Genomic DNA, 144,179 nt, shown 5'->3' on the forward strand with positions numbered 1-144,179 from the left:
AAAGCCATGAACATCTACTACATAAGTCATTAAGAAACCATCTTTTCCATTCGCTGAAAATCATAATTCAAATTACGTTAACCAGAGAAGAATAAATTCTATTAGGTTCACTAATAAGTAATTATCTGTTTTTCATAAAATGGTTACACAAATTAAATTTAAAACATCTTTCTACCCTTTTCTTCATTGAGAACGACCTCGAACATTGTAGAACAAGGCCAAATATCACCGAAAAAGCATAGGATTCTGACTACAGTAAATCCTCGATGAGTGTTCAAAGGCTTCCGGGACTGAACATTAAATATTTCATAAACTAATGGCCACATACGATTGAAACAAATCTCATTAGGTTCAGAATTCCAAACTCTACCACAGTGCTAAACAGTTATTAAAAAATCAGCGTTACACTCGGGGACCTTTCCTTGTCAGTGCCGAGGAGACTTCGAACCCTCACCGAGGATTTACTTCACCTCGAAAATAAGCACTGAATTTGACACAATCTAATGAATTTATTATTGGTACACTTAATACAAAAAAAATTATGAAACCCATCTCACAAATATTGTCACAAAATATTATAAATGACAGAAGTGGAAAGTAAAAAGTACTGAATGAAAGGCCAAAGTCACTTCCCTCTGCCGTGAATATCTTCACTGGTCGCTGGTGTCCTCTTTTACACGATGCTTCTCGCTCGATTCATCGTGCACGGATCGCAAGCACGATGTAATCCGAGCCGTAGAAGCGAAGTAAACCCGGTGCGCGCAGCTCTACTTACGGGATGCTAATTGGAAGAGTAGCCAGCGCAAACGAAGGTAGCCAGTCGAGAAGGACAGAGAGACCGACGGTGGAACGAGGAAGAGAGAATGGTAGACCGGTCCAGCCGCGATCTACCAGTTGATCGAATCGTCGCGAGAACGTTCAGAGAACACGCCGCGATCCAACCGTCGTCTGGCAACGACGTGAACTAACGATCCGGGAAGGATAATCAAGGTGTCGATGCCAGCTGTCATATACACATACCTATACGCGATCGCGTAAACCGTTGAAATCGAGCTAACGATTTCCGTGACGGAGGATGATCGTAGCAATCTCATCGGTACCGACCGTACTAATTGGAAATATTTGTTCCGTATAGAACTTGCCGTTCCGTCCGCTGATAAAGAGATTCCAGTAGACTCCCAGTACATTAATACACCGGTAGATTTTCAAGTGGAGCTAATCAATCGTCGGTAATTGAATTAACGGTTCAATAACACCGGGGCTAACCGACTGGACAAAGTAATTGTTAACTGCACGCGAAGATTTACGATGATGAACCGGTCAGTAGCGGAAGTGCTGTTACGTTCGACGCATATACACTGGTCTGCTCCGCGGATAAACAGTCTATTTATATGGACTTGAGTATGTGGTAGTATGTGGAATCTACGTCTGTGATGAATTGAGCACTTGGAAACAATTAAACTCGGGTCTCATAAATTCGGGTTCTATTCGAACTTGTCTTGTGGGCTTACAGAGTATAGTTATCGATCTGATAGAAGATACTGGAAACGATCATCTTTCGGCTAGAGGGTATTTAACTCAACTGAATTATTCCGAAGTGTTGAAACACGTCTAAATTGTCTTAAGACGTCCTGAATACACTCGCGTAAAGATTAAAAACGCAACATCCAGTGCAATTGCAAAACCATTTACTGAAAGTGAGACGCAATGCGTTTTGGGGTACCAGGATAATCAGCTGGAGAATAGAGAGACCCTAACAGAGAGGAACAGAAACTCAAGTCCATCGAAAGGGGTACAGTATTAAATCGTACTCCCGACTGTTTACCTGGCCGGATATCATCGATACGTCTCGGACGGTGGACAGACAGTGTGGATACCGAGACATAGAGGCGGCAAACGTGGGGTCCGATCCTGGCCTAAGTCGAACGAAGACAACGCTATTGCCGCGTGACGAGGAGTGGGACCGCGGGAGTGGACAGTTCCGAGAGAGCAAGAGAGAACTGTTTAAGAATCCTACGAGAGAGAAAGGGACAGTCCAGGGGACAGCTGGTATCGGCGGACGGTGTTCGTGAATGTGGACGAAGCCTGGCGGTGATGGTGATACCGATGGCATCGGCTGCGGTAGCGCCGGTGGTGGTGGACGATGATGGCCGTGGTGGTGATGGTGGTGGTGGTGGTGGTGGTCAAGAGGATACAAGTGGTGGTGGTGGTCCATCGGGGCATATCGGACCCGCGAACACTTGCTCTCCACAGCCCAGGAGAGATTTGCCCCCTCCTGCCGCGGGCGGCGCCACTCGAGGTGATCCTTTCCTCTTTTCGCCTCTAGGCCATTCTCGAGAGGCGCGCGCGGCAACGCGGTGTCGCGCGATCGGTCCTCGTCGACCTTCGACCAATATACACGCGCTCTTCTCTGTACCGTGCATCGAAAGCCACCAAAACTCCTACCATTTTTTGTTTTTTTCACGGGTGAACTTTTCCGAAACCGACGACGCGCTCCCCGTAACACCGCGCAGCACCACATCCTACACGTTTCCCCTACTCACCGACCCACGTGTGTGACCGTCCTTGCCCCGACCTTCCCCTTCGCCCCCACGTGACACCGGTGCTCTCGGCCACGTGACTACGAGACCAACCCGATCATCGGTTGTGCGGAACGTCAACACCGATCGTACAGCCCCGAGGGATCCGTTCGTTCTTCCGGTGCCGGGGTATGGACATCCTAACGCCCCCGGGGATGTTACCTGCGTAGACGTTGATCCGGTAGTTGCGTAACCTCTGGGACCGGCTGGGCGGTATTTCCGCTGACGGGAAACTTGGCCCCGTGTTTGTGCGCGCGTGTACGTGTGGAGTTTCGAGCAGAGAAGGTAAAAAAAAGGAAGAGGTTTTTTATATAATCCTTCTGACGGCGAAAAGGAATCGACTTGAGGATAGAAGCGAGGGACCTTTTTCGGGTACAATCCGATCCTCCTCGCCGTGGGACTTGGAGGATCTGGAGATATGAATGAATGGAGGACGGGATCGGTGAATGTGCAACGTGACGAGAAAACGAAGTAACGTTCCGTTACGATCGAGAGAAAAAGAGAATCAGTGACTGTTTTCGAAGATACACTATGTAATGGTGTATAGAATGCGATTGATAGAAGAAAAGAGGATTGATATTGTTGTTGGTCCAGATGATTTAAACCGCAGGATCGAATGAACGAATACAATACGTCGAGCGACCTGGCAACAAGAATTCCAAACCCGTCATGCCGGCAGGAAGTGTACGCGAATCGATCGGTGCAATCTCGTTAACGATAGCCGCCCGGGACTCGATTCCACGGTGAAATCAGGCCGAGTCGAGCGACCGGGCTGAATGTGAGAACGGTAGCAAACCGGCGCAACGAGCGTATGTTACAAACGAGCTCGCCACGTGACTATTCGCGACCGGCCGAGGTTTTTTCTGCGCGTCGTTTCAGAGCCTTCCGAGCGCGCGTGTTCAGCTTCGCGGTGTTCAACTGGTCCTTTTCAAGCCGATCGAAACCCCTCCCCTCTCTAATCGACGGCTTAAGATTCCTCGTGCGTTCGTCCCGTGAGTGTTCGAACTGTTCGACCGGCATTCCCCAGTGCAAACGATTACGAGGGAACGATTGCGTCAGCCGTGAAAATTGCGCGCTTTTTTAGTTTAATGCTTGTATCACACGGAATTATGGTTATCGATCGACACCCGGTGTAATTTCTTGAGCGTCGAGAAGGGGCCGACCCGGAGCGGTATGACACGACGAGTACAACAACGTTGATCGCATCGTTCGGTACCAGGTTACAGTGTAATTTGGCGGAATTTAGTTACAACCGGAGGCAACTCCAGCGTTATTAAGTCAGAACGGATCGGGCCGTAAAAAGAAACGATTCAACCTCCTCTTCTTTCCTGCGCGTCATCGGTCAGCAAAGCGGCAACCGCTGAAAACCGGGAGACTTTAATGCTCGCGTAGACGCGATCGTTTCACATCTAGCTACGAAGCTACGGTGATAAAAAAAACGATTGTTTCACGGACAAATCATATTACTCGATTTTAGATTCAGGCGAGTCGTCTGTCTCGGGCATATTAGAGTTGGAATGAATTGATGACAGGCGATTCACGTGCGACACGACGTTCGAATCTACTGTAATTGAATAATTCTAGACTGGGACAGGATCCTCCACGTGCACTAGCTCCCAGCGCGTGACACTTCAATTGCACTCCTCGACGCTCGCCAGACAACTTGTTGAAACGAATCTCGCTCGACCAACCTGAAAGCATCGTGCCCCTTGTATGATCGTGTCGAGGGTTCGAGTGACTAAAACTTTTCGGAACTTCCACGCGTGTGTTCGGCAACAGGTGTTCCCGTACCACCCGTTCGTTCGTTTCGTTTGCACCGAAAGGAGGAACGGATCAGGCTCGTTTTGGAGATTGGATGTGTGTACCGTTTTAACGATGACGTGGACCGTTATATTACCATCTATTGTCTCTAGACTGGTCGAACGTGAGTGAAAAAAGTACCGATGATCCACACGAAAATGAACCGTACGATGATCCACGATTTATAAACACGGTTCTTATTGAATGTCAACGTCGACGCTTTGTTCACCGCGTGGAGACTGAAAAGAGAAAGTGTATACTAATAAGGCACGTGGAAGAGGCAGGTATTAGTGATATCGGAATATTGTACCACTGACACTAAAGGGACTGGTGTACCGAACGAAAAAGACTCTATGAACCTCTATTCGTACTCACTTGAACAGTGGTGGTGCGTTGCCATCTCTAGGCAACCGACACACGGTGTCCCGTCGCGGACGGGACTGAACTGTCCGCGAATTCTGGTGATCGTGATCGAGAGGAGGCATCTGCCCCGGTAAAAGTGGCTCATCATGTCCGTGCTCGAGGCTGGTGATGCCGACAGGACGACGATGTCACCTCTGGACGAAGTCGTGTCCCCGACGAGCGTCGAGTCGGAACTGATGGTCACCGACATGTTGGACGAGCACGAGACCACGCTGAACGAACACAGGGACGGCAAGCGTAAGAGAGACACGGACGGCGACGAGCTTACGCCCAGGAAACTGCCGTCACTGACGAGGAACAACAACGACGTGGGCTTCGTTCTCGACGAGAGCGCCGATGACGATCTTCATGATGATAGGGACGACGTGAGTTTCACTGGTTTCTTTTTTTTTTTTTTTTAGGAACACATTGTTACTATTTGGTTTGATCTTGTTAACAGGACACGAGGAGAGTTAAATTCTGCTTTTGCAGACGATTTGTCTTGTTAGAGTTTTTAGGGGATGGTTTAACTCTGAAAGAGTAGTATTGTATTCCAGTTTTGGGGATTGAAAGGATTGTTTAGGGAGGGGGATAGATAGAAAACAGGTTTCTGTTAATATAAAATAATTAAACACAGTCACAGGAGACGGTATACAGGGTGGTACCAGAAAAATGGGTTTAGGACTTTGAGGATAGATAGCATTCATCAAATGGAGGAAAAGTGTGCGATATGGGTCGAAAAATTAATATTTTCCGAATGATAGACATAGTTTTTGGAGGCTTTTTTCTCCAGTTCGCAAGTACTATCTACCCTTAAAGTACTGAAATATTTTTTCATCACCGTGCAGACGATCCAAATAGTATTGTTTGTTGAAGTACATTGACTCAGTCAGGGTAACATTGTCCCAAGGCAAAAAATGATCGTTTTCAATTATGCAGTTCTGCTAATTTTTAAATTAAGTTGATTTTTACGTGAAAAGGTATTTCACATAAAACTACCTACAAATGAGCTACCAAATCGAAAATGATGATTTTCTGACTTTGGACAAAGTTACCTCAACTTACAATACCTTAAAAAATACTTTGCAAGTTCCACGAATTCTTTATGCCTCATATTTAAGTTATAAATAGGTCACCTGGATCTATCCTGGTCTTCTACCGTTAAGTCATCCGATGATTCACGAATAGGCATTTACCGAGAAAGCTAGACAGCCCTAAGTTAACAACCCCAGGCACACATTCGTTCCGCCGCGCTATTCCCATTCACTTCCCGAAGCGATTCGAATGATGCGAAAGTTGAATATCGAATGCCACGGGGGAAACTTGAGAAGCGCACCACCGTCGTGGGCAACGTTTCAGTGACATTTATCCTCTTTTAAACCATACTCCGTGGGCCCTCTTCGGCGGACGGGTCTCAGACTACATTGCGTAGAAACTAAATTCTCACGTGGCAAGTGAAAGAGCAGCTGTCGGTTGAAGTGTCCGCCCACGCGCGTTTTATACCTGTTTCACTGTCGTGAACGTATTCGGCTGGCTCTGTCGCGCACGACGACAACAAATCAGGTGTGCTGTTCTCGATCCCGTAGTATAATAAAACGAAGCTATTAGCTGCGTCATCCTTACGGCCCAGGAAGCCCCCCCCTGTTATAGGAGCCATCTTGATTCGATTAACGTCTTTCAGTTGATTTCGTCGATCCGCGCCAGATAAACGTCGCGGCGATAGAGATCTTCGAAGTTCGAAATCTCAGGTACGTTCGACGAATAACGACAGCAATCACGACCGTACAATTTCTCCATTCTATCCAGCCGTTATTTTCGTTCGTGAAATGTTAAAGGTGTTCCATCAATCGAAACTTAAATCTCGTCGAACAAATTGCCTGTTAGTCTAGGTCCTAGACTCTACGAGCCAATATGATCTTTCCGCTGCCATGTGCCACGTGCTCGAACATTAGTACTCATTTCTACGAGGCTACAACCTTCTAATTGCCGCCGTAAAACCAATACGGAACTGGGCCCTCTAAGTATCCATTAAATATATCCCCTGAACGCAACAATGCTCGTGGAAAAATCGAAAACAATATTCTTCGGTTTACTGCATCGTCGGTGCAACTAAAGTCTCTCATAACACGACAATACCGAAGGGAGGCTCTAGCAGCTCCGTCGAGGAAGTAGTTGCGAAACGACAAGGCGGTAAATCTCGGCTCCTCTAAAATTCCATTTTTATTCGCTGCTGTTCCACGATGGCGTCGTACCTCTTGAAGGAAATTTCAAATCGCCCATAAAATACCTTGTTAACATACGGTCCTTCTTAAATAACTTTTAGTTTCGTTCGTCCTGTTACTTTTGCAATAAAAAAAAATATGAAAAATACCCTTACGTTTCAAATTTTACCCCCGGTTCAAGTATGAAAAAATTGCCAAAAAATAGGTCCCTATTCTGTGATCTTTTCTCTGTAAAATTTATTTCTTCCTATTCGCGCACTCTACAACTATGACCAGGCCATGCCAAGAAAGTTGTAGAGTGCGCGGTGTACGGATTCAGGTATCCCCGCCTTTGTCTGCTGCCACTTTCTTTTTTCAAATTTTGATTGCACATTCATAATCAACGACATCGAAATCCTCGGTATAACAAATTTTATAAAATTCAAAGAACGTCTTCGCATTTTGGCAAGATTTTCACCATTTGGGACCAGAGTAGTAGCCTCGGTCGCTCATCCTTGATCGTGGAGCTTCAGGGGGCAAGATCAAGGATCCCCGTAGTCGGTTCTCTCCGCGCGGGTAGAAGATACAGCCGTGACAGGACTAATCAGCGGCTGGATCGAGCGTCCCGCGTCCCTGTTGCTCCGAAACGATGATCGGAAATTTATTATCTTGATCGGATAACCGCGGCACTGTACGAAGCGGCCTAATTGCGGCAAGGTAACATCGCTGTAGCGCGTTCGCGCTCGAGATACAAGATCTTATAGGGTGCCTTCTGGATCCATCCTCTAACCCGTTCCCCTGGGTTTTACGATCGTCGACCGTCGTCGTTCGCTCGAAAACGGGGACACGGTCCAGTGGCGCGCGCGTAGGCAGGATCGTCGTAGGATACGATGGAGTCCGTGCACACACGAGGTCACGAAACGGGTTTCAGGAAAAATCTACGCGCGATCCTGAGATCCGACGAGACGCGATGTCCTGGCATCTCCTGACCACCGGTAACCGACACGACGCCGGTCCCCACGAACCGTCGAACACCATTAGAGATCCCATTAACCGCGTTTCCCCGTGACGGAGACCCGTCTCTCTCTTTCTCATGCGGATCTTCTCGGTCCTTTCACGGTTGAATCGGATTTTTGAGGTTAGGTCGGGGAACCGCGTGTCTGCTCCTTGGAAAGAGAATTGGGTGAATTTGTTTTGTGGAAGGTTCGAATTACGAACGGAAGATAACAAACTGAATGGACAGTTTCTGTGAATGTTAGTTTTGAGGTTAGAGTAGTAGTTCTTTTTGAATGGATGGACTCGAATCCAGAGAAGTATTTAACCCTTTGAACTCTTGCACCTGTGCAATACTCGTTTTAAAAGTGCGTCAAAGAAAGTCCGTTTAGATTTCCTTTCTACTTGTTAATAAACAAATGCTATCTGTGTAAAATTTTTATCACAACAGGATGATAAAACTAGGTATAACAGAGATATAGAAATAAGAATTTTATGACAATTTGCACATTCAATAATAATTTTCAAAGTATGTGAACGAATGTGTGAGTCACTGCATCGATTCTCGATATGTACCTAATATTCATTAGTTCAGCTTCGAAACTAATCCAAGTTTGCATAAACGATTTAGAATTGTGGTAATAATCTATTTTAAGGCCTCGTGTCATTTCTCAATAATCGTTGTTACAGATTTCTAGTAATAATTTCCTTGACTACACTACCATCTATCAAAAGTAACATTAATCATTTAGACTAGAATCACACTGCAGACACGCAAATATTACTTAATGATTCTAAAGCTTGTCAAACAAGGTAATAAATGAACAAAAGGAAAATCAGATTGAAATTACAAGCTTTTATAACATCAAATGATATATAACGTATCGACAATAACTCTCACAGTAAATTGAATTAAAATGGTTTCCAAGATATTCAGGCCTGAAGTTTTTATTCAATTGCTGCTGATCACACACACACACACACACCAAACATCAAATATTCAATGATATTTATGTCATCCACCATTTATCTACTATTCTCTATTCAGTTATTAAACATACAAACTTACGAATCAATTTTTCATACATAAAAATCTCCGGAATAATAAAAAGGAATGTGCTCTGCAGAGTAAACAACGCTGTGAAAAGGCTATAAAAAGTCTATTCGCGTGTAGTCGTACGTGTTCAGATCGAGGAATCGCCTTCGAGGAAACACCGGAACGGGTAATAGCTTAACATCATCCGACGATCGGGGATTCTAGAGATTACGGGACAATTTATTTACACACAATTCCGTAATGTGTCGACGTCGCGTTCCGTGCGTCCGATCCAATGTGCACGCTTGCTCCGATGCCGATTCCAGGATCCATAGAACAGCATCCAGGGATTCCATTAACCGTATTTCCAGTCGATCGCCGATTAAAAATCATCCACGATCGTTTCTGGCACCGATTCTTTCTCCCGCGACTACATCCTTCGATATTACCGTTCGCCATCGACGTGTACACGAAGTCCCATTTCTTCTGCGTCTTCGAAGAATACGTCTCTAGCTTTCGAAATTTACTACTTTAGAAAGTGGCAGTGACAACGTGTCTATTCAGAAGGACAGCTTGTAGTTCTTTGCTCTGTCTGCTGTTGGATCGTGTACTCCCTGAACCATTAAGGGGTTGATTTCAACATGTGAGTTCGGATCTTCGGATTGATTCGAGATTCCAAGATTCCTCTGATACTATTCCATTATTTACAAGGGAATATTAGAAAATTTCTTAGTTATGTTTTATCACTGTTTGAAAAGTTATTTCTCGTGATTGAAATTTCACTCCTTAGATAACGAGACTGGCAGCGAGTCTATGAAGGAAAACAGCTTTCCTCCGTTTTTACGATATTGTTTTAGGGAATTGCTAACTGTCAAAGTAAATAGCCATTCATAACGGCATGGAAAGCTATAATTTTTACGAAACATCAAATATTAAATTTCAAGCATTCCTGAAAGTTTATTAAATCCTATGGCTCGATCTGTGTCTCCGAATATCTTTTCAAGAATCAATAATCTCCCACTGCAGTGTTTACCTAACCGACTAACATTAACGCGCCTGAATTCTTTAAAAACACGAAATTACACTCGAAGACACCTGAACCCCTCCGAGTAACTGAAGTAATTTAAAAGGACATAAAATCCAAGATCGTCCAAGTATTCACGTAATAATCTCCAGAGTTCAGAAGGGTTCAATTTTCCATGAAGTTCCGCCCATGGAAAGTCAATCTTTCCTGGAACGTCGTAAATTCTCAAACGGGCCATTCTCTGTTTTTTTTTACGCCTACATAGTCGTGTCACTCTCGTCGCATCGATTCCTCTGTTAATCGATTCGAGTTCATCGACGCGGTGTTAAGGGGCATTCGTGAGTATTCGGTGAACTTCTAACGATAATGTACACCCTCGATCGTAGAGGGGAAAACAGTAAACTCGCGGTTTGATCATCGTGAAGATCCCCGGCGGACAGTTTCGACGCTCGTTGGTAATCGCCGTTATAAAGTTATACGAACGGTTAAAGGTGAGGCTGGCGTCCCTGCCTTTCACGTGGCACACACACACACACACACACACACACAAGGGTGAGGGGGAACGAGGTTGGTTAGGTAGGAACACGTGGTTTTCATTCCTGACTCTCACGTCGTTCGATCTTCTTCATTTGGGAGGAGGTGGAGGCGCGCGTTGTTATTAGGTTTAGTTATTCCTCCCTACGGAAACTGTAATCCCCTGTCAGGCGAGGAAACTAAATACACTTAACTCATACTTTCGGTGCTGTTTACAGTTAGCCGTGCGGTCAGTCGATAATGGTTATTTCATATTAATTGCTTTGTAGTGTTGGGTTCAGGGGAATTCGGTCGGGATAATGAGGTCTTGTGATTCGAACTCAATTATGTACGATTCGTTATAGATACTATTGTTATAGCAAGTATAAATATGAGAAAGTTATTCTATTGTGTAGACACATGAGGTTTCGATTTGCAATTAAATAATCTACAGCACAGGGAGATAATTGGAATATTTGTAAGGTAAACTCATTGAATTGCACACGGAGCATTTGTTTATATATAGTGACTCATAAATTTGTTCACAAAAGTTTGTGCCATATTTGTTTGGCCAAATCACGTACCAGTGAATTTCATATTAAAGACAAGAAATATTTATCACAGAAGGATGATAAAAGTAAGTATAACAAGGATGCAGAAGTAGGTGTTGGATGACATTTATCCAACGAGATCAAAGATTCAAAACAAAACTTTTTAATTACTTTCTCATACATGGTAAACAATTTATTTACGTTTCACCTTCTCTATACATTCTATTCTAACGGCAAAGTTTTCTTATAAACAGTTTTCTCATCTACCTTCACCTACTTCCCTACAAATATCCCGAAACACATTTAAAAATCCTCAATTTCAAGTCAGCCTAAATCCTTTCGCAACTTCTATAAATTTAATCCTTCCCCTCTCTAAATCTCACTCAAACATGAAGATATTAAGCACATTTACCTGTCCATTTATTAAAATTTAGAGTCATAAATTATTCACGTTCTCAGGGACGATCCAAGAAAACGCTGATTAATCCGTAATATTTCATACAACTCTACGAGACATATACCATTTCGTTAACCCTTTCATTCCTAAATTGTTTAAAATTTACCAAACGAATATTTTGTTGTACTTTCGCATATACTAGATGGCATATAAATGATTCACAAGAACATTTTAACATTTTGAATCCATCTAATGCCATTTTTCATTCGTTGCCATTTGGCAATTTTATCTACAATAATTCCCATTATAATATTATTATAACCAGCAAAACCAAATTTTTCATATCTTTGATCAATAAACCCTCTTGAAATATTTGAAAGAATTTATAATTTTATAATTAAGTGTTTGTAACAGTGCTCAACACTTGAATTCCATCAAATAAAAAAAACAAAGCACAAATAATGTCTCACTCCACCGATAAGCTATTAAATCCACATTCAAATTTGTGTCATACCAACTATACAAGACTAGAAGAAATTATTATACATATACTCACATATATGAAAAAATACATGATACTAATAATTTAGTTAAATATTTACAAATAAGGGAGCCACCTCTGATTTCAATAATTTTTCAATACATTATCAAGGTCGTCACCCTAAATACTGTTGCAAAGGTTTTAGTTGTGAAGAAACTTTATCAATGTCACTCAATAAGATGACCTAGACAACATACGTCAAGGTCATCGGTCATTTTACTTATTAACACTACTAAAGTACAATACCAAACTTTTTCTGATAATAACATGCTTACAAACAGCGATCCCCACCTAAAACCTTCACAATATTACTCAGGCTGATGCCCTTGACAACATATTAAGAAATGTGTTGTCATGCCACATAAAGACGCCCATTTTACGGCTATTTTAGGTCTAATACGCCCTTAAGCCGTCTTCAAGGCGTCATGTGCTATCAGAGAGGTGGCTGCCTTATTGTATATATTTACGATACTTCATTTTCTAATTTAAAATACATTACCAAGTGGCTATAGTGGGAACAAAAGGGTTAAAATGGAATTCCCTATAAGCGTCTGTTTCTTATGAATGTATCGCGACCTGTATCCGTTTCTCATTCCGTTCCATTGTCTTCGACCTAGCACGTCCGACGAGCTTCCTCTTCAATCGCAGAGTGCACGCGTCTGACGCTTATAGGAAATTCCACGTTTACTCGTCAGTCATCGTGTCCACGACGATCGAAGTATTTTCCCTCCAGAAAGAGAGAGAGAGAGAGAGAGAGAGAGAGAGAGAGAGGGGAGATAGATAGATAGATAGATAGATAGATAGATAGATAGAAAGAGACAACGGATTTTCACGGGAAAATTCCGAGCGGCGCGCGAGCCACGGTAGTCAAAAGGCCAGATATAAATCAAACGGTGTGGCGTCTTAGATAATGATAGGCATGCGCGATGCTCGTACGCGCAGGCCGCGACGTCTGATATATTGTTCGCTGGCTCCCGAAGGTAGCTGTTAAAATTCTTGGTGAATGATAATCCCGGCTCGGTTGGCCGATGCGTGCACGATTTCCGGACTGTCGAGGTAGCCCTGTATCGTTACGATAACGTTGGGCCAAGCAATCATCGATCAGAGAAATTGCACGCTTCCGCTTGTTTTTCCTCACTTGGCACTCCTCTGGTTGTTGCACATTGTTGCAGGGAGTGCACACCTTGGTTAGAGTCTGTGGTCGAACTTCTCGTGTCCCTTCGTTAGCTTCCGACCAGGTAATTTCCGAACCCGCTGGAGTGGAATAAAAAAAACTCGACATTGCTTTTAGGTCAGAAAAAAATGAATTGCAACAGACGATTCGATGGCGTTGCTGATGATTCGCGTTCAGCACGTACTTTGATCTTCGAACTGGTTCAATCCGCAAAAACCACAACCCAGCAATAAACATGACGCTAGTTGCAAATTGGGATTTTGAATTTTTGATGACTAGGAAGTTGAAGGGAATAAAAGGGAATTGAATTTGTAACATATTGTTTGGAGTAATGTTTCCTTGGAAATTCTTCCTTGGTAATAATTTGAAAGGTAAGAAAAAATTGTCATTAAAAATGCGTGGGCAACAAATTCTCACCTATAGTAATTATCCTGATACCATATACACGGTGTCAAAAGAAGGATCCTATTGTTAGAGCTCAAAAATGTGGAAGTTAATTTCACACTGAAAGGATTGATTTTGGGACCTATGTTGATTAGACATTTTTTACTTTTCTCGCTCAGTACTACACTGCGTGACATAACTACAAAACCACCCTAAAATATTCAATTCTTATGTATTATGGTTAAAATACAAACAAACCAAGTATGCCACGTCTAAAATCGTATTATGCAATAATGTTTCCAACGAGAAGGATAGATTACATTCCCTAGAACAAAGTGGTTTGTTTTTGTTTGGACTACAATATATAAGGATTGAAAATTTTTGAGTGGTTTTATAGTTATGCCACGCAATGTATAAGACACTAAATTTTGGACCCTAAGTTTTAGACCTTTCTCTTTTAAGACCCTGAATATGCTACAGAATAAAGTTTTACATTCACTTTTGAATGTACTATTTCTCAAGAAGGCTTATTTTCAAATGAATCTAACAAAGATAAAGTGATTGTATTACTGTAACAGGATCCGATGTCTCGACAGTCGACTGTCACAACAGGCGGATCAAAATGACCCAGGATTCGGTGTACGAGGCTTAAAAGGATCTTAAAACCTATCTATAGACGTAAAAATCATAATCGAATTAACTAGTGTTCTCTCCATATAATCCTGTAACTGGGTTCACATAACGCGATTATAGAGAGCAATGTGATTTGACGGTCATTTAATTTGCTTTTAAACCGTTTATATTTTTATGATGAAAACAAAAAGAGACAAAGCTAAACGATTGAGCAGTAAGTACCGCTGCAAGCTTAGATTGATGGGAATTTAATTGTTGTTTGAGCATATCGAAAATACTTTGCAAAACATATAGAATTTGTTTATATACGGCAGTAACGTGTTAACGATACATCTATCGATTAATCATAGAATTACTATATAATAGATATAGACGATGATCGTTTAATTATTTCCAATCAATCATATATAAATAATATTTCTTACAACGTCGCTTTACCTTTTTTTATTTTTATTATTTTGTGTCCAGTAAATATTGGTTTCCTTGGATGTTGAAGCAATTTAATCAAGTGATAGCGTCTCCTATTGATTTCTTCCGTCGCGTATAGAGAATTGAGTTATTAGAAGATCCTTTCGACGAGGTAGTTAACGCGTTCTTCCGTGGAAATATTGCAACAATGAAATTGAATATAAACGGTCGACCACGGCAACGTCTGGAACGGCGTTAAACTATTCGCACGAATCGTACGCAAATTACCTTGAGTGATCGTTCGTTCGCGTGTAAATTACGAGCGATTATGAAGATTACAGGTGCTGTAACGACATTCTCACCTGGCATCCAATTTGCCGGAAACGAGCGGATTTTTTATTCCTTATTCTATAGGTATTAAGGAACGTGTAGGTGACAAAATGGCTTGCTAACGGGCTCGAATTTTTTTTTATGTTCTCATCTCCTGCATTGCAAATCACGACAAGATTCGAACTTTCAGTAGTATATGATTACTTCGCGAAATGATCGATTATGTAAATTGTTTTCTGAAAGTTTTACAAGAGTTCGATACGTTTTTATTCTTCGATTATGGTAGTTTATAGTTTGATACTTTCACCATAAAAAATTCTGGACGTTTAAGTCGGATCTCCTTTTCTGATAGATAGTGTTTCGTGAAAGAGATGTTATTTGTTCATGACAACAATTGGGGGCTTCGGAAGATGATGGGTTCATGTAATATTCATGTGATAATCGTAGTTTTTTTAGCGAATCATCGTAGTATGTGGCGGTCTTTCGCATAGTACCTTATTCCACTTTGTCCAGTCACAGAATAAAACAGATATAAAGGAGATGAAAGACGTAATATGTGACGTAGTTGTGTGTAGTAGAGTGAAGTAGTTAACCCCTTGGCCTACGATTTTCTTAACGTCTGCCAGGATTGCATTGTTGTCGATAATTTCCCAGAAACAAAAGGAATGTTCTACTAATCGCAACTGTATTTTTACTATAAAAGTTAAATATTAATGCCGGAACGTGGCATTTCCCTTCAACTTAAATAAAACCGAATAATATTCTTCTTTGATGAATTAATTTTTAAATCATCAACACGGGTCTGACTGGATGTTATAGGACAAGGGGTTAAACAACGATCGAACGTACGCAGATGCTTCGCACCATTTCGCAGAAAACTAATCCCGCGAAGAGCGTAGCGGAAGCGAAGCGAACGAAAAAAAGAAACCGCGATCTGAATCAACGCGATCGTCCGTACACAGTCCCATTCACGGGGCGATCGCGCGCGTTTTAAAGGCCGCTGTTGCGCCCACAGCCGCGAAATACGAAGCTCGAACCTGTTTCTAATCCAACGGAACACCACCCCGTACTCCCTTATCTGTCAGCTTCCGCGGTAGGTGAAAGGAGGCAGCGGATAAGCGAAGGTATAACAAGAAGGGAGAGACCCGGGAGCCACCGGGCGGCGGCTGCCTAGGCGTGCCACGATGTAATAATATACAGTCGGTGGCTGTGTGAGTAAAACGGCCGTTACACGGATAAATTTGCCCGTGAGCCCCGTGGCGGCCGTTTATTGAGTCCCCATCGAGACGACCGCGGGGCCTCGCCCTCTCGCGTATACATACAGTGAGAGTCAAAAGTGAGTATACACTTTAAAAGTATGGGATTCATTCATATTTATTTCTCTGAATTTAAAATCTAATATTTCGTATCGATGCTCTATTACATTGAGATCTGGAGACCGTGGAGGAGGACATAACTGATTGAAAGTGTTTGCCACCAAACAATGTTCAACCACCTTTGCTGTATATTTTTGGTTGCGATCTCATTAAAAGACTCATCAATGCACTCGCAGCTGAATTTGATTTTAAAATATTTAAATATCCAAATTTGTCCATAGTAGGTACTATGAATAAAAATCATCTGTTCTACACCGGAGGTTGCCATACTAACCCAAATCATAACAAGACATTCGCTATATTTAACGATACTTAGGAAATTTTTTGGTTATATCTTCGAGTTTCTTTCTTTCGAATTTTTTGGCTGCCTATTCACCCCGAAAATGTTAAGAAAATCATATCCAACTGTAATACTGCTATGATGTTACAATAGTAGGATACTACAGAAGTATACATAGTTTTGCCTCTTACTGTATACAGGGTGTTCCAAAATAGCTCGACTCCCGGAAATGAGGGTTTCCTGGGATGATTTGAAACAATGTTTTCCTTAGCAAAAATGTTATCCGAGGCTTTGTTAACGAGATATTAACGAAAAACCTCGACCAATCAAAGCGCGAGCGTGGTAGCGTTAGCAACGCGCTGCGATTGGTAACCAACCCTACCGCGGAAACTCGGCCGGCAGACTCGCGCCCTGATTGGTCGAGGTTTTTCGTTAATATCTCGTTAACAAAGCCTCGGATAACATTTTGGCTAAGGAAAAAGTTGTTTCAAATCGTATCAGGAACCGTCAGTTCCGGGAGTCGACGCTATTTTGGGACACCCTGTATATATGTTTATGCGTTTGCACGGTGCGCGCCGTCTGGGACCGGCTTTAATCCAGATCTTTATTGCCCTCCCACGAGGGACAGTAGAAACGGGCGGGCGAGGCGTGGAGAACTCGTTAAAAGACTTCTACTGGTACCCAGGTGTCGCGATCGTCGAAAGAAACGAAAAAAAAAAAAATCCACGGGCCTGGGGCTTCGTGGGGCTTTTCTCCGGCGACGGAAGGATTTGCGAAATTATGCCGAAGCTCTCTTTACGGGAATCCGTGTTTCCCATCGCGACTTAACGCTGCTGCTGGATGACGTCGTAAGCTGGTGTGGAGAATTTATCGACAGGATACTATCTTGAGCGGGGATCTCTTCAGGATCGTTTGAATTGTGCATCCTTGGGACTTTGCGGGTAAAAAGCTATCGGTGTTTTGGGAAATTCTGTTTGCTTGGTGGATTGTTTTGTACCACTTTTGGTACGGGTACACCTACTTCGATTTTGGTGTAGGTTGTTTGAGTAAATATTCGCTGTACGTTGTGAAATGTGGTACTGTTTAAGTGGGAGTGGTATAATAGTAGATTAATGTAGTAGTATTTTAATAGGAGTTAGCAGATATAATAGTTACTTCAAATAAGGGAACATCGTGGGTCTTAAATCGGTGTTACCTTGGAACATCTATTTTCACTCTTTTCAAATTTATTATTTATTCTGTTAGTTAAATTTTTAGGAAGCTGGTCAATATCAATTTTCATAGTATTTCTATAGTTTCTTAGCGCTCAATGAAGGGTCAAAGTAGTATAGCCTCCATAAACGTAGGTATAAGATCGTTGGTTACAGCTAATCAATTTGTTTCTAATCGAAAGATTTCTAGGCTGCGGAACTTTACGCAAAATAACATTTTTCGAAATGATTTCTAAAGACAGATGTTGAGATTGAATTTTCTTTTTCTTAAGCATTTTAGTATGACAAGAATAAAACAGAAAATGTGTTAGATCTGATGTTAACTTTAACGTCTATTTTTTTATGTCTACTAATTTTGGTTGTAATTATTCAATTTGAATTAAACAACGGAAACCATTGATTGACCTGGAACAGTTGAAACAGCTAACAACAAAAGTATATTTAAAAAACAACACAAAGTATTTTAATTGCACTCGATGTGTAAAAACACAAGTACTTTCGATGTAGAACCGTTTTCCCCCGTGGGAATGGATCGTTAAGAATACTAAAGGGTAATTACAGTAAAAGAAACGCGATACGCGTTTCTAATTCACAGTTCCTCTCACACAAAATCGTATTCACCTGAGGAATAACAGCTGGCTTCGTGATCATCGGCTAAATGCAGCTTCAAGTCTCTGAAGTATGCATGTTGTCTACGGAGCGGAAGATAATAAACGTAGGTAACAGTACCATAAAAGTTTTTTTTGGTTGTTCGTTTCTTCGCCATCCGGGAGTGACGGTTACACCGCAGCTACTGTATCCGTTTTGTTACGCGAGCGAGCGCATTCTCCACTCTACCACTGCTGAAACGCGAATCGCCCGAGTTTTCGCGTTCCTCCAGCTTCTAGGCATAGAGCAATTGGTCAGTTCGAATCCGTGTTCCTTGAACTCTATTTCAGTTCAGTTCCAATTCAATTTTTCAACATTTTTTCGTACCAGTTTTCTTCGGAATATGACAGTTCATACACCGATCAACAATATCAGTATATTGTGTCTGTCTATTACTCTCTGTTTCTACTTGTAACGAACATTCATGATGGTGTGATATTGTCTGTTTTCTACATACTTTATTATTTTCTTATCAATTCTTACGAATTTTATATAGACTTTAGTTGGATCCAGCTAAAAATCTACGTTGATTTTATTTAAACCGAATGAATCGAATATTGGATAACATGCTATTAGTAATTTTTGAAGAATGTGTGTCTATTATTAGAAATAACGAAGTGAAAATTAGGCAGGAAAGATATACACTAGTTCTATTGCTAACCATTGGAAACGTACAATATTTTGAAGAATTTATAATATATATTTTACTAAAATATCACTCCTTTATTTCCTTTATTTTCTAATTATTTCGGACGGTATAAATGACTCAACGTCATCTAAATTCTATATTTTTATTTAAAAGAATCGAGTACGAACATACATCTGAAAAATGATCACTTCCGGAACATTTTAAGAGCAAGTAAAACAAAACTCCTTATGCACTTAATTTCCGTGACGTATAATACACGAGTCAAATGTCCATATTAAGTTGTATTCAGCAAACGAATACACGGTGTAGCAATATAATTTATGTGAAACATATTCAGAGCGATTAGGGCACAATGAAATTTGAATAAAATGGCGATAACAGAAATTGCAAATTGGTCATTAATTGGCTATAATACCGTGATATGTGAATTCCATGACAGACATTGATCCTTATGAATATTCGTTATTTCACGTTGCACGAATAAACCATTCGAATTCCTCTTATCTCTGTCACTTAACATTTCATTATACATACACTTCTAATTAGCCAACCGTATCGAGGAAACAGAATTTCTTTGCTATCTCGAAACGCATTAAGATAGTCACAATCAATTACCGTTTCGTATTAAAAAGAAATGACGATTATATCGGAATATATTGCGAAAGGCAAGTAGCTAAAAGCAAAAATTAAAAGACACTTATGGGTCCACCAAAATCGATTTTTCAGAACAGTTATTCGTGTATTAGCTGAAAGGCTTTCCATAAAAATTCTTAAGATGATGGTTCACAGGCTGCTTGTACTACGCAATGTTTTTAATACTAAAAGATATAGAATTTAAGGGTAGACATTATAGAATTAGCAAAATCAATACGATACGAACTTTCAGTAAATCAAAAGTTAATTTAAGCAGGTCCCTCGTAAACTTTACACATTTATCTATAAACTTCTCCTAAACAATCTTACTATTACTACTATCTCATTTCTAGGAATACATCTGCACAAAATTATTCTTAATAGGGTGGGGATCTTTTGTTGTATACATGTACCCAATCGAATCGATAGTAACCATCTTGAATTATAAACATACGAAGTCACAGTTGCAAAACCAGTATGGAGGAATTTATATCTATCTCTATGAAACAGCTTAATAGCAACTCATATTTAGAACTTATATTGTCGCGAAAGAAAATAATCCTTCCACTAGTGTGGAAGATGGAAGAGGGATGTTACTCTTCAGAAAAATGTCAATAAATCAAAGTCAGACCTAATCACCTGATACAATTTCGAAGAACAATATCACAATTATTGCTAAGAATTATTTCAAATATTCAGAAAATAAAATAATATGTTATTTGAAATAATATTTAAAGAATATTATTCGAGTAATCATTGAATATGTCAAATAATATCATTTGAGATGTTCCCAGGTCTGCAGAATAGGTACATCCGAGCAGCAAATGCAAAGGTTAAAATTTACCCAAGGTACACGGTCCAACCCATAGCCGAACGGACGGACCAATTCGGTTTCGCTAATATACCACGGGATTCGCACCTCCACGAAATTTGCGTCGGCTCCGTATTAGCGTGTCAGACGAAAGAATAAGCGCTGCGACGCGCGAGCGCCGGGACAAGCGTGTGGAACGAGACGATCGATTAACGCGACGCGGTTAACACTAGAACTACCAAAGCAGTCAAAAAGACTAGTCAGTACACTTTTATAGCGATGATTAAGATGCTACAACACTGTATTTTCTGAGATATTCCACGTCTTTTATTGAAATATGAGAGTGACGAAGTTAGTCAATTTATAAATTTGTATGTTTTCAAAAGTTTATCATATTATCATTGGAATAAATGTACGTTAATCGTCGGTAGTTCTGGCGTTAATCGAACACGACGAAACGGCCGTGCGAATTCGCTTATCCGTGGTTCCTCGTGTATTAGAAGTCCCCGAAACGGGTCCTCCGGACCCCTGATAAGTTGAAAATTGCGGCGTTGCGTCGCGAAACAATTTCGAACGGGCGACGTCGCGGCGCGCGGTAACGAGCGCACGAAATAAGACGCATATATTACGACCTTAATATTCTCACCGACCGATTTACATAGTAATTACTAAGTTTTCTGGGGCCGAAATTACCTCTCAGCCGAGCCGTCAAAGGGTCGACGAGTAGCCGACAACGCATCCGAATAATAAGTATGCAAACGGTACCCGAAAGAAACGCCGCGGAAAGAGGGACAGAGGGAGAGAGAGGATATGGTTCGTTTACTGGAATGCGGCATTTGTATCCCTTGAACTGCCAAGGGGAGAATGGGTAACGACTTGCCTGATGGCGATCGGTTTTCAGACAAGGGAAATGACTTGTCTAATTTCTTTGTGAATCGCGATGCACGATCATCTCATGGAAAAGAAAGCGTAGAATATTAGATACCCTTTAACGGAACGATGTTGGGTGTCTCGGTTTAGGGAAGAATGGTGGTGGGGTATTGAGGATGGAGTATTGTACAAGCTATAACTGCATAAAATCTGCTGCATGTTTAAATTGTAATGGATATTAGAATTTTCTAATTTCAATTCTTTCTTCTTGTTGTAGAAGTCACCTGATTGACAACTTAACATAATTATTATTGAAGTTACGAGCAAAGAGGAGCAAATTAATAATCTATCATATTTCGTCTACTGTTTCAAATCATCTTGCATTATTAACAGCTGAAATCATTTACCGATGATCCACTAAAAGTGCACAAATCAAGAGGAAATACAAAAATTTTGTTGCACGACCTTACATTCAGAAAGTAAACTTAAATAATACACAATCATTCGCAAAATTGATGGTACATCTAAGTCCCATCGAACCAGAATGAACAGTAGACACAGCCTTGAATCAAATAAACACAGACCATACTCGACAAGATCGTGTCAACTGGATTCCATCAGCTAGACTCGATGAAAAATCCGATCACAGCTGGAGGAACGCAAAATATTCGAGCGTATGCTTCCGTCGAAATGGTTCCGCGCGAACAGCCATGAGGCAGAAGTCGCCGCGGCTCGATCGTCGGGATATTATCACGAAATTCCAGGCATCGTTCCACGGCACATTATCAAACGATCGCTAGATCCCCGGCGTGCATTTAACCGGCCCTCTAATGACCCTGCAACTTACCCCTGCCTACGATCGTAGTCACGAGCGAGTCGCAACGAGGCGAAACCGGTGTGCTACGAACGCCAGTTCACCTTTCCGCGACTTATTAACCCCCGAACGACCGATCGAAAAGCAACGACAGTGGTCTGCGACGAGAACCGTTATATTCGGACGGCAGTTCGCGTGACAAATTTTTCAATTAGATTTCTTGGATACAAAATATGTCATTCTACGACTCAAATTTTTGTCAAAAAAAAAAAGGCACTACCAGTATCTTCAATTGAATATTATAATCGCGTAAAACAGATATTTATTATAACAGCAGAAACTTCTGAAATTTCAGTCAATTAAAAACAGGACACCAAGATCTGTAATTCAATATTAGAATTGGATAATGTAAAAATTCTGTAGAACCGCGGAAAATTGCCAAATTCGTCTGTTTACCGAAACATGAAGAAAAAAGACACCAGCGACCGCAATTGAATACCACAAATGTATACAATACACAATCTAAAATTGCAAAAAGTACCCCAATTCTTCGGTTTATTAAAACAAAAAGAAAAAAGACACCAGCGACCGCAATTCAGTACCAGAATCACGTTCGTATCGCCCACGCGGTGTGAAACAATTTCTCAAGGTGTCCGTGGTCGAAAAGGTCTCGATCGATCCCCGGTGGACCAGGCCGAATCCGCCTACTTGGAACTGGTAACAGGTTCCACGCCCTGTTGTCTATAGCGGCACAATATTTAAGTGTGCACAGTGGTATATATACCACAGGTCATGCATATACACACAGAGACTGAAGGCGTGTCTCTGTGAACGTGCAAACGTGGACCGAATCGACGGGACGGATAGAGTTCATGTTTAAATAAATGCGGTGAAACGTAGGCAGCCACTTTGCGTAACATGCCGACGGGTATGAGCTGACATGCGCGCAGGTGCCTTTCGGCCAGCCCCAAGCATTCAATTCACCGGTAGGGTATGTATACAGCTAGGACCACGGCGGAGGAGTTTTCAGGATGGAACATTCTCTGTGCTTCCGCGCCGACACCTGTGACGCAATTTTTCGTTGACTTATTCGAATCAGAGTAAATGTCCCGAATTACAGTCAATGTCCCTAACACTGACACTTTATTTATTTTACTTAATGAAAACGTAACGTGTAAAGAATTGTATGGAAACAATTTTATTACTCGGTGGGGACTCTGATTTACACATAAACAAAAAGATATATGTAATACTAGTGTCTGATATTTGAAAATTAATATTGAAACATGAAGGTACAATTTGAGGTTCAAACACTAAGTAGGAAGTGATAGTGAAATCGTGCTGGAGAAAGAACCGTAATTTTACAATTCAACTGATATCTATTGTATAAATTGAATTGTTAAAGTATATAAGGATTACTTTAACTTTTGAGGTAACAGTTAAAGGGACACTGGAATTACTCGTAGATTTCAATTAGGTGTCGCTCATATTTGGGTGATGTTGATATTCATTTCTTGGGTAAAATTGGCAACTGAAAGAAACATTCTGTTGAAACACGCCATGAGTTGTCACTCCAGTCCACTTCGAGAACTTTTTGAAAGAACCACGTATGTTATTAGATTGCTGCATATCATATGTCAGTCTGGTACTGCTAAATTTCAATGATTGTAACTTATCTTAGAACGGTGATGAATTACAAAATTGCAGTTAACGACTCCGTTTACGAAAAACAACATTTATTCCGTCATGACATGAATTATTAGTATGTTTATTCAACGAACAGTAGGAAATTAGTTTTTTAATTCTTATTCCATATTCAAAACTCTTTATGTACAATAAAAAGAAAGATTGAAAAAATATGCTAATTAGACACTGATGAAATGATATTATGTTATTAATAGACTATGGATTTATAGTAATACATGTGGTGCTTTAAGTTAGTGAACCTCTTGGTTGGCGAGATAAGGGCAGAAGCAGTTGACTGTCATTATTCTGCTACCATTCACGGCTGACAATTTATGAAGCATTGTAGACCCGCAAGGTCTCCACCTTGGGCAGCAAGACACGTAAGAAGAACGTACTGTTGCGTCAACGTATTCTTAGCGCATTTTGCTTACGAAAACGCGTAGCACTATGTTAACGATGTGTCAATAGACAGAACATGCGCGTAGCAAGCTATAACGTCGTTACATAGGATAACATAATATGTGGGTAATATTATTTTCGTATATTGCATAATTACTGACTGCTATCCTGTATATATCTTTTATATAATCCTATTTGTATTTGTGTAATTCATAGTACTCAATGAGTAGGTATGTAATTTCGTCACACGATGACTATAACAATTTTTTTTAGAGGTGTGCTTATCAGTCAGTAAACACTACGAAATCACGATAAATTAAAACTTTTTTAACTACTGTCCAAAGTAAAACAATTCAAAAAGTCGGTTGAAATCAATATGACAACCTTTGACAAACTATCGGAACGCATTGTTTTTGGAACTGAAACGGTGAAACAAATCTACTTCATCCAAAAATTAATATTAGGTGTATCGATAAGTAATCCATTATTTTTTATCGAATTCAAAATTTAATATTAAAGAAATCGACAGTCTATGCTGTTCCAAGAACATTCATCACGATTCTCCAACACTACTTTTAAATAGTTATCACATCGAACAGTAGATTATTTATCGATTAGTCTAATAAAATGCATCCGTTCAATCATAATATACTTCACTATTTACACGTCTATCGTTAATATTGACTAGACAGCTCATAAAGTAAAAATTATTTGCACACTCAGAGCTGCATTACAGTAAATACATCAAACAAGACAAAAAATATATAATTATAAAAACAAGTCATTGCTTGCACGTTGGTTACAGCTGGAAATAGAATAAACAACTTCTAAATTTACTGCAAAGAAGCGCGTATATGCAAATTCTTTCTTACTCACTTGTACGTATCTTCCTAATGAAGTTTTTATTCTTCAAAACAAAGTGGAAAAACTCCATTTACATAAACGTAAACACGATGAATCACGGATGAGATCCGAAAAACCGTTCGCCCCGTAACAGCAGCCGGCAAGGTGTTAACGAATTGGCCCCCCGCGCCACGGCAATTTACCTCACGCCGCGGCTGACCTCCGGCGAACCGTACAATTCATATTTCATATTTCTCGTCGAGGATCTATGAGTCATATTCGAGCGTACACATCTTCGATACAAGGCGGCTGAATCGAAGTAGGACGGCAAAAGGTTAACGGTTGTATCCGCATGTAGAATTCGTCGAGCATCGGTACACGTCGATTCGCGGTACCTAAAACAATGGCCGCCGTTCAAGGCTAATCGAAACAATCGAACGAAAAATGAGGCGACGATAGGTCATCGTCGCGGATAAGTAGAACGGTTAACCCTAAACGAATAACGAACGTGGGTTACTCGTGACCCTGACGTTAACCCTTTAGACACTACGTGCCACAATAGTGTAGTGATGGACGATATAGTATCGATATTTCGAATGTCGATACATTTCAATTTAAATATCGATATTTTGTATCAATATTTAATGTGACGATATAACTTAATCCATAAATATCGAAATTTCGATACAATCGCTGCATTTGCCGTAACATAACAGGTCATAAGGAAAATTGACCAATCGCAAGGTTCCCATAAAGTTTGCGATTGGTCGATTTCTTTTATTACTTCTAATTTAATTGTAACTATCGATACCGATAATATCGATATTTTATTCCCGATACACATGTGTGTATCGATACTCTGGGTATCAATACGTATCGATACCAAATATTGATACAATTCAAATGTATCGCAATCATTATTGTAGTGACCACCTGCTAACAAAGAGAGGGCCCTAACTTCGGGTAGTCGTTTTTAATGAAACTTTTAGGACATTTAGTAGAATTTTTCATCTTTATAAATGTGCGAGAAGGGTCAAGGAATACGAATACGCGGGCTCGGTTGCCCATCATTGCAATACATTCTGTATTGTACACGATTGTGGTATTTAATTGCGATCGCTGGTGTCTTTTCTCTTGTTTCAGTAAACCGAAGAATTCGGGAATTTTCCGCGGTTGCAGGGAATTTGTATTATACGTGATTCTGATATTGAAATCTGACTGCTGGTGTCCTTTTGTTTAGTAGACTGAAATTTTTGAAGTTTCTTCTGCGATGAAAAGTGTGTATTGTACGTGATTATGATATTGAATTGAAGATTTTTAGTAGACTGAAATTCTAGATGTTTCTGTGGTTATAGAGGATATGTATAAAATGTTGGTTTGCAGAATGAGATATTTTATATCTAAGAAATCGGTTTGGAAAATTTTTTACCCGAACTTCCTTGAGAACATAACTGGTCTTTGGTCTGTCTATTACACACTGTTTCTACTTAAAATGAACATTCGCGGTGGTGTAATACATATAGTCTGCCTTCTACGTACCTTATTATTTTCTAATTATTCTATTATACATCTGGTTTCTAAGATATAATCTTCTAGTTATCAATCCCCACTAAATTATCATGGTAAACAAGTAATATCGTGTTATTACCAATAATTGTGAGCATAAGCTTAAATGAAGATTACTGGTAAAAACAAATAATCGCCAATTAGTCAAGGTATCGAAAATTACATCCGCATGGTATAACAAATACTATTCTACTGTTTTACTTTATTTTTCAATCAAGCTCAATCGGTAAATTCTGAAACTTAATCAACAGTTTATAATTCGATTGCATTACAGATTATAAAATTGTAGACTCATTCGATATTCCGTGCAGAGACAAATTATTCAATTAGACCACCTGATTTTGTCTCTGCTTCCGTGCCAACAGAATCGCGTGACAGTGTCTCAGAAGAGGTCTTAATAGCACGGCAGCACACGAGATGTATCTATTGGCACGGGGTTTCGTCGTCAGTCTCTCCGTTGCGATATTGAAAATGTTCGACAAACAAGAAATAAAAAGGATCGCACGACAATTTGCCACGCGATGGAAAAATTATGACGGTCCTCTTTATCATCGAAGTCACGCATACTTTGAATTCTATCGGGGGAGAGATTGGTGAATAAAACGAAGGTGGGGGTGGCGTTAATACACGATCGAACAGCACGCACAGGTGAACCAACTGACTTATTGGTACAAGTCAGGGACTCCTTGTCACGCGACTCTTTTCGCGACGTTGTTGTACACCGTACATATCACGTTTCACCAATGATTTGTTAACTGGAATGACTTTGTTGACGGTGTTGTTGTCATCGAACGAAATATTTCACCTTAAAATGTATATGTACATTAATCGATAGAATACAATTAATTTAATTTCAGTAAAGAAAATTGATGGAACAACTATTAATGATAACAAAGTCATCATATTGTTTAGTTCCCTTCAGTTTATTGGTGTTGTTGCAACCCTCTAAGCGTGACAACATACTTGAATGACGTTCTCGTTGAATTATTGATTTTTCCTCAACTACGTGAATCAGTGATACAGATTTTGTTATATCACAATTTTAAAGTTAAATCATAATTTTTATACGTCTTCAAAACTTGAAGAATATATATAATTTTTACTGTTATTTAGAATCTTTTGCACCTTACCTTATCTGTCATGTTTCATTCACATTCCTAGCATAACTGAAAATTTCAAGTTTACAATGCACAACATTAAAGACTGTCAGTAAATCTTCATCGCAATAACCGTTTGTAAACAGTTAAAATTTAACAATCCACGTACAAGTACATATTTTGTTCGTATGTGAAACAGGAACTTGTGTCTCATCGTAATACATATATCAGAAGTACAATATTAAATGTGAATCCAAGAAATACATAAACTCGCATAACTATACAGGTAATTTCTGAATGTGCTAATGATTAAATAATTGTCAACGCTTTCGTCGACTCAACAGAATCATCATTCAACTGGAGAAACGCACAGATGTTGGTCACGTAATTAATTAGTGAAATGCCAGCGCCGAGGAAATTAATAAACATCGTTCAATTAAACAATTAACGATACACACCATTAATTTCGCGCGTGATGCTCAATCAACGACCGTCTAATACGGTAACGAACGTGGGGAGGGGATTCTTATTAACAACTTTTAATGTCATTTCGCGACGATGATCGTGTTATCACGATTAAAGGAAAAAGCGTCGGCCATGAACTTTGCTCATCCCGCTCCTCTGTCGATATACATCATGACGTTCGTGAACGCCGCTCCCGCGTCGATTCTGACGACGATAGTTCAGGAATCGAGTTAATAAAGTCAACTGCGAAATCCTCATATAACCTTTCTCCTTTGTTTGATACGTGAGATTGTCGCGCGTAATGTTGTTCGTCCCGAGATAACCGTTTAAACTCGTCGACGAGACATCGTGTGCAATTACAGGACGCGTCTGTTTCGTCGTTTAAATGCTAATTCATCGTCAAACTTGTCAAACAACAGAGGATTCACTTGTGATTGTTCGTTGAAATTACAAGGTATCTTACACAGAGTATAGTGCAATATGTGTACATTATTGACCGAGGGGATGATTCTTCGCTGAAAGAACGAGTAAAACAAGTGGAATATGACTTGTCAGATCAAACGTTCATTTCTGTAGAAGAAAATAACTTAAATATTTCTTCGATATTGTCGTCTATATTTCACTACTGTCCTGAGTAAATAGAAACTTTCTGTTCTTCGGTGACTGAAGACTTCTATTGACGGCAGAAATGTCGAAGATTCTCATAAATTAAAGATTCTTATAGCTGGTTACGTCACGTGAGCTCCATTATTAAGTGAAAAATTATCTCGGTTATATCTCTTCTAATGGTATTCATCAAGTAGTCTACAGATATTTATACAAATTTACTTGTAGAATATTTATATTCTCTGATGGAATATTTATACTCTCCATGCAGAGATGTATTATGTTAAATATTGATGCATCTATTAGAAAAAAATGAAATACGCAATCACTCCGTAAAGATTATCACCAGACTGCAGATGTTTTGTACTAGGGGCTTTACTACGTTCATAATAACTAGACTGCGGATATTTATGAATTTACAGCATCCTTTAACTTGGAGAAGATAATAAAATGAAGATTTTAATAAAATTTAAAACTCCTTATGTGCTATTACTGACGTAAAGACGCCTTCAGTTCAGAATTCAATATTCCGTTTCATTTTTATTTTTAGATCTTACTATCATAAACTTCATTAATATCTTCATTTAATTTCATTTTCCAAAGAATGTTATAAATACATAAACATCCGCGAACTCGAAGTTCAGATATACCTCGTGACCAAGATTCCAGCAGTATGTTGTCGTTTTCGAGCAACATTTAGAAAGAGGTCTCGTGTGATTGGATCGAAGTATGGCTTCGTATAAATCACGCGACCCAATTATATTCGCGGCAGTTCCCGTTCCTTCCACCTAACAGGTTCACATGCCGTCGGTTGCACCTGCCGTTCGCTTTGAACCTGCGGCCCACAGTGCGTTACAGTTGTCGACCGCCTACAAGGATCGGGGATATCCTATAGGCGCAACCGAGATGATTGGGTGCCACGCCGGCGTGCATTTCGATCCATACACGCGGCCAACATTAACATAACACGATCTAATTGATGCTGGTCGCGTTATGCCCTGAGTTCGCCTCCGCTACAGTCGATGTTCGGGGATACAACGGGTGGTATCGCGTTCCTTGTGTGTACAGGCGTGTGTGCAATTCCGTGCACGCATTGTTCAGGTGCAACAATGTTGTTTTCGAAGATTGACATGGTATCAGATTAATACGTTGGATGTCGGGGATCAGCGTGCAGAGAAGTGGTCACGGAAACCTTGTTTAACTCTCGTACCGGTTGCAACATCTGTCTGGTTGTGGGCACTCCTCGAATCGGTTAAGACCTTCTTTTGTAATAATCAGACTACGGATTTAATGCATTTAGGTATAATATGGAACTCACATGATTACATGAAAATCGTAACAGTTTACCTACTGTCTGTTTGATTTATACGTATTTCAAGTAGTTTTGTACAAAATTGCGAGGAAAGCTTTTTGATGCTGCAAAAATCAGAGTTTCTATTTATCTGTATTTTATATTTGGATATATAGTTTTTATATACAAATGTACACGAAAATGAATTAACATTTGGATTGAAAAATTAAGAAAAAGTGGTGTTTTTTAAGTGTATGATTTAAACAAATGAAATGTTCTGGAATATAATGATATAACTGGATTCCTTATCAAAATACATATAATAGTTTCATTTAAACAGTTTCCCTATCTCTAGTAATTTCCGAGATACTCGATCGTATGCATTTCACACCCCTAACTTTGAGGGCTGTTTTCACCTGTTCAACGTGGATGGTAGCAGCTACAAAAATATGTGTTGAATATTCTTATGAGAACTACTTCCTCACAGAGTTGTATCTGAATCGGTGATTGTCATTTTTGTATGTTCCCTTGTCAGTATAGTAAACTGATTAACCCTTTAGTGCCGAAGTGGGATCTTGCTGATTTTGCTTTTCTTATTCTCCTATCTTCTGTGTAGTTTTATAAACTACAATTAAATGGAAGGCATTTGTACGTGTGATGAAAATGTGTAAAGTAAAACAGTAAAAAGAATTGTCAAGAATCTTGTATATTTAAATCTAAATAATTTTAAAGTTCAGGTTTCTCGTAGGCGTTACTTCTCGAATATGGTCCCTTGGTACTAAAGAGTTAAGAAAGTTCGATCATATTAGACATTGAATCTGATGGAACTTTTAACATAGTGAACGTACTTCTATTTAATACGAGTCTATAAATTATTATATTCTCTAAAAATTTATATTTGCATAAATATTCACAGTCTAGTAATATTGAATAGTAGTTGCTTATGTTTTTTATAGTATTATCGAACCTTTTGTTCAATACAAAGTAGATAGCAAACATTCTGAATACATTGAGTTAAAAAAAAGACCATCAAGCGAATTTATTAAATTTTAATGGAATTGCAGAATTTCTTGCCTCACTAAAATATAAATTTTGATTAGATGAATCGTTTTTGTTACGAACTGTTTAGGATGAAATATTACCGTCTATCGGGTAATAAAATGTTAAATCACTTACTTTTTCTAAATCGTAGTTCCTTTTCGTTTTTATTTTATTCAAGCTAAACTTTTCTTAGTACTCGAGTCCTTAGTCGACGTCAACGTGCGACTTCAACGTAACATAATAAATATCCACTATTTGCTAGCCGCGTAGATCTATCTTTTTGATCAGCAGTCTCGAAGAGTGCAAAGCGGGAGATGGTGCAATGCCCGTAGTCATTAATTGGATTGATTTATTAGCGCTCACTTGTACGGTCCTGTCAAAAGGATAATATTTTACGGTGTATTTGAAGCATTGAGACGATGGAATATATCGAGTAGAAGGATATCGGGGTTAAATTAATTTGGGTGACTGAAGGAACGCGTGAAATGTATGTTACCGTATCAATCAAGTTAATCATTTTCAGTCTACTCTGATTTCAAAACTTTTTATTCCGTGAAAGGTAAAAACTCTGTATTCCGTTACGAAATCAGTTACCAGAAATTATTTGCAGTATTAAATGGCAATTATTACATCTAAGTTGAACAATTTTTTAATTTTCTTTTCAAACCATAATTACGAGTTTAATGAAACAAGTAATTTCTCTTCATCTATTATGCTACTGATATTAAATAAATACATATGAATGACAACCGAGTTTGAAGAAAATTATTGCAAATATTACATATTTCGTTTTCTCTTTGGTCACTAAACTGCTTTAGAACTCACGAAACATGACATGAGCTCGCATTCTTTGTTTTGCAATTATAATAAGCCATGTGTGTACGTACATTCTGTGGGGTTCAATCGTACAAAGAAAATTCGTAGTAGTGGTTAAATTTACGATTACTGAAAACAAAACACCGTTAGGCATTTGCCACACGATGCAAAACGATTGGTACAGGAAACGAATGCTTTCGAGATGTCATTTGTGATCGAAGCCGAACAGAGACACAAGACGAGCACTTCCTAATCTGTAACTAATCGAAATTGTAAAGAGAGAATTGTTGGAATAAATCGGTCTTCCACACGGAGACACTTTGTCGTTGATCGTGGAATAAATTGCGACCGTTCTCTCGGTCGATCGCGAACCAAGTGTATATCCGAACGTGACCACGTATATTTCATCAGGTCTCGTTTAATAATTATTATGCGCATAAACGTTGGCTTTCGACGTCGAATTACCATCCCGTATACCTGTATTTTAATGAACAGGAACGATCCATCAATTGGCCGTTGACCCACGAGCCAAAAAAAAAAAAGAAAGAAACGAGATTCGATTCATAGCTCCATCGGAAAGCGACTCCTAATTTCATTCGAAGGATAACAAACGGGTTTCAGTATTGTATCTAATTTAGATTCTAACGACACCGTAAATTTCCACGTTTAATGAGTCGATAAAAATATATCCGTGTATTACAATTTAAACGACAATATTGGTATTCCTGTGGTGATACACTAATCAAGAAGAGAATTTTCTGTATAAATAGAATTCTCGTTTGGCCGAAAGAAAATTACTAGAAATAAATTGGAAAGAATTTCTGACAGATACCAATGTTGTTCCCAATGACATTTGACTCCACGTATCAGACTTTAAATAAATAAGTAAAGGAAACGGTCTAAATATGGGCTAGCACTTCTACTTCAAGATTTTAAGATATAACAATTCGATGTATCTAAAACATTTTTCTTGAATCATAGTCTCACACTATTTCCGCTAGAGTAAAGTATCTAATATGACACTATATTTCCAACCAGCCCATATTTAAACGATATTTTATTCGTATAATATGAAAAAAGACGTAAACAGAAAAGAGAATCATCTTCCTAAGAAGGAACTGATATAAATAAATTGGGAAATGTTTCTAATAAAGTACCTATATACAGTGTAGTAAATTACTAGTAAATTCAGTGTATAGTAAATTCTAGTACATTACACGTGAAGGATTTTGAGTATGTTTCAAGATGTATTGTCAAGCATTTGCATATGTTTTGATAATAATTTTACATCAGCCTGTTAGACGGCTCCATTCGCAGGCTTTAATTACACACCTGTCGTTTGGAATTTAAGGGTTTCCCATGTCTGTCTACTATCGCTTAGGAAATATCCGAACGCCGCGACTGTCTGATAGAATAATAAGGGAATATCGTTTCTAGTGTATAATTAATGTCCGTTCTGACGGTCATGAAACGTTAATTATGGCGTTTACGTGGCGAAGAATCGGAGTCGGCCCGTTTGTATTGCATTACGAGATATCCGATTGATAAATTCGAGACTAAAGCCGAGTCACACTTGCCGTTTAACATTGTAACGCGGACCTACGGCCCCAGAGCAGCGGGACCGTTGCGCAATAGATCGCTCATACACGTGCGCGCGAGCTATGAAAACGTTCCGGCTGACATTTTCCTTGACTAATAGCGATTGGATCTTTAACAGTAACGTACGCCAGCGAATCTCGTCGGGAACTATGCACGACATTTCCATTCACAACGCGCGTTGCAATTAATAAATGATAAATGTTTGATAAATAGTACATTTAAGTGCGATTGGGAGTACTTGAACCATAAGAATGCTGTAACAGGAAACTCCTTAATATTTATTATATTGTTTGATGTTTTTAATAGTTGTTACGAATGAAAATATTTATTAACCCATTAAGGATCATATAGTGGAATAACACGATTTTTACACGTATGATTTTTTATTCTTTACAATATTACACACCTAGGGGGAAGAAATGACGAGGAAATTGTTAAGCAAACCACTGGAATTCCTTTTCATAACCACAATGTTAAGAAACAAAATTAAACAATGTTAATTAACAATGCACGCGTTACTCGGCAAACGTAGAGACATTGGCAGAACATATTTCATTCGACGCCCCTTAACTTAGGGTGTGGAACAATTCTTCAAGAGAACAAGAACAATGTAGCATTAAATAACTGCTTGCCAAATGTCGACTCGATCAGGAAGAAATATTATTTCGTTATAAAAATAGGAATTCCTACATTTGAACGTTTAAAAACTACAAAGTACATTTTTATCTCTTATTCGTTATTCAAAACTCTTTATCTAGATAATGAACTTACCCATCTCTGATTTTAATAAAGATATACTTTATTAATGAACATCTATCAAGATATATTTAATTAACAAAGTAATATAACTGGACGACAACCATCTTCACATTCATTACCCTTCATAACGATTACACGCTCAATTCGATCTACTTTTCCTCGATACCAAGAATATATCTCACCCAAAAGTATCGAAACAAGAGTACCGATTACTTACTTGTATATTTACTTAGATCGGTTCATCCCCTTGTGTCACAAAAACACGTCGACTCGCGAGACCTCTCGCCGAATCGAGGGAGTCATGCCCTAGACAAGCGTTGAAATCACCTGGATCCAGGGCGAGAGCCAGCCAAAGCAGCGTCGGCGGAACCTCTCGTCGCTCAGGCACAGTAGTTCCGTGTGTATCGTATATCACCGTGACGTTGGTCGCGGACACGTTTCAGGCACTGTAAAAACTTTTTTCCCTCCTCGGTGTGGCGCACGCGCGCGCACACACACGTGTGTGAATACGTGTTTCACACAGGTGTGCGAAACGTGGCTAGTCACGGAGTTGCGCGCGCGCTCACGATCGGCTTTTCGGTCCCGTTAGCTTGAACCCTCTGGACCAGGCTCTCTCGCCTCTCTTTCCACGCAGAAGACGTGTTGTGCATGGCTCCGTGTCTGTGTGTACACACTTTACGGCTGTGTGCGCGGCCTTCACACCGACAAAACGATAAACGGCCGATTCACTCGTTCGCTCAAATTAACGGTGAACATCATTGTTGTCGAACGATCTTTCCTTCTCCCTTCTTCACTTCCTACTCCTCCTTCATCTCATCCGCCCAGATGCTTTTTCATCATCACTTTTATTTGCCGAAGGTCCCGCGGCCATTAGCGACGCGCTCGATCGAGGAGGAAATCGTTTATCTTCGAAAGGCTCTCCGTAATTAGAGAACCCGCGATCGGCGTGCCTTCGTCGCGGGTTCTGCGTGGATTCGACTTGGTAAAATGCGGTCATCGAGAGGGACCGTGGTGGTTTTCGGCGTAAGACACGAGAAAGAGCTGGGATCGGGTGGGTTCAAGGTGGCTACGATTTAGTACGCGATCATGATTGATCGCCAGCGGGAACCGTTTCGTGCGGGCGAAACGGGAATTTTCTGTATGTTTGTTTAATGGGTTCGACGGGATTGCTGTAGAAAGCGTGTCTTGCCCAATATACTAATGGTAGTGTAATGTTGTATTGTGTGCGACCACGATCTTCGTCTCTGGGATTAAGAAAATGAATTTTATTGGGATAAACGCACGGTCATCGTGGAACGGTGAGAAATTTGGATGAGACGGATTTAGAGAACAATCTGTAATTTAACCCTTTAACACTCAGACCCTGGAATCAATATTTCTAAATTATGAGACGGATGTTTAATGGTGTACAGTGACTCTTATACACTACCAGGCAAAAGTGTGGGAGCTGAGTTCATGATTGATGGAACAGTAACTCATTATTCGGTTTACGATATAATAAAAGTTACGAAATAAGTACATATACAAATCATTGCCAATTAGTTTTAGCACATTACCTTTATCAAATCTCTGTAGAAAAATATATTTCACTTTCTTTAATAATCAGAAATGGTCCCATTACTTTTCGCCGATAGTGTATTCGTTCATATGATTTCGAAATAACAATTAAGTATAAAAACTTTTTTACCATTTTTATTTATTTGTTCTCTTTACCTTAGTTTTTATCATTTGGTCAACTGAATGAAACAGACTTGTGAGGCACACTACGTTGTTGCTTTGAAGTCGAAAATATCGATATTAATCAAACCAACTTTATTCCTTTTTTTTTTTATTTATTTCTGAAAGGAATACATGTATTTCTCAATCGAAAACATTTAGATCTACTGCGCATGAAACTACGAATCCTTTATGAGAAAAGTTAGCTATTAAATTTAAAATGCACAGGTGCAACACGGAGTGTTAAAGGGTTAACTTCTTGGGAATTTCGATTCGTGTAAACGTGTTCCAATTAACGTAATTGGTTTAACCTACATGTCACCGATGATGTACACGTCATTACGTAATGTGCCGTGGAAAATGATTAAGTGAAGTAGGTTGGGAATGCTGGACGATTTGAGAGATTACAGTGATTCAATCGTACGGTATATACATACTTATATGATGTTCAGTTTGAATAATCCTCACTTCGTTTTAAATTTTAAACAAATGAAGTGTTAGCATTTCCCTGAGAATTTAATTGGCCGAATAACATATAAAAGATTTCGGTTATTCGAGCGTTCTTACAGAAAGCGAACACGAACATCGTGAATAAACGCAGAGGATCGAAAAAGGGGGCGGTGCGAGGTACATTTAAGAACATTTATCGTTGAACGGGGTCAGCTCTTTTGAGAAAGGCTTGCAAAGTTGTTGCTCATTGTTACTCACGCTTCTTTATTATCGATTGGCAACGGTGCTCTCGGCACCGCATGGTTCAACCACCATCGTGCTCGATTATTTGCAATATAAAAATGTGCGTACTAACGCAGCGTTACACTTCCTCGTAATTTGCATTAGTTCGGACCTTGGATGAATTATATAGGATGTTTGAAAATGTTGTAGCCTCATTTGTATAGAACACTGACGAAGTGCAGTGGGCGTCAAGAATTCCTATAAATTGCACTTTATTAATAGTAATATACGAAACCGTTACCTTAGAAATAACTAGCTGGTAGTAGTTTATTGAAAATGAAACAGTATCATGTGAGTAATCATTTAAGAAAGTATCAAATTAGTCTTAATTTCATCTTGTAACCTTAGATTTCACAGTTAGATCGATAGATCGCTTTACATGCCTTAAGCTTTCACTTCATAATACTATAAACTATATTTTTCTGAAAAGTCGTAGTATAATTTTATTTTGTTATTATTTTTTTTTAAAGTAAGATCAACTTGCCGGGAGAAAATTTGATTTAAGTAAATTACAAAAAGGTTGTATAAAACTAAATCTTCATTCTTTTTTATTATCTTCAAATCTTTTTTATTTACTTAACCCTTTGATGCACTGTGCAATTTAGGTACCTTTATTTATGGACACCCAGTATAACCCGAATGGATAATAATAGAATCGGTCAATTTGCGTATGGAAACAATTGCCGTGAATCGAATGAAAAAATTGGAATGCGATGTATATGAATCGGTGAAGAATAGACGAGCGTGTAAACACTAAACGCACACAAAACGTACGTTCACCGCGTGTAGCTGATAGGTGTGAATGTAGTAAGGATGTTAATAGACGAGCAATGTGAAACAGCAAACCACGTTGCAATGTTATCTGCAAAAAGTGGAACTTTTTTTCACCGTGTGAGATACCATGCTAAAGAAACAGGTGTAAAATCATTAAAATAAAATGAATACAAGAAATTGTAAGCAACGTTATTGCAATTTTTTCCTTGTTAATTTTCTTTTATCGACGTCTTCATACATAATACCCATTGAATTATTACAATCAAAAGTATTTGAAAACTTTCCATTGCTCTATCTTTGCAGGACTTCAACGTGGAATGTCTATAATATAAAAACTTTATTCGAATCATTTCACGGATTAACTCATCGAAATTTTACATTTGCACACGTGTTTCCAATGGATACAGAAACAAAACAGACACAATCTTGCGGTCGCAATATACCATTATTCCTCCTATCAATTTTCTTTCACCGTAATACAGTTATCCACGAAAAAGAAGCACGAATGGTCGATGGAGTGTATAACTGAAAATCAATTCGAAGTAAGAAGCATTTCTACAAATCATGCTGAGCCCCTAACAAAAAGCCTAATTCAACCTCGGCGCGTACAGTTGGTCTTCCCAGACGTACTAGCTTTGACTTGGCAGTATGACCCTCTTCCCACGTACACGTCGGTGCTACTTACAACGGCGGGTCGGCCATCAAATTATGGCAACGGAAAATCACGATATATAGGATTCTTGAGTACGTAATTACTGACCAGGTTATATTAATTGCGCCTGCAGTCTTTATTGAACTTCCCAGAGAACCTAGAACTGGATACACCACTACTAATTATGAATCTTTCTCAGACTATACCAATAACGTATTTTTGTATATAACAAAAGGAAATAAATTCCTTTAATAAACCAGATCGAGCGGCAAGATCTAAATAGATGAATCTTTTTTTAAGTAATTTCGTTTGTGAACTGAAAATATTGAATCACTTTCCCAAGTCTATAACAGAGCTAGAGAATCTGAAAGGAACTGAGATAAATTCGTGAAATCAGTGTCCAATCTTTTTTAAATCCTTCCAGAATTACTTATTCCGAATTTTCTTATCACATTGAAGTAAAAAAAATCAATTATTTCACTAAAATGAGCGTCCTGGTGCTGTACAACCTAAATAGATGTACCCTTTTTTTAAAAAAACCAATAGAAGAATAGAAAAAAACTAAGAGAATATGTGAAATCAGTGACCATTCTTCTCTAAATTCTTCCAAAACCTCTTATTTCGAATTTTCTCGTTGCATACAGTAGAAAAATGAATTTCTTCGATAAAACGAGGGTCACAGAATTGTATGACCTAAATAGATGTATCCTTTTTTTGGTTTCCCATACGAGTCGAAAAGTTTGATCGAATCAGTTTCAATCAAGTCTAGAACGGAACTGCAGAGATTGATCGAAGTTGAGGGAGTGTCTCTGTAGTGCAATTTCTGGGTAAGTCGTGGTCCGAAATCGGCGTTCTCCTTGACCGTGGCCGATCCGTTAAGGTAACGTAAGGTAACGTAAGGAAAGGTGCGGTAACACCAGGTAAGATAAGGGCGTCATGCGTTGGTTACCGTTGGGTGGCGCTGGATGGTCCGCTTGGAATGCCGTTTAGCGACTTCCCTCTCCCACCATCGTCATCCAAGTCTCTTTCTTCGGCTTCTCTTCAGCTTTGTCTTCTCTTCGTTCCACTTGCACGTGCCTCTCATACCCGAATACCGGTGCGTATCCCCATAGCCGTTGCTTGTAATCGCGGATGGATCTTCGGTCGCTACCCTCTATCGAGAGCCTCGATATTTGCACCGATAATTAGAAATTCGTTTAAGCCGATCGAAATATACCATCTGAGAATCAGATGCTATTGAGATGGTCAACTGTCGATAAACGTACTTTACGGAGAACTGTTTGTGGATACTATTACCAATAATGATAGAAATCTATTCACAAGACGTATTATAGATATTTTATGATAAGAAGTATACTTCAGCGAGTTAAATATATGATTATTGTAAGTCCAACTTTGGTAGAGTTAAGGGAATTCGGTGGATTAAACATGTTTATAACGGAACCTCTATTATCACAGTTAGCTACGTCTGGAAGACTCTATTCTCTAAACAGAAATTCAGTATGCAACTATATATGTATGTTTTAGTATTGATTGGCTATGATGTCTCGAAATTGGAGGGTAATAATCAGACGCTTAAAGGATGGGGTAAGAACAATACGGAAACCTTTGTCTATAAAGTGAATATATTTTAACTGTGCCAATCAGACGTCGCAGAGAGTATGTAGAATGTACTCAGATTTAAAGACTACGGAAATTTTAGGTATAAGAATAATTGATGTATCACGAAATGATATCAATAATGTAGTGACACAAGATATATATATGGTTTGAAACTTGCCCTTAGATAACTAATACTATTAAATTAACATGTTTAATTATTCAGATTAAATATTCTGTCATTTTTACAATCTACCATCGCTCTAAAAAAATATAAACAAAACTGCCAATCGGAGTATATTTTCTGCGAAGAAATTGATCTCCATAGCTAGTTCCAGTATTCTATTCAATCTATCAAGTTTTAAAATCGAAGTCAATTGAGAAGCTGGTAATAATTGTAGACATCTTACATATCACAATTTTCTAAGTAAAATACGTGTGCATTACAAATTACTCGAATTTTCTATTGAAATAGATCTTGCGAAAAGATTCAGTACCGCCAAGAATTCGAGGGGAGCACGAAACTATTTCATCGGGGTCGATCGATCCGCGGAGCGGCAGATCATCGTGCATCATTCCTGAATGAACGACTAAATAACACGTTCTTTGAAGCAACCAGCTGTAACCAATTCAACCTAATCCACGGCGTAACAGTGGCAATCACTGCTTTTACGCAAGTAACGGACTGAAGATTATCAGTGATTACCACCTCGGCCTATTCCTTTATCGATAGTTTACTCTCACGCTGTTTCTTCCCATAGCACATATACCCGGTAGCCGCGAATCGAAAAAATTTGTATTTTTAGAATCGAACACGTTTTGGGTTCGGCCAACGGTAACGATCACTGTAATAAATAACGGAGGAATATATTAACAATGGGGATTAATATCCTGCAGTAGGTTAACATCGATGTAATTATAAATTGATCTGTCGTTCATTAGGTGTAGCAATAAGTGATCCATTGTTCCTTAATGAAATTACTATTAATCCTCGTAAAACTGGAGTATCTATTGAGCTACATTACATTCATAATGGTTTTTCCACATGCTACAACATGTTTCTTAAATGATTGAATAGAAAGACAATTTTAAGATAAAATATATATCTCCTTGTAATTTAAAGAAATGGTCGATTACCTATTGTTGCATTAATATCTGGCAAATTAGATTCATTAACGAAGAAAAAGTGGATTGTCATCTCACGAGATGCTAATTCCTACAGTTTTCGAGAGTTCAGACAAATTTTTCCATGGAACCTACGACTTCGCAAATCGATAAATAAACGTCGATCGAACGGTGAAAAAAAAATTACATTTCGAACGACTGGTATTAATAATAATAAGTAGCACGCTGAAATTCTGACTTGCTTGAAGAGAGGCACCCAGTGGTCTGTAGAATTATTTTAAAATTCAAGCATTGCAAACATTATTCCGAGAGGGGACTGAGACGAATTTGTCTACTTTCTAAATTTGAAATGAGTGCCTCTTGTTGTTCCGCACGAGGAACCGAGTCGACCGGTTTAAATCACTTTCTAATCTGCAGTGGAAACAGGTGTCCATCGTCTGACGAATTGATAATCGGTTTCAACGAAATTGCACAAAAAATGTCGGATGAAACTTGAAAATTTCATAATGATTCTTGAAGAAATTTTTAATTAACAGACACCAGGACACAATACATTGGAAATGAATGATGAAATGTTTAGAAACTACTGACAGTCTTGTTTCAGCGTAGAAGAGTTATCGAGCACAGTGTCAAACGAACAGCTGAAAGAGTATAAATTGTTCGATCAAAACAGCGATCGAGCGAACCCGAGGATTCGATTGGATACGCACGAACACGCTTATCAATAGATTTTCTCTAGGTATCGGCACACAGCCTTCAGCGAGCTCGACTATCGAAAGTTCGCAAAGCGTAATCGGGACCGAGTGAAATGTTCCGGTTGCGGATGATTAACAGACGAGATCAAAGAGATCGTATTATGGAAGCGAATAGAAAATGATACACGCAATAAAATGTTACTCGATAACATTTTATTTGCACATGAAGATGTACTCCAGTAATTAATTATGAATTTTTACGGTCGTCTCGTTATTCTATTTGACAGTTTATCATGTCTAGTGAAAGATATATTGCTGCACTACTGCCGACAGAGAAAGGAAAAAATGGCGGCGTACCTTATTCGACGTGTTATTTTTTTGCAACTATTTCGCTCATTAGAAACTTTTCTTCGTTTAAATATTGCTGGAAGGTATTATAAGCTTAGTAACTATTTCTGACTACCTAGTATATAAAAATCTGAATATCATGTTTTTAATTGGCAATAAAATCATTGTAGTTTCAATAGATTTTATACTATCAGTTTATATACTGTTACTATTGCTTAGAAGTTTTTAGTCATTGGGCCTATAGAAAATTAAATCTGTTCTTATTCATTACATGAGTGTATACACTTTATTATATTAATTCAATTATTTTTCCACAAAAACTGCATAATTTCTTGCCTACAAATTCGTTGTGTTTCTATTGACTATTTTTAATGGAATATAATTTTTGGATAAGTCAGCCACATATCCATTTCTGTTAGCACAAAACTAGTCCAATTATCATAGATACCCAAAGGCGTTATAATTCAGATCGTAGTCCCAATAAATACGTTCCCGCTCGTAAGTATTAAGACACTTATCGAATATGTAATAAATATTACAAGGCATTGCGACATTTCTGAAAGTCTGAAATAAATATTGTTTAGAGCACATTAAAGCTTGATGAACATCGTTTATCGGTACCAAATTAATTTGCGAATGTCTACAATAAAATATATAATCAAGAATCAAACATTGACTTCAAGTCAAACTGACCCGAATATCGCCCAGGGGTTAATCATCCTCTCTAGTATCCTATTTTCAATTTTCTCAAATGCCGTCGTGTACACACACGACAAACGGCCGAATACTTTTGACTGGCGGCGTGCGTCAGGAGTCCGTAAACGGGACCGTAAAGCATTTAAAACGATCGAATAATTGCCACGGCTCCGCGGCGTAGCTAATTCCCTGTCGACGAGCAATCTTTACGATTCCATTCGGTTTACCGATTTCTCGGCCGGGTATCCGCGGTTCTGCGTCTGATGGACGTCGCCGTACGGAACCGTAAAAATCGTGGCTAGAAACTCGTGTAGACGGACCAGTTCCAACTGCCCCAGTAAATTCTTGTTGCATCGGATGACAACACGATGCTGCGTGATCGGTAGCCTGCGGCCTCATCGCGCCAGGAGGCTGAACGTTGTTCCGTTTCACTATACGTTGGTACCTAACCGGAGCAAGCGCACGATACCATTTTTTCCCCTTTCTTTTTCTTCCCCTCTGTCCTATACTTCTTCTTCGTTCGATCCAACTGTAAATCCGCGAGGAAACGAAAGCCGAGATTAATCAGCCGTTCGAAAGTTGAAACGATCATCATCGATGCGCTCGTTGATCTCGATGTTAAAAATCGGAAGCGAACCCTCTATCCCCTTGAACCGTATTACACACAAGGAACAAACGTGTCGAAAGATTGTCACCTTCTTTACGGACAGCTTTGCTCGTGTCATTGATCAATAGAAAACGTGGTTTTTTATTTTTAGCGGGACTATCGCGTATGAATGCAGACTCCTCTCGATTATCGTCTGGGTAGTTCTACACGATTATTGTCCAGGCGTCATCGCCACCAGTGAGGGGGGAGGGGCGTGGAATCTGTCAAGCGCATAAATTGTTACCCCTCTGCTTTTATTGTCCCAGGTCGGGCTTCGGACAAAAAACGAATATACGAGGGTCTGAAGCATTTCTCCCTATAAGATTATTGTCCCGACGCGGACCCCAGTTTAGGACGATAATCAAGAGGAGTCTGTACGTACGTTATGTAATTGTGGACCTTTCTTCTGTGAAAGCTTGGTTACTCCGTGAAATATGAGTGATTACATTCCTTCTACAATATGTAAAAGAGAAATTTGAATAAATGAAGAACACAAATAGGTTTCTGGGTTAATTTACTAGGGAAATGTGTACGCTTATTGATGTTTGTCTGATATCCCCTATTAGAATAAGTATTACAAGACACTTGGGAAAAGAAGGTGAATGTTAAAAGTTCATAACGTCGTATGTTATTAACTCCTTTTAAGTTTCACATTTGATCATAAGTTTAAGGTACAATTTGCTTAGTTTATTTATTTTCGCAAGAAGATATAAAGTTCATACGAAAAGGTTGCACCTATATCAGCACAATTCTCGTGACATTGCACGTACACGGCGTCGCGTGAACGATTTTGTGTCGCGAGATATTTCGTACATAGCATCGCATGAAAGACATTGCGTTGCAAGATATCTCGTCCAAAACATATCATAAACGAAATCACGTAGCGAGATATCTTGTCCTCTGATGCGAAGGGGTTAATTAAGATTCGCAGGATCGATGTGACGAAACCGTTTTGTCGTCGAATGTCTCGCCGGGCGGGTAAAAAAAATGAGAAAGAGAGAGGAAAAGAGCCTGATTCCGGTGTCTACGCGTCTTTTCACGCCGACGACGACGCGTCGTCTCGTTGCAACCATGAATGGCGTTCCGCGGCGTAATTACGCGGCAGAATTTACATCGGCATAAATTACGGCCCGCGTAAGCCGACGACCTATAACGTTGCTCCGCCACGGTAGTTTTCACCTTGCAAATTAATGGTAGCGAGTGGCATGAATGGAACACGAATGTTGACGGAAAAACGCGCGTGCGCGCCGGGAACACATTTCTGGCGGGGCCGTTTTAATTAATACGTCGCGCCACCCGCCGCGAAACGTATCCCGAATCGGATAACGACGATCCAGGTGTTATCACGCGTCACGATCTAATCTTAACCCGCGGAGGAGCGATAAATACTATTAATGTACGAGTTGCGGTTTAATCGTTAAACCGGCCCCCGATAAGATTCCCATTAGGTTTCGTGGCCCGCCATTTGAACGCAGATATATCGCGATTCCGGAGGAAAATAAAATCACAAGGTCCATCTGTTTGCGATGAAAAGTGTTTGGTGTGCACCAATGAGTAATCGACTATTCTTTTTTAACGCTCCGTGACCCCCCTGGGTCTTTTATGCCAGAAGTGAAATTTCGCGCGCAAATATCTCTGCAACGAAGAGATTGTTATTGAAAACAAACTTTTAACATTTAACTTTAAAAATTATTTGGTCGTTTTGTAGAGACCCTGGGAACTATCCCTCGATTTTTTCAGAATTTTTGGATGCTTATAAGATAAAAAAGAACAGGTCTGGACATAAAAGATGGAAGTTATATAATAAAGATGGGTTGATGGAAGCAGTGAAAATAACAGGGGCACGGACGGTTAATAAGCTGGTAGCGTAGTTGAGATTCAGAAATGTCTTCCCGTTTTGTACAAATGGCGAAGCGCGTTAGAGGATGCGATCGAATATTCGACTTTCTGAAGGGTAAATGGTTAATTTGACGAAGTAAGTAGATTAGGTCCTTATTGGTGTGATTAATACAGTTAGTTCTCTCGATAAATTACTATATATAATAAAATTATTTGAAGAAATTCCTGTGTTTTAAACTTCTTATAGAAAAAAGCAACAATTATATCACGTGTGTTCAGTTCCGAGAGAGGCACTGATTATTTCAAAGTTATTGGCTTTGACTATTAGCTCCGACACACCTTCTATTTATCCAAAGAAAAGACAAAAATTTTAGTCGCTCGTTAGTCAAGTCGTTATCTCAGCATATTTCATTTGCTAGGCAATATGTATAATTAGATATTTCAAATGCATCCAGTAACTAACGGGCTCTATTGCGCAAGATTATAAGGTAGGACAGCGCATCGTTTTCTTCTACGAACAAACAACTTCCCTTAAATTACATTTGCACATGTCCAGAATTTTATAATACTAATTAGTGATGTCGATTTGTTAACTTCAGTTTATAATGTCTCCTTATTTCATGTAAAATATAATATTCATCAAAGGATATTGTAAACTGTAGTTGATTAAAGGTTAATAAATTACAAAAATTTTGTTCCCCAATCCTTTTTAATTTGTCTGATCAATAATCAGGAAAGGAAGTATCTAATAGATGTATCCTGTCAATATTTTGTAAAGAATTTTAATTACAGTATATTGCACAGGATGAACCGAATCATGAACTGACTGTGTTATACAGGATTACTAACTAATCTAAACATAAATAGGTATACTAAAGACAAAATGTAGAAAAAATGAAAAAAAGTATTTTGATGAAGATTAAAAGATATTATAATTTTCAGAAAATTCTGTGAACCAACTTAAAAAGTGGTTTTGGACCGCAGCTTGCCTTTTTCGAACCATAATATCGTAGGTATTTGCATAAGAATACTATGACTTAATAAACAATGTGCACAACTGCACAGTGTCATTTCTTTAAAAAAAAAAAAAGGAAAAGTAAAGAAAAGCTGATTGTTCTAATGTTTATTTTCATTCAGACAATATTCAACTTTCGCGGGGTCGTCGGTAACCCCAGGGTGGCGTTCCAGGGTTAAACAGAACATTTTAATAAAAAAAAAACAATCAATAGAAAAACCTCCGTCGCCAGAAACTCTCTCGCGTAACCCTTGTGTGGGCAGCCAAAATATCCACGGTTATTGAGCAATCGGAATGCTCCTATTCTAACAGATTAGATAAACATAAATAATTTTATTTCCATACTTTCCCGAAACTCTGAATCTCCCCTTCCCATAATACACCAAGTCCTGTTTTAAACAAGCACGCAAAAAATTGTAAAAGGAAATTTACAAATGGGTACCTGGTTACCCGTGTACCCGGTTGCCTACACAAGGGTTAACTCCGAACCCCCAAAGTCCGTCCACCAAACCCCTAAGCATAATCGCAACAAAGAATTCGCGGCGGTGGTAGTCGATAATCATCGGCCAGCGTCGTGCAACACCGTGGGGTATCTCTCCTATTCGCTCAATCGTTGGGACGTCCTCCCGTACGACTGTGGTGGGGGGCAAGCTCTAGGAGTAGTTGCACGTGGTGTGTGGCGCGTACCCTCGGGCGAGATTTCGGTCGTCGTCGTCTAGTGGGTACACGCGTGCACAAACGGGAAAGAGAGACCACTCCGTTCTCCTATCCTTCGCAGGATGGTAGGGGTGGAACTCTCAAGGTGGTGGTGGTGGTGGTGATGGTGATGGTAGTAGTGGTGGTGGTGCAGCTGCCGCCGGGCGTCGTCGTCCTCCGCCGGTCCCGATGGTGGTGGCCGCGTCCCCGGTAGGTAGTAGTATTAGTAGCACTCGGTAAGAGCGCACACCGTGGTACCACCTCCCGTTTCGTCGTCTTCTGGTGCCGGCGCGCACACTTTGTTATACGTTTCATACGCCTCGCTGTCGTCCCGGTGGTTCAGTCGGTCGGCCGCAACACACACCGCTCAATCAGCCCGATCAGCTGTTCTTGCGCACGCCGTCCCCCAAGATCCTCTATCTTTCTCTTTCTCTCTCTCTCTTTGTTTTTTTTCTTTTTCTCGTACACGATACTTCCGGTTCCCTGCGAATTCCCCCCGTTCCCCGAGGTCAGTCGCCGAAGAAACACGATCGCTACGACCGTCGTGTAACGGATGCATCTCTCGATCGCCATAGACCCGTCTGGTAGATTGATGCCCGCGACCGATCCAGCGGCTATGTTCGAATCCGCGCGGAAACGATCGCTCGTCGCTCGCGCGACGGGCTTAGCATCATCGTCGGAACAACTGTCAATCGATGATCTCGAGTCTGTGGGGTTTTGCATATCTGGTCTCTAGAATTCTGCTTTCTATCGTTTACTTAGTGATAACATTAAACGATCGTATTTATTGTTATACGTTGTGCAGAGTTAATAACGCTTTTGGCCTGTTAGACGCGCCTGGATAAGGAGCGCGATCTGACGCTGGTGACAGTAACGGTTTTCGTGGATTTGTCAGTGGGTTAATCGATTGGTTTTTCTAGAGGCTTTTTTTTTGTATTTGGTGATCGTAAGAGGGGGTCTGTCCAAGTAGAGAACCAGAAGTGATCGAAGTGTATAGTGGATTCGGTGATTAAACGATCGAGAATCGTCGAGTGGTGGTGTATACAGGATTGACATCTAGAACGTGATTGTGTGATGTGCGGGGGTATATAGTGATTGTGGGGGTGGTTCACGCGGAGGAAAAACGATCGAACGGTGACGGTGACGGATATAATAACCGACCCTTAACCGGCAAGCTGGAGATCCTAGGGATGTTTCCGCCGCGCACGGAAGCGCCGACAGCGGACAAGCTGGCGCTCTGTTACGCGCCGCACGTTGACATGACCACGGTGATCGAGGTCGAGGTGTGTGTTTAACATTTTCAGTTCTTTTTCTTTTTTTTAACAGAGACCGGTGTGGTTGCGTATGTAGTGTTCCCAGTTACAAAACTAGGCGTTGTAGATAGAGATTAGGGACTGACATGTTTGGGATTCTGACGGTTGACGTACGATGCTTCCAAGGCTCGAGGAATTTCGTGTTGCTTGTGAAGTTAGGAACTTGTAAAGTTTAATGTTAAAAGAAAGGATTTTGTACTTAACACTAGAACTACCAGCGTTGAATGTATACTAAGTTAAATTGTGTAATATATTAATACGTGTAATATATAATACACTACAGCTTACTATAATGTAATATAAAGTACTTCAGTAATTAAAAGTTAACATAAATGCCGATGGAAATATTTCTAGGACTTCAGTAGTTGTAAAATAAAAAATCTGACATCCGTCATTTTTACAGGTTCGGTAGTTCTAGTGTTAATTGTACCATGGTGCTGGTGGAATGTATTTTAATGCAGTGCTGTCGTATTTAGTTGTAACATTGAAATTCTATGCATCAACCAACCAGTTGAGTCAATAACTATAAACGAAGGAATGCTACTGGTTTTTTATTGTCATATGTTTTTCCAGTATTGTTGTTTATAGTACTGCTACGACTGGAATATCAGTATAAGTATGTCATAGTACTTAAGCGTGAATGACAAGGGGAGCTATGAGTGTCTCTGAAACACTTAAAAATCTGTTTATGTGTTAACTGTGTATATGTACTATCTGCGTGACGTAACCATAAAACCGCCCTAAAAATTTAAATCCTTATGTACTATGGTTAAACTACAAACGAACTACTTTTTTATAGAGAATAAAATTGATTCTTTTCTGGAGAAACATTGCTTCTTAACACGATTTCAGACATGGCATATTTGATTCGTTTTTAGTTAAACACAATACATAAAAATGGAAAATTTTAGAGTAGTTTTATAGTTATGTCACGCGGTGTATTATAATGTAATAAATTAATGATTAAATTAATAATTATAAATAAAGGGAGGTGATGACCATTTAAGTGGGACAGGGACAAAGACAGTTATCAGCTAATAGCTGGGCTTAGCACGCGAATGTTTTAGTTATTTTTATTGACTAGTCTCGTTGAACGGACTATAGTTGTTGTTAGTGAATGAAGGTGTAAGTTCTTCTTCAAAGCTTACTCAAATTGAAGTTTATAGTATTTGTACACCTTAATGGAACATCCTAATTAAAATTGTTTTAATTACAAATATTTTATTAAAGATATTCAGTGATAGTTACTTGTTGGTTATAATTGTTCCTTGAATTGTGTCAAGTGATTCTCTATTCGCAATGAACGTAAATGTTTCAGAAACCTACACAAGTTTTTGTGAAGTAGTCACCGTTGATAAACAATTTTTCAAATGTAGGGAATCGTCTGTAGAAATGACATTCTTAAGATTACTGAATCTACGATTAAGCAGTTTTTTCACGTGCACGCAAAGTTTTTATAGTGTTCACGATGTTCTTACGTCGACGTCTACAACGATAAATTTTCACTCGTTGGAGCATCGAAGAGTCCTTGAACCACATTTTGTAGAAAGATTACTCATTTGTTGATTACGATTGATTTACTACTTATCAGTAGTGTGTGGAAATATAATCCAACATTGGACCGAATTACGGAAAAACATTACTGGAACAATTGCTTAGATTACAATAAATTTACCATATTGTATCACTAACTATAAGGTATAATAGTTCAAATAACTTCAAGTACTATAAATTCATTTACAAGTGTGCAACCTTGATAGACTAATTTCTAACAACATGAATGAGATAAAAATGAATTTCTTGTATTGAATATTTTATTAAATTACAAATAAACATAGACTCTTTCTTAGTAGGAACAAACACATTTATTGCTTTAAACAAGTCAGAAAAATCACTGTATTCGTGCCATGCATAATGTGTACAGTAAATAACGAAAGTATCCGAACGGCAGGATTCAAAGTCTACATTGTTATAAGAGATTCATTACATGTAATTTGCGTGCACGTAATATTTTTTTAAGCTTCCACAGCTTCACTTATTAGTAGACTGCGGATTTTATGCATTTATGGCATACATAAACGAATCTGTTTGACTCCAATTCATGTAAATTAGCCCATAAAAGTCTATATTTGCATAAATATTAAATATCCGCAGTCTACGTATTAGTTAACTACCAATACACAGAAATTTTTTCTGCAAACAGTAATGTAAAGTACAATTTTCATGTGACGAGTTTTTTAGTACTCTTCGGATTGAATACTTTCATCACTTATTGTGACCACTTTGGTCCTCCAATACTTCAGTACCTAATTTTTTTACTCACAAGGGAAGGACCCCAACTGTCAAATTGCAATTTTAACGGGATTTCGTAAGATGATAGTAGACAGGTCCCTAGAAAAAAGTTATTTGGCTTATCAAAGATTCTAGTAGGTTCAAAATAAAAAGAAACCCTGAATGTCCTTTTCAAAACTTTTTATTATTTTGAATTTTAGATGACCGAATATTCTATAAATGCATACAATTCGTTAGAAACCTCTAGACAATCATCTTACAAAACTCCATTAAAATCGAAGTCGGACAGTTGGGATGTTTCCCTTGTCAGTGTTCGATGTTAATGTATCCCAACTAAAACCTTCAAACCGAATTTCAATCATTGCTGTGCAGGCAAAATCGAAAAAGAATAACTATTGAACCATAAAATTATTATTTAAAATATTTTTGGGACTAATGAACAGTTCACGAGTGATTTGTGATTATCTGGTTCGATGAATCACAGCCTGGTATTCAAAGTTCCGCTAAACACTCGTCGGCCGTATTTTCTTTTCTAGTCATTTGTCCGTAATCTACGATCTCACGATTTCGACACGGGTCGACTTATTGGTTATTAATTGTCTACTTGTCATGTGTGGTAAGAGGGACGATTTCTCTCGCGTTATCAATAGCGATCTCGGCTGGAAAGTTCGGCTATGCGTCTTGTGAAATGGACCGGCCGCATGCAGGTTACTCCTAGCTCGAAAATTTTATGCGTGTATATAGTGACAGATCGTTTTGATCGAACTGGCTATTAAATGATCGCAGACATTCCTTTTTTTTTTCTTACTCTGTGATCTACATGGTCGCTGACTCCTTAAATTACTTTCTTCGCTTTGATCGATCTTGGATCCGTATTTTGCCGGGGAATAATATGGACGATCGACTCGTGAACAACGATTTATACTTTCGAGGAACACGGTTTCGCGTATAATAAACATTTCAAGGTAAAATTCGTTAATAAATCTCCATTCGAGGTTTCCTGCTGTCAGTGATGGATGTGAACTCCTTCGCGGTGAATGAGACATAATTTTATAATGAGGATAGGCAAATTTGTTATCTAGATAGACTGTGGACTAGGGAAGCAGACGTGAGAAACTAATTTTTGACTGAATAAAGATAAGACTTGGAAATCACGATGTAAACTATTATTTCATTTTCACTGAATACTAAATACGATCATCCTATAAATAATTGAAATTTAGTGTTTAACACTAGAACTACCAACTCGTCAAAATGACGGATTCAAGATTTCTTATCTTACGATTACAGAAATTATAATGACATTTGTTTTACTATACATTTTATATTATACTATATTGTTCTAAATCGTGCTATATATTATATATATTACTGTATTATGCCATTTAATTTATACCTATCTTCAACGCTGGTAGTTCTAATATTAAACATGAAATTTTTAAATATCTCCTTTTTTTATAGAGAAATATTTTATTTTAAAAATTCTTACTTTCTAGGAATAATTCGAAGAAATATTCACCCATCTCTGTTTCGTATTAATTAGTTATTATCTCCCAATCAACTATTATTATCCCATAAAATTGTACCATTTAGTTTCTACTTTCTACCACTATAAGTTTTCCAGTACCACGATTGTTGAAAGTTCAACGAATTAAGCCCAACATTAATATACCGTAATGGTTTCTCGCGTTCTTATTTGCCCCATCGACACACGAAATAACGTTTAAAACCGCCAATAAAACTACTAATGCCGAGCGTGCCATTTCGTATAATGACGATGGGGAATTCACGAAAATAACGGGGCAATGAATCTTTTTTTTTCAATAAACATAAAAGAGCAGTCCCGATAACAGGAAAGAGAGACCACAAATTTGCCAATTCCGCCGGCTTTTAATCTGAGACTTAACTACGCGATAAATTCAAATCACAAATTTCAACTTACGAGTGACAACGTAGGACAAGGAGAGAAATTCGATCGATAATGGTCGAATAACGAATATTACTGCAAATTGAAGACGCCTTATAATGTCTTTCTCGGTGGAGCGTTGAAAAAAAACGGTACTCTGCTCGCCGATCGTAACGATGCCTGTCGTTAAACGACAAATATAATCGTACTAAAATTAGGCGAACCAAAGTACCCGTTGCAACGGCCGCACGACGTAGTTTCGCAACGGTGATTTGGAAAGCGATTTGGAAAGCACACGGTGAATTTTGCCTCGTTACTCACTGGCAGATTAGGCGGTCACATGTTTGGTCGAGTGAGAGTTCCCTTCTATAACGGACCTTTCCGTTCAATTTTTGGGCCGACGTCGTTAAATGCCGTTACGAGGTGCCTTTCAAGGTATCGAATTCTTATTCCTGTCGGACTTTTACGCCCTAATCGCATACTGCTCAAGACAATCGGGGGATCGTTATACAGTAGAGTTGGCAAACTTTTTTTATAAAGGACCAAATAATAAATATTTTAGCCACTAAGACCGTTATAACTAAGCACCCGTTTTAGCGCATACTTTGAAACTATATACTTGACGCATACAATGTGAAATTGTAGAATCTATTCTCTTTCATTAAAAGAGGCGGCGGGCCGGACTTGGCCCGCGGCCGTAGTTTGCCGACTGTAAAAAACCGCCTCGAGAGCCCCGCACCGCTACTTTAATGTGAGTCTACTGTAGTAGGCAAATAAAGGCATTTAAATTGTTTAGAAAGTGTACACTGTATTGACGATTGTAGCGGCTGCAATACATGAGCCGTCCACTTGCCAAAGTGATTAACTCCACAAAATATATATTTAAGACTTGTTTCAACCCCTTAACGCCCAGTGTTGCACTAGTGCAACACTCATTTTAAAAATACGCCACATTTCGTCGTGAGTTAATATCTCATATTTGTCAGCAATGATTTGTAGTTTCGCTGATGTGAAGTATATATCTACGTTTTCAGTCACAAAATTCAAGTATTCCCTCCAGAAATCAAAAAAGAGCAATTGATCTAGAAGTTGTTCGTACAGACATACACAGTAGACTCGTTAAATGCTTTTGTAATTTGTGACAATCTCTTCAAGAACTGTATTATTAAATGCAAGACAAACTTCAGTCCCTCTTCGTAGATGTACTAACAAAGAATTGAATCATGAATGAAACGCCATCTCAATAGATGTTTTCCTAGATAATTGGTCAAAGGAACGGATAATTAGAAATAAACTGTTATACGTCCTCTTCGATTCTCGTCGTTTGTTCGTATAAAATTTTACCCGTCACCGGTCAGACATGATCTGTCGCGAAAGCTGCTCCCTCGGCAATACGAATTAAATTTACATTATACCGTACAAGTGGAATCGACACGTGACATTCACGCGTAGAAAGTTGCATGAATGGAAAAAAAGTCCGGGTTGGCCCTTTTACGGACGTATAGAGATGTTCGAGATCGTATCACGAGAACGGAGACCTAATGGCTCGCGCCGGCATAGTGTCGATACAAAGCCTTTCCGCCGTTATTCAGATAAATCACTGCTGATACTATCTTCCTGAATGATACTACATAATCGTGCCATGGGAGGAACACGTGGTCCAGATTACACGGCGTTTTATTCGATGAAAAATTCTGAAACTCGGATAAAGATGTTAAACGTGTTGAAAATACTTAAAAATATTTTTTCGTGTGCATTGGTTAATATTAAGTGGATAGGTATACAAAACTGTACACTGATTAAATTTATTTTAGGTATCGTTCGCTTCAATTTAAAAGGTTTTATCTACTGCAAACTTATGGGAACATTATTGTTATGAAATTCTTAACTTCTATTCTGTTTCATTAGTACCATTTATATTTATTTTCCTTACTTTTTTACTACTACAATCGTTCTCCCTAATTAAATGTCAGCTTATACGCGCAGTTCACTACATTTTCAAGGCGAAATCTGCTTGATCACACTTCAGCAATTTGCTTTGATGATCTTGCATTTTATGACCGATATTCCATACAATCGATAGTTCACATAAACACCGATGTAATCAGCGTTTTATACAGAGATTCTCATCTGAACTTTACAATGCGATTGAGCAACGGTGAATGAGATTTTTCATTCTCGAATAAAACAAAGAACAATGCGAAGCGCATAATCCTTGAAATAGTTCTGAATTAATCGTTCGGTGCAAATAGTACATTATTTCGACATGAAAACTTTTGAAACTTTTAATGACGAAATAAAGTAGCTACAACGAGTTCCACGGAGTTTTTGTGGTATCGTTTGAACACTATAATTTTATTCTTTTTATGATGTACACACACCGGAAGATCGTGTTCCTATGACATCCTAATTTTGAAATTGCCTCGCTTCTTCGAGGATACTAATTTTAAGAAAGATAATCCTTTTTTATACGTGTTATTATAGCAAAGGATTCGATTGGCAATCCGAAAGAAAGATCAAGGTAATATTTGCCTTGAATGACAGGATATAGAGGTTAGTCTTTATAGTTGCCTAAATGGAATAATTAGTTATATATTTTTTGTTCTAATTAATTGCATCGCTAGATATCCTGGTATAATTATACCTTCATTTGAGTGATGCGATGTCAGACATCTGAAGTAGACCATGCTCGGATTTATCATTTAAAATCTTTAAAATCATTCGTTGCTGCAAAAAATTCTCAAGCAAATGGGACCTCGTGAAGCTAAAACTAAGAACCAAGTCTCGTGTATTCTCTGAAATTAGGTCTATTAAAATTTTTTGCTGTAGCACTTTAAATGGTTGACATTCACAGTGTATTTATGCAAATGCAAGATTTTATAATATACAAAAGTACTTTGTGGAAGCAAAAAAATCTCCATTAAAAGCACTTACAAATTGTAATTAATGTACATATTCAGTGTAATAATCTGGGAATAATTAAGAAAATTATGAGTAAGATATCTTACACATATTTCGATCAATAGTTTTATATTTTCTTACTCAAAACAAACAACAACTGCAAAAGAGCTCATTTAACCCTTTGACTACGAAAGGTATATACATATATATACGCCCAATGTCTCTATTTCTAATCACGTCCCGATTTCTGCTCAGTACATATATTTTTTTACTTAATGTTAAGTGTGTCCGTCGTAAAGACGGATTTGAGCGATTCTGTTGCGATTGTTTTAGTTACACGTGGACGCTGTCTTTTTACTAAAAAACTTACGGACTCCATAATACCGTTCCCCAAAGTTTGGCTTTATCACTTCCATTTTCGCTGAGCAGAAATAGGGATATTTTATACTTTATATTAAATTAACTATTATTAAATTAAAATGTTTTTAAAAATACTTTTATTTAAATTTGTTTATAAAAGGAGGTTTAAATTTGATATCAACTTAGATTTTATGTCGATTGTTGCATAAATAAATAATAAAAATCAATTTCTGCAATAGCAGAACTCTTATACGATTAAAAATAGGGACATTGACTTTATATCATTGTCTGAAAGTCCTCCAAGCTTTTATTTTAACAATATCATCGTTCCACAAATGTTCCACAAAAGGACAGTGACCACCGTACCTGATCGCATATTTAATTCCACGGACTTATAATTAACTTTTGATACAGTTTTCACATGAAAGATCGCGACACACCTACATTCTGCCCTTAAGCTGTTTGAGTTGCGCCGTTCGCCATAAGATTTGCATAGCGTTTATCCTCGCCACCTTCGGCGAGCAAGCGATACTGTCCCATATAGCTCGTCGTTTATAGTAATGGCGGACCTCCAGCGTAGCTGACACGATTTTTTCTTCGTCCGTTGTACTCCCGAACATTAGTCACCGCAATTACGGCCGACCGATGATTTTTTAATAGCGGCGAAAGTTTCACTCGACACGCCTGTACGTATGTATATCGATGAATGCGTGGCCCCATCACGCATTTATTACGGTTATTATTCGGTTCTTTTTTCATTTTCTCGCTTTTCGTGCGCGCGTTCCATCGACGCGTGAGGCCGTTTCGTCGGATACGATTACGGTCAGCTGCGGTGAGAATAGATTCTCGGATGATTCGATCTTGGTACCTAGGAATGAAGAAATGAATTCGAGGAACGTAGACCGCTTAGGGGAACGGAAAATGCTTGTGATACTTGTATAACGAAATTCATTAATACTGAAGTAACTGCGATAGCTGGAGAACAGTACTAAAAATTTATTAGGTTGTCTTGTAACTCGGAAATTTAGTCAATGTTATACATCATTTCTATAAATTTCGTCTGTACGTAAAACAACTTCAACTTTGATTTTTTCTTAAAGATACAGAGACCATCGAAATGTCGGATCGTTTCAGCTTCACACTGACATGACTGCTGAATATATTTTTTATTGTGTATTATAGCTACAACAAATATAGTCGTGGAAGTTTCAATCAGGGAAAGCAAATATCAAAATCTCTATATCACAGAAATATGATATGTGCCGATGATTATGAAAGTAGTGTAAGTTAAAAATCTAAAAAATTGAACTTATCATTTGGTGTCACGTCAATTTACATAATCTAATGCCAGTTTCATGATCAATGACAAATATCTTGTCCCTGAGAGATCGGTCGCTAAAACAATCGCTGTTTCATTACTGTATAACCTCGAAAGGTCGCCGATAATCTTTGAGAACATTAAACAAAAAATCGAGTAAATTCATCAATACATTAAATCATCGATGAGTGCTCGAAGGCTCCTCAACACTGAATATTAAATATTTCATAAACTAATGGCCCAATATTGGCTTCAGAATTCCAAGCTCTATCACTGTGCTAAACCTCATTATAAAAGTCAGCGTTACACCTGGGGACGTTTCCTTGTCAGTGCCAAAGGGCCTTCGAACACTCATCGAGGATTTACTGTAATCGAGAATTCTAAAATAATATCGTATTTTTTTTCTGTTCGCAGGACCGTTTAACTGGTCACGGGGGCATATCCTCGCTGGGCGGCGGTAACTCGTCGCCGTATTCCGGTGCCCATCATCATGGTCACAGAGGGAACGGAAACGGCAGCGGGATGCCCCATCACGGCGGTGCCTCGTTGCCCACCGCCTCCGACTTCCAACCCCCGTACTTCCCTCCCCCGTTCCCCTCGCATCACCATGCGCCGGCGAGTCCTCAGCATCCGAGCCTTGGCCAGCCGCAACATCTCGATTACCTCGTCGGCGACCCTTACACGCAGACGCTGAACACGTTACATCAGCATCATTACAATCACCTGAGCGCCGCCGTCACGGCTGGCCAGAGGAGCGGTGACCTGAGGAGGGATGCGGAGGGAATCCACGTGGTGAGTAGTGATTACGTCACGATTTATACTTAACCCATTAATACCGATCGACACGAAATTGTATCAGATTACGAAGAATTTTTATTTTGTACGGGACCGAGTGGCAGTAGTTGACAATAATCGATTGAAAATTGGTTGAACAGAAACGAAGTTGGTAAACGTGGTGTCAACAAAAATGTGGGACTGTTTCAAAGGGTGGATTCTAGACGTCAAATTAAAAGACGAAAATCAAGAATTGTGAGATTGAGTTTGAAGCTTAGTTGCCAAGTTATTAATTGTTGAACATACGGACAAAATACGCGTGAAATACGTCTGACGTGGTGGATTATACTGCCCTCTTTACTGGAATTCTGTTAACTGACATATTCAGACATACGAGAAAAACGAGGTATTCTCATTTTCTTTGTGTCGTACTTGTTTCTCGTCGTAGGCCATTTTAATATAGGAAACGATTTAAATCATATTTATTTTATTTGTTCACATGTATCTTGAACGTAAATATTTAAGGCATAAACATAAGTCATAACTCAGGACTTTCGTAGATGTTACATAGAACAATAAATATAAATTAGTAGAATTATTCATCATCAACTATTACAATTCAATTAAATTAGGTAGGCAGGTTATCTTTCTTTTGAGTCCTGCCCATCGCTAAAAAAGGTTCGCCGTCGCTGGCATAACAGAAAGGACGAACAAAATCTTTCCCCCTACAGGAACTAGAATCTGAGACAGCACTAAAGGTAGCATCCATGACGTCCCGAACGGAACCGACTAAAGCCGGATTCACACTAGCGGTCACGGTACGGTCAGATCACGTCAAATCAGTCAGCGGTCTTTATCAATCACACGTAATCCAATAAGAGAGATATACTTTAAATTCAGATTGATCATGATCGAACCGTACCTTCGATCGCTAGTGTGAATCTGGCTTAATCGTCTCACGGTGGTCGCGGAAACACGGTGATCTAGCGCGGATCCAACAATCTCTTGGCCTCCCCTCAATCTCCCCTTCCCCCGTGCACGCGTAAAATCGAAGCGCGCGGAGATCCGGTCACGTGCAGGCCTTACTACCTCATTAGAAAAGTGCGCGGCGTGTTATTTGTAGGACGGGGCCCGCTCGGGGACCCATCTGGCGAACAGGAGGGGGAAGAGGGGAGGGGGGTGGCGTAATAATGGGTGGTATCGATCTATTAGACGTATCGCGGGGCCAATAAGTCCACCCGTAACATCGGTGATTGCGATCGTTGATCCCCACTGAGGGCACACGCGAGCCACGGGCCACTGGTCGCAGCGATGCGCGCGACATTTGCATTCGCCACGGGGCCCAGGCCGTACCTGTCCCCGTGTAATAATACGGCCCGCCTTCACGGGCCCCTCCTGATGTTCCCGTAACTTGAAAAGAAACGAGCCGTGACACGCTGAAAAAACTGGCCTGGGTTGAGAAGGAAATCGAAGATGCAACGGAACGTTTTAGGATCGGATTTTTCTGGTCTGTAGGATGAATCTCAACGGTTTCTTGCTCGTTTTCCAGCTCGTTCCTTTCTGTTCTGAAATTACCTCCGTGGCAACCGGGAGATACACGTTCAAATACGTGGAATGGATGAAACCTCGGTTAAGTACCCATGCCACGGCTTTTTGTTTGACGAGGTGCCAAGGGAATTGTTTGCACTATGCGGGGAATAGCGCACGCGAAAGAGCGTCGATCTAGGTTTATCCTGCGGGGATCTATTTGCGGAAATGTGTTTGACTGTGACCGTTGATCCAACAGGGGTTGCGCGGGCGCGTGGTACCTTTGAGCGTGAGGGATTTAAAGGATTCTTTTGGGAAGATGCATTCGTGAATGGAGTGTATCTGATTTGAGGATTAGTTATCGTATGTTGATACTGCGTGTGCTCCGATAACATTGTCTAAAAATTTAAGGTGGCTTACGAAAATTTGTAATAATTATAGATTTAGTTGAAAATTTAACAGAACATTCTTAAAAGCTTCAATTTTTTATTGCTACCAAAAAATCGCAAGGTCGACGATAAAATTATTGAAAAAGAATTTTAAATAGACAATACTGGAAATATTTATTGCATCGCTGGAATATTAAATACGTTATGGCTCATACCTCTCTTATTATTAGTACTAGGATACCTAAAATTGGTTAAAACAGACGTTTATTGGAAACATATGTAGCTCGCTCTTTTACCCAAACTAAGTCGGACACGAATCACTTTATCAAATATATGAGAATTGTGCAAACTATGTAAATTCGAGAGTGATGTAATAAATATTTCCAGTACTTTATTCGATAATACAGCTTAAAATCGAGAAAGTAAACCTAATAAATACAAATCCATGAATATCAAAGACTACTTTTAGTTGTAACGAAGTTCTTAGTAATCTAGAAATACGTGAATTTAACAATAATTCATCAAAGTATGAGTAATACAAACTAATTAGTAAACTGTCATTCTTTATAGAAAATAAAATTTTAATACAATAATTTGAAGAATGACAAGTTACACAGTCATTCATTTCCCCTCTCAACGATACCAACGACTTAAAAATAAATTACAAAATCTTCATTAAATTCCGTTTAGGGTTCCACTTCATTATAAAAATCTTCACATCACCCTCTGTCACTGACCAATTCAATCGAAATCTAATCGACAAACAGTCGTAGGTACTCTTCCCAGGGAGCTTTGCCTTCGAAATAAACGCCCGCTGAGTTTTGTTCGCACAGAGTTCCTGTTACGGTTACGCAACGCTATTTAATGGACAACTTTAGACCTCTAATAACGCGAACGGTAATGGTATTTGTGGTCCACCTTACTCGAATAGCTTTTATGAACGATATCACCCTAATTACCCACGGTGTGACACGCGCACGCCACACTATGGATTATGTTTTTCGGGGCGGTTTCTATCGGTGTCGTGTGACGTTTTGGCAAAAAGGACCTGGGCCTCGACGAAACACGACACGTAACGCGCACGAGAAGAATACGTCGTTCGGTTTCGCGGGGCTCGAAAAGTGGGCAGAAGAGAACACGGGGTTCGCTTTAAAGCATCTGCCCTGCACGTCGCCATATGCAGTTCTCGTGTTGCGAAACACGTCCCCGTCGTCGAAAATTGTTTATTGCAAGATTCGCCCTGTAAAACATGCCCTTCCCGTCAATGCCATTTGTCCCCCGGTAAAGCGTTGAAAATCGACACACAGTTTTGGTGTTGGTTCGTTTAATATTTCGATGCCCGATACGCGTATTTACTTTTCGTCGATAAAAGGTTGCGGTACTGTTACAAACCAACAATGTGTCCATTGTAAATTTGTTCATTTATTTACGGTTGTTGAGAAATTAACGATACATGTTATTATTAGTATTGTCAACTTTGTCTGTAAGCAATATTTTTGTTTAATTTTGTAGAAATTATATCGTTAACTTGAAATGAATATTCAGTTTGCAGATCACAGAAGTTACGTCGATTTGTTCTTAACGATATTTTATATTCTAACGAACGGGACAACTGTTTGTTTTCCATATTGTGGTTTTTTATTGTAACTTTTGTTAACGTAAGTTAACATGAATGTGACACTTGTATTTCAATGAAAGATGTATGTCGAGTCTATTTAATCTTACTTTGTATAATAAAATTCGTGTAATGTTTAATGTGCAACAACCTGGTACATACTAATACGTCTGTAAATTAACGTTTGCATTGTTTCTTTTTATTTCTTCGCATTGAGCATTTTAAAATAAAGAATTTTAGATAGAATAAGTGTTACATAGAATAGTATATTCGTAAATATAAATATGAAGTGATGGAATTGGCTTTAAAATACTTTACTATCTTACGAGATTGCGATATCGATTACTTCAAGCAGTACAACCCCTCGTACCCTATCTCAGTCTGGCCAAAGCACATTCTTCAAAGAAGGGTGGCCGACCTCGTTCTCAATGAAATCTTACACTGACGCAATCTCTCCTGGTTTATGAAACATCGGACAAATCCCGCAAATACTTCTATAATCCGGCATCAGGGCATGTTAACATTCTCGTGCAATAATAATTTCTTTAACCTGCTCGCGTTAAGTTACAGATTACTGTAATAGCGATTGAAATATTAAAATAATTATAATTATAATGTATTAGGCTCCTAAATTACACTTTTTAAAAATTGCTTAGAGAACAAGGGAAACTTGTGTTGCAGGCCAAGATTAGAAAATAGAGAGACATCAATGCTTGTGATAAATATTTACGTAATCATTTGAAAAATGAAATCTGATTAAAAGTATATTACTATACATCAAAATTGCAACACCAAAAAGAACCCAACTGAATTGATTAATTTTTCGTCGTATGTGTCGTAGATGAAACTTCACCTGCCAATTTTGAGGAATCAATGATTCATCAAAATGCAATTTTAATTGCTCTGTTTTCTATTAATTTCATTTTTATTACCATATGTTTCCTTGGTGTTACAGTTATTGTGCATATCAATATAATTAGGAACCTTTTATGGAGAATAAACGTACATTGAAGCTTTTCTAAATTTTACATATGAACCTCTTACAGTCCTACGTCCAAACAAATTGTATGCCACCATTGATAATTATTGATTAACAGAAATACTGATTCACGTAAATTCCGTTAGATATGGCGTGAAATATTCCAGGAGATTTGTGTCCCTTCTAGTTTGTCTAAACCAGCCGAAGTTTCTGGGTGGATACGCGATTACGGGGGTTTGACGGGACTTTCGGTCTACCAGAAGACAAAATAGTTATACGCGGGACAGGAAGTCTTGAGCACCGTTCCAGAGCTATACGCAGTAATGCCGTCTTGCATAGTTGATCATAGTTAGGAAACTTGCTACACGTCGACTCTTGCCACCCTTAGCATTTTCGGTTCGGTATCTGTGTTATAGAACATCGAGAACGACAACGATGTAGAATATACTTGGACGGCATGAAGGGGACAAATCGTTGGAAATCATATCACATTGCATAATTTTCCCTAATTCATAAGATGTATAAACAATTTAATCGACAAAAGTAGATAATAATTTGCGGGATTACTAATTAAAAAAAAAAATAAATATTAATTTTGATATAATAAGAAAATTCAATTTACTCGTTGTAACAACGTTATTTTTTCATTAGAAGCAATTTGAAGTTTTAATATATGAACCGACTAAAATTTCAAACTTTTGCAACATATTTTTCACTATTTGCAGTTTATTTTAATGTCACTCCTAGTTAAAATACATCTTGTATATGTATCATTTTAGTGTTGTTTATAGTTTTATAGATACCTCTCAATGTGATTTGATGTCTGCTGAATAAACTATCCCCTAGGAGCGTCGTTTACTGCCCTCCCTCAAGTAATTTACTTATTAAATTTTCGGCTGACCTTTGGCATTCCCTCCGGCAGAATACCAGGGACGTTTACTTTGAAGGAAATATGCTAAGCACTGCAATCCTTAAGACGGTGTTAGAGATACGTAAAAGGGGTAAACGGTTTCTCATCTCTGCTTTACACACTGCTCGTTCCGTGTGAGTTGTAAAGTCTTCAATACCCACAGTTTTACCTCGATATATTTATTCATATCACTGCGAATAAACATTTCTGTAGAGGTTTTACTTTAAAACACAAATTCCATTCTTACAATAATTATACTTTGGTTGTTCATTATATATCGTTCAATTATTATGAGTGATAATTTACAATAATGAGGATGCTGAATTGATTCTCTCGTGAAATAATAAATAAAGTAAATTCATCTATTTTATTAATAGATTCAATAAAATCTATTGCGTAAATGCTGTTCAAGATATTGGTGCCCTTTTCTCTTTTGAGATTACTGAATCCTCTTATTTTATTAAAAGCAATGCATATTATGAACAAATTTCTTAATTATGTCTTAAGAAAGATTTTATAGTGTCTTAATTATTCTTCAGGGAAAAAGTCGTGTAATATTTAATATCTATACTAAACTTACAATTTCCGCTTATAAGTATTAGAACACTTATCGAACGTGCAATAAAAATCTGAAATAAGTATTGTTTAAAAGTCATCAAACTTCGATGGACAATGCTTTGCTACTACGAAATAACAGACATGCCCTACAATATATCATTATTTATAAAACGTCCGATTTCTTTCATACAGACCAAGTGACTCAATACTTATGAGTGAATGTACTTGTCTTTTTATGTTTCCACGTTATCGGGTGCGGTATCTGACCACAATGTGAATAGATGTTCGCAATCAACGTATCGATACACGAAATCGTGCGTACTTGCAAGCTTCGCGAATCGCACAAAGCAGACTCGCGAAGAAGCACTAAGGAACGACGATACGCTTCTGGGAAAAGCGACGACAATGCCAATAATCAGCCAAGTGGATCGACCGATTCCAATAGCTTCATCCTTGAAAACGAGAGGAGGCTCGGTGCTTCCTCGTACCCTACCCCACGCGTTTTATACGGAATTATGGTGCATCGTCTGGATCCCATCACGATCCTCACATTTATGCTCGAGAGAGTACAATTTGTGACAGCCTCGCCCCTCCGTTAAGGGATCTTAGATTCACAAAGTCGTCATCATTGTTGCGCGTCTTTCTTACGGGGAAGAGTTGAGAGCCGACTATCGAGGGGACAATCACCATCATCTGGATACAATATTTCGTTTGGGTTTGTAAAGAACGTGTGGAGTGATTGTCAGGCTGGTATTCGTCACAGTTGACAAATAAGATTTTTTGGTCTAAACAGTTCACACTACTCAAAACAATTAGAGAATATTGCAACCGTTGCAATTGTCAATATAGCGTACAATTCCTGGATAATTTTTTACAAAAGCAAAAGTAGGTGTTAGAATTCCATGGAAATAATAATAATTTATCAAATCTAGAGCATTTATTTCCTTTCTTTCGTTTGATTGACGCAACAGGGTTGTCCACTATAATGATCCCCTAGTTATTTTGAGCAGTGGAATTGTCTCCCTTAAACAGTGGTTATTAATATGGAAATATTGATACCCTACACAAACGCGATGAATGTTTTTCTGTTATTACTTAAAGTCGTATCAACTACTAATCTCGATTACCAGCAACGTAAAGATTATATGAGGGCTTAGAACTTATATAAAGTCGTATTTTCATATAAACTGGTAGACGTCTACCCATCAATTTTAAAATTTTCCCGAAACCATTAGCTGGTCATTTATGATTTGTGTTACCAGTATGAAATCTATTTTATATACTAGTAAAACAGGTTTCATTTATCTGTGGTCATAAACTTTCCAGCAACTTTGTATCGTAAGCATGATATTTTAGACAAGTTTGAATATTTTATGGATTTACATGAATTTAATTTTTTTAATTTAGTTTCCCGTGTATACTCGCAACTGCACTAATAGTGTAATACTACTAAAGATTTTGTGTTTGTTATTCGAAACTCTTAAATAATGCGAAGAAACATTGAATTTCTAAACAGAAACATTCAACATTTTACAAATATAATTACTATGTAGTTGAGTAATAATGATAGCCAGAAATGATCTAGTCAACATATAAATAATTGTATTTTTAATAACAAAAATCTAAACAAACATATCTCATCATGATACTGTCTCAAGAGCAGAAACTATATCACTATTCGACGTGTTAAGTATGTCACAAAAATATCTGCATCCACTTATTGTATTAGATGTACAAATAAATCACCCATCATTTCGTTACATTACAAGGCGATAAATGTTACATTAAAATAATCTCTGCAACTATTCACCAAGTAAACACAGTGTAGGGTGTTGAATAACTATTATGAATGGAAACGAAACACTATAAATCCTTGAGTTTCAGAAAAATAATACCAACTTCGCCAAATAATAGTGAACCACTTATTGGTACACATATTAAAATGATATAAGATGTTCAATAACCATTAAGAATGCAAACAAAGCACTATAAACCCTCGAGCTTCACAAAGACTAATACCAATTTCATCAAACAATAATAAATCACTTGGTACACCTAATACAACACCAATTTCCAAATATCGTTTCTCGATTTTCAACTTCCAATCAAAAATCGAAGTCTATTGGCCACGTAACGTATGCCACCGCGAAAAGTTGCTCAACCGTCGCTCGATTACCATCACAACAGACGGGGGATGGTTACGCAAGAGGAAACACGGGGCCCAGGACTCGTTATTGTCGATCTAGAGGACCCGCCGCAATATATCCGGCGACGGTCCCATAAGCCCATTTATCAGTATCGATACTCGCGACTGCGCGACGACGTGACTTTACTTCGCCCCGCCGTTTAACGAGAGAAAGGCGATCACATTTCATCTCATTAGTCCAAGGGGGGCTGGCATGGTTACATCAATTTATAACTAACACGGCCCCGACGATCGGTTCTAGTAGCCGCCACGCCGTTAATTAGCGCCCGTTTCCATTTCTTTGGTCGCGTGAAAGTCGGCAGTTGAAACGGCACGGCGACGACGGCGACGTTACACACGCGATAAAACCCGTGAAATTTCGCGACCGGTGACCCTAATCCACCGGCTAATCCGATTCGGATAATTCTCGGTCGTGTACGCGAAGCGTGAACAACGTATCGAACGCGCTATCGATCATATCGTGGGCTCATTAAGCATACGTATTTTGCTAAACGTCTCGTATAGAGTGCGATGATAAATGTACGGGACAAGCTCACCTTCGTAGAAACGGAATACAAATAAGGATAAATGTATTTCAAGCTAAATGACGGATTTTTTGTTTAGGATTGTACGGATAATTGATTGCTGCTATTACATTCATATACATTTATTGCAATGATGCATTTGCCATGTAGAATATCATTGTTACCGGGATGATGACTCGAAATATTGAATTTAGATAATTACTTTTGTAAGCTAGTCTTGAACTATGCAAAGTGATTTGATATATTTGTTACTTGTACGTGCGTACAGTGACACACACACATTCGTTCACATACTTTCGAAATGAAAGTTACAAATTTTTATGCAATTCTTACTTATGCGTTCTCGCCACTTGTTACTTTTATCGTTCTTTCGTCATGAATTTCTCTTGATTTTGAGACAAGAATTCGTTGTTTGGTCGAATAGGTGTGACAACGTTCTGTGAAGAAATGTTTAAGTTACTACTTATGTTTCTGTATTATTTAGTAGAAATAGTGTACGGAATTATATAAGCGACAGAGTAGTTTATGTACTTGTATAAGGTAATTCCTATATTTAATATGATGGTATATAATTTGAAACGACCTATTATTTAGGCCAAGAATATAACTTGTAGTTGGAATGGACAGTCCCTCTGCTTAAGTAATACAAACAAAATGTCCTTCACAATTTTACTTATATCTTCACTTGATACTTGAAGATAGTGTAAGAGCATAATTAAAGCAAATGTAGTTCAAACTTTTCTTTCATTTACAGCAAACTAATAATTTTTTACACTATTCGAGAAAATAGCTAAAGAGGAGTATCTTAAAATAGAGATAGTTCTCTGCAAAAATATAACAGAGTATGTTTTAAATATTGACAAAGATTAAATATTCAAGATTAAAGAAGGACTAAGAAAAAGAATATTCTAGGGATACTTTTAGTATTGAAGATTAAATAATGGATATTTTAAGCACTGAAGATTCAATAATATATACACTCTGTTTAACTTTTGGATAACCACAAAAAAAGGAAACATTTGCATTTAATGCTGCTTTTATAAAATAACCCAAAAGTATTTAAATCTACATAAGAAATCACAATCTGGTAAAACCAAGATAACACAATTCCTACGTCATTCCTGTACTCAACTCTTTCTAGATCGTTTCCCACACTCTCGGTACGGAAAGTGAACGAAGCAATTCACGGTACGGAGTTTTATTTTCGATATTTTCGTGGTTACCTTCGTGGAAACATATCACGGCAATCTAGAATACTCGTAACGGAGAAAACGATTACAATAGGACGGCAACAATCTGGCAAGAAAATCGGTGAAACGTGCACACTGAGATTTCTTCTCGTCGCGACGGAACCTCGTGGATCGCATAGTAAAGATATATGACAATAATGGCGAGGAGCTGTAATATAACCGTATTTGTGGCACAACCAGACCCGCAGTCTGGATAAAATCTCCGGTTTTTCCTCCGGTGGACGGTGATTAAGATTCCAAACGTATGTATGTCTACTTTGTGTTTCAATTCCCAGAAATCTGTCTTGGCATCTTTTTCTATTCGACGAGCGCCACGGATAGAAAATCTCTTACATAAGATCGGCAACGGCCACGCTCTGGCTGTCTATAAATCCCCGTGATAATCGTGTATCGTTCATTAAAAGGAAACGCTCGCGTCGTGAACGATTAATAACCGATTACATTAATTCCAAGTATAATTCCGTAAATTTTATTGCGCTCGTTACGAGGTTTTGCGGGCCTCGTGAGCATTTCTTATTGCCCTAACGGCGGTGGCAATAGCATTTTATGAGACGTTTTCTTGAATTGAAATCTGAAGATCGGTCAGCGATGGCGTAAAAATAATGGAGAACTTTCACACAATGGGGTAATTCGACGAAGATAAAATCTTATGTCCCCGCGGTTTATAATTAGTAATACCACGATGATCGATCTTGAATTCCTATGAATACTTTGAGAAAAAAAACTTGCTCGTTTCATTGGGAATATTCTCTGGAAATAATTTACATTTTGAAATTTTGTTACATACGTTGATATTCAGCAGCTTGTTCCCCAACAGACCATTTACCTTTTCTGAAATTTGTGGCTATATCCAAGAAATGAAACGTTTTCTGATGGAGAAATGGTAATTACAGAATGTGAGGAATTCGATCAAATTTTTTGAAAAATCAAATGTATCAATTATTATCTGACTGGAAGAAACCTACTAACACTGGAACTGTCAAACCCGTCAAAATGACGGATTGCAGATTTCTTATTTTACGATTACTGTAATTATAATAGTGCTCTTGGCGAAAATTACAATTGCTTTTAATTTGATAGGCAATACATGTATGAGAGTGGTGATGCCGTTAACTAACTTAGTATATAAGCAATACATATTGTATATCACATGACGTAAATTGTTTATAGATAACAAGTTATAGTAGTGGTCCAACCTAGGCAATGATCCAAATTTGGCAACCTTCCCCTATATGCGTTAACACTAGAACCACCAGTACTGAATATAGGTATACTGAATTAAATTGTATAATATAGTAATATACATAACATATAATACAACATAAAATATATAGTAAATTAAAAGTAAATGTAATTTCCGCCAAGAAGACTATTATAATTTCAGTAATCGGAAAATAACCAAGTCAAAACAACCTTCCCCTATGTACATTGTATGCTCACCATCAATGATGCTGCATATTTCGATTCGATAAAACATATTTTTTTCGAAAACACAATGTTCCTGTTTCAACCTATAACAATCGGTAATTGTATACAACATGCACTTATACTCACATTAATTTTATTATAACAGTACAAATACTCGCTACGTTACAACAGCGATATTATAATAAATTGCATCGTCGTAAAAATATTGTCTTTACCCGTTTCGCGTCCCAGTAGTATACCGATTAACATAATTTATACAGCCACGATATAGCTACTTACCGCGGAACAGTAATAAACCTGATCTCTGTTAATAATCAAATATTTATGAACAACGTGCCCGACCGTTTACAGCGTGGCCGTTCCATTAACGGCACACACGGATCAGCCGTACGAATCGTAAAATCAATTTTTCACGTGGATCGTGAATGAATATACTTCCCCGTGCGACGCACGCACAATGATTTACGTAATCACCGTCGATACCGGATTTACCGAGTGCATTCAATCGGTATTTATCTCTTACGATGAACTTCCGCCGTTCGCCTGTGTATCTCGAAACCGTGGCTTTCATTATCGTCTTTGCATTTATTTATATATACCTCGACGAAATTAATCCTAATGTCATCGGACATATTTATGGTTAATCACGGGGGTAATCGTTTCGGGGTCCGTATATGGTTCGCTTGGTCGTAATGTATTTAAGAGCTTTTATGAATCCCCGAGAATCTTGGAGAGATGGTAAAATCTTCCATTCTTCTATCCCTGACTGGTGGTATTATTGCATTACGTGCCTCCACCGTCGATTGTATCTACGATTCGCGAGCTATCGTCGAGTCATCGAGTCATCGTCGTTCACGTGAGAACTGGGTCTCCTTTCAATCCGAGACTTTCAGTAGGATTCTGTTTTCTTCTGTCTATAACGTTTTTTGTTTTCACAACGTTCAAACCTTAACGACGCGGTGAAACTGGTTCTCGAAAAATGAAATTCAAATAAGAGATTCAAAATCAAACGAATCGTTCAATCGTCCGTACAGTTTCGTGTTGAATGTATTTCAATCGAGAGACACGTGCACGACCGCTGTATTTAACCTTTGTGTTTAACTGTTCAGGGTCGATCCGATCCGAAATGAAACGCACATTTTTTTAATGGTTTTTTGTATACGCTTCATTAATCACCGTTTTTTGCATGTTATTATGCGGATATGAAGTAATACGTTTCCAGCGTTCGATTTTAATTTCAATTATTTAGCTTAATGATCCCCGATAAGCCATCCGTGTGATAATTACTTGAACGGTGCGCAAGGATTAAAATGATAAATCGATTGCTTTTTATGGATTTACAAAAAGGACAAATTGTAATTGCAGAATTGACTTACAACGACTTTCAGCTTGAATTACAGTTAAAAGTATTCGAACAACGGTACACGTATACAATGATGCAGTTCATCTTTGTAGGATAATTAAATTCTTCGGTTGAATAAGGTAGCGTTCGGAACGGTTGAAAAGTTTTGTAGAAAAACCGACGACGGTTCTTGATGTGATAGATATACCGATCGTTACGAACGTCGGAGGCCCCGTTAAGCTGATGATCGAAGAAGATTTTCCTCGTGTATTCGACAACAGCCTTCAACCGCGGATCTGACCTGCAACCTTTGCCTATTTACCACCTATCAAATGCCGTGGATTCTTCGTGGAATTAACGTGTGCCTTCGTGTTCACATTGGGCTTGACGTGTAAAGGCGTCGAACCTGGTTCCCGACGCACCAGTAAGAATTTCTAGAACCTCGATACGAGTAAGATTGACTACACGAAGAGGTCTTCTCGTGTCTGTAACTTTGTAACTGCAAGTCGAACCTTCTTAGGAAATAATTTACCGTGATTACTTCTTATTACTTCAGCAAACGCTTCTATTCAGTGATTCCTTCCCTTGGAATTCAGCGAACGCTACAATATCGTATTCTTGCGGATCATACAATTAAACCAAGTGGAAGTATATTTCACGCGTATTTGCACGGTTGTTGCTTCAGTAATACGTGGACTACGGATGTTATATTAAAAAGTAAAAGAAAAACTATTGTCAGATACAACAAATTTTCTATGTTATTTTGAACCCAGTATGATACTTAAGAGGGAAATAAAATTCATATCTTTGCTTTTGCCCGTATGAAATACTTTAAAAAACTTCATTTTGCATAATAATTCGCAGTCTAGTAATAAGTTTTTTCTATGCCATGTATTGATGTTCCTGAAATTTAGTGTCAGGGTCTTATCGTATGATTTTGTAGATTCTATTCTTGGTCATGGAATGACGACAAAAGTTCTTATCGGTACTAATAGTAGAATTCATTGGTATGTGGTCAGACATTTGGACATGTCTGTGTCAGAATGTGTATTGTGAATATGTCTAGTTAAAATAAATGTATATATTATTAATTATAGAAAGAGAAAGATCAACCGATTTGTGAAACGCGTTTTCACCGTTGTAGTTAGTAGAATATAAAGGTGTTTGGTCAGACACGTTAAAAATTGTCGATATGGTTATAAAGTGTCAGAACAATGTTACTTACTTTAATATGCACATATTATATGTACTAAATTAAATACTGAAATCCTTCTGCTGCACAGTAACATTTAATAAAATATATTTAAATTTAGTCAGACAATTGATGAGAATACAACTGGCCAATCCTAGGATATGAAATCATTCTCCTGCATCTGATTAAGGATATACATTACCGTTTAGACGACTAGAACAGGCTTCAGCCTTGAAAAATTTGTTTTCTAAAAAATATTAATTGTATAATACTAGTTTCAGTACCAAGTCATACCCACAAAATTTGCGACGGATAAAAGCGACGTTCACCATTATCTCTATAATAAATACTAAAATAAAGGGAATGGATATAATTTTAATAGTTCGACTATAGATTCAAATAAAAGACATTAAGACTAGATCTTGACTGCCTCAACATTCTCCGTTCAAAAGTTGATTATTAAATACCGTATCGGCTTTAACACTAAAACTACCAAATCCGTCAAAATAACAGATTTACTATTTTGCCACTACTGGAATTATAACGGTGCCTTCGACGGAATTTCTGTTGGCTTTTAATTTACTAGAGATTTTATTTTATAGTATATTATGCTAGATTGTCTTACATATTCTATATATTATTCAATGCTGGCAGTTCTAGTGTTAAATGGCCCGTGATGACAATTTCTTTTAGTAGTATGATGTTCAGTAAATAATTCGATGTATCTTCACATTTCGTCGGAACAAAGGAAGTAATAATATACTTTGTTTCTGAATTTCAGGCGAATATGCACACGTCGTTTCCATACGACGGTGGACGCAGTAGCGGCGGAGGCGGTGGCGGTGGCGGTGGCGGCGGGGGCGGTGGCGGAAGGGGCGTTGAATATGGCGCCGTTCGCCGCCCCGATGCCCTCCTACCACCCCCAGGCCTCGACCAGACCGACCTCGTTCTCCACAGCAGCCTCGTGGACGACCCCCAGGTGAGCGACGATGTACGTAATCGCAAAGCATTTTCTCTATTACCATTCTACCGCCGCTTTAATCGAGTCGCATCGCCCGGGAAAATGCTACTCTGGCATTACAGAAATGTCTACGAGGAAATTCGATTACGTCAGGTTATCCAAGAAATAATACTTTTTTTAAAATGTAAGAGAAGCGTATTTGCGTATTTAATTGAGGTTTAATGTAATATTTTTGTAATATGAAAATTACAAATACAAAGGAATTAAAAGTTATCGTTCATACAGTTTTCTGTATTCTGTATTAACAATGAGTAGTAATGGATTAAATCGCTGTGAACATAGATAATAAATATAAAAGTTAATAAAATAATAATGTATATAGCTAATAAATTAATTCTTTTCTGTATTACACAAAGTTTAATTAGAAGTATTAAAGAAAGGTATGGAATGCAGAAGAACTACTTCAAATATTAACGATACTGTTTTGCAGTATACGAATAGGATGCTTTTATTATTTTCTTTACTCAATTCTAAAAACACTTCAATATTTTATTTCCTTGTGTAACTAAATTTATATTAACGTCTCACTCTTTTCTCGTTTCAGAACACAAACGTAGACGATGGAGGCTTCATGAACGACCTGCCTCTCCTAAAAAGTAAGTTATCTGAACTACATATTTTATACAAAACAGACTATCGTACGATGGTTCAATATACACCTTCTTTCGTAACTAACTGTATATGCATATCCATTACTGTATCGACACCATAAGAATACCACCGAATAATATTGCATTGAAGAACAGTTGGAACTTTACGATAACAGTATACATAATCTTATCAAGAAAACAAAAAAATTGCTTGAGATACGATAATTTCTATATTTTCTTCACAACTCTTCAAAAGTATTGATTTAAATATCAGTTCAAAAATCGACATAAATTTATAAAACGATCTAACATGGCATACAGACCAGGGTACAATCGTTGGAAACACTTTACACAGATACATTGCGGAGTATAACTATAAAACCACCCTAAAATTCTAAATCCTTCTGTATTATGATTAAAATAAAAACGAACCACTTTTTCTAGGGAATATAATTTATCCTTAGCTACAGAAATTTGATTTCTCAACACGATTTCAAAGATCTTTGGTTCCTAACGATTACTTGGTTCGTTTTTATTTTAACCACAATACATAAGAATTGAAAATTTTAGGGTGGTTTTATAGTTACGCCCTGCAGTATAGTTGTCATCGAGCTATATCCCAGCAACTAGGTAACATGGCCAAGCAACTGTACACCGATTTATATAATTTGTATTTAATTGTTTACATATAATATAACTGTACACCGATTTCTATAATTTTTATTTAATTTATTACATATAGAATTTTTATTAGATATCTGATCGTTGAACGATTCAAAAGTATCTGTATCTCTACAGTCAGTGAACTGTCCGGATATACTGTTTCCAGCGACTATATCTCTTTACCTTCATCAAATTTTCCACTTCGAGATAAAGAAATATCCAGTCCTAACAATTATCACTGCTCATCACCGAAACAGCTGTTTAAACCCCTTAGTTTATATTTCCGTCCTGTTTTCCAGCGGATAGCGTGTACCATCCGCCATATTACGAGCGTGTCTCAATTGGTGGCGGTTTTCCTCGATTCGTAACTCGAATCGAAATTTATACCCTCCCAGGCGGATTTACGCCGCGCGAAAGCACGAAAGACGGTGTGTCCAGAAGGAATAAACACGCGTGCGCACCAACGGCCATAATCCTGGCGCATATAAAACGTCCACTGTGCGACCGGAAATATAAAGTAGCCGCGCCGGCAACTTGTCGCTCTTAATTAGAATTTATCTCCCTCTGTGTCGTATCGGCGCTGCTCGTCCGTGAACGGGGCATGAATTTTAACCGCTGCGGAAAGGTAAAAAGACGGCGGATCTCTGGCCTTCGTCGCGTCGTACACATTTAACGGGTGCTCTAACGGTCAAGATTGCTAGGGGAAAAATGGATCTCGTGGACTGTCTCCTTATGTCTACGATATATTTGTTACTTCCTTTTCATTTAATGATTGCAGCAATGAAATATCATACATAAGACAAGTGATACCATATTGCGACAAAAATGTTCAAATTCAGTAATTACTATTTCGTAATCTAATCCTCAGTATTAACAACCGATTTACACTATAATATACCAATACCCCTACGAGCAAGCTTCAAGTTTTTCCAAATAGTGACATTTAGTCAGACGTGTTTATCAAATCCTATACTTTAAAAGAGGGCCTACCCCCATGGACGCTTCGTAATTCCTGGCTACCCCGAATAGGCGACACAATGGCAGAAAAGGTACCGGTCGTGATACGCAGCTAAATACGTTTCGCGCGAGGGCATGGGAGGTGCGAAGGAAGAGAAGAGAGGAGAGAGAAAGAGAAAAAAAAATAAAACTAGAGTGGAATGCCCGCAGGCGGATCGGATTTCGTTCATTGTCATTGTAATTTCTTGGCGGGGCGCAGTTTTCGGGGCGTTACACACCGCAGGGGTATTACCTACAGATGGCTGTTTGTTCGAATGTCACCGTGGGTTATTATATGCCTCGTTACGTTGCCCTCTGACGGCTTATTTGGCCAGTTTTTCTCTCCTTTCTATTTTCCTACGATTCCTCTTTGTCCCTTTGTTTCGTGGGACGGTCACGGACATTGTAGCCGTTCGATTGAGAAAGGCGAATCGAAATACGTGTTCACTTCAACGCGACCACTTTTACAGCAGCGTTCTCTTGTTAATGAATCTCACCCCTGCTGATATTTCTGATTTAAAATCGCGTGACGAAAACAAGTAAGAGAAAGTTCCATTAATGATGCAGACTTCGAGGCTATTATAGTTTCTGACTGAAATTGTACATAATTAGGCTTGCAGAATTTATACGTCTACAATATGCACGATTGTTGGGAATTTGGTGCTGTAAAATGTATATTAAAAACTAACGAGGTTTTTAGTTTACAGTGGAACGTCGATTATCCGAACTAGAAGACTAGTTCTAATAACTAGTAGTAATCGGTCCAAGAGAACCAAAGTTTAATACATGTCATAAAACGATTAGGAATAAAGTAATTTTGAAAAATGAATGTTTATTGCGTGGAAGATTGCATAATAGCACAAATAAATATTGGAACGACAACTAACGATCGTTTTCTCCAGCTTGAACATTATATCCTTCAACCAGAATAGATCAAACAATAGCATACGGTTCCATACGTTGGATCATCTTTATGTATTCCAAGTCAATAAAGTTGCATAATGTACTTTGGCTTAATGTTTTTAAACTAATTCTTTCATAAAACATTCGTGATTCATTCCCATAATCGCTACTTACGATAATCGATATTCGAATAATCGGCGTTCTACTGTTACTTGGAACCCTGCAAGACATTTAACCCTTTGCACTCCACTGGCTCTGCAATGGCAACATATATCATCCTAATATACGAGTTATGTTTATTACAGTACAAATTAAATTAGCGAGTCAACTTTAAATTATAACCACTTACTAATTTTTATTGAAAGATTAACATTTATGTATTTCAAATGTGCTAGTACAAACATTCTCGTAGTTATTACTCATTTATAATAAAAGAACCTTGGAGCGCAAATGATTAATAACGTGAACAAATTCTTCTTCAATTTCACAGATTCCGTAAAGTCCATAAAGATCTACATATATTTGCATAGACATCCGTAGTCCAGTCATAGTGCTCAATATTTTATAAGTTCATATTTCATACGTTTATTCCAGTAAAGTTTAAATTTGATATCTATTTTTCTGGAGGATTAATCCTCAGGTATCATTATTTTTCACGTTCAAAGGTTTAGAATTCTAATTTACAACCCAATATACTGTCCAGCCACCCACGTTCGCGTGTAGAATCGGCTCGTCACTCTTGGAATATTCAGTCGATCGGCAAACGGCAACGACAAATACATACATCGACGATACCCAACATACACGCGTTCCGCTTCTCGGAAGCCGGTTATACAATTACTTGCAGCTTACCTTGGCTCCTTCGTCAACTCCTCGACGTGCTCCAGTTTAGCGGTTGGACGTTGCTCGAAGGTATTGGAACGAACCGATTTTTCACCGATCTCGAGTCTCTAAAAAGTAAAAATTGAGGTTTTTTATCTGGGAGAAATCGCAGCCACGTCGATAAATCGGTAAATTGAGTCTGTCGGAACGAGCATTGCCAAATACCAATTATACATACTGCGCTTCAAATCTTGATATATTATCATTTAACAAGTAAAAAAATGGCTAATAATTCATGTTGCATGCACTAATTCCACCATAATACGATAAATGATTAATTTGGTTGTATTTATTATAAAAGCAGTGGTTTGTATTGGACTACATACTGTGCTTCGAATCTTGATATATTATAATATAACAAGTAAAAAGGATGACTAATAATTAATGTTAAATGCATTAGTACCAGCGAAATACTATAAATGCTTATTTGGGTTGTATTTATTATAAGAGTAGAGGTTTGTATTTGATTTGGAGTGACAGGAACTATACATCTGTAGGATGCTAGTAAATGTACTGGCCAATTTTTAGCGTAATAACATTTCCTACGTATAACTCTGGGTTCTGAATAAATCCTTCATATGTCATAAATTCTTGGTTCACGTTACAGCGTATAATCAGACATCTGTTGACAGTGACTCCCAAAACTCACGATCAAACGGTGTTCTGTGTTCACTCATATATTTTCTAAAAAGGGAAAAGATATGGATGCGAATACTTCAAACGTAGATATATTCTATGACTACCACTTCGTTAATTAAAAACATATCCCTTCGAAATATACACGTCCTACATTTTCCAATTGCTAAATACCATTAGTTTTTTCATACCGAATGTACCTGTGAGATAGTCAAACTATTTTTATACTTCAAACCATCCAAATCTATTCTCCGATTCTGGATTTGCAACATTATTATCACTTAAGCGACCGAATATGTCGCGCAATAGGAAGTGAAAATGAGGAAACACGTAACCGGTTACTTAAATGTTAATGAAAACATTTTTATGTTTCATATAACATTGTATACCATTCACCTCTCATTTTCATATTCGATAATCTATACTTTCAAGTTAAAAATGTGCATTTTTAATTCGTACGGTGCACTGATATATCGTGAGTGTGGCTGATATATGTAATCAAGTATTAATTTTGACAATAATTTGGAAAATTCAGTAAAAATTGTGGGTAGTATTATTAATCTACGTTCCTTTATTAGTATTTTAAGATACAATGAACTATAAATTTTAGACATCTGTTTTTTTTTACTTTTATCCATTGCTCGTCACACTGTTGCGACGCTCCGATAAGGCACGATCGAGGGACGGTGAGAACACATTGGCGTGCCCGCGAAATATCGGTCGACCGACAATTACGCCCGTCGAAAATTTCACGATTTCACCGTATTAATCCGCGACGTATTCATTAGCGGCGCCGATACATTTTACGACGCACTTGCGACACGCCTAAACGCGAAAGTAGCCGGCGAATTTAAAGACCGGGGTAATTTCTTATTTAGCGGACACGTGTAAAAGAGAAAGAGAAAGAACGGGGCGGTATACACCCATAGATCCCTGTAGTGTGTCGACGCCGCGTCGCGCGCTGCCGTCGCCGCGTAAGGAAAGGAAACAAGTTTTTGTCGTTGTACGCTCGTCCTCCGGCAATCGGTGAGTCTTAAGGCCGATTATTGGAACCGTAGCCGGTATTAGAACTAATTAATCATTCAAACGAGGTCAACGGACGCCCCGTTTTTTCTTCTATTAATGGTGGCTTCTTTTTTCTTTTTTTTTTTTTCTAATTTACCCGACGATCAACGGATTCCTTGTCGGCCATGTTATCCACTCGGCTTCGAAATTGCATACACCAACTCACTACTTAGTGTTCGTTGGGCTATTGGAGGAACCATAAATGGAAAATTTGGTCAGCTGTCCCGGTGTCGTTTGAATTAAGGGGAGAGCCTGCTAAAAACAACTAAAAATAAACGAATTTTTGGGAATTTATTGTGAAAAAAGTATTAAACCAAACTCTTTGAAACTTTAAGAATACTTTATTGTACAATTAAACTGAATACAAAGATCTTTATCTTTACGACAAATCCATAAATATTATAATTGTAAGGTCTTCTGTGCAGCCCGTGAGCAAAACAGGTGTTCCGCGCTGGAGAATGTAACTTAAAAAATATTCAACCAACTGACCTGGCATTGCAAGTACATATTCTTTAACATCTTCTTCACAGTAAAGGTACGGAAAAAATGTAAAACAAAAAGGTAATTTTTTCAAGTAAAAAATGCTAAAAAATATGATTCATTGAAAAAATGAAATTACAAATGTAGGTTTTTCTTCCGTAGGAAAGTCTATGACCCTACATTTAAATTTATTAACCCCTGTTTGTCTATAACTTGCCATTACGTCGAAGTTAGAACTTTTACCTGTTTAGTCTTATCACCGCCAACATACGATAAAATTGCGATGTCACATCAGACGTGACGATAAACACCTTTTCCAATTCCCACCACTGGTCTGATCCAGTGGTACAAAACAAGGGATTAAATCCTCACAGAGTCTTCATTTTTATTACGTTTTGTTCGTATGTACAACAAATGCATAGAATCCATAGTCTAAATAATGTCTGAAGCAATTAATGAATTACAGTTTAATTAAACGCCATTTAGATTCAGATCCAAAGATTTCAACTCCAATTAATCCTACCATTAAACAGGCTTCAAAGACGGAAAGTCCAAGAACAGTAACTAGGTTAGAACGGTTGAGCACGTCCTCCAGTCACGGCAAATCGATTTCAATCGAGTGAGAGAAGCGTCAAAAGTAGTAAGTGCCTTTTTCCATTGTTCCGTTACGAACGAAGGGGAAATTGTTGGCGCGGGTACGGATGGAGGACGGCCACCATCTTTTTGTAAGGGCGGCCAAACCTTCTAGAATCGGCCCCCTAATGAAATTAACGAGGACCATTGCCATGGTTGCCCTCGGGCCAGGTGGAGATCCCTGCTTCGCGGAGAGAAAACCCCCCTGTCGAGCCCGCCGAGTGTTGTAGCGGGGTCGAAAAGTCACACCCTTGCACGACGGTGGTAACCAATCAAGGTCGAGGAATAAGTGAACCCGTTCCTAACGCGGCGATTGGTTAAGTTTCCGGGACGTTGATTGCCCAGGAAATTGTGCGTGCGCCTGGTCCTCTGCACGTGCGAACTTTAACCGTTGTAGCCCCGTGCTCAAGGCTATTCGTTTTTGCAAATTAAAGTGCTTTCGTGCTTGTGCTACACTATACAAGCTTCTATCGTGTCAGCCGACGTCGCACAGTGTGATGTTTCAGCTATCTAGCGGGAGAAAAATTCAATTTCAATGATGATGCAGATTTGTAAAAACAGATTCTAAATCAATAGTACAACGTCCATTTCGGTAGGAAACGTGATTTTTCAAATTTTACGAGAAAACATTGTTTTGTGTTTTATGAAGTTAGTACAAATATAACTAACGTTGCGTATAATTTAATGAGAGACACTCTGTTTTGTCGGCTGTATCGACGATTATAATTTCGCAGAAACGTGAATTGTACTTCTTCCGATAGGTATTGGATTGTTACATAATAAATGGCCATTTTTTTACTGTAGATTTTGAACGATTATGACTGGACTGCGAATATTTATGCAAATAACAATCTAAGGATTGATTTATAGAAACACGCGTAAGTTTTTTTACCGAGTTGACGGTTTTACCAGATCCTACATAAAATGAAAACCGTAGTATAATTTATTGCACTTGTTAATGTAGTGTACTTCGGACGATCGAGTATACTGTAAATGCATAAAATCCGCAGTGTAATTATGACTTATCGTGAACAGAAGATTTTTAATCAAAGTAAGATTCATATGAATCAACAGATTCTTACCGATGAGTCATAAGCTTTTTATTTCCATGTTTAATGGATTCTTAGGTAGACGAAACAGAGTGCGTTGATAAACCAATATTTATTATGCAACAATCTAATAGATCGTTTTTTGTTAAGAAAGATATTCTATGCAAGAAAGAAGACAATTTATATTTAAATTTCGTTCGTTCAATAGAACGTTGTAATGAAAGAATAGCAGCAAGCATATCATTCACAGTGAACATGGCATGTAAAGAATTATTCAAGGGCTAATTCAGTTAGGTTGCAATTAATAATCGACCAGGTAGCGTTCTATAATAAAATCACCGCAAAAAGTGATTGGCTTGCGAAACCAATTAAAACCTCGTATTAATAAACGTTCCTATTGACGATCAGGTAAGCAAACACGTAGGTACATACATACGTGTAATTCGTGAAAGATTATCTAAAAGCAAACCTCTAAAAGGAAACCGAAGGATATCGAAGTAAATCCATCGATTGAATGCAAAGAAAGTTTAATGTCTATTTACATAACGATGAGACTCGGCCTTGAAGATTCAGTCATCGCTAAAGAGCGGAAATCGATAACAGATTGATTCCTGAAACTCATCATGAATCACGAAGACGTTTTCAGAATCAGTTTTTCTCAGTAAAATAAAATTTTCCTATTTTTATCAGAACAGTTTTATCTATAGATACTTTATATGTATATGTATAGTAGCTTTATTACTTTTCGAAATTTTTCAAATAAATTAAAAATTACACTGAATTATAAAACATACTGAACCATAAAGAATCTTTAGCAATACTTATCGCTTCTATACGAGAAAGAAATTGGAACACACGTATCAAGATTTCCATATTACTTACCGTCACACATGTTGAATTTAACAAAATGATCGCAACTTATCGGGAATCTCGACAACATTACCACCCAAGGAAAAATATTCTGTCACGTACTCAAGAAAAAAAAAGAAAAACGTTTATCAGCTGATCACGAAATTGGTTTCATAATACGCTGAAAATTGTGCCGAACAGGTGATGCATCCCGTTCAGGAGGATATTCCGAAAGTTACACCTATCGTAATACGGATCAACGCGACTCGTATTAACAGCTCTGGGCCACAGTGTCTTAATTACAAAGTAACGAAACCGCGGCGCATTTAATTTGCGGTTCACGCTGCAATATCGGTGTTACGGTGCGCCCCGCCGAATGGATTAATTTATCAATACACCTGTGTAATAATCGCGTTATGTAATCGCGCCATAAATCATAAACGTGATCTCGTATACGTGGTCGGGTGTACGAGTCATTAAAATCATGGACACACTGTTGCATCGGCCATCAAAATGATTTCTCTAAACAGCCCCGGGCTATAGATAAATAGCGAATCCTCGTGCCGCAAATCGTCCGCTCGCGAGTTTCTTCTACAAGGAGCGACGATTGATAAATTGCGGATCACCACGGAGTAATCGTCTCTTCTTCACTGACTTCTCATTGACACTTGCATATATATTTTACGGACAGGATACTTTCATCGTTTTTATCGGGTTTTTGTGCTTTCAACAGTTCTGTTTACATCTCGGTTCGTATCCTGTTATCTACACGTTCCTCCTGCAATTTGTAACACAGTAACTGCGTCTATCAAAGCGCATCACTTATAATGATAAATTTATATCTTAGAAATTCTAATTTTCACCTGAAGAATACACTACATTAGATGTTTTTGGTATGCTCTAGCTATAGAGTATATGAAAGTAAATATGTAGAATCAATCTGTTATCGAGAAAGTTAATTACAGTTTTGGTAATGAAGTAATTACATAATTGATTTTATGCATTTATAGCGTGCATGATTATCTATAAATGAATACAGTAAGATTTGCAATTAAAATTAGGAAGTTTTTTACTTTAATTGGAACCTTATAGTACCATTAAGAATGAGAACAAATTCTTCTTGTATCCCAATTTCCGTAAAGTAGTCCATAAAAATCGATATTTGCATAAACATCCGCAGTTTACTTATAATAGTAAATTGATATGTCAAAAATTATAATTTCTACGTGAAGAATACGTTTCATTAGATATTTCTATATAAAGTATGGTCCAATCCTAATGTTTGTGAAGCTAAATACGATATACAGAATATAGATATAGATCTATTCAAACATTTTTAGGGGAAGAAAATTAATTGGAATCATTGAAACATTGTAACAGCTGGATTTTCTTATTAAAGAATGTAAATCGTTAGAATGGTCAATGCATTAAAATTGTTCCATATTACTCAATGCCTGTGTAAAAACGGAGAAACGAAACCTTTCGTACAAGTCACCAATTATATCGTTTTAGCTACTAATGACCGGAAATGACGGGCATACTTTTTTCCGATTACGAAATCGTGCACGGGACGAAAAAAAGAAGTGTACATCTGTGAATCCGGTTACTTTCACGTCTAAGCCTACGCCGTTCCCAATTACTCTTCGCTTATCTCGACATCTTATAATGCTTGAAATGAAACGGTGTTTCGATCTATGTCACGTCGGGACACGCGAGATAACCACGGAAGGGCGTGTACCAAGAAAGGGCACGCAGGAAGTCTTCATGGAGTCAAGGTGATCAAGATGTTCCACGTGATCTGGTGCTTTCGTGTAAAATGTTAATAAATCAGGATCAGGATAGCTGTTTTATAGAAATGTCTCAGAAAACGAATGCCCCATTTATTACATAATCCAGAAATATTGTTTATAGCAACATTCTGACATGAAAATATTTTTAAATACATTATATACTTTTCTGTTATGTGTATATATTGCTCTAAAGCAATCAATTTATTCTACACACTTGGTCCACTTTTATTTCTCCAGCCAGTTTGTAATAAAATTAAAACTTATCGACAATCAGTGCTGAGTACTTGTCCAGATTCCAAATTAAAATACGAAACTTATACAGACACCATCTGGAATTTGGTCACTTACGCTACTGCTTTCCACTATTTATTACTCGAATATAATTGTGCCCAATTCCGTACAGAAGAATGTGGTCGCCACTGTGTGCATCCAAACCCCACAGTCGTGTACCAGAACCCGTGGGTCATTTTCGCGCGACAATTCAAATGAAGTGCCATTATCGTGAACCTCCCGCTAATATGTTCTACGAAACGTATTCAGAGACGTATACACGAACGTGCGTTTCTTGGCAAATTACCGGAGATTTGCCTCCCGTCCCGACCAATGGGGGATCCACACATTAGTGTATATACCTGTGCCAGGTGCACAGCTCCTCTACCGACGTTTGACCGGCGAGGAGTTGCTTCATTGACGGCCAACGTCTGTCCGGTCGTTGTGCTCCCGTTGGCTTCCCCGACTGTTTCCGTTGGAATGAAAATTGCACCCCTTGCTCGAGCCACGATCGCTATTAGCCATCGCGAATACGTGTGCGAAGGTGCTACCGAGGCTGGCAATCTGTCGGTTCGAACGTGTCCGATGACGATGCATTATACCATATCCTCCTCTGTTTGATTTTGTTCCTGTGTGTGTGTGTGTGTTTTTGGGGCACGTTTTACAAACAAACTTGAGTCTATCTGGATACAATGGAGAGGGAGGTCTTCTATCGTGTTCTGGACCTATTTACTTCTTGTCTCTGTTGATTGCGTGTAGAATTGTACATATTAAGAGTGCATTGAAGTAATAATGATAATAATGGTACTTTGAACTTGTAATAATTATTAAATATCGAATAGTAAAGTTTTCATTTCTGATACGTAGTTATGATCTCAGAACGAGCGGGGATGTATTTATGATAGTACAGTATTTAGACACTGTTGTATATGAAATTCTTAATATCTAGAAAAATTGAAGTAAATCAAATAATTTCTGTGTTATGATAGTTATTAAAATGTGTCCATTGTTCTCAGATATATACACTCCTGTGTATAAGTATTAGGACACTTAGCGGATATGAAAAAAATGCGATAAAACATTACGAAATTGTAGAAGGTTTGAAATAAATATTGTATAGAAGAATTTAAAGCTCAATAGACAACAGTCGCGCTAATTATAAACTAATTAATGTAGTCCAATGAGTATAATATATATAAAATATCACATTTCTCTTCATACAGACTAGGTGTCCTAATAGACCTATCAAGGGCAGTGTACGTTCAGTCTCGTTATTTTATATTTTCAACGCGTCGTCATTTTTATGCATTGCAGTATCTCCATAATTTTACCAGCATGAAGTGTTATATTACTGTTACAATGGCCCCGTTGAATAACACAAGGTAGAAAAATAAATGTAAATCGCTAACAAACATTTTCAGTATATTCTTAATATCAGAAAAAATATAAAAGCACCATTTTGACATACATTTAAGCGATTGAAAACTCATCACATTTTTACTGTATTCTTAACATCAGCAAAAAAAAATATGAAAGTACCGTTTTGACATACATGTAAGCGATTGCAAACTCTTTATGTATACTGTTCTGTGGCATTAAATGGTGCGTTGATCGGCAATCGTTCGTCAAAGGAATGGGCGGAAGCGATACCTGTGTTGTTACAGCGAAGCGTGGGCAGTCAATTAAATCCTCGAGCAACGATAAATCGGTGCCGCCGCTGCTGCTGGTTGGCCGCGAGGTTGAATAAAACTACTCTTTGTTGACGTCAATGGATCCCGGGAACGTAACGACCGTCTGACAAGTAGAGTGTAGCAGGAGGCGAAACGTGGGCGAGTTTGCTTTCTACGATGGAATAGTGTTACAATGCTGAGAAAGTTACGACGAAGAGATATTAGCGAGTGGACAGTTTGATGGTAACATGCGAATCGATTCCCGATCGTGAATGTTGAACACTTGGATGAAATATACCATCTAGTATATTTTATTAATATTAGTATTCATTCTTTCAGAATATTTAAGTAACCTTACTTATAGAATACTTAATTTTAAGAGAAAAGGTGTTACAACGTTAACTATTTAATTGACTGGCCACGCTTCCTTCTTATTTATTCTCCAGTTCTATTTCACAATTATTACCACAAAATACCTCCACCTGTATTTTTAAAAATCGTGATTTTTATCTTGTTCAAATACAAAACTTTATAGAGTTAAAAAAAAATTAAACTAAATACACAGTTTAATAGATCTCATCGTTAAAAATTGCGTTAAACCAAGTGAATGAAATTCCAATTGTAAATACATACAATCAAACACAAGTGAATCAGATCGAAAAAAAGGAGAATCAAAAGACGTCACAACTAACCCCGAAGCGATCAGAATCATTACTCAAGATTCTGAAACTGTCACTGATGTGAACGGATGACGAGTATCAAACCTGTTAATTGAAATCGCAATTAGTACAAATTCTCCGTGTCTAATTATCGGCGTACGTACGCGCGCGCGGCGTTAATTAACAGAATCGCGGTGCACCGTGGAAGAGGCACACGTTTTCACGGTTCCAGAGACGCTGGTCGTGACTGAGGCCCCTTGGCACTTTTGTTTCAGCAGACCCCCTGGTAATATATCCACGTTTGCTCGGTGACAAATTATCTAGTGGCGACTTCCTAGACGTTATCGCGTCGTGGGACAAGACGCCGGCAGTCCCGGGACTGCCGTGGCGAGGATGTTGCCGTGGATATACACGCGCGACGCTTTTATACGGTCCCGTTGCGGCCGGAGGTGAAAGATGACTGAAAATCTCATTAGCCAACAAATTTCGAACTCATACCGGAGAATTTACGACCACGGATCGTAATCACGTCCGATAAATATCGTGTAACGACGCGCGATTTTCTAACCGTTGCGTTTCGCGCCGCAGGACACGTCGTACTTTTTATTGCTCGTGGAAGATTGTTCAGTGAACAGACGATTAAATCATAATTGTAACGAGATCGTAGCTCGTTATGATTTATTTCTATTTACGGCTGAAGCACTTCCTTTCTACGGTATCTGAGAGTTTATTACTCTTTTCGCGTGTGACAATGGTAATTCGCTTATGGAGTTACATACCTTTGAGCTGTTAAATAAGAGGGAAATTAAACAATTTTTTTGTATATGCAGAATTATTGTTTATTAATAATTTAATGTATACATCTTATTATATGTTGTTTCCTTAGCAATTTCTGAAAAATTGAACTATATCTGTCGCAGAAAAAAATTGCTGTGATTTAATTATAACCCGTTTCATCAATACATCATCTGCTGTACCAAATATATCTTTGGGAGCTTTTGTCTGAAACAAGTTTTTTAAATTTTATATTAAAGTATTTTTGTATTTTGAATAAACAATAATTCTGCGCATAGAAATAATTTTTTTAAGTTTCCCTCTTATTTAACAGCTCTAAGGTATGTAACCGCTAGTAAAGGTAATAATCGCTTAATTTTAAACAATTTGAGTAACGATCGGACCGATTTTGATACATATTGATGATCGAATGATTTCGAATAATTTGAAACCAAAGTATTCAATGGGAAATATTGTAAAGTATCGAAGTTTTAGGTACGTTGTATCAGTTTTCGATAGCACTACCAAATTAATATAAGTATTCGATTGAACAGGTATTAATACTTTCATGGAAGTATCTAAGGGGTATCGATTACGCTTGATACCCACAAGCTTGATACTATTCGATACAGTATCATAGTTTGCGGACTGAAATCGATAGTATTGATTCGGTATCTTCTGACCACTAGCCACAAAAATTCTACAAAGTAGAGACACTTTCTTCAATGAAATGGGAACTTAAGTAGTTAGTGTAACAATTCATTCTTACCCTTGAATAATAAAATATGACATTCATATGTCAACGTCGAAGCAACCGGAAGTTTTAAATGGATTTTTCGATGGCGTGTCAATAACTGAGGTTGGTTTTTAATGACATTTTTTTATCATTCTGTGCGATTAAGGTTACCGTAATATGAAGAAAGTCGCGTTGAAAATGTCACGGGGCCATTTACTCCATTCCCGGCCCCGCTGAATTAACGGATACATGCTTTTGTAATTAACTACCGATCGATTAACCGATAGCGAACTCATCGATGAGTGAGACGGTTTCACAATTCGCACGGCGAAAGGTTAGAACAACCGTGGATAATTACACGTTTTACTCGGTTATGGCTCACGCAAGGAAGGCATGAGTTATTCCCATTAATTTAGTTAGTACAGATATTCGTTCTCCAGTGCCATTAACCGCGATGAAGATATCAAAGTTGCATAACTTCGAACTCATTCGTTCCGTCCCCTCTTTTCTAAAATGGCACTTCCTGATATGTCTTGTGAACTCAAATACTGTTACGTCCAGTTTCTTTCAAGTAATGTATAAATATTCTTTACAGTTTCGTAAAATCTTAAACACTATGAAAAACAAACACTTCTCCAGTTTCGATTTAATCAAAGTATTCTTTCCTCGTCATCCTTTCCTAAAATGGTACCATCTGAAATTAACGACTATCGAAAAATGTTACAATACACTGATTTGTTTATTTTAAGATTTCATTTCTCTGAGCAAGAAAAATAACTTATTCAATCTGTATACTCAAAATTTAAATAAATAAATAGAATGTTTACAAGCTTATCAGGTCGTACTTCGAATTTTATATAGCTTGATCAGCCGTATCAGTGAAACTTCCTGACACTTTTAGATGAACATCTCTTGTATTCTTGTATAATTTTTCCTTTATTATATTGAAACAACTGTCAATAAAACAGCCACCATTTAAATTTTTCGATACCGCCAAATTGTTCGAGAGCAGCTCTATCGAACGGCCTGCTTACCGTTACTCGATTTTCTACCGCTTCATTCTCGAGATTACAATTTATAAGCGCGGAACAAACCCACGTCGACCTATTTGGTCCGCGTAGAAATTTATTACCCGTTTGACCTGACCGATCGTGCCTCCGATGTGGATTGATTCCGCTTGACAACTTGTTTGCACTCTCTTCCTCCCTCCTCTCCCTCTCTCGTGCGTCGACGTTTCTCCGTCTTACATTTTCATGAATACAAATATGTTAAGTAAAATCTACGCTTCACGGTGGTGCCCAAGCCGATACGGCGACGATCGATTTTCACACAAAGCGACAATCTCGTATGCATAATAGATACGATGTATAAAATTTCATGGCGGTTTTGCCGTTGAAAAGAAACCGAAAGCAAGAAAAAAACAAAATGGCGATCCGTGCGAGGAATTCCACGCGAGATTTTCTTCCGCGCGAATTAATACGATATACACACACCCGCGAACGAAGGAGGACCAGTTTTTCAACGAACTTTCAAGTCTTCGGTATTTCCAGATGGAAAAGTTCTTCCCCTCCGTTCGCGGTGAATATACCGAACGAATTTCCGTGCCGGCAGAATTTCGTTCCCGCGAGTAATAACGCGGCGAGTCAAAATATCCGCTGAAATTTCAGTTATCCGAGGAACTTTCGTTTTCCTTCCGATCAGTCTTAATATTAATCGAAATCGTTGCAACTACAGGGGCGTAATGAAATTATTAAGTTTCGACGAAAAAAAAACCTGGGGTATTGGCTGTGCATACTTTTTGGGCAACGAAGAATTTCGCACAGTGGTTTGAAAACGCGTTTTTACTGACCAAAAATCAAAATTTCATTGAAACCTTCTAAAAGTTGGTAATCAAGGGTTTTTGTGGTCACTGATAATGAATTTGACATTAAAAATTCAAAATTCAAGATGACGGATTCAATACTATGCATATATTGTTTGGAAACTCGCTTTTCACGGTCAAAATGAAGAAGACACACATATTGACTTTTTTCAACGCAATATCTTGTAGTTATTCAGTGTATCTAATATCATTATATTATTTATTTTATAATTACAATTATTTCATTATATATGATTATATTATTATATAATAATATTTCCGACATTAATTCCAAATTGTCCAAATATTCAAAGAAAAAAGAATTCTAACATCTGAGGTCAAGCCGCTATAACAATCAAGCGGTATACGTGCCTGAATACTATTCAGACGCCAAAATACCGCGGGCTTCTATTTCTTAAAATTTACATACACAAAAGGTTGCAGGAGGTTGCAGTTAAAATTTGCTCTTCTTAACAATTGCTTAAACTTTCATATGAAACAAGTCTGATTCTTATAATTCAATAATTTTTTTTAAAACCTCTCAAAGTCTAAATTACTATAAACTTGACACTGCTTAATAAAACTATAATTAAAATCTTTTATTTACTGTCGTATAATTAGTAATAAAAATAATTAGTTTCACTTTGAATTTCAACATTTTGCCTTCAGAACGTCACCCTTGATTACAGAATTATCTAAAATGAATAATATTTTGGATTTTTAAGGTTTCAAGTATTGTTACTTTACAGCAAAAAAAGTTTTCAAAAATTGACTTTTGGTTAGTTGAAACGCATTTTGAGACCACTGTGGCACGGTTCCCTTCTAAACGGGCCATAGACCATAGGTATGTATACCTCATCATCCGTGCACGAAGAACCCAACGATGAAGAGTTTTACATGTTATATGTATAAGTTGACCATCATCGATTTCGCCTTGTAATAACACGGCTTTGTTCGATCTCCTCCCCACCCGAGGCCCTTATATTAAGCATTCCAGAGCAACGATGCAATAATGCGCGACTATCGGGTGCATAGAAATGAAAACAGGACCGGGGCACGATGAATTTAAAATATTTCGGGATGGATATTGCTACTCTGATCACGGTTATCCACCTATACAGAGGCAAGGAGCGACGAGATAATGTAATTTCCGAAGAACACCATCGGTTTCGGTATTCCTTACTGGCCAGTCGATCCTCTTTGACCTTTTACGGGAATTGAGTACTGTAATCTTGAGAGGATTATTGCATTCCTTTCATCAACGGGATCGAATTAACTGTAGATCATTCCACGGAATAATTCCCATGATGCACGGTGAATATTTGCATGTTTAAGTTTTTTATAATAAGTACTCTAGGCAGTATACATAGTCAGGTAATCAGTTCCGTCGCATACGGTATTGACAATTAACAAGAGAATAACAATGTATGGGAAAAACAATTTATTGGAACATATTCTACCATTGTTCACGTAAAGATATCAGATAATTGTACATAAATTAATAAGTAAGTGCGATATGAACACCAGAATAGAATTACTTTATTGTCAAATATCTTCCTGGAATGTTCGACACGGTACAAGATTTAGTTAATTACCAGAAAGCTCAGGATTTATACTTTCAGTACTTAGTTTTTGGTTGCCAGTTTCAGTTTTTATAAAAGAAAAGATTATACTTCTGGTAAGAAATCGTAAGACACCCATAAGAGCTGTGTTAAAAATTGAATTTTCAACAATCTGTTTCATATTCATTTGATCGACGACCTACTCTCAAATTTATTTAATTATGAAGAATTTCATTTAATTATCTAGTCTTTCGAATTGGCACGAACCACCTTTTAATTGACATCCAACCAATCGATTGAACAATTCTGAGCTACAGCCAGTCTGTGTTTTCGCTGTTCCAGACATGAAACCATCAGACAGGAGCGAGAAGGCGATGCTGAGTGGGAACGCGCAACCTTCGGACGTGTTCTGTTCAGTTCCAGGACGATTATCGTTACTAAGCAGCACCAGCAAGTACAAAGTTACGGTAGCCGAGGTACAAAGACGACTATCGCCACCGGAATGCTTAAACGCGAGCCTCCTTGGCGGAGTCTTACGGAGGTAAGATGCTACCACATCGCAACTTTAGGTCCCCGTTCCCGTTGCGCTCGGGCCTCGTTTGCATAATACAATTTTATAAGGGGATTAGACTCGCCTGTAGTCAGGCAATGATACGTTGTTGCTTGATGGCCCCGTTGCTACACGTAACGAAATATCATTCGTCGTTAGATCGCTGGCTTTTCTGTTAAAATCACCATCTTCTTTTCCATCTCCATTTATCGTGCAACATTTAATCCCTCGGTGCACGAACTTGTTTTCTTTCAAAGTAAAAATTATTGAACAGTGGAGTGGTACAGCAGCGAAGCTGAATGCTTATTTACAGACTTCTATTGTCCGTTTTGCATTGTTATTTACAACCGTCGCGTTGTACGACTGGTTTATATGTGTTCGACAACTCGCAGTTCTGTTTCGCATATTTGCTGAGTAATAACTGACTGCAGAAATCATAAATTCATCAGTCTTTGCCTTACTGTCCCGTTTCTGTTTTTAACATATTTCACTACAGTTCGGAAATAATTTCTGTAATTGTAATATGTGTGAAATTATTAACAATAGTTTCTACAACCCCTAGCCATTGAAGTAGGACGACTCACAATTTTCAACATTCTTGCTAATATTATAAAACGAATTCCGTATAATTCTAAATGTAGTACCATAATTAGTAGTTCTACCTTAGTAAAGTCCAGGCACATAAATAAATTTAATTCCATTATAACAATCTCTAATCCTCAGATATTATTATTAAACATACGGAAAAAAAATTAGCATGCAATGCCCGAGAAGGAACATTATTAACTCAATCCTCTCAAAATGAAGAATATACTGATCTCATATCCCTGTCGATCAGTTCGGCATTTTGAGTCTCCCCCTCATCTCTTAAACCTGTTTGCCCTGCATTTTAATCCTACCATTGTGCAAAAAAGAACTAAACAAAACAACCAGACAGTAGATATTCATAATCCGTTCAGTAGTGATCCTTACAACATCCAGCGAGATTTAAGGATTACATATCTTTGAGCTGTCTAATAAGAGGAAAAATGAAAAAATTCTTTTTATATGCAGAATTATTGTTTACTAAAAATTCAACATATACATCTTATTATATGTTATTTCCTTAGTAATTTCTGAAATATTGAGATATATATTTATTAACAGAAAAAAATGGCTGTCATTCAATTATACCCAGTTTCATCAAAACACCAGATCTATGGTACCAGATATATCTCTGTGGGTTTTTATCTGAAACCAGTTTTTAAAATTTTATATTTAAGTATTTTTGTATTTCTAATAAACAATAATTCTGCACATACAAATAAATTTTTTAAGTTTCCCTCTTATTTAACAGCTCCAAGGTACGTAACCCCATTTAAGGAAACGTATCAACGGTATCAGCGTGATCCTGCATGTCGTTCCATCTCGAAAAAAAAATCGATCGCGTCGATAAAGAGCATAAGATACCGTATTACCGTGAATAACGCGGTAACACATCCGTACATTTGTTGATCCGGTGGCAAAAATCGAGAGAGCAGACCGCATCATCGGACGGAACAATGGCCTCGAGATAGAAGGATACCACGGAACCCGAGATACCGATAACTTCCGTGGACCGTTACGCGACTTTATCTAAGCCCGGGTTAATTAATAAACGTGCGTTCGCGTTCATTCAGGGGCCAAGCTCATACCCCCACGGCCACGGACAGCCGGCTGATTTATGGTGTTTCTCCTCTTGGAAGCGGGAAGCGCTACTTTCTTTATCTGATTCGCAATTTTCACTCGGCCCCCAGAACACTATCCGTTGCGCAATGCTTTATCACCAAAGGCGTGGATAAATCACCGTGGCAACAGGCGAATATATCTCACGCACGCGAATCGTACGTAACTCTGTACTTTCTGTACGTGTGTTGGTTACCAGGTGATCCGCGGTTCTCTCGATTTTTCACGAAGGTGCCACTGCACGCCTCCGAGGCGTAGGCTTCCATACGTAATAATAATGACGATACCTTCATCTTCGCACGTTCTCTGATACACGAGATGGTAACGAGCCTGTGAGAATCACCAGTAGTGCAAGTCAGTGGATTCGTCAGTCGAGAAATAAATTCTATGTAACAGGAAAGGGGATAAGAGAACTTCATACACTGCGTGGCATAACCATAAAAGCACTTCAAAATTTTATATTCTTATTTGTTGTTGTGGTTAAAATAAAAAGGAACCATGTATGCCATGTCTAAAATCGTGTTGAGAAATAATGTTTCTCTAGAAAGGATAGATCATATTCCCTAGAAAAAAGTAGTTTGTTTTTATGTTAACCATAGTATACGAAGATTGAAACTGTCTGGGTGGTTTTATGGTTATATAGAAACAACTCCTTGGTTGTACCACGATTTACTCGATACCGTATTGTACTATACGGAAGCTGCATCCAAGACTCGTTTTACGATCAATATCGCCTTCAATGCGTGGACCATTACCTTTATCCGTATCTAATAAGTAATAACCAAGTATGTATCAAGGTGTATGAATACGAAATAACCTGCGACTCATTGCCCTATTTCTTTTTTAAATGGGTGCTTAGTTCTGTTTCGATTATTATTTACCGATGACTACATAATCTACAAAAAGTACGTCTAACCTGAATCACAAGCAATTTCTAAAACAAAAAAACATACACACCTACGTAGGAACGCCTACGCCCAACTATCTACACGAGACATGACCGAAGGCTGCGTTAAGACAGTGCCACAAACCGGAGCAAATTCCGCGCAAGAGCGAGAGAGGGACGAAAGAAAAAAAAGGGAGTGTGGAATAAACTGCCAATAATATGGTCCCGATCTATCCCAAATGCAAATGAGACATTAATAATTGCATAGCTCCGAGTGTCAATTCCTCGTACAAGCAGCCCTCGGGCAGTAGCCCAGTGTGCATTCGAGGCACCGCGATATAATTCATCCATTCGAATAGCGATCCGGCTGATAATTACACGCGGGCCCGGTTCTCTCGCCACCATAGATCCTACCGTGGTCCATCTGCCTTTTCTTTTGTCTCTCAACGCTCGCCCCGTACCCTTTTACCGACGCGGTGTTCTACCTTCACGGCGAATTAAGGTTTACGAGCGACGGGTTTACAGTGCATGCGAACAATCCCACGTCGTTCCATGAACGTCGCAGCCCCCGCCACTCGTCTTCAATTGCCGGTTTGCCCCCCTGACGAAATTAAAATTGCAACCTAGTTTATCGACTGCTCGCGACCGACAGGGATTGATATTTTATTATACCCGCGCGGGGATCGTGGACATTCGATTCCTCTCGAGCGTATCGTTTCCTCATTGGGTGAATCAGAAATGGGGTCCTAGATAAATTTGGAACTCATAAGGTCGAAAGAAGTTTGGAGGGAGTAGATTCTAAAGAAATTTCGAGGGAATAGATGCCAAAGAAAATTCGCAGGAATAGAGTCCATAGAAATTTAGAGGTCATAGAGTCCAAAGAACTTTGGTCATAACGTCCGAATTTCTTTGGACTCTGCAATGTTGTGAATGTTATGTATTGCAGTGTTTGATTTCGTACTGTAATAGTGTATAAGGATGTTGCAGATGTTGAAGGGCATGAGAAGAGGAAAAAATTATTGTCATACCGAAATTGATTTTGTTTGATTGTGGAGAATTAATAAGAGAGAGAAAACTATATTACTGTAGCGTATATATTAAATACACGATGTTTCGAAATGAATTATTATTTACAAAATTAGACATTAAAAACACTAAAACAGGGTTTCAGATATGATCAAACAAAATTCTATTTGGGATACTTTTCCCATAATGGATAAACAAGAATGTTATTGCTAGTTATAATTGTGCAATCAGAATTGCAACCCGCATCCCAACAAAGTTTCTCGTTTTGCAACAACCTATTATTTAATTTTCTTCATTTACTTCACCTCGGTCATTGGAACGGCAATAAATTCAGAAGTTACGATGCGCAAACGGAGCACCGAGAAAAGGTGGAAGGATCTGCAATACGACCGGCAGATGAACATCAATCTTTTTTCGAATAATCGTGGATGTTTAAATTATCCCCCGGTGAAAACAATTCTATCTGGTGGATCTTTTGCAACGCGGTGTAACTGTCGATCGTAAACCTCCGTTTGGTCATAAAGGTAGAGCGCAGCGGAAGAAGGGAAACTGGATGAAATAGATGAACGGAGGAGAAAATGAAAGAAAATTTACAATTATATCGACCATCGTTTGCATCTTCTGGGAACTCGTAAAATGGATTAAATGCAACTTCGTAACAAATCGCTGCTATGGAACGATTTAATAAAACAAGGTGAAGAAGAATTATCGTAGAAAACTTTCTAATGAAGTGTCTACTTTCTAACGAGTATGAACTTTGCAGCTTGGAGAATTAAAAGATAAACAGTTATAGATGATTATTTTGCCATACTATTATCTCTTAGAAATACAACGTAGAGTACAACGTTATCCATGGTATAAATGTATATATATGTGCTGATTTCTTGTGGAAAACTATTAAATTGAACCAACAGTTCGTTCGAATTTTACAGAAAAATGCACGCCTAAATATTAAACATTTATTTCTGCATTTAGTGAATAATGTGTCGACCACTATTTTTAATGTCTTAGTTGTGTCTCTAATGATACTGTGTGGATAGTAGGTAGTTGATTTAATGGTACGGTTTGATTGACATGTCTGCTATGAATTTGTCAACATTGTTTAACTGTTATTCTACAATTTCAATGTATACACATTTATACCATTTGTATATTGAAATTCATCCTTATTTATTACAGAACGATGCCTTTTCAAGCTTATTCTACTACCAATGGAAATAATAATATATAATTAATACATCGTATTTACCGCTAACGTTTCGCGATAAAGAACAGAAATTACAATACCGAATTGTTTCCTTCTCAGGGGTAATCCTCCAAGTCGTTAACCGATGGCAAGAACGTAGCGGGCACGAAAATGAAACATGAAATTATGAATAAAACATACGTTCAAATTACCTTTTACGATTCCAACGCGAAAAACGCGCGTTAAGTTTCCCCGGCGCGCGGCCAGCGAACTTTTTCACGCGCCGATTCGACAAACATTTGCGCGAACGTTATACAATACACCAGTGGAATCTGAATAGCTTGTCAGACATAATCGCTCATAACATTGGCACCGGTAAAAGTTAATACCGGTTTGCTGCTGTAGAGAATTGTTAAAAAGTACGTTTCAGTCTACGAAATGAAAATAAAGTGACTGGAACGATTTAATCTTTCGCATGAGTGGTTCGTTAAACGGTGAACATAACAATTCACTCTGTTACTTATCATTTTTTCTTACAGTTTTAAACAGAATGTAAATGCATTTAACGATTAATTTGTTTTTCTATTAGGAGATTTTAGAAGTATTGTATATATGCATTCATGAAAACAATTTCTTTATTATTTTGGGACTGTTATGTCATTTAAAAATTTAATGAACGTCAAGATTTAATGTTCGCAACATTATTCGTTTTAATGCATGTGTGTATTGAAGCCTCTATAAATAGAAGATAGATCGCTAAGATGTAAATAATTCTTATAACAAACACGTGGAACTACATAAATATACTCTTATTAATATTGTTTTCGGAACAACATGTTACTTGTTACACCAAGTCTTAATCGAAAACGCATTTTAAAATTTCAACTATAATAGAAATTCCTAGGTTTCTATTAACTCCTATTTCGCCTATTACCGGAATTTCTAGATTCCTATTAATTCCCATTTCCACTATAACAGAAATTCCTAGATTCTTACTAATTTCTATTTCGACTACAATACGAACTCCTAGATTCCTATTAATTCCTATTCCGAATATTGTAAGAAATTCGAAGAAAGCTTAAAAATGTGTACTTGATTCAGATTTTTCAGAAGCTTATAACACGCAGAGAATGCAAATTGGATCAATCTTATCAAAATTTCTTACATTTTAATCCTACCAGCATCGATCGACGTCTTCTTGACGATTGTTAGCGCCGTGTCAGAAACATGTTCGATCGGAGCGAGGTCTTCCGGCTCGCTAATGTAAGCGCGAGCGTCGCAGACGATTAACGATGCTAGTAACCGAGGATGTCTCGAGTAATCAGGGGCGCGCAGGGCGTCCTAGAATTCGCGTCGAGGGACAGGAATCGAGTCGAAGGGCGCGAAGAATATCGTAGAAATCCTGCGAGCAAACCGCTCTCGCTTAAGAAGACAAGACTCCTTCTCCGGGACAAGACTCTGTAATGAGTGGAGAATTGCTCTCGTCACGTTCGGGGGACTCGTTCTGACGGCGACGATAATAAATATATGGGAACACTTCTATCTGTACGTGGATTATTTAACGCTTCGACTGCCACGTCACACAGACGTGGGCGACACAGTTTTCAGTTCGGAACTAGAATCTAAAATTTAACAGTCAAACATTAAATAAACCAGAGTTTGATTTGGGCCTATGGAATTCGAGAAGATTATCAGAGTGCCTATTGCGATAAATCTAGGCATATGGGTAGACTGCGGATTTTTATGCAAAATCAAATTTTATAAAGTGATTCTTGAAGACAAGAACAAAAGTAGGATATTTCATCTTCTCTTAAGTATGTTATTGAGTTAAGAATAAAATAGAAAAAGTCGTTGCATTCGATGAAAGTTTTGTCTTTTACTGTATTTCTCAGAACTCTAGAGTCTATAAATGCATAAAATCCGCAGTCTACTTATGAGTTTCCATTTCATTGAAAATGTTAGTCTGACGTTGGAAATTTTATACATGTTCGTTAATTGATAACGTGTTAATAGGCATTCTGGACTGAAGGATTAATAGGTAGGAATCGATTCATAACTTTCCTTTTTTATTGTAGTAGGAAATTACAATCTTGAACCAATAAGGGTAATAGAATATAATGAATTCTTTTTCCATTTTTATCTGAAGGAAAATTAATAGGTTTCATGTTGATAAGAATCGATACCGACCAGCCTCGTAACAGGCTTCCGAGGTGAAAAGTGTTAATATCGGAGGAGAATCGAGTGCCGATACGTGGAAGGACGCTGGGTTGCGTAAAGTTCTCGGTAAATATCCTGGGACGATAATCGTTATATAATTTATACGGAATAATTGCAGGTTAATAGGGGCCGGTAAGAAACGATGTATAGTATTATGACGAATTATTATTTACGTGCGACTATAAAAACGAGACCGTGACATTAAAATACGCGTGTACACGGGCTGCGTGACTACCGAACGAGTGTACGTGGTTTAACACCAGCATGACTTTAGTGTTACGACAGGCAATGTGATTCTTTGCTTAACGTTGGCGTGCCTTGTCAAAGAAACGAGAAAAAAATGCTGGTGTTTAGATGTTCGGATACTGGAGGTTTTACTGCACTCATCTGGACACAAAATAGTGTGTTACTCAGAAGTACAAGTAATCATAACATTGTCTCGTTACACCTCTAAAAAAAACTGAGACTTCACCAACATCGATCTAACGCATATTCATTTCGCCATATTAACATTCATGAGTCGGAAATTTAAAGCACTTCAGCATCCAACTCAGCTATTAATACTTTAAGACGATATCGAAGAGTCGTGTCAATCGGCGTATTAAGGCCCAACACGAGCAAACGAACAACGACGATCGTTTTACGCTCTCGATTCGATCCGGTCGGAAACATGCACAACAGGTTTATCCTCCAACGAGACCGATCTCCAAACTATGTATGAGCGTTCACGAATTACCGCAGGAATCCCTGGCAGACGTGGTTACACTTCTAAATCAGGTTCCCGTTCGCGGTTATCTCGACGCGTCGACAAGGATTACAAGTATAAATAAAAGTCATTGTCTCGGCATCGGCCAAGTTAAGGTGCAAACACTTGAGGGGTTTAATGCAAGAGGGATCTATGCCACAAAATGTTGAAAAGTGAGATTTTTATTGATTTTATCACCTCTTGGTGTCTAGTTACTATCCCTTAATTTATAACTATATGGCGGACCTGGGCATTTCTCAAATGATATTACTTGAAATATTATTTCAAATTACATGTTATTTTATTTTCTAATTATTTGAAATAATACTTAGAAATAATTGTGAAATTGTTCTTCGAAATTGTATCAGGTGACTAGGTCTGAGTTTGATTTATTGACATTTTTCTGAAGAGTAACACCCCTCTTCCATCTTCCACACCAGTAGAACGATAATTTTTTCTTCGTGACAACAGATGGGTCCAAGCAAAAATCTTAAAAAAACAGTATTGAAAATAAAGGATCGAAATAAATTATTTCAATTATTTCTTATTTTCATTTCAAATAAAATTTTCTCAGGTCTACTACGTGGCAACGCAGCAAAATAAAAATTAATTGAACCAATTCAAAGCCAAAGTGACTAACTCCATTTTTTAAAATTTTTTCAAGTTTCAGTGCCAAAGCACTTGATCGGTACTGAAATTCGTATAATTAAAATAAATTTCATTGATTATTGTTGTGGATTTAATCACTTTAGCAAATGAACGGCTCAGTTGAAAGTACGGTCAAAATACGCATGACATACGTCTGACGCAATGGGTTATACTACTTGAACAGTAGATTCCCAGATGATGCACCGGTACCGATGGATGACCCAGTTACATTCAATGAATCAAATAAAATGAAATGAATGAAACCAACTCCTGATACAACTGAAGAGTACGCCTCTCAAGTAGAATAACCCGTCGCGTCACACTATTTTACAGGTATTTCGCCTGTATATTCAACAATTAATAACTCGAAAACAAAGCCTTGCACACAATTTCGTCATTCTTGACTTTCGTCTTAGTTTCGCATGTAAAATCCATCCTGTGATAGTGTCCCACATTTTTATTAACACCCTACATTATTCGAATAAACTTATGTCCGACGCTGTCGTGTTACAATAAACGTTGCCAGCAGGCCATAGTTTATTGCGTGTGTTCCAACTGTTTGGGCCTTAAACTAACTTAAGCAATCAACTATGATTCTTGCTTCCACAAATTGCGGGCCAGTTATTAACTTTAATCGACTCCGCGACTGCAAGCAAATATTCCAACTATAAATCGTACTCCATTACGTGTATACTATTCACGAACACCAGTGGAGACGCACCTTTACGAGGAAGCGAAACGAAAAACGTAAAACTAGAGAGGGCAGATGTATATATTAAAATGTTCTAGCGGTAAAGTGTATTAATTGCCGAGCGAACCGAAAGATTACCGGACCGACCGGCTGCCCGAGCCGAACAAAGGTGGGCGAGATACGCATTACCGTTATGTTGGTCCACGGATGATGAATGAATAGGATGTCTTGAGGGCCACTATCGAATTCTCGATGGTGTTCCGCGGAAAGACGTACTTCAGAACCAGTTGGCAATTGCGAGACACCAAAGATTCTTGACTTCTTTGAATACTTAGCCACGCAATACGTCCGGGAAATGTTCGTTGAAGTATTCTTCAATAGATTTTACATTCTCGTTGCTGCTTTTTTTAGTTCTCCTTAAAATCGTTTTTACGATTCGCCTGGGCTTGGTTAGGTTTTTAGGTTAGGTAGACACTGTTTTCTAACAAAAAGTAGAAGATAATCGAACATGATGTCCTTGGAGATTTTTTGTTCCATTCGGCTTCCCCACCACATCTTAAAATATTGAGGAGTATATGTATAGCTGGGACAACCTGTACAGGTTAAGTATTTTTATACACTGATCACAGTTTTCGATCGGGTTTTCGAAAGAAACACAAACAATAAGGTCAATTTCAATTTCTGAACACCAGAGATAGAGTGTATTAAGTCACACTTTTTGATTGTTAGAGGAGAGCAAATCAAAGTGCAAAAGCCTTGGAATTCTGGAACTACTCGGTAAGAATTCAACGAGAAACAATTACTACCTTCGAATTGTTTAAAATAAATTTCTTCGGGCAAGAAAATCATGTAGATCAATCGTCGTTCCCAGAAAATGCATACAACCGCGATGTAAATAATCTCTAGAGCATTTAATAACAAACTTTAATTGAATTGTATCATTTACATCACACATGTATACTGTTGCCCTGTTACCTTTAAAATATATTATTTAAAAGTACCCGCAGGTATCAATAAGAGAGAAACATTCTCCGTAATTATACCGTGCTTTGACATGCTGCGAAGAAAAAGGAAGACTGATCGTTATTATTCACGTTTTATCGCAATTAATACGCATGAAAATGTAACCTTTTTGCGGGACGAGAGTACACGTTCAATGTCTTCGATAGTATCTCATCCCGCAATCGACTTAGCCACACGGGTCGAGTTGCTCAATAGCCGATGGATGACACGCGTAGCTACGGATTATGCTAATTTCCCCGTTTCTCTGTCGTTCCTCCCCCTCTCCCCTTTCTTCCTCTTGAGCTCGTCGATTTCTTTTTTTTTCTTCTTTCTTCAATGATCGTGGCAAAAATGATTAATGAACCAGTCCCATTTCGAAATTCTCGCGCGAGAGCAACGGCAGCTCGACTTGCCCTCCAAAGAATATACATACATATCGTGTCCGTTCCGAAGTAGGCTGAACGAGCGTGATGGGCCGAGAAACAAAAGACTTCGCTTAAATGTATATGTATAACGTAGTGACGGGACGCGTGAATAATCCGATTATGCAACCATGATGCAAATTTTATGCGTAGAGGCTGCGAGACGTCGCTGCCTCCTTTTGCCCTTCGCTGCGATCCACGTTCGTTTGTTATTATATAATTGCTGAGCCGTTTTTGTTGTAACCTCCGATACTTGTGTAGAGTTTTTGCTTTGCTGTTTGGTACAGTCGATGTATAGCGACCGATTCCGTTTTGTTTTTCTTGTGTACGCTACCGTAAACGCCCGTAAGTGTTTGCCCATCCGCTTTGGGTTCTATTTGTTAAAAGAATTCGCCAAATATTTCATAATAATTCATTTGTTTTATAGCAAGGGTCGTAGGACAAACACAATTCGTGGTCATTAGACGCCAGAAGTTTATGCAAATTCGTAATATCACATACTAATACCTAAAAGTGAAAATTAGCCGGAACTTTAAATCCCATATTGGAAACTTCATTGCGTTAGTAATAATATATAAATGGTATTAGATTTTATTAAAACTTTCATTTTACTGCGTTGTGCAAGTTAACAGATGCTGTAAATGCATCAACATCTGCACTCTAGTGATCATTTGTTAGAAATTCCTAAAGTGAAATGTAAATGGGTGAACTCTTGTTCGTTATAAGGGCTGATATAAGCAGTAGTGTACGTTTGGAGATTATTGGTCAAGGATAAGAAACTTAATAAATATTTGTACAGAATCTCAATTGATGTATATACTGTATATTAATACTACGTTTTACTTTCAGAGCGAAATCCAAAAACGGCGGACGTTTACTTAGGGAAAAGTTGGAAAAAATTGGACTAAACTTGCCAGCCGGTAGGAGGAAGGCCGCGAATGTCACGCTCTTGACATCATTAGTGGAAGGTGAGTTTTATTATTCACGAAATTTTTACTCCTCGATGTACGCATATGTGAAACCTATTTAGGCAAACGTGAGGCTAATACCTGAATCTAGAAGAACAAATCTTTCGAGACTCATAGCTAACTGTCGTATCTAAAGAGTACTTACCCGAACTTGGTCATCCTTGGATTTAGTTTTCATAATCTGAACTTTGCTCGTCTGTGTCGTTAAATCATACCAAGATATACATATAAGCTTCTTATACTAATTTTCTCGACCGGCATTAATCCGCCATAAAGTTGCGGATTCCGATACGTGAGCTTGAATATTCAATTTACAAGCCTAGTTAACGTATTAAGAATCGATGAGTTGTTTGCATTTCCATAAATAATGTCGCGACTTGTTCATCAATGACTTTATGTTAATGTCAATGTTACGCGTGGCGAGGGTACGTCTGCCAACAAGAGAATCGAAATTACGTGTATCGTTATGAGCACGAAATACAAACAATATATATCTAATGTGTTCACGATTATAAGGGAATGACAGTTTTCTATACGATTCCAGTATGAAAGTCAAACGACTAAATTAATTTTCAATCTGACCAATCGAAAACTTATAAAAACACGTAAGTCATATATTTTTCGCTTCGAAAATTCTTTCACAATAACGGAATATAAAATAAAGAAAAACTCAATTTTTTTTTTCGATTTAAATCACTTTCATAATCACAGACACATATAATATATTAACTAATCTAATTGTTGCTTAATTTTCCATTAATTACTAACGTAAATTATTCATATGTAATAGTTGATTCAACTATCATAATTATCATAACTAATTTAAAATAATAGAATAGATCTATTTCTGTTATTATAAAAGAAATTAACGAACAGAGGACGCACAGTAATAATGACTGAAATATGTATAGATTCAAATATTTAAACATACGACATGAATCATTTTGTTCACAAATTATCATAATTTACGTATTCAAGCTTGCAAATTGTATATCACTATAATACTCACATTGCACACCCCAAATTAGTATAATTTAATCTTTCTTTGTAACTTTCTACAGTGATCAACAAATTAATCTACCATAAAATCCATAATGTTGAATCTTCGAAAGTAAAGCAGAATTAATCGTTTATTCACCAAAATTACTTTCTTATTACGTTCTCCGTTAATTTACTTCTGAAGTAATCTCTACTTTCAAGAGCATACATATACACTCTTTATAACCACGCAAACTAATCTTCATCGTTTCAGATTATTATACCGCGCACTACAATCATCGTGCGTGTAAAAATACACCACTTTATGAGTTGATCGTTGCATTTTGAAATTACGCCGATGAAATCATTTCGCATAAACGACACGACATTAAGCAGTTCTTAACGTCAGGAAATGGTCTTTGTCGACGTTCCGTGTCCGGCACAAGACATAGTAGCCGGTTGATCAGGATCATTTTACGGAATATTCATTCCTAACTGTCTTCCTTAATAACACACGTGTGTTGCATCCGTGCACCGAGATTTCACGTTTAAAAAATCACCTTGCTCCCTTCGCCGAAGAGGTTTTAATGACTCGACCGCGAACGTTGATTACAAGTTACGGTCGGCAGACTCGCACAAAACGCTACCTTTTCTTCTTTTCCCGTGACACGTGTGTGTTCTTCAAGCGCATTTTAATAATCTAATCTTCGTAATAGTTACAAAACCATAAAAAGAAGCCTCCCTTTGCAGAATATGTTAGATCCCAACGTAGGATCTATTATTCCATGCCTCTCTTTTTATACGCATCTAAATAAGTTTATTCCTTTCTTAATCTGTAATTTCTTGTTATAATTCGTTTGTCTTCAGATTCTATGTTTTCAGAAGTCTAACCCTTTGCATAAAAGTATTCCCTCGGACTTAATAGTATCACTTAAGGTCTTAATTTTATAAATTCACTTCTAAATCTTGAGTACTTCATTTTTCGACTCTATCGAATGGACGAGTAATTTAAGTGATGTTTGTGTTGAAATATTCATAGATCTGTATTCTTTTACAAAGATCATATTGCACAGTTTAATTACACTATGATTAAGATAACACGAAGAGACCAGAGATTTTATTTGTGTCCAATATTCAATTTCCTAGATGGAAATTATTCGTAGCACTAAGGTAGTATATGACGCAACGGAAACACGATTTAATTCTAATGTTCATAAGTCAAACTATCGATACCATTGAATAAACTGTTATAACCTGATGTCGCCTATCCTCAGGACCGATACGGTGCTTCTTAATAATGCATTAAACTATAATTCTTGGGCCACTCTCGGGCTATTCCGCACGCCGTTCTAATTAACTGTCCCGCAACATACAGGTTTTCAAACTCGTTTCATGGGGTATTTGAATCCCCATTTCTCGATAGCATTTCGAGGAATCCAGTTAATCCTCGGCAATATTCCCACTTGAACAATTATAGTCAACCTCGATTCTTTATTTTTTTGTTTCTCATAACGGACACACGTCTATAGCATATATAAAATATCCTTCCATAATTCACCTTATGGGCGCTTATTTGAATAAATTGAATAAATATACGGAAGCATTATCGTTGAATAAATTATAGTTATCTTTTATAGTGCATAAATTCCGTGGCTCGTATGTTTGTCTCTGCAATGTATCATCGGCTTCTTAATTGCAATTTCCATCTCGTTTCTTTCATCGTGCGTGAAACACTCTTAATGAATACTTGATGAGTCTTCCGTCGACTTTTTATATTTACTCATTAACCCTACAAAACAGGCTAAACGATGTTATGCAATAACACAGTTTCTAATATAACGCTAGTAATTAGCTTTCAACAAAATGAAACTATCAGAAAAAAATGAAACATTTAACTCGTAAATTGATAAACTTGCCCAACGACAGCACGATGTCAAAAAGTCCTATAAGGATTTAGCTTTCTATTAACACATAACGGAGTGTAAATAATTGCTTAACGTAGTGTTATATTAAAAACAGTATTGTCATTTGAAAGTAAAAATTTTTGCCCATGAATAATGGAGTTCTGATGGGTTCGAATGAAATCTTCTCTATAAACACACGTCGATGCGTGTAAACATTGGACGACTGTGGACACCCGAAAGCCAGAACACGAAATTAATTGAAGGATACGACATTTCGAAATATCCATGTGCGTCTAGCAAGCAATTGAAAGAGTTCGTCGTGGAGTGCAGCGAAAGTGTGGGAACCTACTCTCGAACGCACCAGGTGTGTAGGTACCTACACTTCGGCCAGGTACGATTAACGTTTACCCGTGCGTGATTCATGCGTAAATTCGTATCTAGTTGTCAGGACGCAACCTCTGTCCCGCACACGACAAAAGCTCGATTGTCACCTGGTCCATCGCAATTTACTCACTCGTGATCTCTTACTACAATAACTTAACCGGAATTCAAACATCGAATAAACACTTTGATTTTAACTTCTGGAGTCGACGAGTACCAATGTGACAGTTATTTACACAGTAAACGGTGATAAAATGATTATGATGTTAGAAGTTTATGAAAAAATAATCATTTCTCCTACTTAAAATATACAGTAGCGGACAAATGAATTCAGACAAAGACATTGTTCGTTGTATTTGTTGTTAGGGTGATGTTACTGAAGTTCTGCCCTCCGGAGTGTTTACTATTAATCCGACGCAAGCTTTCATAAAAGTTACACGGAGCTATCTACCTATCACAAAATATAAAATAAGTTTTATCTGTATATAGCTAGACAAAAGTATTCGGACGTTCCATTCACAACCATAGATTTGTTCGAGGAGGACATTTAGAAAATGCATCGAGTGTGGTCAGCCTAAGAAAACAACAATTACACAAGACAGAAGTTGATTATTTAATGTAACATCAGTAGTATCCTTAATGCAAATAATACAGGAAACGGTTTTTGTCCGAAAACATTTGTCCCGGTACTGTATGTATACAAATAATTAAAACACAATGACATGAAATTAAGTGAATATATTTTTTAAGTTAAGAAATAAATTCCTGGTTATTCCTGGTCCAAATAAATTACTAAAAAAATGTGATTTTGTTTAACAATTCACAATCTGTTTATAATAATTGCATTGTTCAAATGACACAGAACAGAATACTGCTACACATTGAGTCTCTTCAACGAGTGTATAAAATCTTTTGCGGAATTTCAGCGAGCAATTTATTTGTGAGTGTGAAGCATTCCGTCCTTTTCATAATTTTGCGATCAGGAACGTGGACATCTTAAATTCCTTTTCATCGGTAAGTGTACTGTAACTTTTATACACCGTGCATATCGTTCAACACACCTCTTGTGTATCGATCGACACACCTCCTGTGTATCGATCGTAATCGTGAAGTATTCAACAGGGGAGAAACCGCAAGCGTACTCATGGCGGCGAAGCACAATCTGGTCACGATCGTCTGATGGTACGCGGAAGAGAATTCCTCCCAAAATCCTCTCTAGATCACGATTATCGAAACTACAATCGAGCATAATTTGTGGTCAATCTCGTGGGTCGATCGTCCCTTGTTCCCTGTGAGTAACGTGAACTCTGATCGAATAAAACTCTCAGCACCCTTTACCATATTTCGATGGAGAGAAAAAAATGTAGTATTGATTCAAAATGATAGATATCATTTAACAAGAGTCTTAGAAAATTTAAACTTATTTAGTATCTTAAAGAATTACAAAGATTCAAGATTATTCTTTGATTGCACTTTAAATAGGTTTTAACCGTAACCCTGCTTTACTCAATTTTTTATCCATAGCCCAAAATTTCGATGACTAGTTTGTATAGAAGTGTTACCAACAATTGGTCCACTATTTTTTTTTTTAATAAATTTAGTATTTATTTATAAAGAAATAAACCACATGACCATGCTTATCAAGCATAAGAGTAGCAAGATGCGCTAAATTTAAATTATTTATATTGTCATATTATTAACTCAATTACTCATTAATACGCCTAATAAAATCTTTGACTTTCAGTCGATATTTTTACTGTTTGTGGTAATAGTAACTAAATATGAGACAGATACGACTATAAATCGTCGAAACAACAAAGGAAGCAACATTCCGAATCGCTGGTCGTTTTGTGGCGATCGGATCGGATTTTCGATCAAATGTCGAACGGCCAAACCGACGAGCGCAGTAAAGTCATCAAGTAAAAAAGGCTGATCATTAATTCGCGAGTCACGTTGCTGATTCGTTCTCGTATAGCTGCGTGCGGCAATCTGTAGCCCGCATCTGTAATCACCTCCGACCAATCTGTGGTCCTCATCTGTATCGAGCAAAGTATCCTCTGTTGGTTGCATTGAGTTGTCTCGGTGCACGTCTGTATCATAGATTATCGTTTCGATCGGTAGCCCCCTTTTCGTACCGAAACAAAAGCTTTCATAGCGGATCGAATCGCTCCACGACGATGCGAATCCTTCTTCAAGGACGATTTAATTTTCTACCGCGAAAAATTCATTTCTGAGGCTCATGTTGCAATAACGCCAATATATTATAAACAATATTAGTAAATAAGGATGAGATAGAGAAATTAGAAAAAGCACCGTGGCTGTGATTGTTGAGGCATAATCAGAAGAACGCGAGATTGAATTCTGCTTATGTGATTTCTAGTGTTCCTAGGTTCCTAAAAATTCAACTATAAAATTAAAATTAACTCGTTGGAAATTATCCAGTGTTATTTAGGATGGTCAGAGGTTGTCAGAATTCATCAGAGGTAATGAAAGGTGATCAGAGGTAATCAGAGATTACGTCCAAGACGATCAAAAATCTGTCCTATACTATTTCTGACTTGCTCAGAAGGAGATATAATTTTCAGAAAACTCATTTCTTGAAACTTAGTCCTTCAACTTCATGAAATTAGGTGTATTACACTGTAACCATATGCTGATTACACAGACGCGATGCGCGCACGTATGAACATTCGTATCTTAAATAGGAACGTGACGACGATGCAAATTTAGTTAAAGGAAATTAAAAGGAGTTAGGAAACACACGATGCGAGGAGTACCGATATGCAAATCGATGCAAAAGATCCAGACGAGTTTTGCGCTCGGGATCATTATTAAAACCTGCCTGAAACGACCTGTTGCACTTTGTACGTGCACGGCGCAGAATCTTGCACGTCCTCTGTTAACGATTAGGTCGTAGATCGTTATTCTTGATGACAAGTGGTTAATATAAGCGTCGTACAGCGTGTTTCACAAAACGATAGCAGGATCTTAGAGCCATATTCGTTGCTTACAGGTGTGTACAGTAACCTTAAGGTACAACGATCAACTGAAACTTCGTATAAAACTAATCGGCGATTCTACATTAAAGCATATTAAATATTAAATATAAATAAAAGCATTACAGTAAGAGGATACTTTAGGTGAGATAAAAATTATAATTGTTTAAAGAAAATTAACATTCATGGTAATCCAAAAATGAAATCAAATTTTTGTATTATGTTCATTTGCTATATGTGTATTATATTCTCAATATGTTGTGCTTATTGTTTTTGAAACGACCTGTAGACTCGTGGAGCTGAAAATGAAAAATGTATGATAGTTTCGTTAAGCAGCAGTCACTTAAAGAAACTATGAGTCATTCCCGAAGGAAAATATAATGTATGTTCTTATCACTGGGACGATTCATGCCATTGAGAAATTCATAAATTAATTAGTAATCTATTTAAACTTTTACTAAAAGGGAATTGCACTATAGTGTATATCTGCGATTGGTTTTGTACCTTTAATATTTTATACAAATGCTTATAACTAATGTTAGTATAATTATCACTGATAAGCACACAAACGTTTTGTTTACCCTTCTTCAAATTTTGTTGGCCAAACATAACAATAAAGATTGTGCTACAAAACGAAGTTACAACACAAAAGCACAACATCGTTTAGTGAATTCAATGAATTATTACTGATTATGAGACAGTTTCGTAAGATTTTTGGTCGGTTTGCTTTCACGCGAATCATGCTAGTACATTTTTAGTAGACAACTACTTGTCCGTTGCAAAATATTACCGGTTTACGACGATGTTAACTGCACAATTATTAAACAATAATTATGCGTCACGCACACGATTTATTGTGACAAAACAAGGACAACTGATAACCACGTGTACCGTCGTAATAAAAAGTATGTCGTCAAATATGGGTAATGAAACAACTGTGACACAAGACGAAACAACTCTTTGACAAAAAACTGAACTGCTTGGAAACGTGGTGTAGTAGAACTATAACAATCAGATAAAAAAGAAAGGAACTAGATATTCCGTTAGACTGACGATTATGAAATCCAAATTATATAAGTCTTCTAACATTATATTATGCTGTCGATAAGGTTGTTCGATTTATGTACGAATACATTATTTAAGCATTCAATTTTATAAAGAAATGTTTAATTCATTATTATACCGTACATTTGTCGACTCGTCTTTATACTTTCTAAATAGCATCAATAAAGACGGTCTGAATGAATGAGATCCTTATTTTTTGTCCAATGAAGAATCGACGGACACTATGCAATGACCTAATATTTATCACTCAACTGCAATTTCTTACGATCAGCAATAAATAGCGTAACAGATACAATGAATTATAGATATAGTCACCCACGGCTCAAGCCTTCTTTATCTCGCACAACTATACCAGCGAAGTTTCATTTCATACAGTCAAATCCCAATGAATACCATGCAGAAGACAGACTGCAACTGTAACTATTTAACACGTAGGCAACCAACAGATTTAGGACTAATCATTTGGACCTCCGTTTTTACCTCCACCTTTCATTACTCGTAAACTTTATTGACTAATAAAATAACTTGTCAAATCGAGATAAAAAATAATATATTGAGAATAAAAAGCTTATCTTCACAGCGAATGCCAACGAATATGAACAAATATGAAAAAATGCTCGTTTACACATTAATGTTCTCGAAGTGGGGAAAGAACGAGTATTAGCAGCTTTATAGTAACATACGACCGACAAAGTCATATCCACGGAAAAATTCTACTTGCAAGAGGAAGACGGGCAAGAGGATCGCTCGATTCCACAATTATCAAGACCTTTGCATGTATATTTCCCGCTGCGAGGATGCAGGAAACGGTGGATCGATGCAGCAAAATTGGATAATTCGTTAGCTGCAGGTGGCTCGAGCCTGTGTTCTCGATCTCGTAGGCGAACACCACTAGCAGGCCTGCGGGTGGTTTCGCCCCTGTTGCCGATAATAGCGCCCCAGCGGGTCTGCCTCCATCTTGGACGAGACCTCACTTGTAGCTACCTAATTACCTGCTATCATCGAGAAAGGGAGAGGGAAGTCGCGAACGGACAGCTAAGTGTAAGAGAGAGAATGACGAACGGAGGGAATCGCACCAAAAGGGGCGAAACACGGACCACGTGCTGAAGAGGAAGAACGTATGCTGTTTCATTATCGTAAATTAGTTCGTTCCTTTAATGGAGGACAATCCTGCAACCGGCACGCGCGATACGAGCGCAACACACGTTTTACTTCAGAGGGGAAGGACCACTGTGATTCGTAACGTCAGATTTCGAGGAGGAATCTGCCATTTTGTTGAATGTTGCTTGGCATACGCCAATATATGTCAGATTCCTATTTGATCATGCTAGGAATTATTCGGTTTAAAGATGAAGAAGTCAGTGGTCCTAATGATATAGTCCAGGGGTGGGAAAGTTTCTCGATAATAAGAGCCAGATATTTATAATACTTTTCGTACATTTTTTAATGGTCCAGAGCTACAGAAATAATGCATTTAGCTCAGATTCACAAAAATTGCAGTTTCGCAACTGTACCATTGAAACAATGATATGTGTTCGAGAGTTCGAGGAGATCCAAACGCTATTACAATCTACTGTGATCACTAAAATTTTTAGTATTAGCAGGACTAATACTCTGATAATGAAATGAATTTAATCTTGGAATTAATCCTGAAAATAAGTTGATTAATACTTCCGAATATTTATGGTTTCCAGCACCATTTTACAAATTTTTTTGAGAAGTTTAATTACAACATTACTAACTTCATTTTAGTTTATAAAATACCTCGAAAAATGTGTCGTTCATTGATAATAGATAATTCCTCATGAGAAAGTAAATTTAAAGTCTAGAGTGAAATTTTATCTCACGAATTTTTATTACGTAGAAATTTCAGCTTTGGAACGACTAAAGACGCTAATCAACTTTACACGATGAAAACCACGTATACGTGAAATTGACCATCTCAGAAACGAAACCTACCGCAAGAAAATTTCATTCGGCATTTCCAACCGATTTCTTTATGCAGAATCACTTCTTACCGGTTGATTCCACGTATTGATGGATACATCGTATAATTAAGTTTTTAAACGTTCACGCGAAACGTTTTGCCGAGTTCGGTTAAGTGGTGGGATAGTCCGCGACTGGCGAAAAAAAAGAGGAATATTCATACACTTCCATAGGTGGGTTATATAATTCCGTTCCTGTACCGGGGTATTTTTATTTCTTTTTCAGGAGAAGCCATTCACCTTGCCAGAGACTTCGGCTACGTTTGCGAAACCGAATTCCCTGCGAAACAAGTTGCCGAATACCTCAGTCGGCAGCATTGTGAACCGCAAGATTCCTACAGGAGAAAAGAACTTCTTCATGCCACCAAGTAAGAATTTATCTCCCGTGTCGTCGAACAATGGCGAACGAAATTTATCGGGATAATCAGGATTGCGACGATAAACACGCATTGATACTTGAATTCAAATGTAAATAAAATCACGGACAAAATGTTTCTTCGGTGTTTGTCGAGCCCTGAACAATTCGATCTTTAGAATTGTATAGATTAAGAAATTACTAAATTACGAAAGTACGACAATTACGAAAAGTTACAAAATTACAAAATTAAGAAGGATACTAAGAAATTAAAAAAAGTCTTAAAGGACTTGAAATTCGGTGAAACTTCAAGTTGTTCTTAAGGAACGGTATTTAACGTCGTTGTTACGCTTTCAGACAAATCACCAAAGAGCTGATGGATCTTCTGAACCAAGACAGATCACCACTTTGCAACACGCGGCCGCAACATATCCTCGACCCAAGCATACAGAGACACCTAACGCATTTCTCTCTCATATCACATGGATTCGGAAGTCCTGCAATCGTAGCCGCTCTTACGGCAATACAGGTGCAGTATTGCTGCTTGCAATTCCGATATATACACAGTAATACCACCGACGAGATATAAGAATAGACCTTTCATCCAATGTATTTCTTCGACCCATTTTTCTGGGGCAACCTTACCCCATTTCCATTTTAGTGTCACTACTCGCCATAGATTCACCGTTCTCATAACGCAGAGGTCACTAAAATCGCAGGCTTTTTAAGGTGTCGGTAATAGAGTTTAGGTGGGCCTTCAACTCCCATAAGATGAAAGATTTATTCTTATACCTCGTCGGTGGTAATACGTATCACAAGTGAAGATAGTAGATCATCAATTTGTTCACATCACCAATTACTCGAAACTACACGAAAAATATACCCTTTGCACTTCAAAAATATGGCATGCGTATAACACATGGAACTATGTATTCTCCTCTAAAACTACCAAACCCGTCAAAATAACGGACTACAAATTCTTATTTTAAGACTACTAAAATTATAATGTAATGCGGTTGGTAGAATTTATGTTGGCCTCTAATTTCTCTACATTTTATATTATACTATATTGTACTAAATTGTGCTACGTATTATGTATATTACTCTATTATACAATTTAATTTAGTACATGTTACCAACGCTGGTAGTTCTAGTGTTAATATTCACTGCCGAGGAGCCTTCAAACACTCATCGAGTAGTCACTGTATATCGATTCCCGACGGAACAATACTAAAATCCTATCCGTGTTCGTTCACAGAAGTTCCTAAGCGAGTCCCTGAATCATCTGGAAAAGATGTACCCGGGGAACGGTAGCGGCGTGACAAGTAGTCAGCAGTCGAGCCTCGACACGAACAAGAGCAAGGACGGCACGTTGATGAACGACATGAAGAAGTGACGCCCGGAGGACCCGCCTACCTCGAACGTGGTCACTTCAATCAGGCACTCATGGCCGTACAACTGAGCTTGTCGCGGGCTCTGCCCATCGCGAACAGCTTTCTCTGGTGGACCACTGAAACGACACGTGTGTCCGTGATACCGCGAGCGTGTTTGTATTATACGATAATCGGGGTTCAGGGGAGAATGTGGGGCCGTTTTTCACTAATCCCCATTAGAGGATCGGGAGACGGTCGGCAACGACATCACGGATAGACGTGCCCCTTCGAGGTTGGCTGGTCGCAAAAATGTTCTAGTGTAAATCAAACGGAACGAGAGAGGTCGCGAGAAATGTGCAATCGCCGTTTAGTCGTTGATTAAATCGCAGAAAAAAAAAACAACCGAAAGTCGTCGAGGACGCCACGACGGATGGATGGATGGATCATCTGTCGTCGAATCGGGCTCCGAATCGGGTCGGTTCGAATCCGACCGTGTGTAGGAACACACGAAGGTGCTTAATTCTCTCTTTGTTCAGCGAGGCGAGTCGGGGTACACTTGTTTCCGTTTATCGAGCACGCCTCGATGCTCCTAATCCGCAGGGACGATCCCATGCGTGCTCGCGTACATTCCGATGAACGAGTGGCTGGGTCTATCGAAATAGAAGTAAACTCTGTTCATTCACTGCCTGTTCATTCGAAACGTGCGCCTGGTGCTGATCCATAGAGGGATGATACGATATCGATCGATTCGACGGGATCGTCGTGATCAATTCGCAATCATGTTCGGGCGCGCGCGCGGCACTTTGTAGAGTTCCGTGGGGCTTTTATCGCGTCTTCCTTTAACCCGTAGTGTTTCCGTGCGCGTGTGTGTATGTGTCTGGGCAAGTGGATAGGATTGTTTGTGATAGGAAAATGATATAGTCGAAACATTTGTGCAATGGTGGCTGGTCGAACACTTTGCTGTTATTTCTCTGGCCTTGTATACAACAAACCTTACAATCCCGACCATAGAGCAGGATAAATTAAACCGGTTAGAATTGGTTCCCTCGGGTCTATGTAGACGTATGACAGACCAGTTGAAATTTACAAACTTTTAACTTCGTTGTGAGTTGTAATACGATAAAGAGCTAGAATATTTGTACTAGAAGTTTTCAAAGTGTATTCGAACGAATCGTATTCTTGAAGCTAAAAGCTAGGCAATAGGTTTTTCTCGGTATTTCTGTATTCATGTTGACTCGCGAATCGATCGATAATTGGAAAACACGGTACACACACACACACACACACACACACGCGCGCGGTATGACGAGGAAGAAACAATTTCCAACAACCTTATTTCACCGTATAATTTTTGGGTCGACTATTTATATTGCTCAGGCATCGTTATTCTTTGCTCATTAACGAGCGTCCGACATGCGCGGGGCATTGATTATGACGCCGTTACGTAAGCATTAATATTGTCAGCATTAGTGATATATTGCTCTACCAGCCGTGGTACAACTTATAATTTAGCGACTACAAATATAATGCCGCGTTGCGAACCGTTTAACGTACAATTTTCATCGGCCGGCTGAGTCCACCGCGTAGAACAGAGCTCGACTCCCATTTACATGGAAACGTTCAGTATGCAACGACTACTGAATATTCATCGAAGTCGCAGCCTTTGAAGTTACAGATTTTTTTCGTGAACACATTTGACCCCGCGTACTAGAGCAATTGTTTCGACGTTATTATTAGTTTTCGTAATGACTTAATCTTCTCATCTCTTGATAAAAATTCGTGCTTTTTGATGTGCCTGACGACAGATAATTCATAGTGTAACGAAATAGAAAAGAACTCTTGAAACAAACAAATTTTCTGAATCTGGTTCTGATTTTGAAAATATTTAACTTAATTATTTATGGAAACATTTATAACACAAGAAGAAATGTACTGTTATTTATCAGAAACGAAAGTACATTGTATTAGAAGCTCATTTTTCTTCAGATAATTCTATTACAAAAGGTTTCATGAAAACTACATTCGAATTTATGTTTAAGAGCATACAGTCAAAATTTTTCCAAATCAAAAATAGAAAACCATAGAAATCTTGTGAGAACTAGAAATTAATTTTGATTGTCTTAATTTATTAATTGTTCTTAGGCACTTTCAAATTTTGAACAGAAAAATCCTCTCCTTTTCGTTTGTATGCCTCACTGCGGTCCGAATGAATCTATATTAAAATAAACTGGCCACTCAAAATGTGAAACTGTTTGGCGAGTCATTTTAAACGGAAAATAAGATAGCGGACCAATGAAATCTTACGGTAGGACTGTCTTTCTCGATGAACTTCAATGACTAATTGTTTTTGACATAGCTGTAGCGTTAAATTAGATTGGTATTTCCAAGTAAGTCGTGGACTCAGTCGTAATATTTCTCACTATCGCCGTTCACTTTCTACATCTTTCATCTCAAAAATTGACCGTTGTTATCTTACACGAAGCCAACAAATGTTATCATAAACGGAAACGTAGAACAATCGTTCGAGGGTAAAGAAATTATGAATTTAAAATTATATATTGCGTTAGCATCCAATAAATTTTTATTTCAATCATGAAATGGACATGAATAACTGAATTATTCTTACAGTTTCTTGACGAACATTTATTTAAGTTCTGTTGATTTTGTACAGTCGACTAAAATTAATAATACAGAACGCAGCTTCCTGTTGCACTTGTTAAGATACTTCATTCTGCGTGAAAGTTTAATGTTTTTGATACATGCATGTAATAAAGCATTACATTTTCTCGTTAAAATGTTTAACCGAAGGTAATTGTTTTAAAATTTCTATCAGTTGAATCACTTTCCCAAAATACATATTTCATACAGAATGATTGAAAAAGTAAGTTGACATATTTTATTGTAATGCATCGAATCTTAACACAATACTACCTACTAAACTTAGATTCTCATTCCACTGAATGCTTTACTATATGTTTCATCAACCTCGTATTCTCGTCAACGTGTAGTATTCCATAGACTTGTCACCTCAGAATATGCCCCACAGAAGCCTCTATTGCGTCTTCAAACGGAAACATCGAACAAGCTATCGCTTGAAGAATAGGACACACGTTTTCAATTGACTGTTTGTTTCCAATTCGAAACACGTTCACACACACATTACGAAAATGAACTGTCATCGATACTATTACTCTTCTACGATGCAAAGATCATAATCAGTGCCGTTCAACTACCGAAAAAGAGCCTAACAAACCGGGCGATCGATCGCAGACTGTATTTTCTCCCTTGCCAAAAACACCTCCAACAATTTTCGTTGAAAAACTTGAAAAAAAAAAAAGAGAAAGAAAAAGAAAAACGAGAAAAGGTTCATCGCATTTTCTGCGATCGTCAGCTGCGACGCGTCTCGAGGAAGCCTAAGGATCTGTTCCAAGGATCACTCATCGTGCCAATGCGAAAAGTTGCCATTTGAGATGTGCCAATTAAAACGATATCGAAGTTAGTAAAGAGGTTCGGAAACGGTGGTCGAGTTTAGAGTTTATAAGACATGCGTACACGGTGGCTCTCTGGTCGCGTTGGACCTCGTGGGACAGAGAGGATCGAACGCGGAAAGAATTCGTCTGGACCGAAACGCGTATCACGTGCTCGCTCTATCGGATCCAGAATACGATGATGGAACTAATGGAGTGTAAGCACGGGGAATCGCGTCGAAGTACAATACCAGGTGAACCTGAGACATATCTAACTTTGTAATTAAATCTTAGGCGTATGTAAATGTAAGATTTAAGGAAAACCTGATCGAACGTCTCGCGTTCCGGGATATTATGTACAGAGTATTTGAATCTTTCTTGTGATATAATCGTACATATTACTAAGGTATAAACCGATAACAAGGCGAAAAAAAAAATGAATTACTATTATCATTCCATGTTTTTTCATAGAGATGAGGTATTTAGCGTGGTCGTGGTGGGCGCCAGATACCGCTCCGTTTTTTCAAATTAGACAGTGTAACATTCCGAAGAAAAGTTCAAAGCAACCCAAGCCGCGTCGTCGAGACTTTCGTTGCATCCAGCAAAAATTTTACGTTCTCACGGGGAACACGGGATTTTTTCCTCACTTATTGCGCTGTTGTTGTGCGCTTTAGTCTCAGTTTATTTTTGTCAAAATTCGTAAAAGGAAAATACGAAAAGAGCAAGTAAATACCTTTTATCGAGTTTCAGACCAATATTTCGGGATTAGTTAGAAGAAAAAGGGGCGAGAGAGAGAGGAAGAGAGAGAGAGAGAGAGAGAGAGAGAAAGAGAGAGAGAGATTAGAGAAAGAGGAAAAATCTTGTACTCGTTATTTTCACTCACAACTACTTAGGCGAACTCGTTAGACTAAGGCCCCGTAAATTAATACTTATTTATAATCCTTAGAGCGGCCGTAGAAAGACGTTTTCTACCAGAATTTCTGTGCCAACTGCAAAGAATGTTGTAGACAATTTTGTTTGTTCCACGTTGAAACATCATTCTAATCTTGTAAGATACTCAGATATATCTTTATTAAATATATTTGAATTTCGTAGTATATTATATTCTGATATTGATTATACATTTCATTTTTGTATATTGGTGTGTGATAAATAAATAAGAATATTGTTTCTAAGTAATTTAGATACTTATACTCGGCGCGACCGTTAATTTAACCGCCATTCGCGTTGACGATGCCTCCTTTGATATTTAAATCCTAACATCTCGATATCCTACCGATACTATGCCACTAAACTTTTAAAAATAATTAAAAAAAAGTAAAACAACTTGTATAAATTGGAAAATACATAGTTTCCACATTTTAGAAACATTATAAGATTAAAATTCATTAACACGAGTAGGTTATTTGAACCGAACGCAATACGTTAACCCTTTGCAGTTCGAAGTATTTTTGATATTCTCTTTTGGCCTTGCATAAATATAATTAAACTACACTCTATTAGATTGATGTGATAATACACCCATAAAATTTAAGAAGGATTATGATAGTATTTACGTACGATGCAGATGGAATGTTACGAAGTATGCCAGAGACTTCTAGAGAACGTGGGATTGCATCAAAAATGAATGTCGAGTCAGTCTCGAGGCAGGACCGCAAAGGGTTAAAACCATGGTAAAAAAAAAGGAATATATACTTAGATTTCAAATACATTTCTCTTAGAAATCCTGTCCCAAATTAATTGGACTAACTATTTTTCGTGAAACACTTTCTGTTCCATAATGCTTTAAATTCTTCTATCAGTGAAAATAAATTGTACTTGCCTTTCGATGACTGTACTGGTCCACTGGTGAAACTTCTCCTCGGTTGTACATCATCAGTGAAAGTACACCGGTTAATAATGAAAAAATATGTTGCACTGTACATTAAAGAGTCTATAGACACATTCAGAAAGATTGACACAACATTTTATAAATGGAAAAAGACAAATACTGCACTTTGCTACGTATACACCGCGTTTGCAATCGCCACCTTTGAAAAACTAGAACAAGTGGCGCCACCTACTAGGGGAATTTAACGTTCACACCTAGGGCGGTACATCATGTATGTATTTGAAAGGCGCGAAATACATACATGAAAGTATTAATTCTAACAAAATTTGTTAAAATAAAAGATACATATCAACTTTTAAATATATTTTTTAAAATAACAATTAAACAGTTGGTTGATTTGTATATTTCGTTTATTTATTTTCCGGTAACAAATATGTATATAAAATTGGTATATATTCCCTAAAAAGTAACAAAATTAGATCTACACTCTTATGAATTTAAAGAAATAGAATTTGCATTTCGCTCTACTCGGCACTTCGACTAATTTAAATTACTTACATCTAACTAGACAACGAAACATATGTTATGATTACAGTATTTACATATTTTTAAAGTTTTCAAGTTTAAAATGTGCACAAACACTAGTTTGTTCACCACAAATTGTTTTCACACCGAATATTAATTCTATAAAATTTCACAAAAATTGGTCTTAATATAAACAGAATTGAATTTATTTGATATTTGAGCACTACTTTTTTATGAATGATGTAATCATAACGTTATGAATAATCTGCGTGCACTTTTCCTGAAAGAAAATCTCGCCACCTCTAGATTGTTGGACGAAACAAACAAGGAAAGCAGGCGAATGTACTAGCAATACAGATAAGATTTGTTTTACAGCAAACTTACCAATTTTTCTGATTATTCTTTGATAACAACGTTAACTCTGCTTTAGGAAGATTAGTAAGCACTTTCTTAATACGTAAAGCTCATAAAGTTGTTCGGTGCAGCCAAAGCTATTTACAAGAAGGCCAAGATCTAGTTTAGTAATAGCATAAATAATATTACAACAAAAGTGTCTTGTAATTTTATATAAAACATTAAATTGTGAGTTAAGGAATAACAATGAAATTATAATTTACAATGAAAGATCTCCTTAACCCATGGTAGGCACACTGGTGCGAATTCGCAACAGCAAAAATTTCAGGTGTTGAATATTTACAGGTAAATAAGCGGGCGTATAGGTCTCGTTTCACTATGTTAAATATACAATCTGTCCCCTACAATGTCAGGTAGTAAGAGTCCGAGGGACATTTACGCGTTAGTCTTCGAAGGAGTAACATCAAAAGTGTGTGTTTGTGCGATTTCGCGCCTGTGTGCCGATAATGGTTGCTGACTTGGTGTTTCTAAAAAATTTACGAAATGTTTTGGGTACTCAACAGCTTCATTTTGCACGAAAGAAAGTAATTTTAACATAAATACTTATTTATCCATATTTTATACATTATAAATAGACGGCAAATTTTTATGCAATATAACTTTTTATAAAATAATTCATAGAGTCAAGAGCAAATATAGAAATTTCTTTCTTCCATTGCATGCTCTAGTTTCAATATTCTTAATCAAAACATTTTGTACACAAAATTAAGCATTGATTTGCCCTGTTATCCCACGTTAAAACTATCCAAACTTCAGAGTACCTTAAAAAATAGTCATTTATATTTTGAATGAAATAGTTTTTACTATAATACATCATTTCAACTCTGACATCCAGCAAGATTTGTTTCATTTCACTCTATTGCAAAAAAATGTCATAAAAAGTAATAAAAATTGATTTTTTCACAATCTTGCTTTCTTCACTTAACATTTATGAAAAACATAAAACTTTCCGTGAAATGTGGATATCACCAATCGATTCTTGAGAAAATTTTCTATAAAAAACATACGTTTAAGGTTTGAAAATTCCGATTCGTACCAGTGTGCCTACAGTGGGTGCTGGAGTGATGTGTGCCTACCACGGGTTAAAGTTGCTACAGCCAATTATCAGCAAACATATTAAAAATTTCCTTAGGATTTGAATTGAACAAAAATAGGATTAATATCAAATGTGCCTGCAAAGCTACAGATTACCTGTACATTCTTTAAAGTAAATTCTAAATCTGAATGTAAATATTATTGTTCGTGATAGAAATATACTCACGTGATCGTAAGGCATTTTGAACTCCACTGATCAGAGAAACAGAAGGAGAATAAAATATTTCAATCCACAAAAACGCATTCCCACGTGATTTTCCTTATGCTTCTATACACCTAAGAAGGATATACGAAAAACGATGTTAGAAGTAAATGTTTTGAGCGCTTCGAGAAAACTTTGAGAAAGTAAAGGTATCAATAGGCATATAGAAAACCTAATCTGTTAACGTAAACAGAATACAAATCTTTCGTAACATTCAATGAAATTTATTATATCACTTCGGTATTATACTTCAATATTAAGTAATATCTTGTGAACTTTTTAAAACATTAAAATTCGATATTCAATCGCGATTACGCTGATGTTATTAAAATGTTAACAAAAAGACATCGTTGCAAACTGCAGAATGTATTAGCGTCGTCACTTGTTGAATCTAGACATATTTATTTACATTTTTGCAGATTATCGTGGTGTTGATTAATCAGGGTTTTAATTAAAGATTTTTCAAACGCTGCTTACAATAGCGCTATTATTTTCTGTTCGTTTATTTCAGTTTAAGTGAATTACATATATAGGAGAAAACAGATAATTACTTTGAAATCGAAATAATATTTACGCATAAATTATTTTGCGATATTTTTATATATTTATATCGAATGATTATAAGGTTACAGGTTTTTATAATGTTGTAATCGCTATATCCTCAAACTACAGAAATCGTCGCTTCATATTTTGTGTATTTAGTTACATACGTATTCATTAACATTTATTTAATGTTTTTGTTTACTGGCTACTATGTTACTTTAATTACGTTTTCATTGCCACGTAAATGTAAATACAAATTAAGATTATACGAATAATATATAATTTGCGTAACCGTATTGCAACATGTTTAAAGTCATTTATCTGTTCAGTTGCCACTGAATAATCGTTTACAATATTTACTTTATCCATTTTAGACATGTATTGCTACATTCATTGCAACAATTAATTAAAAGACGCACGAAGCTCCGAGCTGTGTATTTCTCTTCGCACATCAACGTCTAACCCCTGTGCGACCAATAAAAAACCAAAGAGTAAATTTTCGAAGAACGTGTACAAAAGTTCGATTCTTTAAAATACTTAGAGATTCTCAATATATCGTGTCACTACGGTCGCAGAGTTTCCAACACACTATCAATCTAGACGACGAAAACTTAAGTACACGTATAAAATAGTATAATAAAAGAAAATTACGAAATTCTATCATATTCATAAAAAAAAAGTCGATGAAATCTGACACAGCTCTGACTTTCTTTGCTGATAAATTGTGCAATGATACAGGCTTATTCGACGGATTTACTTGTTTTTTCATTCTCCATTTGATCCTCTTGGTCCTTTTAGCCTTCCAGTTTTGATGTGTAACACATTCAAGGAAGGGATTTCAAGGAGTGGGTTGATTTTTTCTTTTAATTTTTTCTCTGTAGTCTTTCACAGAGAATCAGAAGTACGGAATCAACGCAACGTCAAAAAAGTAATTCAGACTCTGTACCGGGTGCGAATTAGCATGTGATCGTACGCGAGAAAAGTGGCATTGAAGTCGCCGCGACACTTTGATTACAGTTTTCATTGTATTACGTGTTCCGGCTTATCCAGCGGCCACGATAAATTCATCTGAAAAGCATGTCGACTTCGTTACACAGAATTGAAAATTCAGAGATTAGAAAACATAGAAAACAGACAAGGAATGCGAGACAGATTTTTCTCAGCGATCAGAGTGGGTATACTGACAAGGGGAACGCCCCCTATGTGACCCTCAGTTTTTGAGCAGCTTTTGTCAGTTTTTACTACAAACTGGCAAATACTGCTTAAACATTGAAGATTACACTTGAGAACTTCCCCTCATGAGTGTTAAAAAATCGTTTCGGGACTTAAAGAGCAGATGGTATGCATTAAACTAACTAAAAAATGTGTAGCCAACGTGATGAAATAATTAATACTGTCCATGCTATAAATAACTAAAAATTAATTAATCCTGGAAACGCACGTAAAAGAAAATTTTTCTACCGTATGTTATTTAAATTTTTATAAAACGTGTTCTGGGAACCACATTTTTCCTTGTTTTCTAAACATTCTTTACTCCATTTAAGCAGTATCATCGTCCCTGTAAGCCTTTTTTTAACCCCCTGAATATCGAAAAATTAAGAGAGAATTTAAATACACTCGTAAGATCAAAATGTAACCATGAAAGTGATCGAATTTGGTATATTTACTTATTAATCGTCGCAATACGATGAAAAGTTGTAATATCTGCCTGCGTGTCATTTACCGTGGTTTTTAGTCTCTTCCATGTCTCCGTTCGTTTTAAAAACGGTCTCGGTCGTTTATGGGTTTTGGCATCGCAGGTACCAACGGTCGTCGTGCGTTAGGAAGGTTACACGTCAACGGTTTAGGGCTATGAAATAATAAAGTCAGAAACAAAATCCTTCTCTCGTTAAGCGTTGCGTATTATCGCATGAAAGAAAACGTCAAGAAGAAGAAGTAGAAGAAGAGATTAAGAGAAATCATAGGATGACTGTTTTGCTTGGATTTTTTACTTGGAAGGTCGTGAGTACGGAGTGTTGCGGTAGCGCGAGCTTGAGCCCGATGTCGTTGTCGTCTTGTACGATTTCCATGCGCGGCTCGATGATTCCTCTGCGAATGTCATGGATTGATTCATTTCCATTACTTACAATTAATTCAGAACATCACCACGATACATTAATCGGATTATTATCCTAGTCACACTACGCGAAGCGGGTGTTAACTTTCATTTTATTCTCCTGTTTCTTGTTTCTTTTTTAACGTATTTAAGAGAATGTTCATAAAAACGAGGCTGAGGGATTACTGAATTAAAATTTGAGGCTGTTATGCGAAGCCATTCGTGTCTATTTAGCGGTCAATATTATGGGTAAGCTTCTTTAGATGTTCTAAGCAACGGGTAGATGATATTTGAAGCGTATGGGCGCTAGAAATTTTTGATTTATGCAAATTTACCAAAGGGAAATAATTTTTCTTTCATAAAAATTATAAAGATTCAAGAAAAATACTTTTTTAATGAGATATGATACAATTTTATTATCTACATGAATGCCAGATTTACGAACTATTTAATAATAACAATTGTTTAAAATAAATTAATGAACTAGTTGTTACTGAAATTTCTATAGTTTCATCATGTTTTCGTTAACTTAATCCCATACGCTCCATAAGAAGGTTCTAATTACTTTAAATAGCAAGTACAAAATTCTCTACTTGTTTTGTCATGAATTTTTAATTGTCTGTTATTTTGAGAAATGTAAAGCGTTTATGCAAGTTTAAAGACGATCAGTTCCATAATTTAATTCTGAGAATTTTTGTGAATATTCAATCAATTTTAAAAGCGAATTATTGTAGCTGAACCTTATTCAAATCTTTTAGGAATTAATTGTATTCGGATGCATTTAAATTTTCAATTTAAAGCTGTAAATTTAACATTATTAAAACTTTCATATTCCAACAACTTTCGTTTAGATGTATTAGATTCTTCATCCGCTTCAGTTCACTTCAAAGAGTTTAATTAGTTTTATAGAACAAGAAGTCCATAAAATTGAATCTACATAGAATTATTAAAGTATTTAAATTGATAATATTGGAAGTGTCATTGGTATTATGTTAATTCTGTGTATGTCATAGACGTATGTATCTATGTTTGTAAATTATAATTCTAAACACTCAGGTACGTACAAATTCTACTTAACGCGTTAAAAATGTTTTTAAGGACGATATAATATAATAATAGTAAATACAAACACGTTACCTGGATATTCGGATGTTTCATAGTACTCGTGAGAAGAGTGCGGAACAGAGTCATCATCGTACTCGTACGTTGTGTACCTCAAGGAATGATACATATCATCTCTAGATGATTTATTTATAGCCATAACGATACGCAATAATATACTACAGTATTAAAAATTCATATATATCTTCCATATGCATTGATAAAATATAATAAATAATATCTCGTTTACCATTGTATGGAAAACACATATTTAGCAACATAAATATTGTTACAGAAATTATCAGAGGTATCAGTATGTAACGTTAGTAACAACATCTGTCTGTATTCTGATAAGTTTCGTAGATATGACTCAGTGTTTATACTTATATTTGAATTACAAGAAAATGTTGTGTTCCTTTCATCTCTAGGATACAACGAAGCAATCAATAACTGACACTCTGTTACCGTAGACGCGCTAGATTCCTTAACTACACGCAATACAGTAAATTGAACTTCGTGCACAAGAAAATGGTCATATTTGAAATGTTAGACATCGATACGTCCCATAATCTTTTCTAACATTTATTTAACTACAGTAGAACCCCCTATATCGTGGACGATACATTTCGCGTTATACGAATTTCATGTTATACGGGACCTAGAGCGGAAAAAGTTAAAACTAAATAAAAATTTTTTCTAATATAACAGAAAATAATATGCATTTTATTTCATTTTAGAACAACAAAAACGTAAAGTTTTTTCATTATATGTACAGAATAACTTAATCGCGTTATACGGAAGCAGTGGCGCAATTTTTCGTTCGCGTTATACGGGGCCCTACTGTATTTGTTTGCCACGCTATGTTAATAGGGCATTTTTGCTTTTATCTCTCGTAAGATTACTTTGTCAACGACATTCCGTATGTATGAATTATTGTAAAAAAATTAATATGAAGTTGTTATCGTAAGCGCTTCAGAATAACCCAACATTCATTGGGCAAGGGTTAACAAACTCGACATCAGTGACCTGTTAATTTATGTGCATATCACACAATCAAAATACTTTACCATTAGCAAAATTATACGACGAAACGTCTCAGCATTACTCGCAAAACGTAAATTGTACATATTTTTTAAAAATCATTGTTCTACGAAAGACGCAGTCTACTCTCCAAACTGCGCGTTAATAATGTTAAAAAATTGTTTCTTTAAAAAAATATGAAAGTTACACTTACCCCGAGGTTGGCGTGTAATGACGATCCCCGTATCGACTACTGCTACTCGTCGACCCATGGTAATCATAATCGTGATGCGACCCAACGCGATTGCTCGGTGGCGGAGTAGCGGCCTCATAGCTGCAAATAGAAGGACGCTCATAAATCACGATCAGAAAGCATACAAACGATGATTCATGTCCCCCGATAAGTATAGACACTTACTCATAGCTTTGGTCCATAGCGACCCTTGCGCGATCCAAAATAGAGAATATTTTACTTTTCGCTGTTACGGGCCGAGAGATTGGACCTCGACTCGACGGCGGCGGAAGTATCGCAGCTAAATATTTTACAGTTTTATTACTATTCATAATTGTATTTGATTCTAATAGCCAATGCGTTCATAACCAACCTCTCGATGATCGTGATAACGCGGGCCTAGCGGAGGGCCTTAACATTCCTCCTCCGGTTGGGACACCTCTGACCGATGGTCTTCTGTCGTCAGAGTTCAGGGGATCGTCAGCCATGCTCATCTCCATTTCTCGCATTTGCTCTTGCCGTATATTGTCGTTGTTATCGGGAATCAGATACTTTCGAACTTCCGCTAATGCGAACGCAATACGAGCATAAGCTTCCGCGGGGGGCGCGAGAGCCGTTATTTCGACATGAAGATCGTCGGACAGATGTGCATATTTTGGGTCCAATGACATTCGACACTCGGTTTCCTGAAGTAGCATATACACCAAAACTTACATACCAAAACTTAGACACCAAACGTCAGCACTGTTTACACACTTTACCGTGACTATCTGTAAGTTTACTGGCTTTTGAACATTATCCTACATTTTTTAAGAAATTGTATCTGAAAATTGTCTCTTGCGATGGTAGTAAATGTAAGCAACGTTTGGCACATTGTTGTGACAAATCTACACGCAGTAATGAAATTTTCACTGATATTACATAAGAAAATGGCAGTTAACTTGGGGAGGGAATCGATAGTTTGAACTGTCCCTACTAGTAAAATTATGTGATTCGACCAACTACCAAAATTTAGGTAATAGAAATATAATAAAAGTCTAATTTCTTACCCATGATTATTTAGATTGTAAATAACACACAACAGTCTTGTTGTGTGTTAAAAATAAATAATCAAAGTATACCTTTTGACGATCTTTCATTGATCCTCTTCCTAATACTGCCATCTTACACATAGTTTCTTCTTGCAAACGTTTCATAGAGTTACCTTTTGGACCCAATAACTTTCCAACAAAGTTAAACTACAAGCATTAACAATTACATTAACGATTCTGTCTACCCACACATCTCCATGCAATACTGATTGCAAGATATAATTACCTTTGGGTGCTCCCGTACTGGTACCAATACTTTAACCGAAACACGAATTTGTTTTTCACGATAAATATCCACATACTTCGGATCCCTTATTGGTTTCCCCATAGCTTGAGTTTTCTGAATTTCTATTGAACAAAGTAATTATTCTTGATTCTATGAATAGTGTGTGAAGATGTATGAAATGGTGTGTGATGTGGGAAGATCTCCCAGGTATACATATATACATATACACTCGTATGAAAATATTTACGACTGTACGAAAAATGCGTTGCATTTGTACAAGCGTATATAGTCATCACACTGCCCGAGTTTCATCATCCCAATATACCCACAAGGTGAAAAAAAATGGTTAACATACTTTTCTATCAACATGTAATAGATCTAAAACATACTGTGTTTTACTTTAATCAGCTTTTTAACCTTAAAATAAATCTGCAACTACTTTAACTAATCCATATAAAGTAACTGTAATAAATAATATTGCTTGAAAAAATAAATCACCAATATATCAGAGAAGTAAACACCGAAACATTATGAAGAACGTCAACATAAACGTTAAAAACACGGTGTTGCAAAAAAGTATATTAAAATAATAAGAATGTTGTTTACCCTGATCGATTAATCTGGTTGCATTTGGCCATTTCTGTGAATCCAATTCTACTTTTTCTTGTAAAAGTTCACGGACATATTCTCCGGCTTTGTCAACTTGATGCTCCTTGTCCTCACGATCTTTCTCCGACGAATCACGTATATTCGTGTCATCATTTTCTTCCCTTTTAAATTCATATTCGCCGTTACTCGGTCTATCACTCATGATTACCACTGTTCTATTTGATATTTTACAGAATATCTAAGAAAAAAATGACAATTTTGTTAATTAGAATATGAAACACAGTCGATCAAACACACGCGACGCGTCTTTACAGTAAAATTGTAATGGCTGAATGCTGACTTGACTGTTCTACTTCTTGTCACGTTTAAGACGCACTTTCATGTGAGAATCGTATAAAGGGAAAGGGATAACTGTTACATCTTTTCGTCACAATAAAATTTCGATAAAACAAAGTCAAAAATGTTCTGCAATAACGTGCATCTGCTTACTTGTGTTATTTACGTCGATATTATATAATAATTATTATATTATTATTGTTTATGTATTTGATTTTCCCCCAGAGGAAATCTTGGTGGAAAAATGCAATCGATCCATAGATATTTACGGAAATTCAATTTAATCATTGTTAAGTCTAAAATATATAGTTTGTTTTATTAATTGTTCATTTTTATTTTACTCTTATATCTTTAAATAGTGCTCAATTATAACGAATTTTAGAAATTAAAATTTCAAAAAATTAAATTTTAATGGAGATGTTAATAATATTCAGTTTGCACCATTATTAATTATTACTCGAAAATTATTCTCAAAAACAGATGTAACGAAGGAATGCTGCACGCATGTAATGTCTCCACTGCAGCCGTACAGAATCCCCCATCACAGCCCCATTAGAAAGAGAAGAAAGTCACTCCAGTTATTGTTCTCTTTTTCTAGTGCCGACTTCATCCCTGCCATAAGTCCGCGCAGTCTAGTATATATGTCTATAGTTGCAACAAAGCCAGGTTCATTTTTTAAAGTCTTTTAAAAAAACTGCAAAGTGCTGCAAAGAACTGATTACTGCTGCTTACTCTTGGCTGCTTTTAGCAAACAGATTCTTCTGTTTTAAACGATATAAAACATTCATAGTATGGCCGAAAAGAAAAAAGTACTTATGATTTGTTTAGGTAAATTTTATAGTATTAAAATAGTGAAGGTAAAAAATGGAATACATTAATAATATAAAAATTGACTTTTACTTTACATACAGGCAACATCTGTCGGTCGCCTATAGCAGAGGCTGTATTTAGCGATCAAATAAATAAGTTGGGTGTAAGCCATTTATGGGAAGTGGAAAGTGCAGCTCTTATAGGGTATCATACAGGTAAAGGTCCAGATCACAGAGCTATGTCTACACTAAGGGAAAATGGTATTACAAATTATTCACACAAAGCGCGACCTGTGAGTAAGTTTTTTACAAGATAAGAAGAATGTAGAACAAATATTAGTGTCTTTGCATGATGTGTTACAGATTACAGAAAATGACTTCAACAGATTTGATTGGATATTTGGAATGGATAATAATAACATTCATGAATTAAATGATATGAAACCTAGTAATTGCACTGCTAAAATTGAGCTTCTTGGAAATTATGACCCGCAAGGAGACACTATAATAAGAGATCCTTATTATGTAAGTAATACATTTATGCGTTTGCATATTTTATAATGGCATATTATATACATACATTTATTCATTATCATATCTTTTCTATGTATTATATTAGTTTAACTGATATTCTGTATTACAGGACAATGGCTAAATTGATAGAAATTTTACTTACAGGATAATAACAGTGTTGGATTTCATAAAGCATATGAACAATGTGTCCGTAGTGTAATAGCTTTTCTGGCAAAGCACGAAGGTATTAATTATGGCTTTAATTAATGAATTAGTGCAAAGTGAATAAACTGACTATAAACTTATTAATTACAGGTAACAAGTCGTGATTAAGGTAAATTTTAAGAAGTCATTATTTTGAAAAACAAAACTGAAAGATTGTATATTCAAAAATTTATGAAAAATAAATATTTGTTAAAGTAATAAAGTACATACTGATTTATCACTACTTGAAAATTGTAAACATTGTTTCTGAAAATAGTTTTATAACATTCTTTACATCTTTTTGTAGATTAGTAAGTTTTTATTTTTTGGGCATCCATATAAATTGATCTATAATAGTTATCTGTAGAATGTATGTATATACATATACCTATTCTATTTTGTGCTACAAGGTTTCTTAGATAACCTTAAAAAATACTGTTAGGTGCTCCATTTTTTAGAAATACTTACCTCTGTTTCAAAGCTATTAGACAGTAACATGTCCCAAAGAAAGAAAGTATTAATGGTATGTTTAGGTATGTTAAAAAACAAATTATGTTCTGTAAGAAACCAATATAAGAATGTTTCTTTTTGTTTTCACAATAATATATTTTAGGAAACAGTTGTCGTTCTCCAATTGCAGAAGCTGTGTTTTGCGATCAATTAAAGCAAATGAATCTAAATAATTTTTGGAAAGTAGATAGTGCTGCACTATTACAATATCATGTAGGTAAATGTCCAGAACCTAGAGCTATGTCCACACTTAAAAAAAGAGGCATTACACAATATACTCATAAAGCAAGAGTGGTGAGCAAAATTATATTTTTAAATTTAAAAATACCAAAGTGACATAATATATTAGATTCTGCTTTCAGATTAAGGAAGAAGATTTCTATAAATATGATTGGATACTTGGAATGGATAGTGGTATAACTTATGAATTATGTCAAATGCAACCTAAGAATAGTCAAGCAAAAATTGAACTCCTTGGAATGTATGATCCAAATGGAGAACTAAATATACGGGACCCATTATTTGTAAATATCATCTATATTTCTCCATCGGTATCAAATAATTTCTTTTACACTGATTTTATTTTTTTATTAATAGGATGATGATAGTGCTGGATTTGAGAAAGCATTTGAACAAGCTACTAGAAGTATAAAAACATTTCTAAAGCAACATGCAGGTGATATTTGTGTATAAAATAATATTTTTCCTTACATATGTGTAATATACTACAGTCTACAGTACTCTACAGTATCATCTTACTGAAACTGTTTTATTTCTAGCTGGTGTAACTACGGATTCAAATTGACTATGACTGTGTGATTATATTGCTAAAGTAATTAAGCTCTACAAATTCTGAATAAATTCCAACCCTGTAAGTATGAATAACATGTATTATCAGGTATTACTTTTATTTAACTTTATGTCCACTTATGTATACTTCAGCTACATTACGATCATCTCCAGAATATATGAACTTTTGAAGCTTTTCTTCTAAAGTATACTGTCTTAAATCATTTAAATATCCACCACTTACACTTGTATCTACAACAAGGGCATCAAATTCTTTACCCACTACAAAGTTACCTATTTCATTATCCATAGCAAGTGCTAAAAAAAGAGTAGTATATAAAGTGTAGAATTTAATATATTTATGTAAAAAAGAAAACATAGAATTTTATTTATTTTATGAGTTACCTTTTGCACCACCTAATGTAGCCAAGTGAAATACATCTTTGAAATCGAGTGGTTCATAATCAGTTTTAAAAAGAGACAGATGGGTTGACACTTGTAAAGTTGCTCTTATTGCATCTAACATACTACAACTTTGTCCACCTGCTACATCTGTAAATATATAATCTGAGTTAGTCACAAGTTACTCAAGATATCAACACAAAATGATTAAATAATTTTATTTTCACCAGTGCCAAGACCAATTTTTATTCCTTCATTTTTCAGTCTCCGCACGTCGCACAAACCACTTTTTAAACATGTATTTGAGGAAGCACAGTGAATTACAGCAGCACCTTGTTTCTTCAATAATGAAATTTCAGAATTTGTCAAATATATTCCATGAGCCATTATGGTCTGCAAATAGATGAAAAAAATTCAATATAAGAATTTTGTTATTTTGGTGCGTATTACAATTTAACTTACTTTACATGTAAGCAGGCCAGCTGCATCATACACTTCTGCATATGAAGCATATTCAGGAAATTTATTTTTTACAGCCTCTATTTCATCGTGATTCTCACATATGTGACTCTAAAATATTTTACACGTATTGAAATTTATGGTATATACAGAATACACCATTCTATAAATTGCATTTAAGCATTCCTTAATACAGTGCTGATAATTACTTATAAATTTTTTATTTATTCACTTGCATCAACTAAACGGAAACTTCATTTTATGTAGTACCTGTATGTGAAGATTTTTTTCTTTTGCCAATTTTCCTAATTCTTTCATCAGTGTTATATCACAGCTTAATGCAAATCTCGGAGTTATAATTGGTTTTATAAGAGGACTCTATAAGAATTAATATTAGTAAAACACTATATGAAGAAAGCAATAGAATAAAAATAAAAATTACATTTATAACTAACATTTAATTCAGTAATATTGTTTATAAACTCATTTAAATTTACTATAGATTCTTCAGTGGTTTCGTAATAATTGTCAGCACGTTCGGAATTCATACTTAGTTTTCCAACAAGAGCCCGTTGACCTATGTTTGCAGCTTTTTGTCCCAGAATCACAGATGCTTTTGTGTACAGTGATGCAAAATAACATGCTGTAGTTGTGCCTTGTGCAATAGTATGCTTCTGTAATTTAAATTTAGTTTACTTATATCTGAATTTAATGTATATATAATGCAGAATATATTAATTTATTTTAACAAGTCTTTTATGAAACTTACTACAACAGCATCAAACACTTGCTCGGCAAACTTTTCATCTACATATTTCTTTTCTAAGGGAAAGGTATAAGTTTCCAACCATTCTAAAAGCGTTTTATCATATCCAACTCCTAAATTAGGAAGTTGAACTGCATGAATGTGACAGTCAATAAATCCTGGCATTAAAAATTGACTTTTAGTGAGAACAGTTACGTTATCATTGTTTGTATCAATTGAATTTGGATTTATCACTATCTTGCTAATCTAAAAATTAACAAATATATTATATTTCAAGTTATAACTTTTTTACATTATACAATTTGTCCACTAGAATATTTGTACCAGGTTGAAAGTGTAATTTATTATTACAATTATATTTATAAATAAAAATTTATCGATAAATACCTTTCCATTTCCAACGTATATCGCACCATGATCTACGGCGATCAATTCACCATGTTCGTTTGTATGAATAAACGAACCGATAAATATATTTTCGGATACCGATGGCATTGTACACACTTGTCTCGATATTTGAAATTTGCTAGAACTATAAATACTTGTAAATTAAGAGCAACCAGTTATGACAGTTATGTTTGTCTATCGTTAGTGTAGTTATTCATTGTATATTTAATATCAATGAATTTTTTTGTTGTCTCGTTATTTAATCTTCGTTCGGCATCAATTTATGAAAATATTTATATTTCGAATGGTAAATTAAAGTGTAGCAACGGTATTATATCGATCTAATACTCATTGAAGTAAAGGTGGTTGCCGTGTAAAGATACGTGCATTCTAATCTCTAAACTTCTCCTATAAGTATTTATTAACAGTTGTAGTATTATAAGTCATGAGTTCTAAAAAAGAGCAAAAATTAGATGGTACAAAAAAATCAGATAAAATGGTGGACACACATCGAGAGTTTTTAGACATGGACACCGACGAAGAAGATTTTGGGCGGCAAGGTAGAAGAAACGTGGACATCAGTATCGGACATAAATGTTCTCAATGAACATACATACATAGTTTTTAAATTTTGTATAATCTTAAGTATTAATATTAAATATTAGTCTATTAATCTTGAATAGAGTGAAAATACGGTAAAATACTTCACTATATTCTAGAATCCCCCGAAGTCGAAGAAGAACTTCCTCCAGAACCTGAGAAACCAGTATTTACTGAGAAAGATCTACTTATCTTAGTAAGAATTTCTTTAATCTTTCCGACCTTGATTTTTTGCGATCACATTTGATCTATAGACCACGTACTTCGAGATACCCACTAGTTATCATTTGATGAGAAAGTTGAGTATAGCAGTAAATGTAATATATCGCTAAATATATTACTGCTTTTTATGAACTATAAATTTGATTGCCTATCATACGTATCTTAGTAAATTATACATCGATTTAAACGAAATATATGTAGATTTTACATTACTTGTAGGAAAAAAGATGTACTCTTGAGACCACTAATAATTAACCATAATTATTGGCTTCGTGTTAAAAATTAGTTTTTCCGTGCAGTATTAAATTAAGTTATTGGACTACTTTAAATTATGGTTTAACCATAGACGAAATATAGAACATACAAATCATATAATGTACTTTTGTGTCAGTATCGAAGGATCTTTTTGCGACTTCCGTTTACCATTTTAGTGCAGCATAAAATCGTATCTTCCTGTACGATTAGATTCAATACAACAGTGCATACATCCTAACGAACCAATTAGAAATGTTTATTTGAAATTATTTACAGGTGAAATACGTAAAAGATTTAACAGTATTCCCTGCATTCGGCGATGAAAATTGGAGTGAAAATTGCGACCAAATAATACGAGAATATTTTGAGAATCCATCACATGTGCTGCTAACTATACTTCAAGAAGGAAACAAATTGACCGCGATTTTGAATTTTCCAAAATATGCATCGAAGGGGTTTATGTATTTTTTAAGATCGCCATGGCAAATATATACAGCAGAAAATTTCCTCGACACAGTATTATTTGGAAGTATTAATGGAGATATTAAAAGTTTCGTTTTAAAATTCATGGAAAACGTTTATGCACCAATTGTACTTCGCACTAACGAATATACGTCATGTATCCATTTATGAATTTTAAATGACCGTTACTACCCAGATAGCACATGACGCTTTGAAGACGTCCATTTTACGGCTATTTTAAGTCTAAGGCGCCTTTAAGCCATCTTAACGGCGTCACTAGGCGTCATGTACTATCTGGGTATAAAGTCAATACTTCTTACATTTTTCATACATATCATTTCTATTTAAATTGTTACAACTACAAGTTATTATTATTCATTATTTATGATATTCTTATTAGTTGACATTGAATATAAATTAGCGTATTGCCTCTACAATTTTCCATTAACACCAAACAGTCATAAAAGATGAAGTATTTTCAAATCTCCACGAATTTATTATTCGTTTGACCAAAGAGATCTATGAACCAAAGGGCTTGACTACTTTGTATGTACCAAAGGAAAATCTTCTTAACAAATTGTTGGAACCATCAACCAAAATCGATTGCTTCTTGTTAGGGGAAGATCGAAAAACGATTCTCCCAGAAGAAGATCAAAGAAAACGAGAAACAGTTGATAGATTAGAAAAAATAGTTTGGTCATGGATTGTGCAAATACATGACGCGGCGGTAACATCGTCCAGTAGAAAAAACATTGAATGTATACAAGATGAAGTCAATTACTGGAAAGCTAAACGTTAGTTATTTGTACAATGTATTAATTATATATTAAAGAACGCCATCTGGAATCTTTCTTTCTTGAAATATATCTGCATGAATTAAATTTGTATAATTCAAGATTATTATTTTTTATAAATCGTAGTTCTAAACTATTAACAATGATTTAAAGTGCATTTACAATTTCACAGATTTAAACCTAAATTATTTGCGCGCACAACTTGTTAATCCGGAAGTTCGATCGATCATCAACATACTCCGGAACTTCCGTTCTTTTAGTCTGGATAAATTTGAAAAATTAGCTAAACATATTGAAACCAGAATAGAAGAAATATCTTCGAATTTAATGTATTTAAATATTTTACTTGATTTCTGTAAAAATTTAAACGTTCCTGAAGATGCGGAAACCTCTATAACAGAAGCGTTACTCTTAATATTATATATTTGGATTGAAGCTCCATTTTATCATACTACGTGAGGATCATTTTTCGCTAAAATAAAAATGAATGAAAAGCAAATTAAAAACTATATTGTTTTAGGAGCAATATAGAAACACTTTGTAAAGCATTCAGTTCGCAAATAATATTTCAATGCAAAAATTACATTAAGTTAGATGTTATTTTTGGAAATAATCCAGAGGAGGGCAAGAAACTACTGGAGAAATGTATATTTTGTTGTAACATTTATAAAACAATTTATGATAATGTAAGTTCTATTATGTATTATATGTTGCACTATATTGTAAGAATTTTAAAATGTAGTTAGACATTCTTTTTAGCTGATGACAACTGTTGTCTTGTACATTAATCCTAATAAAAAATGGGATATAAACGCAACGGAGGTTTTCAAAAAAATGGATACTTTCAAACAAAGATGCTACGACGTGATTGAAATCAGCGAGGCATTACTGATATTTGGAAGGTACTAAAAATTAAAGAATTTATAAAAAGAAGTATAAATGAGTTAGATGAAAACTAATGTGTATTTTATTTAATAGGTATACTAAGATAGGATTACTCGGAAGTCCAAGAGGAACCGAGTACGAGGCATATTGGCGAGAAATTGAAAATCTATTTTACGAAAGCTTGAATAAAATTACTGCTGCTCGTGATACTATATTCGATATTACAAAGTTTAATTGGTTGAAAAAAATCTGTCGGTTTAGGTACACGATTCAACAATTAGAAAACATGGTGATAAATTTAATTAATGACATATTTAAAAATATTAAGAATATAGAAGATGGTATCGAGGCGATTTACGCTTTACATAAATTAAAGAAAAGAGACAGTCTGAGAATATTATTGCAGAACAAGTGGTTACAGGTATCGTAGAATTATGTATACAGGGTGCCTCAGGTCTGGTACTACAACCGAGCAGAAAGTGATGACAAAAAAAAGTTGAAAAAAAAAAGAATAAAATTTTTTCGGTTAATGCTTCGTTTTCGAGATAATCGAATTTGAAAATTTGTTCAGTCCACGGGCAGTAGAATAGGATTTGGCTACCGTGTCTGTTCATTGCAGGCCGTTTCTACTTATTCCCAGCACAATTACACGAGATTTACATGAATTTTCAAACCCCATTTTCTCGAAAACGAAAGCTCGAACAAAAAAAGTTATTTATTTTTTTCTGACTTACTTTTTCTTATAAAATCACCTGCTGCCCGGTTGTAGATACTACCTGATCTGAGACAGCTTGTGTACATCTGACATAGAAAAGAAAGAATTTTTGTAATACCGGAGAAATTCTTAGGTTTGGAAAATCTTTAGCAACGAAATACAGTATTGTTACACTTATGCAATTAATATATCAAAAGAATACGAACAATCAATACAGAAGACTGATGTCAATATGGATATGTCGTGTATTTCGTGGTATTTAAATAGTCAATATACTATAATGAGGAATGCAGCGGATTGGATCGGAGATTGTGCAATTGAAAAGTGAGCGATAGATCATGATATAAATTATTTAAACACATTTATTGAAATGTTAAATCTTCTTTCTTAAATACTTTACGCGTGTATGCTAAACATCTCTTTAATATAATTTCCTACACTCGTATCACTAGACAGGACGTATCATGCATGTTTTCAGGTGTACAATGCAGCAATATAAACATGTATTACATGTAATCGATGAGAGAAAAAAGATGTTTAACACTTACAGTATACATGAATCATAATAATGGGAACTGGTAAGTCATTTAAATAACAATTAAAGAGATAAATAACTCTGTACAAGAGAAAGAATTGAGAAATTATTTCATGCACTTTCTGTAATAAATTCCTGTCATTCTATTAATAAAAAAATTATATTCCTATAGATTTGGACGGGGTACTATGTTCATAATAGTTTTTTATAGTTAGTTATAGTATAAAAAAAAATTGTAATAGATCGTTAAGAGATTTATTACTTTATTTAAAGTAATGCATAATGTTATCCGCTGAGTTTTAAAATATTTTGTTGAATACCAAAATTTATATAACTTTACATATTCTGAATTTGTAACCGCTTTATAATACAATTACATTTAGTTATTACAATCTCCAGCATCAATATCCATATCATTCTACACTTTTTCGTTTAAAATCTTAATTAATGCAGCATACATAAATTTTTTAAACATTTGTATTATATGAATTCCTTCTTTCCGATCACCCTGCCTTGTTGCAATAGTGTAAAAATAAAATTTGTAATATGATCGGCATAGGATGAGAGAGAAATCTTAGATGGCACTTTAAACATTGTGAGGTATTTGAATAGTAACTAAAATAGATATTATACTTAGTGATTTGTTATATAAAATTAATTTCATATAAATTATTGTAAAAGTTTAAACTGTTAACAATAATTAAAATAATTTAGACTTTATGAGATTATATTTAGAAACTGAACATCTTATAAATAGAATATTGTGATAAATATCACATACTTATACAAAAGTGGAATTTTTCATGAATTCGTAGAAAACATGAGTGCATCTTCTGTATTAAAACTGACTAACTTTGGGAATGTTTAACATTAATTTAATATTTAAATAACACCTATGGCAACTATAAATTACTTACTAATTATAGATGTAGTTGAAATACTATAAAGTGAAAACCATGAAAATAATTGAAAAAATAAAGAAAAATAATATTTATCAATAGTGTAAATTTAGGTCATTTTTTTTGTATTTTCTCTATTGGAGTTTACGTGCCAAAAATGATAAATTTGAGAATGTTAAGTCATTAGAGTTCTGGAAATTCGATACTACACTTGAATAGTTTATTTATGTTTAGGCACAGCATTCATACTTTCATTTCCTAACATGCTAGTAGTACCTTTTATTTACTGTGGTCCCTTACGCAATTCTGAACATGACTAAATGCATAAAGTAAATATAATAATATTGAACACATAACTTGATTCTCTATTTCATTGCAATGCATAGTGTATTACATATGCATGTTTCCCAAAGTTATAGTAATTACAGAGAACACCCACATTATATATATATTATATATGACTTTATAAAAAAAGGAGTAAGAAATAAAATACAATAATTTTAATATTAATATATAACGATAATAATTTTTGGATACATTAATGGTTACATAGGGTAATCTATGCACTTAACACTTTTCAGTATTACTAGATAAACGAAATATATAAATAAATATATAATAAGATGTTTCCAACTGTATTATGAAGTACTATGTTTATATACAAATGAGAAATGTTCATTAGAATGCTTTATGAATTAAAATAAGTAGTATATTATATTGCAAATTAAGTACCATAAAAATATATGGAAAGACATGTGTGTATCTCTGTATATTGTAACTATTTCAACACATATTAACTTACTTGAGCATTCATTTAACCCTTAAGAACATCGGCGGCGTATTCCATATACCACTGCTACAGACAAGTTTTCTATTTCTTTAATTTTTTTACTCGAAAAATGTTTTTTTTTTCATCCTAATTATCAATCTTTAAAAACAGAAAATTATTAAGTTAAAAGATAAACAAACAGCCTGCTGCTGCCTTTTAAAATTATGAAAAAAAGGGATGACGTATTCACGGTCCGTGTCCTTGAGAGTTAAAAAATGGTTATAAAGAATGTCTGAAAACTTGTATGTAACTATAAACTACGGTATTAATAATAAAATTAATCCAGTGCAATTAAGTGATGTGATCCTTTAAGAAAAATAAGCGCCACTCACTTTTTAATAACTTGTTTAATGTAATAAGATATAATTTTAAACAATAAAAAAAGTATATAAAAATAGATCTATTAGTATTTCTGAGTATATTTCAAACACAACAGAGTAAGAATAGTAGCACCATTGTGAGTTTATATAGTGTTTAAAACTATAAGTATTCTTTATACGTATGTTGAGTTGTATTAAATTGAAACTTTTCTCACAGATTACCCTATAACCATATGTATATGTTGACTTAGGAACTATTGTAAAAATTATACATAAATACATATTTTATGTACACATAGATGGTGTGTGTACATGAGTACACAATTTTCTAATTTTGATCATTATAATACTATAACCTACCTTCTTCTTTAGAGAATTAGAACACTCTTTTGGCACAAGTAATTTAAATAATGGTACGTATTTGGTTTCATTGCCCTACTTAATTTTAATGCAATCTTCAGTTCGATGCAATTACCAAATTTTCCTGACCAGTAGTCACCGTAAAAATCGGACTGTCAGGTGTATCCTTATAATCAAGTAATTCACTATCGTCGCTGAATGAGTTTGTACCTGAAGAACCAGCTTGTTCGAATCGTGATGGCGGTAGCAAGAACACTAATGAAATTGCTATTATCATATGCCACACGCTATGAACATACTGGAAAAACATAACAATTTTTGTACAAGTTTCCGATTTTTCACACTAACGTTTCACGTATGATATTATACATACTTGATAATTAGCTTCTGTTTCAACTAAAGAAAAGAGCAACAAACCTATTGTTGCCAATAACAATCCCACAAATAATTTTGAAATCCTATCAGGTTTTTTCCACTTTTTCAACTGGTAACAACGATAAACGTATGTTCCCATCTAGAAATGTGCAAATAAGAAATGATAATTTTACAAGCAGATCTATTAAATTACTTACTGGAATCATAACGCCCATTCCTAAAGGTACTAATATACTAGTTAGGCTTGTTTTATTGGACTCTACTCCAAAAGCTATTATTAGAACTCCAAACATGTGGCACAAAGATACAAAACGAGTTGGTATTTCAGCCATTGCAACGAGCGTTACCCAAAACGCTAATATACTTGAAAAGAAGTCACTGTATTGCAGAACCTATAAGTAAAATTTTTCATGAACATCTATATGAAAAGATAAAAGAGGCAGTTAACATAATAACTGTCATAAAATGAAACAATGTACGTACTTCATATTTAGCAACACAATATGTCATAACGTGTTGATCACAAGCATGATACAGAGACGAAAAAAGCATGGTTGCCATATAAACTAATCCCTCTGTATATAATTCTCGCTTAACAGCTAAATATATAGCAGGTATGAAGAAACCATTACTTAAAGTGAGCATCAGTGTTGTCATGAGAAGAGATGACTCAGGACTGGCACTAGTAGCATCAGTACAGCCCCATCCCTTATATCCTATGCAACAAGATTCATAATTAGAATATATGAGAAAATAACTACAGAATTTATGTCATACAAATAATAATCCAACCTTCAAAGCATTTACACGTTGTATAATAAAGAATATCTCGATGAATTTCCTGACAAATTCCATGGTGACCACATGGGTAGTTTCCAGGGAACACACACTGCCTGGTTCGTATATCCAGCGACACTAGAATTTCTTCCATTTCGCAATTTACAGGACGTCTAATATATAAACAATACCATATTATAAATATATGCAAACTACTATTACGATTATATTTTAGTTTATACTTCAAGAACACGATCTTACTCATTGTAATGACATGTTGCATGCAAAGCAACATACCACGTATCTGGCTGTGGATACGGTATTAACAAAGTTGAATCATGTTTATCGAAAGACGATAAGTTCATTAACATTCTCGAATCCTCACATACGATACTACCCTTAACTCTATCTGGAACACGACCACGTCGAATACAAAGTATAACTTTAACCAACTGTCTTGTCATGATCTAAAATGCATGTAAAAAATAATTATAATTTAATAAACTACTTAATTATACTCAAAGATTACTATTCATGTTTACTTTGTCCATTTCTAAATGTACACTAATATCAAGTGTACCACCGACGTCTATTAATGGCAATATATTAAATTGTGTTATTACCGGATGTTCATCCGTTAACATTACCCAAGAAGTTAACCATTCTTTACCCTGAAAAAATTTATTTAATGACAATATTCTACAATTTATTACACCTTGAACCGTAAATATTTAATACCTGTAACAAGTAAACACCAGAAAATGTTTGTGAATGCTTAATCCTGGCAAGTTGATATCTTGGAACACACGAATCATCAACACCTAAATCCGATATACGAAATTGATTTCTAAAATCAATTCCACTGTACAATGATATATTATTATTATTACTGTTTTCTTCGTCACGATGGGTATGATGTTTCGTTAAATCTTTCATACGTAATTGAGCTAATGCCTTAGAAAATGAAGGTGCATCTAAATATTGTCTTACAAAAGACTTCTCTGTTACTCTGATAGGACATTCTGAAAAAGGACAACACAATGATTTAGCTTCATAGATCTATAATATTAATATTAAAAAAAAAACATATATAATATGTACTGTACCTGCAGTGACTACTTTCACATTTACTTCAATGACACTATCTGAAATAATCATCAGATAATAATAACTGTCCTCATAAGGGGAAGCTTCTGTAAAGGTATATGAGTCTAACATAGTAAAGTTTCCAATTTCATTGGGTTCAGAGTGATTGAAAACAGGTAGGGAGCGTCCTTGTAAGGCCACACTTTGAATGCAAGGATCATGTATACTATGAGATGTGTACACGGTAAAATTACAACCCCAAATATGTACTTGAAAATTCCATGTTCCTGATGGTATGTATATTCTGTGGGAGAATCCAATATATTAATTTTTAATGTAGGCACAATGAATAAAATATAATGTTTATACTCTTTACTTGTAATAGGAAGTAGTTTCTCTTGTTCTTAATGTATGCTGACAGCCAGTAGGTATGTTCTCAATACTATTTGTCTGTGTCCATATAGCTACAGAACCTATGCTATAATGGCATTTGTGTCCAAGCCCCTAAATTAAAGAAGGAGTGATATAGAACACTTGATTTGAAAGAAATTCTTTGTACTGTATCTATTGTTAATTTAACAATTGTACCTGCTGTTGAACTTTTTCATCCCAGTAAGACAAATAAGCTCCCACAAACCAATCTCCAGATTCTGGTCCATAAACTGGGACAATTGCAGTTGTTTTTGGTTCAAATGTTGTGATTGCAGACACTACAATTGTTTGATTACGCTTGGAATACATATCATGAGGGAATGTATCATTTACAGATATCACAGGATAACTGCCCCACTGCAGGTATCTGTAAATGACATTATTATAATAGAATTATTTGTACATTGAAACAGACAAAATATAAAAGAAAAAACTAGTTACATATGCACTTTTCTTTCTGGACAATCTAGTCTGTCCATAAATGCAGCAAACTGCCAAGTGGCTCTGAGCACCTCTTTTGGAACTGTGTAATGAAACATTGCTATATCCGAGTAACTTTTGAATGAGTGTAGCAGTCCTTCTTGACTTGCTTCTGGCATGGTACATTCCTTGGCTACAAACAGAAAACAACAAATGCATACCCAGCCTATATATTTCAATGACACCTCGACCGATTCTTCACTGAATATGAACACAAATGTATTATTCTTATTGCAGCTTTAATACTCAATGAAATTAGTATTATCTGCATCTATTATTATAAAACTAATACTTCATACACAAGAAGCTTAATTGTGGAATAGTTTACTCAAGAATTTACCTGGGAAAAGCAAGAGTAGTAAAAGAATGTGGAGCTGAAGGATCATGAGATATCGCCTTGGAAAATAACATATCGGAAGCACTACAATTTTTTTCGACATCACAGAAAAATTAAAGCTCCTATCGATCGGACGTACTCCATTCAGTTCCTATTAATTATCCATTCTCCTTACGTTACTATGCTGATTGTACATCCTGTACAGGCGACAAATAACTACAGCTAACCCGGAATGTTGCGTGTTTAGTGTGCCAGTTTATGCGGGTCCCCTCGATC

General features: G+C 36.9%; 7 protein-coding genes across 8 annotated transcripts; 4 read left to right on the forward strand and 3 right to left on the reverse strand.

The window, feature by feature from the left end:
* Positions 1-4,888: 4,888 nt before the first annotated feature.
* Positions 4,889-113,937, forward strand: LOC107185854 (transcription factor AP-2-epsilon). The gene is made up of 9 exons (XM_015573627.1): positions 4,889-5,167; positions 57,464-57,841; positions 72,525-72,734; positions 73,309-73,360; positions 91,175-91,373; positions 102,759-102,877; positions 112,413-112,554; positions 112,899-113,070; positions 113,800-113,937. The coding sequence occupies exons 1-9, from the start codon at positions 4,889-4,891 to the stop codon at positions 113,935-113,937; spliced, it is 1,689 nt and encodes a 562-aa protein (XP_015429113.1).
* An 8,483-nt stretch (positions 113,938-122,420) lies between these two features.
* LOC107185795 (KH domain-containing, RNA-binding, signal transduction-associated protein 3-like) lies at positions 122,421-128,668 on the reverse strand. Of its 2 annotated transcripts, none has more exons than XR_001516170.1 (9): positions 128,363-128,668; positions 127,757-127,878; positions 127,561-127,677; positions 126,813-127,125; positions 126,626-126,740; positions 126,422-126,541; positions 125,224-125,300; positions 123,715-124,079; positions 122,421-123,059 (listed from the first exon to the last, which is right to left on the reverse strand). XR_001516170.1 is itself a non-coding variant. In XM_015573554.1 (9 exons), exons 1-9 carry the CDS (start codon positions 128,565-128,567, stop codon positions 123,750-123,752), a joined length of 1,257 nt encoding a protein of 418 aa, XP_015429040.1. In that variant the 5' UTR covers positions 128,568-128,668; the 3' UTR covers positions 123,556-123,749. The 2 variants fall into 2 exon arrangements, 1 of the variants encoding a protein (XP_015429040.1); XM_015573554.1 differs by lacking the exon at positions 122,421-123,059 and having other exon boundaries at positions 123,556-123,840; positions 123,983-124,079.
* A 686-nt stretch (positions 128,669-129,354) lies between these two features.
* Positions 129,355-130,382, forward strand: LOC107185877 (low molecular weight phosphotyrosine protein phosphatase-like). The gene is made up of 5 exons (XM_015573649.1): positions 129,355-129,529; positions 129,613-129,803; positions 129,874-130,035; positions 130,189-130,267; positions 130,339-130,382. Exons 1-5 carry the CDS (start codon positions 129,493-129,495, stop codon positions 130,350-130,352), a joined length of 483 nt encoding a protein of 160 aa, XP_015429135.1. The 5' UTR covers positions 129,355-129,492; the 3' UTR covers positions 130,353-130,382.
* Positions 130,383-130,709: 327 nt separating this feature from the next.
* LOC107185828 (low molecular weight phosphotyrosine protein phosphatase-like) lies at positions 130,710-131,431 on the forward strand. The gene is made up of 4 exons (XM_015573595.1): positions 130,710-130,760; positions 130,841-131,031; positions 131,100-131,261; positions 131,335-131,431. The coding sequence occupies exons 1-4, from the start codon at positions 130,724-130,726 to the stop codon at positions 131,428-131,430; spliced, it is 486 nt and encodes a 161-aa protein (XP_015429081.1). The 5' UTR covers positions 130,710-130,723; the 3' UTR covers position 131,431.
* Positions 131,432-131,644: 213 nt separating this feature from the next.
* LOC107185738 (guanine deaminase) lies at positions 131,645-133,648 on the reverse strand. The gene is made up of 8 exons (XM_015573494.1): positions 133,541-133,648; positions 133,157-133,399; positions 132,843-133,061; positions 132,658-132,765; positions 132,391-132,498; positions 132,156-132,321; positions 131,932-132,078; positions 131,645-131,844 (listed from the first exon to the last, which is right to left on the reverse strand). The coding sequence occupies exons 1-8, from the start codon at positions 133,646-133,648 to the stop codon at positions 131,645-131,647; spliced, it is 1,299 nt and encodes a 432-aa protein (XP_015428980.1).
* Positions 133,649-133,985: 337 nt separating this feature from the next.
* Positions 133,986-138,039, forward strand: LOC107185739 (dynein-1-beta heavy chain, flagellar inner arm I1 complex-like). The gene is made up of 10 exons (XM_015573495.1): positions 133,986-134,100; positions 134,260-134,336; positions 134,894-135,236; positions 135,538-135,873; positions 136,253-136,328; positions 136,394-136,559; positions 136,633-136,775; positions 136,852-137,179; positions 137,607-137,797; positions 137,952-138,039. Exons 1-10 carry the CDS (start codon positions 133,986-133,988, stop codon positions 138,037-138,039), a joined length of 1,863 nt encoding a protein of 620 aa, XP_015428981.1.
* A 2,474-nt stretch (positions 138,040-140,513) lies between these two features.
* Positions 140,514-144,006, reverse strand: LOC107185740 (transmembrane protein 8A-like). The gene is made up of 13 exons (XM_015573496.1): positions 143,907-144,006; positions 143,528-143,699; positions 143,243-143,453; positions 143,031-143,158; positions 142,675-142,958; positions 142,307-142,590; positions 142,111-142,239; positions 141,830-142,035; positions 141,584-141,741; positions 141,275-141,507; positions 140,989-141,183; positions 140,790-140,930; positions 140,514-140,714 (listed from the first exon to the last, which is right to left on the reverse strand). The coding sequence occupies exons 1-13, from the start codon at positions 144,004-144,006 to the stop codon at positions 140,514-140,516; spliced, it is 2,442 nt and encodes an 813-aa protein (XP_015428982.1).
* Between the last annotated feature and the right edge of the window lie 173 nt (positions 144,007-144,179).

The sequence above is a fragment of the Dufourea novaeangliae genome, unplaced genomic scaffold (genome assembly GCF_001272555.1).
Source record: "Dufourea novaeangliae isolate 0120121106 unplaced genomic scaffold, ASM127255v1 scaffold56, whole genome shotgun sequence".
Classification (NCBI taxonomy): domain Eukaryota; kingdom Metazoa; phylum Arthropoda; class Insecta; order Hymenoptera; family Halictidae; genus Dufourea; species Dufourea novaeangliae.

What these genes read in the sequence shown, in the direction of transcription:
- LOC107185854 (XM_015573627.1), top strand. Translation starts at nt 4,889, where the DNA reads ATGTCCGTGCTCGAGGCTGGTGATGCCGACAGGACGACGATGTCACCT. An exon ending in TTCATGATGATAGGGACGAC is followed by an intron (nt 5,168 to 57,463) that starts GTGAGTTTCACT and finishes TTCTGTTCGCAG; the next exon opens with GACCGTTTAACTGGTCACGG. An exon ending in ACCCCCAGGTGAGCGACGAT is followed by an intron (nt 72,735 to 73,308) that starts GTACGTAATCGC and finishes TTCTCGTTTCAG; the next exon opens with AACACAAACGTAGACGATGG.
- LOC107185795 (XM_015573554.1), bottom strand. Translation starts at nt 128,567, where the DNA reads ATGAGTGATAGACCGAGTAACGGCGAATATGAATTTAAAAGGGAAGAA. An exon ending in CATTACACGCCAACCTCGGG is followed by an intron (nt 125,301 to 126,421) that starts GTAAGTGTAACT and finishes TCATTCCTTGAG; the next exon opens with GTACACAACGTACGAGTACG. An exon ending in TGAAACATCCGAATATCCAG is followed by an intron (nt 124,080 to 125,223) that starts GTAACGTGTTTG and finishes TGACATTCGCAG; the next exon opens with AGGAATCATCGAGCCGCGCA.
- LOC107185877 (XM_015573649.1), top strand. Translation starts at nt 129,493, where the DNA reads ATGGCCGAAAAGAAAAAAGTACTTATGATTTGTTTAG. An exon ending in AGTACTTATGATTTGTTTAG is followed by an intron (nt 129,530 to 129,612) that starts GTAAATTTTATA and finishes CTTTACATACAG; the next exon opens with GCAACATCTGTCGGTCGCCT. An exon ending in TAATAAGAGATCCTTATTAT is followed by an intron (nt 130,036 to 130,188) that starts GTAAGTAATACA and finishes TTTTACTTACAG; the next exon opens with GATAATAACAGTGTTGGATT.
- LOC107185828 (XM_015573595.1), top strand. Translation starts at nt 130,724, where the DNA reads ATGTCCCAAAGAAAGAAAGTATTAATGGTATGTTTAG. An exon ending in ATACTCATAAAGCAAGAGTG is followed by an intron (nt 131,032 to 131,099) that starts GTGAGCAAAATT and finishes TTCTGCTTTCAG; the next exon opens with ATTAAGGAAGAAGATTTCTA. An exon ending in ATATACGGGACCCATTATTT is followed by an intron (nt 131,262 to 131,334) that starts GTAAATATCATC and finishes TTTTATTAATAG; the next exon opens with GATGATGATAGTGCTGGATT.
- LOC107185738 (XM_015573494.1), bottom strand. Translation starts at nt 133,648, where the DNA reads ATGCCATCGGTATCCGAAAATATATTTATCGGTTCGTTTATTCATACA. An exon ending in TATACGTTGGAAATGGAAAG is followed by an intron (nt 133,400 to 133,540) that starts GTATTTATCGAT and finishes GTTAATTTTTAG; the next exon opens with ATTAGCAAGATAGTGATAAA. An exon ending in AAGTGTTTGATGCTGTTGTA is followed by an intron (nt 133,062 to 133,156) that starts GTAAGTTTCATA and finishes TTTAAATTACAG; the next exon opens with AAGCATACTATTGCACAAGG.
- LOC107185739 (XM_015573495.1), top strand. Translation starts at nt 133,986, where the DNA reads ATGAGTTCTAAAAAAGAGCAAAAATTAGATGGTACAAAAAAATCAGAT. An exon ending in AGAAGATTTTGGGCGGCAAG is followed by an intron (nt 134,101 to 134,259) that starts GTAGAAGAAACG and finishes ACTATATTCTAG; the next exon opens with AATCCCCCGAAGTCGAAGAA. An exon ending in GCTCCATTTTATCATACTAC is followed by an intron (nt 136,329 to 136,393) that starts GTGAGGATCATT and finishes ATATTGTTTTAG; the next exon opens with GAGCAATATAGAAACACTTT.
- LOC107185740 (XM_015573496.1), bottom strand. Translation starts at nt 144,006, where the DNA reads ATGTCGAAAAAAATTGTAGTGCTTCCGATATGTTATTTTCCAAGGCGA. An exon ending in ATTGTGTTGCTAAATATGAA is followed by an intron (nt 141,184 to 141,274) that starts GTACGTACATTG and finishes TTTTACTTATAG; the next exon opens with GTTCTGCAATACAGTGACTT. An exon ending in AAACAGAAGCTAATTATCAA is followed by an intron (nt 140,715 to 140,789) that starts GTATGTATAATA and finishes ATGTTTTTCCAG; the next exon opens with TATGTTCATAGCGTGTGGCA.